General features: G+C 32.8%; 2 protein-coding genes across 2 annotated transcripts; one reads left to right on the top strand and one right to left on the bottom strand.

Annotated features, from left to right (window-relative positions):
- Positions 1–2,722: 2,722 nt before the first annotated feature.
- Positions 2,723–122,683, top strand: LOC132728510 (E3 ubiquitin-protein ligase MYCBP2-like). The gene is made up of 84 exons (XM_060714151.1): positions 2,723–2,978; positions 7,483–7,543; positions 9,279–9,506; positions 9,822–9,975; positions 10,674–10,870; positions 11,859–11,997; positions 12,784–12,899; positions 13,924–13,989; positions 14,564–14,654; positions 15,158–15,228; positions 15,909–16,053; positions 17,330–17,406; positions 17,883–18,093; positions 18,747–18,914; positions 19,407–19,562; positions 20,156–20,227; positions 20,554–20,668; positions 21,353–21,519; positions 23,071–23,184; positions 25,629–25,709; positions 40,468–40,590; positions 41,410–41,491; positions 41,965–42,079; positions 44,800–44,893; positions 45,528–45,659; positions 46,465–46,543; positions 47,552–47,569; positions 55,007–55,081; positions 55,701–55,870; positions 56,457–56,582; positions 56,914–57,041; positions 57,745–57,836; positions 58,604–58,738; positions 59,212–59,392; positions 59,807–59,999; positions 60,336–60,616; positions 61,050–61,283; positions 62,146–62,337; positions 62,776–62,979; positions 63,251–63,388; positions 63,757–63,938; positions 64,305–64,545; positions 65,927–66,112; positions 66,787–67,024; positions 67,703–67,821; positions 68,541–68,684; positions 69,128–69,300; positions 72,996–73,140; positions 74,739–74,927; positions 75,275–75,446; positions 75,707–75,792; positions 79,681–79,797; positions 81,049–81,274; positions 81,623–81,750; positions 81,956–82,265; positions 84,570–84,710; positions 85,566–85,739; positions 88,963–89,109; positions 92,437–92,544; positions 92,825–92,965; positions 93,352–93,505; positions 93,915–94,070; positions 94,274–95,816; positions 96,420–96,603; positions 97,178–97,395; positions 98,686–98,871; positions 100,738–100,878; positions 101,528–101,671; positions 102,304–102,394; positions 103,318–103,451; positions 104,219–104,512; positions 105,184–105,327; positions 107,098–107,201; positions 107,726–107,876; positions 113,126–113,412; positions 113,775–113,982; positions 114,291–114,527; positions 115,389–115,521; positions 116,017–116,132; positions 116,593–116,784; positions 117,257–117,364; positions 119,183–119,392; positions 120,069–120,176; positions 120,887–122,683. The coding sequence occupies exons 1-84, from the start codon at positions 2,857–2,859 to the stop codon at positions 121,166–121,168; spliced, it is 14,235 nt and encodes a 4,744-aa protein (XP_060570134.1). The 5' UTR covers positions 2,723–2,856; the 3' UTR covers positions 121,169–122,683.
- LOC132728505 (uncharacterized) lies at positions 49,770–53,446 on the bottom strand. The gene is made up of 2 exons (XM_060714146.1): positions 53,246–53,446; positions 49,770–50,314 (listed from the first exon to the last, which is right to left on the bottom strand). The coding sequence occupies exons 1-2, from the start codon at positions 53,325–53,327 to the stop codon at positions 49,992–49,994; spliced, it is 405 nt and encodes a 134-aa protein (XP_060570129.1). The 5' UTR covers positions 53,328–53,446; the 3' UTR covers positions 49,770–49,991.
- Positions 122,684–123,806: the final 1,123 nt, after the last annotated feature.

Raw genomic sequence — 123,806 nt, 5'->3', positions numbered from 1 at the left:
ATCGTTTTAGCAAGGAGTTTGTACACAAAATGGTGTAGACTTTACAAAAAAGAAGAAAGAAAAATACTCAAATGAATTAAACTTTCACATGTCTAACGTACCTCTTGGATTTGTTCAAATAAACGCGTCTAAAGAGTTGTTCACTGGTAGTGTAATGTTGGACCTATAAAAAGCTTTTGATATCGTCAGTGTGGGAATAAGCTGTAATAGGTGTCTAAATATATTTCTTGGCCCCATTATACATGTCAGGATAGCCCCATTATACATGTCAGGAAGGTATCAAAAAGTTTCAGTTCATATTACATGTAGGGTCTCCCAAGACTGTATTCTGGCCTTTTTAATGACATGGTGGCTAGCCATGATCCTGATTGCAAATTTGCAAGATAATTTTATTTGCAGATAATTTCCCACAAAAATCTACACAAGATCCCAAATTTATAGCTTAAAGCTTAGCAAAGTCTATGGAACTTTGTTGGACAATAAATTATCCCTACACATGGTGTAAGACTGGATGCATTCTCTTTGATCCTAAATCAAAAAATTAAAAATCTACAACATATCTCAATTTCATGTAAAGATCATATATGATAAGGTCGTCGTCTGACGTAAAGAATCCTGGTTTGAATATCGAAGTTTTACGGCATTCCATCAAAGGTGAATGGAAGAATATTTTCTGAACCGTTACACTAGTTGCTGATCGGAGACATAAAAAGACAGTATTGGGCATATGTCCATGAGACTTGCCACTTTGATTGCTTTCATCTTCTTGGAATTAACGAATGTGCCACTTTGATTTTTTTTCATCTTTTTGGAATTAACGGCTTATAATAGGTCACATAACCGCAAACTCAAAGGAGCTCAAAATATGTATCAATGCATTGCATTACGACCATTTTTCGATTCATAAAAAAAAGTTCTTAATCTATAAACCGACAAATTTGAGATCTCTGAAGATGTTCTTTCTCATCTTAAAATATTTAAATACAATACAATATCTATATTTCACTCCAGACATGCACAATAAATACATGACAACATGATGTAAATAATACAATAGATATAAATCGAGGCACCAATCAGTACTAAATCCACATGGAAAGATTGAAATTCTATAAAAGAAATAATACATAATTGTTCATATAGCATTATATATCTTAAACTTGCTAAGTATGTACGTTATTTCAATCAAAATTAAGAAGAAGAAAAAAGAAGAAGAAGAAGAGAAAAAAATACATGATATTTCTCACCAATAAGAAGTTTAGCATTTAACAGTCTTAAACACGTTTTTAACAAGGCTTCTTCATTGTTTTAAACAGAACTTATAGTAAATTAAGGTCCTATATAATTTAACCTACGTGCCCAAGTTTTACTCATTGCATCAATAAATGTCTTGATAATCGCAGATCCTACAAGTTTCTGCAAAAGTATGTCATTTACTTGCATTTTATGTTAATAATGTAAAAATTATAGAATTTTTAGTGTGTTCTTATTAATATTATTGAGTGAGACTAGTGCCACACTATATAAATATCGTATTCGGATATATACCGGACAAGGCGTTTCAATGATTAAATGCTGAAATCTCACCTAACAGATTAATCTCTCCATACCGATTTTTACACGATAATGAATGAAAAAAATGTAAGAATCGATATCGGGTTTAAAAAAAAGATATTCGTCTATTTTGTGATCATGATTTCTGCAAGCGTACGTGTAGAGGTACTGCTCCAACACTAGCTGTATATTGAGATCAATCTAATATGAATAGAATTAGTAATTGGACACTCATATAATATGCTTCTTAATTGATGAATTCATATATTAATTACTACTTTTGTTGCATTTTTGTATGTTTCATACATAATGCATGTGATACCTGTAACAATTAATATGTTAATTAAGTATATTCATGTTTCCCATATAATCAGGGTTTCTCGTATTATATCAGGTACGTATATTAACCTGATTATATGTATCGGGACATGCTTTAATTAAACAGATGACATTGGCACTTTGGAATTTGAAAACATGTCTTCTTTGTAGATATTCTTATATGATATATACCAAGTCAAAGTGATAAATTTGAAAAGCATGTAAAAATAATGTTTTATGAGAATATCGATTAATTCAGAAAATTGTGTTAAAACTGCAACTTTAATCGTAATCATACAATAGTTTAATTATTTTGCATAATAAAACACAAACATTTTTTATGATAGTGTATCTAAAATAATTAAAGCATTACAGCACGGACCTATTACATGACACGATTACAGTAATGATTTGATAAAGTCATTACAAACTCATATCGACCAACCTTCAGCAATAAATAAAATTACCAGATAATACGAGAAAGTACCTATAGTTCATCTAGAGGGTTGAGGGTCACTATTTACAAAAAAAAGATGTACTTTTTTCAGATACTATATTATGATGTTTTCCTTGTTCATAATGTCTAAAAGGGATATTTTTCTGTATTTAGGTAAAAAAATCACCACAGTACCTATAGGGGCCTATCTATATATCTACATTGTATATAGCACTGTATCTAGAAATGTTATGTTAAGTTCATCTATGCCAGTTTAGGCCAATAAGAGATAACAGGATAAATAAAATTTTCCTGAGTAAATAGACGAAAAATTAGCTAGTATGTCTATTTAAAGCGCGAAAAGAACTCCTTTTCGCATATTTAACTAATTTACAAACTCCCACAATTCTAGAGTCAAAATGTCACCTGCAAAGCGAAAGTTGGGATGTCTTTGAAAATTCCCGATTTTGACTTATTTGCGTTAAAAATGGAACTAGTTAATAATTAATTTAGTCTTTCATATATGATAAACATTGACATTTCATAGAATGGCTGCTGCATCTGTTCTTCCTTCAACGAGAAGTGAACTTGACCTGTTTCTGAAAGGCGACAAACTTGGGCAGAAATTTCATGAATTATTCCAGCTTCCGGAAGAAAATAACGTCCAGAAGTACGATTTATATTGTTATTTCTAATTTTCTCATCGCTGAAATTCATACATGTTGGTGACTCCTGTCACTGTTTAATGACCAAGTTCATTTTTTTTGTGTTTCTAGTAAAATTATTCTAGAGTAAATTCTACTGTAGCCAAATGATTTTCTGAGTAGAATCATTTGGGATCTGTATGAAAACTCTACCAGTACAAGTGGCTTGTAATATGAAATTAGGCAAAGCCTGTGAACGGGAAATCAGTATTTTTATTTGACATTTTCTGTTTCAAAAGTGCCATTCGGTACTGCTTTCCTTTGTTCTGGTTTCCTGTCTTATTATGGTTCCCATCCAAGAAGGCTGCCCATAATTCCCCGGCTTTTGTCGTTATCTTGTAGGCCGAAAAGTTGCGATTTGTCAATTATCGTATTACTCGCCGTTTATCGATGTGTTATGGTGCCCAACAAGAAATGGCACTGAAAATTTAGCTGATAGGTATAGAATTCTATATTTTTTCTTTTTGATTTCTTTTTAAATTATACACATGTAGCTTATAGCCGGGCAAGCCAAAGCCAGGGGCTGCAAAGCGGCTTCGGACTTTGACTTCCCCATATTAATTCACTGAGCATGTCTGTTTCAAAAATTAATATGAATAAGGCAATGCCTCAAAATGAGCTCTGAAAGAATTTGTAGTTCCAAAGCCATATCTATTAAACCTATTGGCAGCAGCACACATTTAATTGCACCTTTTCTTTTTATTTATGATTACATTTTAATTCATGCTTTCAGGGTTCTCACTAGGACTTTAAAACATGGAGTCCATGGACTCCCAACCCTGAAAAAGTTGGAGTCCAAAAGCTCATTGCAATTAATATGTTTACAGATTAGTCATTAAATGCTCACAATAGCATTGCTGATATTTTGAATTTTCAAGAGTCTTCCAAAGTGTATAGTTATTCAAAAGAAACTCTGAACTACATAGTATAATTATTGTTTTGTTGTTAGTATTTATTATGAAATTATTTCATTATAATCAACACATAGAAATCGTTGTTTTTTTTTGTTTTGTTTTTTTTCACTTTTATACCAAATCAAATTTTATTCTGGTTAAATAAGTCCACTCTAAAGACAAAAAGTTTATATTTGTAAAAAAACGTAAATGTATATAGGCAGCGTTTAGCGGAATGAATAGGAAAATCGTGTACAGCTTCACACAGTGTGTAAGAGATTCATCCGATCGACAATTATTTTAGCAAATATCTTCAAAAGGGGGCAAATTGAAGATCGATGTTTAAAGATTTAATGGTGATTAAATAATAAAGGAACAATTCATTCGCATGTAACTGTTTGGCTTGGAAACCAAGAATTTTCGCGAAATTTAATGGTTTCTGGCGAACGTGAAATAGCCGATGTTCAGGATCAATTTTCGGATAGAATCTAAATATCAAAGAAAAGCGTATCATTATGTGTATTTTGGTTTGTTGTCCTGGCATTTCGGCACAATATCTTAAATTCTTAATACTCTTATAGAAAGTTTTTGCAAGAATGAAACTAAAGCAAAATTGTGCCTAGAAAATGCCGAAAATATTCAAAATTACACTCAAACAGTCTTTAAACGTGCGGCGTAAATAGTCGATAATTTGATCCTTTTGTCGGTAAAATTTGCTAATTTCCAATCAACTGTTGATTAAAGATATAAAATTATCACCTCGTATTATATCTGGTAATTACATGTACTGTACAGCGCGTGTATCACTATTGCGTGATAATGATCGGAAGCGTTATCGCTGATTGGCTAATCGCTTCACGGGTCGATGTGCATAGGACCACCTATCTATAGACTGACACGCTCTGGCGCATTTGTGTATTTGTGGCTGTAAACAATCGGTTTATGCGTCCCCAGGCAAAATTAAGCGTATGTGGAATCCTTGCTCTGAAATATTTGCGTCCAGCTGTAATAAACATGCGTACCGGGATGCCGAAATAAGCGTCCCCGAGAACCCTGTACTTTAGAACTGTACAGTACAGTACACTTTCAGTCGCACAATTCACTCAACACTACCAAACTATTTTTTTACTTTCAAAATATGGCTGTTTTATATATCTAAATGAAAATAGTATATTATTTTCCTAATCCACAGGAAAAGATACCCAATTGAAAGTAAACAAATAAAAATATTGAATGAAAAATCTAAAATCTTTGCAAATTAGGGCTTCTTCACTGTAATAGTGCTCAAATGTTTGAAGATGCCATTATAGACAGTAATTGTTTGCATCCATTTAAGCACTGCAAAATTTCAGTCATGCATTTTTTCCCAATTTTTAACAAAACACCGCTGAAATTCCCAATGCCATCGGTATATGTCATGTTCCTAAAATCCTGGAAAAAATCTCTGCTAAATTGAATCTACGGTACCCGTCAGATAAAATAAGTTCACTTAAAGTCCAATTTCGAGATTAATAATTCCATTTCAGGATTAATAAATTAATTTTGGGAAAAGGTTATAGCGAAACGGTAATGTACCGGAAGTTGAAATTGCTGCAGTGTCTATTTCTATTTTTCTTTAATTAATGGATAAGATGGGCAGACCTGGGGATGATTACATTGATAAGTAATTGATTTAATTACAATTACTTTCAGATTTTATTGTAATTGATTACAATTGATTACTCAGACTTGCCTCTGTAATCAATTAAATTACAATTACTTTGAGAAAGTAATTGATTGATAATTGATTACATTCCATGTATAACTATAAACAAAAGTTTCTTAATGCTATTTAATATATACATTATATACACAAAAAAAAGGATTTCCAGCTCATCAACAGTCATCATTTTAACACACTTTTAGTTACTGTCACATCACTTTATCATATTTTAGCATTGCACTTTAGCATCATAAGTTCATGAAACCGTCTATCAGTCAGACTGCATCTATCAGGACGGAAAATTTTGCCTGTAACACTAAACAAACGCTCTACAGGGGCCAATGATGCAGGGATGGTCCTCAGTCTTCTTGGTGTAGGTTTCATAATGAACTCTCTGCAACAGAAATTTTTAAAAGTGTCAATTGTACAGTATACTGTATACAGGTGTTAAAACAGGTGTGAAAACAATAAATTTTTATATGGGAATTCAAAGAGACAATATACTTTACAAAGAAATTATCAGTTTTTTTACAAACACTTCAATGGTACAACAGTATCCATTATAATATAGGCACATTGTCTATCACCTTACAAAATAACTGTTGCATATAATTAAAATATGGTAATATGCATCTGACATAAACTCTAGAATATACAAAGTAAAGAAGTTATCTACATTGTTTGAAACTTTTTAAAACATGGTTTAACCAAAATATGTGAAACAAAATTTAACATACCTTTATGTGGGTAATGGAATTTGAATGTGACTTAGTGTTTCCATTTATCTCCTTAGGGCACAATTTGCACTGTGCTGTCACATTTCCAGATGTTTCTTTAGGAAATTCAAAGACGTCATAAATCCAATGATTTGACATTTTGGTTAGAATACCAGCCAAACAATGATGTCTATCTTTCAGTTAGAATTTGGTTAACTGTATGGATTAAAACTTATTTCTTCATTGTGAGTGATGTATTAAAATGTCTCACTTGATATTTTACTACCTTAGTTAAACTGTAACATGTGAAATAAATCATTTGAATTTCAATAGTTTCATGTAAAATCTGAAAGTAATCAATATCAATCAAATTTAAGCTGTAATTGATTAATTACAATTAATGTAATCAATTTTGAGCAAGGTAATCAATTACATGATGATTACAATGTAATCATGTAATCAATTAAAAAATCAATGATTACGATTAATGATTACCCCAGGTCTGAAGATGGGTATATAGAAGGCAATTATTTTTTGACTGCAATTTATGATGTATGCTAAATACTTGAAACAATCAACAGTGTTGCATCTAGGCCGCGCGATTGCGCGATTCACGCATAATTTTGCAGATCGCGCATTTCAATGAAGTCAATGCGCACCAAGTCTCGCATCAAACAATCTTTTCAACTTAATTTAGTTAATCTTCATCGTATTTTGAACGCTTCAGCCATGTTTGTATTTGATTTAATGGTAATTAGCAAGGAATTCCAATTGTCAATTTGAATGGGAACCACAATGAGATAGGAAACCAGTAAACTGTTTACCGGGATGCTTTGGTAAACAACAGTGCAGGTAACCTACTGGTACTGATTCCTGGCATGCTCTAAATATAATTTGACAGGGAACCAAAGTCACCTCTGATGAAGAGCACGCAAACTTATTACCCATAATTTTGCTGTACTTCCGGCGAAAGTTTTCAAAACCATCACTTCTACAGATACTTGCGTTACTGTAATGCTCGCTTTACTAGCAGGCCCTTTGGGTTTGCTTTAAAAGGTGTTTTACTGACATTAATTTAATATGCCTTAGTGGTTTGGACTAAGGCTCAGCTTTTGATTTAAACTTCATCTAAAATGAACTTTTGTTTGTGACGTTTCAGAAAGAAGCCAGATAAAAAGCCAAAGAAAGCTAAACACAAAGTGAAAGATAAAAAATCAAAGGTAAGTAACATGGTTGATATTTGATATATATTAAAAATTCTTACTTAAAGTTTTTAATTAATTACTTGTTGTAACTTAATTTGAAATACTGTTGTCAGTCAATATATGTTGTGAAAAAAGCCCCCCAAAACAACAAGAAAAAACAAACTTACTGTTTAGGAAAATCTGTTACACTATATTTCCATCCAGTATTAGAAGGGATGTCACGGGTAGAAAAACATGATATCACATTTTGTGTGTATTTTGTTGTTCTCAAAATGATTACAATACATATCCGGATATGGAGTAACTATTTCGGTTAGGGTTGTACCATTCTGGATCAGATCGGGAAAAATATACGTTATATTGAGTACAACTAAAATACAAAAAAATGTTATATCTTGTTATAAATAACAATGGTATTATAATAATTTAGATTCAATATAACTTTTTGGCCTCTTTGCCAAATACATTGTAACTTCTGAATTCCGGAACATCTAAAATTCGGAAACTTCTGAAATCAGAACATTTTTCAGGGTTCCGAAATTTCTCCTTCTGTTTTTTATGTAATCAAAACCTCTGAATTGCGGAACTTCTAAATTCTGAATACCGAACGATTTTCTGGTAAAATTTGGGTTATATCAATTAAAATTTACTTCCAAAATCCGGAAATTAAAATAAGGTGTGAAGAAATATTACACTTGTAATTGAAAAACCTCCAAAATGTCAGTATCTTCCAATTAACAGTAACCATTTATCTTGACACCTATTATAATTGCAACCTGTCAAGCATATCAAACACTTGTTTTTAAGTGTGAAAATTAAGAAATTGAGAAAAATAATGTAAATAAAAATATACAGGTAAATAGCAGGTACTACATGTATATGAAATATACTAAAGGATAAATTGTGATAATTAATATTATGCTATTGTATCAGCAGATTCAGTTAAAGGTGATAATGAAATTTAAAATAGTAAATTAAAAGTCCTACAATTTTGCTATTTTATTAATTTTATTAATTTAATCAGCTTCATATTTTTTCATCATGTCTTACTAAAAAATAATTGATGTATAATGATTTTACTGGTTCAGATAATTACGAATTTCTAAATTCCGGAAACTTGCAAATTCCGAATTTTTTGGCTAGTCCCATAGGTGTTCGGTTTTCAGAAGTTACACTGTACTTATCTTGGTAACAGGTTATTGAATTTTCTAATCGGATTTTAGCTAAAAAATGATTGTACTAGCTTAAAAGTGAAACCCGTTCAAATTCCTAATTATTAGGTTCAAATACACACTTTGATTCTTTTAGAGAAACTACATTAATGATAGTACTTAACCTTTAGAATTAATAAACTAAAAGTTTTCAGTGTACAGCCATGTCAGGGAACACATCTTCACAGACTGAACAGGTTCTATAACATAGCTGACCAACTTAAAGATTTTCTCCTTGTTATTGACAGTTAATTGATAATTGACAGTTATTAAAATAGAATCAAAATTCAAACAAATAGGCTGTAAATCTGCAGGATCTGAGACATTCATGATCATGATGTTTAAACTTTATATTACCTGCAACTTTATTACTGTAGTTTTATTTTATCGATTGGAAATAATTGTGCAGTATCATAAATTGATTGTAATGTTCATCAACATTTAACAAGTGTATTGTTTGATGCTTTTATATTACCTTTAATGCTGGGCCAAACAAACTGTCCAAAAAATTCTTTATGAATTTTCTAATATATAAACAGCGTGATGCAAGCCCCGAGGAAGTACCTGAGAGTACAGTGACTAATCTAGAGATTCCTGGAAATCCTTCAACATTCAACGTGTACGCTCTCGTTAGACAGACACTTCTAGAAAAATGTATGAAAGAAGCAACAAAGGTCTACCAGAAAAGTACAGGCAATTTTTCTGACTCTGAAACTGATGAAGAGATTGAGGATAAAAGCAGAGATGTGGCCGTCAAAATACCCAAGGTTGGTATAAAATGTTGTTACCAAACTGTGTTAGCGTAGCAAGATTTATGTCTTGAAAAGTAAAGTTTCATTGTGGATGCTAGGTTGATGTCGGAATATTATGCAGAACAAAATTTTTGTTTAAAAGGGTTGTTATTATTTAAAGCCCCAATTTATATTTGAATTTCTTTTTATATCGAAAGTTTATTGTCACTGGACATCAAATGTAAAGTATGAAGTTATTATTAACTAATAAGCCCCTTCTATAGTCTATGTATTTACGTACTATGCATAGTTTGATATGGATATTATAATGCATTATAAATATATTTTCAGATTGTTGGGCTTGGGTTGTGTGGTGTATTTGAGTTGGTTAGAGAGACTCGGGCCAACTACCCAGAGTTATGTGTGAAGGCAATGAAAGCACTTTTAGACATGTTACAAGGACAGCTTCCAGAAAGTATGAAACATGAACCAACGGATGTTGTCGGTATGTGAACTTTAACATCTTTCATACAGTAGCACTTACTTAATGAAATGATGAAACATTTATATAAGAATGAACTTGTCAGATTTTTATGCTCCACCCACAAAATGTAAGAATTGTGGTTGTAAAATTTGCTACTTTTGACGTACGTCCAGAAATCTTGTAAACGCAACTCCCTTAACCGGATGAATTTTGTTAAACTCCAGGATGAAAACCTTAATGGTAGATGATAGTAAATAAAGGAATTTGCTGCGACAAATTAACAGAATTATGGCCTTTGTTGATTTTTTCCACATAACTAGTAGAAATTTTGTGAACACAACTACCTTAAACTGATGGCAGATTTTGCTTAAACTTCAGGATGAACAGCCTAATGTAATGTAGTAAACGAAGGAATTTTTGCTGCGACCAAATTTAACAGATTATGGCCCTTGTTGATTTTTCATATATACCATTATATTTGTCATGGGCATCCTTTCCTCTGGACACATTCTAGTTTTGTCATTTGTATAGATACATAAGTGCCACATTTTCCGGTTTATCATATTTATGTAAGAATTGTGGTTGTAAGAAAAAATTTGCTTTAATTTAACATTTTGACATGACGATGAAGTAAATTTGTGGTTAAGAGACCACAATTCTGCCTTTTGTTTAACAGTATTATAAATCATATCAATACAATGTATTAATTCAATTTACAGATGGATTATTTCAACTTCTGATGGATATAGCCACCAATTCTGGCCCTGATTTTGTACATCAGGGACTGTCACTGACATCTCTGGCATGTTCAGCTTTGATCAGTTTGGTGATAGCTCTAGGAGATACAGGCAAACTCTTAACTGCTGTAGCTGCTCTACTAATGAGCACCGGCCCTCTAGCATCAGAACATATAAAGGTGAGATGATTTACTCAACATAGGACATGTTTTTAACTTTACAGGAGTATATGTTTGTATCAGTATTATCTCTAAAAATGGACGAAATAAATCAGTTTAACAGTGAGTGACTTAGAAGAGATTTTATAATACTGCACGTTTGTAACGTCGCTTTTCATTGGATAATCGTGACGTTTATATAAGTTTTATATACACAGCTGTCGATTCATGAAGAAATCTTACTTTTTTCTCTAAAAAATGATGTTTGCTGTATTTTAAATTCGTTATAAAGATTGTTGACAGGTTATATGGCTGAATATAAAGGGCTGTTTGCAATATAATGGTTGGGGTTATATTTACAAACAGCTGTTTATATAGGGCCATATAACCTGTCAACAATCTTTATAACTAATAATATATGTGTAAATGTAACCTTATGTAACCTTCAAAAAAAGTCAAGGGAGTCCAGTATTGCTTTACATGTAAATGGTCAGGCAGAATTTTGGATTCTTACATTTTATTCTATGTAACAAAATCTTGATCTCAAATTCCTCTAGATAATTGGAACATTTTTTTACAAATTGGGGAATAATCCCAGCAATACTGAATTTGCATAAATTTGCAGATTGTTTCTATAGTATTTGAATGTTATTTTAAAAGCTACACATGTGTCATATCATATTAATACATTTGCATGAATTTTTGAAGGAAAGACATCATATTCAAATATTTGTCAGAAATTGTGGCCATTGGTATATAGACTTGAATCATATGTCCCTTCCATTGAAAAAGAAACAAAAACAAGACACACATAATAACACTGTCACCATTTTGGAATATTTAACACAGTTTTCTGTAATTCTGTTAGATATGTCATTATGATTTAATACCATTACAATTTTCTATAAAGAATACATGTTTACACATGGTTTGTGACTATAAGATATTGGCCTGAATCCATTTCAAAACAAGCTAAAGTTTGACCACAAGTATTGTTTGTATATTACAGGTACCAGGTATATTGACATCTCTACAGAAGAGTGTACAAGCAGTGTTACAGGGGAAGACTCATCTACCAGACTGGTTTACACATGGTGTAAAAGAACAATCTAGACTGTTCTCCTTTACTCTACAAGATATACCACATAGTAAGCTAAATGGTCATATTACATTCGAGCTTCAAAGGCACAGAATGCCACAGAAATTGATATCTAAGAAATGTCAAACATGAATTTAATAATGGATATAGAGTATGTTAGATGTTTAACAGCTGAAGAAGGTAGCGCTGAATATTAAGTAATGTGTTGTAAAGGTAGCAAAATGTAAACAAAGTAGTATTTTGACTTCCATACAAAATACTAATTCACTATAATTATACCAATTGCCAACAAAGCAAAAGATGCGAAGATAGTCCATCTTCATGTTTATGGCAAGTGACTGTAACATGATAGCAATAATTTTAGATTTTTGTGGGGAAAAATGATAGTATTTCTGAGGCATAATTGGCCTTTAAAGTAATTTGGTATGATCTATGCTACATAATACAAATTTTGTAGAAGACTGATGGGACTTTGAATGTATTTTTATGGTTAAGACATATACCTGAGAACCATTTCATAATAACTCAACAATTTTTATCCATTTTATTGTGTTTGTGCAAATTCTGTAGGTCCTTACGTGATAAAAATGTGTCTTTAATTTTATCACATAATCAACTTTGTCCTATTATAATTTTTCAGGTGATGTTTTTTTCATAAAAAGCTTGGCTATTAAGTTAATTTTTCAGATATCTATATGTATACTAAAAGCCATAAATCAAGTAGTGTTGAGTTTAATTGTCTCTTTCATATAATTTTAATTTTAAAAAATTTAGGAGCATGTTTCATTTAATTGTTACACAACACATATTTCTATATAAATGTAATGTATTTCAGCATCATCTGTAGATTCACAAGGTATATCTGCTATAACGTCAGATGGACGTTACCTGTATATACACAATAAATATGGACTATTCAAAATAGGCTCAGGCTATGGTGGATCATTAAAGGTATATAAAACTACATTTGAGCCGCGTCACGACAAAACCAACATAATGTGTTTGCGACCAGCATGGATCCAGACCAGCCTGCGCTTCCGCGCAGTCTGATCAGGATCCATGCTGTTCGCTTACCAACTCTATTACAAGTAGAGAAACTGATAGCGAACAGCATTGATCCTGATCAGACTGCGCGGATGTGTAGGCTGGTCTGGATCCATGCTGGTCGTAAACGCATTATGTTGGTTTTGTTGTGACACCGCTCATTTATATAAATATAGAATACCAGTAAATGTCCTATGTAATCTTGATAAAGCTAAAGACCCTATGCACAATTAAAGTTGCATGCCTCCATGTGAGTCAGAGTATTTCAAGAAAATCAGACTTGAGATAAATGCACAAAGATTTTAAGAAAAGTATAAAAAGATTCAAGATTCATGTATAAATTTACATGTTATGTGGGATTAATGACTGAGTTTGCATTCTTTATCGCTATATTTCTTCTACATAACTGACATAGTGAATATTTGACCTCTTTTTGGTAATTCACATGGATTATAAGTGCCGTTTTGCAACATGTAAGTTACTTTCTTTGTTAACTTAACAATATTTTACTTTTAAATATTTTTAAAAAAAATTTCATGAAAATTTGCATGAATCTGGAGGCATGCCACTTTAAGGTGCAGTGTTTCAGTTTATATATAATTTCAAAAACTCAAAGTAAAGGAAAATGTTTAATAAGTTTAAGAAATGTAATTTATCCATTGTCAAATTAGCATTGGACATGTTTTATGCCAAATAAATTGAATTAACTGTTTTTATAAGGTAATTTATGTATATATTTATATAATAACAGGCTTTTATCACAATATTTGTTCACCTAACAAAACGTTCACTAATTAGAAGTTGATAAAACTTTTTAAAATTATAGCAAACAGCATCTGGAGTTGTGGTGCTAAAAACAAAATCATATGTTGAGTTCAAAGTTTAACCAAAGATCTATTCAGTTTCTCATATTTACACTTGTTATTTACAGGGTCATATTGTATGCTACAGAGAAATGTTACCAGCTAAGTCAAGTGTATGGCTGGCATATGCAGGGGTAAGTGAGCTAGAAATCACATCATGACTGTAGTAACTCAATATGCTTAGATAATAAGCTATGATAGTATTAAAATTTGCTAAATTTCTTCATATAACTAGATTTTAATATTTTTTTCAGTACATGAAATCTAATATTTAGTGTCAGCTGTTTTTAGTTTTGTGTTATGAATGTTCAGACTGATTTACACTGTTAGAATATTGTGACATTACTAACAAAAATGATACAAATAGAATAAACAATGAACACAGGATATGTTTTAAAAGTTTATTTAATGATGTTAACCGACGTTAATGATGTTAACCGACGTTTTGACTCTCACAAGTCTTCATCAGGGTTTTGAAATATTGTGAAAGTAGTTCCATATGATAATATCTCAATAGATGAACAGAAGATACAACTGTTTACCACTTAATAGACATTATGTCTGTAATGAAATTAAGTGTTACCCATTAGTTAAAGATATATCAAGATAGATATTAAACAATAAAGATATTTATGTCACAAAAAAATCTTCTAAAAGTTGATGCAGCTAAGATATAATAATTGAAGATTGATGTGGTATATATTTCAGACATTGCTGTTATGTAGAATAGATAATTCATCTCAGCTGTGTACTATCAACACTGACACACTGGAAGTGGAGAATCTATGTGATATGGATGGTAAGATATTTACACATTTCATCTCATTTATTTTTGGTTGAAATTCAAGTCACTAGAATGCTGTTAATGTAAGATGGTAAATACAAGTATAACTACATTCACAATATTTTTTTCCACACAATATTGCTTTAAGTTTGTAACAACCGAAGTTAGCCACCAAAAACATCTTCCTGTTTTGGCACCATATGACCTTGTGTTGTTACCTGGTAAAACCAAACAATACAAGACAAAAATATATTTTGTATAATCTGTAAATCAGCCAGATTAATTAAATATCCCTTGCAGAATTTAAATGCATTAGTTAGGGGAAATAAATAACTGTTGAATTCATGAACAAATTTTGGGACTTGGGCATTAGAATTTCATAATCTCATCATGTTTTTTTACTGAAATAACCTAGAAAGGTTATTTAAAAGTGTAATCTTACATATTTTCTTTTCTTATCTGTCACATCAATGAAATTTAATGCATGCACTGATGTTGAAATTTGCAATTAATTTTAGGACATGGTGTTGCTCCATGTGCCATGTTTTGTGATGGAGAGCATATAGGACAAATTACAGCAGCAAAAGATGTAAGTACTTGATGAATTTACACAAATATATTTGATTTATGACAAGCAATAATGCACTTTCAAAAAAATATTTATGAAAAAAGTGACAGGAACTTTGGATTATTTATGTTAAAAAGCTATCTAGCAAGATTTAAGCCTTATGAAAGGAGGGCGATTCTGCTCAGGGGGTCACTGGTGCCTGTGATTAAGCATAAACGGGAAAGAAAATCTTCCACCACCAGTAAAGCTGAATAGTTGCCATATGACTTTTACAGTCTTGGTGCGACTTTAAACAGAACAAAAAGAAATAAATGAATACAATGTTCATGAATGTGATAATGATAACCGTTTTACTATACCCGAAGCATAAAGAGAATTTTTGTACTTCTTCAAGTTAGAACCTTCTTTCGTGTTCTTGTCCCTCTACTGACATGGTAACCACATGCCATTCTGTTTATGCTTGGTGTTCCATGTTGTGATAAAGTCTAGTTTATTTTGATGCACAGACATGTGTACGTCCCCACAAGGGGTTTGACATTATTGGAAGATGTATAGTTTGAGGAGAATGTAATTAATTTTAGTATGGTAAAAGTTATAATGCTTATTTTTTTTACAGAACTAATTATATTGTAATAAAATTGGCTGTTTTCTGTACAAAATTTATTTGCTTGTAAGTTGGGACTTTGTTTTTTATATTTCAGGACAGTTTTGTAGTACGTATGTTTGACCCACATCAATCTCCTATGACAGTAGTCAATGAATTACCTCTTAAACTGACGAGAAAATGTGTGGATGCGTTCGGTGTTGATATTTCTGATCAAAACAATAGTGATAGAAGAACAATATGTAAGTGTTTTGACAGTTTTAGATATTTATCACATACCCATGCCGTTTTTCCGACTCCTTATAAAAATGGTAAATATTGCATGACTGTGCATATATTTTGAAGTGATGTCATTTACCTTATACAAACATAATGTAAAGACATGCTAAATGTTAGCTTTACACTATAGGCTCGCCAGAGGTTCGCATAATATAACTTTATTCAACTCGTTCAATAAATTCAGTATTAAACTTAAACTCATTCAATATCTTAAGTTTGAACTGGAACAAAGTTCTTTTGGTATGATTTTTGTATTTTCTGATTGCAGATCAGGAAATACAAAGCTAACATTCAATCTCTTCACAACAAACCTAACAACAAGTAGTTCTTAAAACTAGCGATGTAAAAGAAAGAAATATTTTTATTTTGTTACAAGTATCCAACAAATTACAAGGCAATCAAAGTTTAAAAGTAGCGTTGGCTTATAGAATTGTCAACAAATGAACAATCACAAATTACGTGGATGAATATCATTTTAATCAATGAAATTCCTTTTTTTTAAGCGATGTCAATTACCGAATACTTCAGAGCGTATTACACAAATAAATCTGACTGTCGAGTAGTGGTATATACTATATACATGCGAGAAGATTTTCGCTAAATTATTTACATCAGTGTTAAACAACAGGTTTATCGTGAACAAAATGCTTCAAAATTGATAAGGATTACAAACCCTAAAATGGAAATTCTAAATTTAAAATTATTTGATTTTATTATAACTTCCCTGTGGTGCAGGGGTAACGCGCTTGTCTAGGGTGTGAGAGGTCTAGGGTTTTTTTTAAGTGTCTTTTTTAAGGAAGTAGCCACGATATGCAAGGATAAAGTGTGGCTGTGATATAAATGTATGTATGTATGAAACTCAAACTGTTATAGCAAAAAATCTAATCGCAGATGAATTTTAATGAAATTAAATGAAACAAAATGATTAATAGTATATGAAAATAATCTTGTACAGGAAAATACATACAGATATACAGTACGATTTAGATTGCAAAGATCAGAAAATACCACAGAGCTTGCAGGCCTTTGATTTAAACTTTTGTTGTAAAAGCATTATCTCTGCTTATATGAAGATTACGAAAAAATAGCTTGTATCTATTGCTTTTGTCCTTTGAATTAAAACTTAAACTAACTGTATTTTTTTTAATGTTCAGAATTTTGTTGAAATTCCCTTTATTTGCTTTTCTGTTTGAAATATTATCGAAAAATGTAAAAAAAAAACAAGCAATTGAATTTCAGGTACCGGGTTTGATGAAGATATAGCATCAATTACTTCTGGGAAAGAGTTTAGTCTAGTCAGAACAACTGGAGGAAAGGTATTGTCCATGTTGTTTTCATAGTTTTCTATTTACATTAAAAATTCTGTATCTATAGCCAAGTGTTCATAATTTTAAGCTAAAACTTTCAACAGTTGCTTTAATCATATGAAAATAATCATTTTAGAAACTATTCAACATGACAGAGAACAGAGACTAGGAATAGCTTTATTTGTGCACTGCTGAAAATAATAAAAATGTCTGAATAATAAAAAAAAATTATGATCTGTCGATTTTTATTAATCGGTCTATTGCATTGAATTTGAATTCATTTGTTGCGTAATAAAATTGAATATTTGTACCAAAAGTTATGAATATAAATCTCTTAACAAAAAGCGAATCTCCACTAAATATGTTTGAAATAGATAAAAATAGAATATATATGAATTTTAGCTTTTTTGTGTGGATACTGAATAGTTGCCTGCACTTAGTTTACAAAGCCTGTTTTATGCATTGTACATTTTATTAATGTTAAGGTGCTGTACATGGGGAAAGCTGCTGCTCTTGGAATAAAACAGGGTGGACCTACTTCAGGAAAGTGGGCAGAACTGCCGATAACAAAGTCTCCCAAAATAGCTCAGTTAGCAACAGGACATGATGGTCAACATGCCTTACTTGTGACAGAAGATGGCAGTGTGTTTTTTGTAGGCACACCAAGACGAGGAGAAGATGGTGATACATCAACATGTAAGTATTTATACAGTCCATTCTTCATCTTTCCAGGATTTTTGGGTACTATCGAACCTGGTAGAGTTTGACACAAGTGCAGGGATGGTCTTAATTAAGTTGTCTTAAAATATCGAAAATACATACAATGTTAAATAAGTGTTATGTCATATGCTTTTATTCGGACAAGACATGACACAATACAGAACCTTGGTGTGTTGAGGTTGAAGGAATTTGTGAAAAATTTTGACACATCAGGACTTTTGACTCATGAATCAGTCTCATTTTAATGACAAAATTTCGAGCATTCAACATTAGAAAATCGACTAATCAAAGTTTGCCTCAGAAGCTTTATTGTATTTCACTTTTCATTAACTTAAAGGTTTTGGAAATTTGAACAGAAAGATCATTTCCAAAATACAAAACTTCCTCTCTGGCTTTAGGGCAATTTGAATGCCATGTTTTATCACTGTACTTTGTAGGTTTTGTTTGGATGAGGGGTTGAAATCACATTGATCCTGGTCAGATCATGTGACCACATTCCAAACATGTACTGATTAAGAAAGACTTAAGATGCCTTTCTGTATGTATCTTTAATTTTGTCTTAGCTTGCTTTTATTAATAAGTCTTGTATATATTATGAAAGTTATATGTATGTGTGATTTTCTATTCAGCAAAGGGAAGAAGACAGCCCAAAGCTGTCAAACCAAAGAAAATGATCCGACTAGAGGCAAAGAATGTAGTATATGCTGCCTGTAATAATGGTAGTAGTGCTGTGATCACCAAGGAAGGCGGAGTTTACATGTTTGGTAAAGATACTGCACATTGTCATCAATCCAGTGGTAAGTGAGTTATTAATCAGAGGAATGTATTTTGTTTTATTTTAATGAAAAGTAGGTCCTGTCATAGGAAAAAGTAATTCTCCTTGTACATGAAATTTAGTCAGTTTGATTTTAGAGAAAGGCTTACCTTGTCTTTAGAAACATTATTCAGACATTCCTGAATGCTTTTTTATCAATAAGATATAGTTGCAGTTGAAAATATAACACATATGATATCATCAATAGAAAAAAAGAGTTGAGGCATCAGCCACGGTCTATCCCTGCATAATTGTAAGAGACAATTAAATGTGTTCAATTTACTGGAGTCTCTCCAGCAGGTGAGGTGGTTTTGACCTCTGATGTTGCTTAAAGTTTGTAACACCCAAGGTTAGCCCAAATTATCTTTCCTGTTTCGGCTCCATATGACCTAAATTTTGTTGGTGCTCTATAAAACAATTGATGAGCTATAAATCAAATAAACAAACTATATATATCTTTATATATACATGATAGGTCATGTGACAGATTTGAAGGACCAGATTGTTACCCAGATAGCATTGGGAAAGGCTCATGCTGTAGTACTTACAAACAAGGGACGTATTTATACATTCGGTATCAACAATAAGGGACAATGCGGTAGAGATTTCAATCCTGGAGCAAGCAAAGATGGTAAACTACATGTATTTAAGATATAATTGCATGTTGTCACTTTTGTGCAGTTATGGGTTAACTCCTGTTGAATAATATAATGAGTTAATCCATTACTGAACAAAGGTGACAATGTAAATAAATGTATTTTCTGTTTGGTATATAGACTTTTTCTATTTATCACTTTTACCTATAGTGCAGTTTGTATAGTATAAATAACATTAATGATGATAACTTTAGATAGAGATAGATAGATTTATTTAGATGCCCTATTTTTGAATAGTATTGCCAACATTTGTGAGCAGCATGCCATGCCTCCAGATGAGTGTCTTGTGATTAAAATTCAAATCCCTTGCCCGTGATTTCTGATAGTTTGAATCCCAAAGAGACTATAATTAATTGTAAGAAAGCTATCAGTTGGCTTATCATTATAGAAGGCTGGTGGTTCAACTCAGATGCCTTTATGTGACTGAAATTTTTTTAGGAAAGACACCTTAGGACTTCAGCCACCAAATATAGTGTAAAAGTGATCTTATGACATTTACAGGGTTATAGTGTGACTTAAATCTCTAAGCTGCACTTGTATATACCATTAACTTTAGTTAATATTTCAGTTGGTAGTCAGAATGTGAACATGACAGAGGAAGAGGAAGAAGTAGATATGGAATCTATCTTGTGCCCACCAGGTAATATGGTTAACTTAAAAAGTCCAGTCATGAGTAAAAATGAATTATTAATATCCAGTGTAGGCACACATAAATAGATTAAAGCAGTTTCTTTGGCTATGAACTTTAAATTTTTTTATCAAATAGGATTTTAGTTGTTTTTTTCTTAAGTTTCATGTCTGAAAGAAATTCTTATTTCTTGCTTTACATTGTTTTTTTTACTGAGTGTAATGTTGTGGCATATATTTAATTTGAATGCTAGTCATATAATCATCCACTGACCTACTTGTTTGAATGTACATGTCTGACCTATTGTTTACACTAACTTATTGACTTGAATTTTGTAGGGAAGCATAAGTGGAAGTTAGATCAGTGTATGGTATGCTTTGTATGTGGTGAATGTACTGGGTATGGTCTCGGCTGCATAAATTCTGGCAGGCGAAAAGACAGAAACCCTGGCATGTAAGTGTGGTTCTAGTGTCACTGAAGCTTTAATAAAGGCAGTTTATAAATGCTGATGTTTTAAGACCTGGAATTGTTTAAGTTTGAATTTAAAGTTAAACATTTTAATCATTGAGTACATGTTCTCTTAAAAGCCTATTGATGTTTGACAGTTGTAAAATTCTTACAAAATCAAAACCTTTTTAAGTGTTTTTTTGCTATGGGTGCGGTGAACATCTATTGGATGGTAAATAAAAAAGTGTTCAACATTTCAACTTCAGAGAAAAAAATGTCAATTGATCCAGGTGTCAGTTTAATATTTTTTACTCTTTTGATACAAGATTTTATTGTGGGAAAATATAATATAGTATGTACCAGGGCTTAGTGGCCAAATTGGTTAATGTTGCAACCTTTGAAACATTTTCCACTCGCTATTATAAGTTCCACCCTGTTTAAGATAATCAGTTATGGAAGACGGATATAGTTTTGAAAAATGGGGCCAACTTTCTTAAATAAGCTAGAGGGATGCCTATTAATCATTATTGTATTAGTATTCTAAAACTATTGAAAATATAGGCACTTATAAAAAAAGAAGTTCAATTCCTTGTGTGGATCTCATGTTTTTGGAAATGCAGAATATAAATTACGTTATCTTTTTGCATGTTTATATAAGGCACTTATATATATTTACGTGTTGTATTTAAGGCCGTGTGGTTGTGGTGCTGGTGAAGCAGGTTGTACAGAATGTGGAGCATGCAGATCTTGTGCCGGAGAACAGTTAGACGGTGAGGATCTTGACGTGGATTTACTCAAGGGCAAGGACGGCCCATTTGACCTTGCCAAGGACATAGTCCACCTCAACCTTATCATGGGTGAACGTCTATGTGTTGTTGATCCTAGTAAACATCTAGCTTGCTTGGATACCAGCAGTTGCTATAATTGCTTACCTGTGCTTCTTAAGTTCATGATTATTTTTTTCTATTCTTGGTTTTTGATTTATCATAATGATCAGGTCTTTGTTTCTATTTCTTGTCTGTGTAATATTTCTAGTTCTGTAACCTTTCACACAGTTTACAGTCACCTACATCATGTTTAATTATTAAGTTTTAATCGCTTAAAAAAATTCTGAAATTTAACTTTTATTATTCATACACATTTTCCTATATTTACTCTAGCAAAACCAATTTCCTAACAGAAAATATATAACCCTAGCTCACAGAGTAATCAATATACTCCTGCATTATCCAAATTTTTCACAGCAAGAAAAAATATTTGTCAAAAGTAAGAACATGTAGCTTTAAAGTTACAGACATTTATATGATCAATTTCTGTAAAGGCCTGTAAATGGAGATAAAGTGTATGTTTTTTCTTGAAAGAATGAGTAATAAACACATTTAAGTGAATTTTTACATTGTTTAATTTCATCACATACATTTACATCTTATATGTTCAAGAAAGTGTGGGAATCTTGAAAATGAGTGTCTGTTGCTAATTGGTTGTCATTTTTGTCTAAACACATATTTCCTCCTGCTGTTTGGTTTAAGTATTGGCAATGTTGTTGAATTAGTTTATGTGAGGAAACTTACATAGTGTTTGTTTACTATATGTAGCTGGTCTCAATTTTGTACCAGCTTGTGTCTGAAATAATGCATAAAGTGGCGTCAGTGGTCTTATAATATAAGTGAAGCTACTAAACCCCAGTATGACCTTAACTCAAACTCGACATAAGAAATGTTGTGGATATTGGCAACTTTAAGAGAGCTTTGGTGGATATCTTTGAATATAGAGTAATGGTTATTTCATCTGCTGTATAGATACATTGTTACTAACACATGGAGATAGTCAAACCTTTAAACTGGTTCCTTTCATATATTGTTATTTTCTTGAGATAACATTTTGTATGGTTCAGTATTATATAGACAGTATAAAGCATGGAGTTAAAAGATGGTACTTGTATGTGCTTTGGTATAAGTAGCATTTATATATAATATATAGATGTAAGCCATATATTATATTAACACTTTAGTTGTGTAACTACTGGTAGTGTAAACACACACACACATGTTCGTTATACATATAATTTTTTATTAAATTTTATTTTTTTATTTATGTATGCATGACGTGATTGTATGTGACTTCTAATAATCATATTCTATAAGTTTTAAGATTTTTCTGAGATTTTAAAGCACAATTAATGTAATTCAATGTATTAATTTATTTTAAGAGTAACACAAAAATGTTGAATTTTATTTCTTCAAGTAGTGGTCATGTGCTGTCCCAGTGCTTTTCTTTATAAATAACTACTGAAGATTTAGCTTGTTGACCGTGCATTATTCACAAAAAATTACAGTTAAAGATGATTGGCTGAAACTATTTTGGTGACTATACTTTAAATGGTTGGTAAAGATGTTTTTGTTTTGCAGGTGGAGGGAGAGAAATGAAAAAGGCGGGACCTTTTGCCGAGCTTCTTGCCAAGATGGAACGCTCTAGAGCTATGATACAGAAAAACTGCGGGAAAATAGGCGGCAAAATGAGAAGTAAGTTATTGTGATATTGGAGTTAAAGAATAGTTATGGTAAAAACGTAACCATGTTGCTTTGTGGTGTCTCTTAGTTTTTTTGTCATTGTATGCCCTTGCTAATGGCTATAAAACTTGTCTGTAAAACTCCAAAAAGGAAATTTACAATGTTTTTTATTAAAGAAAATTATTTCATGCAGTAACATTAAACAGGTTAGTTGTTAAAGTAGTAGGTAATGCTAGTAATAATGCTAGTAATGTGTTCTAATTTTGCCTTAATTTTGTTGATAGTTCAGATTTTGTTTTAAATCTGATGATAATTCAAATTTTGTCTGATGACAGTAATAAAAAGAAACATTTAGAGTAGTCACTGACTTTGTAAATAAAAAAATAATTATACCAGTAGATATAATGGCAATGATTTTGTCAAGTAAAAATGTTGAATTGAATACTGATTATAAACTAATTTATGTCATATGACATCTTTTACCAAATATATGTATATATAACATCTAAGATGATGAACCCTTTTGAAAGAATCAGAAATGTGATTTATATAAATATAATAAGTGGACAATTTATAATAAATTTAAGCTTTGTCTATTTCTATTACTAAAATGTAATAGATCATTTATAGTTAAGAATATAGTTAAGCATCTAAATAAATAGATTGTTTTTTGATAATCAACTAAAAAAGTGAGAATGAAGAATTTGAAAAAAAAAGTTTAGTGCATTTCTTTGCTCCCTTCATTACTTATTTTATGTTAAACAATCAGATACTTTGATTGATCTGTAAAATAAGATATACAGCACTCATTGCATGGCCTTGTTGTGAACACGTGATAAGTCATTACATAACATCACAACCAATTAGATGTTACATTCACTGTTATATTGATTTCCCAATATAAGCAATATTGGTCGGCCAATGTGGTGAACATGATTGTGACAAGTCATTACATAACATCACAATTGAAACAAGAAGCCCAGCATCAGTTCACATCTACCTTAAACATAAATAGATATCTAGCATTACCAATTAGATTTTACTTTTCTGTGATATTGATTTCCCAATATAAGAAATATTAGTCTACAATTGAAATAGCTTAATCTGTAAAATCTCTTTATTTTATTTTTATGCCCCCACAATGTGGGAGCATATAGCGTTGCACTTGTTCGTCCGTCCGTCAGTCAGTCCGTCCGTCCGTCCGTCCGTCAGTCAGTCCGGCTGTCAGTCCGTCCGTCCGTACGTCCCGAAATCTTGTGAACGCAACTCCTCTTAAACCGGATGGCAGATTTTGCTTAAACTTACAGGGATGAACAACCTTAAGGTGTAGATGGTAGTAAAGGAAGGAATTTTCGCTGCGACTAAATTTTACAGAATTATGGCCCTTTGTTGATTTTTTCATTATATACTATGTAGAAATTTTGTGAATGCAACTGCTCTTAAACCGGATGGCAGATTTTGCTTAAACTTCCAGGGATGAACAACCTTAATGTGTAGATGGTAGTTAAGGAAGGAATTTTTGCTGCAACCAAATTTAACAGAATTATGGCCCTTTGTTGATTTTTAGTTTTCAACTTGTGGCACATGTAGTCCAAAAAATATTTGACCTAGAGTCATAAGATTGGCATGTGGGGGCATCCGTGTCCTATGGACACATTTCTAGTTTATGCTTTGAAATCATGAAAGCAAATTTAGCTTTCTCATTTATTAAAAGTAAAAGAAAAACTATTTATCTGTAAGTGCTTTAAAGCTAGGAACTGATTGGCCGATAGCAAGGTTATGAGAAGATGACCTCTAATTGGTGATGCTCAGATCCTTATGTATTAGCCAATCAAAATATCATAATTGTCTGTGATAGAATAAGAATTACTGAAAGATAAAATATACATGTATTTCATGTTGAGTGAATACATGTTATTGAGAAGTGAACTTCCTTAAAGGCGCATTATGCCCCAGAAATTCTTTTCTTTTTACTTCTCAAAAGCTTTATTTTCCGATGTCCTGTTATTGTTTCAAAAAATTTACTCATTGGCAAATTTCCTGAACCATCTTTTACTTCTGTTGCTGTTTTTCCAATTAATTTAGTTTGTTTAAGTGATTGAGTATTTTGTATGGAAGTCAAAATACTACTTTGTTTACATTTTGCACTTTTTATATAGAAATAACTTTACATTTAATGTTTCTCTCATCAGGTGATATGCTAAAACCATTATCTAGATATAATTAAGCTCATGTTTGCCCTTTTAAAGAGGAAATTATTTATTTTCTTCGGAGGCATAATGCGCCTTTAACTTAAGCTATATTATTCTGGTTATGTTGAAGGTATTACATTGAAGTATCTTTTTTATAAAAATACAGATTATACATGGTTAAAAATGTTAAGAAAGCTATAAGTTAGGTGATGTGTTTAAGCTAGGTGACATGTTTAGTACTGTGTCAGTGTGTGTTGCTTTCAGGAATGCCAGTAGTACAGAATTTGCCTCCACATATAATGGGAATGATGCATGTATTTAACGAGAAACCTTCAAACAATAAAGGTAGATAATACACACTGGTTCACTGCATTAGGTTATAAATGAGCCGCGTCACGACAAAACCATCATAGCGCGTTTGTGACCAGCATGGATCCAGACCAGCTTGGGCATCCGCGCAGTTTGATCAGGATCCATGCTGTTTGCTTACCAACCCTATTACAAGTAGAGAAACTGATAGCGAACAGCATGGATCCTGATCAGACTGTGCGGATGAGCAGGCTGGTCTGGATCCATGCTGGTCGCAAGCCCATTATGTTGGTTTTGTCATGGCACGGCTCATATATGGATTATTTTCCACCTCCTCTCTCTCTATCTTTCATACTCTTCTGCTGACCACATACTTGGAGACTTTACCTCATATTGTTAGTGTGTTGATTACTCATACTTTGAAAGTGAGATTTTAATTATGTGAGGGTCTACCTTTTTGGTTTTATTATCATTTTTGGTTTATGAGTGAGAAGGTCTGAGTTCGTAAATATGCATCCATTATTTATGTGTAAAAGTGTCTGAGCTTTACATATTTGGTTATGTATGATAGGGTCTTAGCTTGTAGTTTAATATCCATTGTTTATGAGTGACAGTGTCTGAGCCTGTAGTTTACTCATTTATTGGTTATGAGTGTCTGGGTATGTAATTTACTTATCCTTTGGTTATGAGTGACAGTGTCTGAGACATTAATTTACTCATTCATTGGTTATGAGTATCTGAGTATGTAATTTACTCATCATTGGTTATAAGTGACAGTGTCTGAGCCTGTAATTTACTCATTCATTGGCTATGAGTGTCTGGGTATGTAATTTACTCATCATTGGTTATGGGTGATGTCTCAGTCTGTGATTTACTTATTCTTAGGTTGAGAAAGTTTGTCTGAATCTGAAATTTACTTATTCATTGGGTCTTTATGTTAGGACTATTCATGTATTACATGCATGTAAGTTATTTACTTAAAATGATGACTTCTCATCATTTGGTTAGGATTTTTAAGAGTTCACTCGTGCTTTGGTTATGAATGTTAGTGATCCCATAGTAGCAAGTGTGAAGGGGTTTTATATAAGAATAAAAGAGGCTTTACCAATACCGTATAAGTGGTTTTTTCTGCGGGCTCCAAATTCTGCGGTTTTTCCAAATTTTGGCATGTTTTTATTTCTACGGACTTTATTTCTGCGGCAGAGTCTTTGGACAAAACGTGATTTAAATTCTGCGGCTCATCTTATCAAAGTCTAAGTCACATTACTCTACCTATTTTATTTGCATTTACAAATTCGTATTAAAATTTTGTTTATCGTGGTAACTACAAAACTATATAGTAATTACAATCAATTATATTGTTTGCTTGCAAACAAATATAATGTGCAACAGTAGACAGCATGCATCTTTTGATCATCGTGAGATGACGTGTTAGAAATATACCCCGGGAGTATCTTTAATTTAATAAAATTGATAGAAGTTTATCGTAAATCAGACAACAGTTAATGTATACGACGATTTTTTAGCAGTATAAGGGTTAAAATGGTTTTAATGATTTAGTGGTTAACAAACCATTTTAACGTACAGGCAAACACTATGATGTTTAAATATCTTTATTCATAAATTGGCATAATTAACAGTAGGTACATCCTTACAAGCATATATTACATACTTAGCCGAAATCAATTTTATATAACTTGATGACCCGCTTACCTTTATAATCCGTTAGTCGTTATTACTTTAGAGGAAACAGGTCAAATTGTAGGACACATATCGTTAAAAAAAACATGGAGAAATATTCTGCGGTTTTTATTTCTGCGGTGTTGAAACTGACCGCAGAAAACGCAGAAATAAAGTCACCGCAGAAAAAACCACTTATACGGTATGTTAACAGTTATTGAGATATGGGCATGTCATTACTGTAAGGCAGTAAAGTGATAAATTACACATCCTTTGATTATGTGTGTGAGAGACTTAAGTTATCATGGTTACATCATTTGGAAATAGATGTAAAATACATACAGTAAACTTCACTTACAGCAAATACGGTTATAGCGAACTTCCAGTTAAAAGGAACAATTTATTTTGGCCCGAATTTTGCCCTTCTTTATTTAATATAAAAATGTACGGTTATAGCTAACAAGGTTATAAGGAATCATCATTTATAAGGAACTAATTTCTTAGTCCCAATTTAGTTGAAAGTACAGAAAGTTTTACTTTTATAACGAACTCCCAAATATCGGCTATCCGAACATAGACTTTCGTTTTCATTGGCACAGATTAAAACTCAGCCGAATGTACTGTTTATTGTTGTATGTACTTCAAGACATCTATTAAAATGAATTTCTATAGCAGTATGTTATAGTTTTCAATTCAGGATACTTTTTGCATGAGTTCTTGTCACCAAGATAAAACAGTTATTCCCTTGTATTCTATTATTTCTTTTCTTTAATAGTTTTGCTCCAGTAAAATAATCATGATCATTTATAATTGCTTTTCAACATAATCAAGCATGCTTGCTAATCTATTGAAATCTACAAAGTATGCTTGATTAAAATGAAAAGAAATCTATATATTTCATAAGTAAAAGTCTCCCTTAAGATATAATTATAGAAGATATTCGACATAAAAGGAAGGAAAAATAAAAAATATTGTGTATTCTTAATCATGGAAAGGAAACGAAAAGCATCAAGTTTAGAAACAAAATATGATATTTTATGAGAAATTGAGAAAGGGAGTAAAACTAAAACCGAAATAGCAAAAGTATTTTCAAATTATCGGGTATTGTGTCTAAAAAGGAAATTAATGACTATTTTTTCTTAATCAAATGCTCTTAAAAATGGCAGATGATTGTAAAAAATCAGTTCGTTATATGTAAATCTATTCGCTTTAAAAACTCCTGATACAAGGCACTAATTCACTATATGCCTACAAGGAACTCCGGATATAAGGAGCAGATTTTGAATGTCCCAATGAGTTCGTTATAAGCGGAGTTTACTGTATTATAAAAACTTATCCTTTGGTTAAGCATTTGCATTTTGAGTGCAGTATGTGTGGTATAAGAACTCACTGGGAAAATTTTCTTTGTTGTAACTTTTTGCAGATTTGGCTTTTTAAGTAGATTTTAACTCAGATTTTAATTTTGTAATAATCTCATTAACCAGAAAATTAAAATGCTTTCTGAAAAGCTTACCAAATAACTGATATTGATCAAGCATTTTGTATATATACTATTTAATAGACACCCTTATATGATAATAACTTTTAACAGGTCAGTAGTATTTAACTAATACCTCATCCTAGCTTTGTTGAGTGAGAAAAACAGTCTGATCTTTAATACTTGATACTTAAATACACCAAGTAATTTATTATATACAGTGAAAGTTGAGAAAACCGGACGGCTTTCGGACTGAGGGTTTTGTCCGGTTTTCTCAGCGGTCCGGTATTCTCAATGTCCCCTTCAGCTGTTCAGGATCTTATATCATAACCGAGCAATGACTTACAAAGGATGCTAGTGTATATTTGCATTTTCATGATCATGTGTACATATATAGCTAAATAGAGAAATGATAAAAATACAAGAAATTATGTTTTAATTGTTTTTGTCTCATTATTGCATATAAATACAATATTATTTTGGATTTAATGAACAGCAGTTACCTCATAACGATCAAGTCCGAGTACATCTGCATATGTTTACATTTGGGTAATGGATAATGATTTAACGAACATAGTTTACTTTGTTTGTTTATAATAATGCCCCATTGTAAATATTGCCGATAACATATTGGTCAGATTTTTAAAGTAGGTCTCGGCAAAGTTTCACTGTCTTTAATTAATTTAACTTTGCCACTTGTAGACAGCTCTCGTCGAATTCTTTTCGGCCATGGAATGGAACTAAGCGCCGATAAATGACGCCTCCATTGCGTAAAAGGCAACACAGTAGAAAAATACTCTATTTTTTATTCATACTGATTTTCACCGATCAATTTCTGGTGCATTTTGGCATTTATATGAAACGGTAGCATCTATATCTTACAATAAATCAAACTGTGAAAAGAGACATTATAAACAAATCAGACAATCATTGCTCCGTTACCGCTCAGTTAGCGCAATTGATAAGTAAAAAAGGGTTTAACCCCATTCGGCCCCGGAATTGTGGGGAAATTTGTCTATAAAATTTAAAATTTTGTAGTCCCCTATCAACTTTTCCCCTTTTTGGGTTTTCAATCCTATTGTCAAATGTTAATACAAAGTTAAAGAAAAAAAAAAATCTTTTGGGACTTTTATTGGGTCCCGTATTTAGTGATTTTCCGATTTTCTCAGCGCCCGGTTTTCTACATACTCTACTTTAGTTGATGAGCTTTAGGAGTCATACATAGAATCATGTTTATTTTGACCTCTAGGGATGTGGTAGTTTTAGCTGAAAATAAAAAAAACCCACATGCTTTATAGAGGTAGCTTGAACATTTTTTGTTTGTTTTTGGTAGCTTTGGGCATTGTTTTAATATATATTTTCCCTCAATTTAAATATTTAAACACAAGTCATAAGCCTTCATAATCTATTGAAGATACAATGGATTTCTTTGATTGAAATAAACTCATTAATTTATGGATTTGCAGCTGTTGCATATATAGATTATATAAATATGATAGGAAGTTCAAAGTTCCAGGTGGTTTGACAGTAGATTTATTTGATATAAGATATTTATTTGGATTACACTCATGTATACAATTAGCACCAAACAAGGGGCCCCCGCACGAAAAAACCCAACAAAAGGGGTTTGCGCCGGGCATGGATCCAGCCCAAAGGCCGGGGCCGTTTTCTCACAGTCTCCCGGGAAATCCATGCGGGTTTGTTTTACAAATCTTATAACAATTTAGAAAAACTGATTCGAAACATGGATCCTGATCAGCCCCCCCGCGGATGCGCAGGCTTTCTGGTCCATGTTTGTCGAAAAATGCACTATGTTTTTTGTCATGACGGGGCCTCTTTATATTTTTTAAACCCAATGAGTTTGTTAACAATTTCAGATTTGTTTCTTGAGATAGTTAAAATTGCAACGGGTTTTGACATTTCCTAAATTATGTGAAATTTAAACAATTTTAGCTCAATTTTTTTTGAAAATTTAGGAGGCTTTTTTTTAAATCACCCATAATTTCTTTCACCATTACACTTTTTTTTAATTTTTTGCATGAAAGGGGGGGTATCTCCAAAATTTACTTAGAAAAATGGGTTTTGACATTTTCACAATTTGTTTTCCCTTTTAATTACCCAAATAAAAAGGGCACGGTCCCATAATTTTCTTTTAAATTTTAACCCTTTTTTTCTTTCTTTTTAAGCCACGGGAGAAAGTTTGGGAAATGCTTTTCCTCAAGGACAGTCTTGCTTTTTTTTTAAATTTGAAAACATTTTCTATGTTGGTATATGTTTTTAAAAACTGGGTATTTATTGTTATCGGGTTGTTTTAAAGGGGCCCCCCGGATTTCAGGGAGTTAACACCAAGACTTTTTGGTTTTTGAAGCCTTGAATTTGTTTGTGCCCCTTTTTAAGGGCATGAGTGGAAAAAAGCTTAAATTTTGGGAAGGGCTGGGGATAAAATTTTGAAATAGCCTTGTCTTTAACATGGTCATGCATTTACTCCATACCAAATTTTTTTCCGTTACAATTATCTTTGTGTTACTTTAACCTGCTTTCGAGATCTGTTAATATTTAATATATGAATTGTCAGCGACAGAATTAAATGCTTAAATTAAGGTGTATCTGTAAAGAGTTATACAAGTGCTTGATAATCTGACACTCTTAAAGTGCCACAGGTATGTTGTTTTTTTTGCTTCCATTCCAATGAGAATTTATTACTGTTTGCTAAACTGCTGGTACTTAAACTGAAACAAAACATATAATTTAATTAAAAGTAGGTGAAACTTTGTTATGCTCCCCGAAAAATTTTGGGGGAGCATATAGTCGCCGCCTTGTCCGTCCGTCCGTCTTTCCGTCCGTCCGTCCCCTTTTCTTGTCCGGGACATAACTTTGAAACAACAAGAGGTATCAACATGAAACTTTGTAGGTAGATAGATCTCATTGAGTAGGTGTGCAGTGCATAAGAACCGTAACTCTGCCTTGCCTAATTTTTTAATTATCCCCCTTTGTTTATTTTACACTTTGAAATTTGTCCGGGACATAACTCTAAAAGTATAAGAGGTATCAACATGAAACTTTGTAGGTAGATAGATCTCATTGAGTAGGTGTGCAGTGCACAAGAACTGTAACTCTGCCTTGCCTAATTTTTTAATTATCCCCCTTTGTTTATTTTACACTTTGAACTTTGTCCGGGACATAACTCTAAAACTATAATAGATATCAACATGAAACTTTGTAGGTAGATAGATCTCATTGAGTAGATGTGCAGTGAACAAGAACCGTTACTCTGCCTTACCTAATTTTTTAATTATTCCCCTTTGTATATTTTTACTTTTTGACTTTTGTCCGGGACATAACTTTAAAACTATTAGAGATATCAACATGAAACTTTGTAGGTAGCTAGTTATAATTGGATAGAACTGCAATGCTTAAAGAACCTAAACAAAGCCTGGTCTAATTTTGGAGTTATTGCCATTTGTTCATTTTTACACTTTGAATTTTACCCGGGACATAAGTCTGATATCATCAGGAAACTTTATAGATAGATAGATCTCATTGAATAGAAGTGCAGTGCAAAAAAACATAACTCCGCTTTGCCTAATTTTGGAGTTTTTGCCCTTTGTTCATTTTTTTAATACTTTCCTGTGTCCAGAACCTTCTCGGGGATCATCGCCCGGTTCAACCGGTTCTTGTTGGTATGGTTGGTACAGCATCTTATCCTGTTTGCTGTTTATCTTTGTATGTGTGTGTTAGGTAAATTTACCCTTGGCACTGAAATAAAACATTATACAGGCAAGCATGTGTTTAAATTATGTACAGGAATGGTCCTGTTATATATATATCAGCACACACTGTTTGGACATATGTCAGTTCAACAGCATAATTATCACAGCACATAAATTACTTACTGCGTGGCATGCAGTTTGATGTTACATAATGAACTTTGTTTTACAGCATAGGAATGATGAAGCAAATACAAAACTACTAGTCATACACTTATTTTTAGCTCACCTGTCACAAAGTGACAGGGTGAGCTTTTGTGATCGCTTTTTGTCCGATGTCCGTCCGTCCGTCGTCCGTCCGTAAACTTTTACTTTAAATGACATCTCCTAATAAACCACTAAGCCAATTTCATCCAAACTTCACAGGAATGTTCCTTTGGTGGTCACCTTTAAAAATTGTTCAAAGAATTTAATTCCATGCAGAACTCTGGTTGCCATGGCAACCGAAAGAAAAAAACTTTAAATATCTTCTTATAAAAAACCCAAAGAGCTAGAGCTTAGATACATGTATTTGGCATGAAACATCTTCTAGTGAGTGTCTACCAAGTTTGTTCAAATAAAAGCCCTGGGGTCAAAATTGGCCCCGCCCCAGGGGGTCATTGATTTTCCCTATATGCATATAGTAAAAACTTAAAAAATCTTCTTTTAAAGAACCTAAAAAGCTAGATCTAAGATATTTAGCATGAAACATGTTCTAATTGGATGTCTACCAAGTTTGTTAAAATAAAAGCCCTGGGGTCAAAATTGTGTATAGCAAAAACTTAAAAAATCTTCTTTGAAAAAGCCAAATAGCTAGAGTTTAGATATTAAGCATGAAACATCTTCTAGTGAGTGTCTACAAAGTTTGTTCAAATAAAAAGCCTTGGGTCAAAATTGGCCCCGCCCCTGGGGTCATTGATTTTCCTTATATGCATATAGCAAAACTTAAAAATCTTCTTTGAAAAAAACCAAAATAGCTAGAGTTTAGATATTAAGCATGAAACATCTTCTATGAAGTGTCAACAAAGTTTGTTCAAATAAAAGCCCTTGGGTCAAAACTGGCTGCGCCCCAAGGGTGTCATTGTTTTTAACTATATGTGTATAGTAAAAATTTAAAAAATCTTCTTTTAAAAAACCCAATGAGCTAGAGCATGAAACATCTTCTTATGGGTGTCTACCAAGTTTGTTCAAATCAAAGCCCTTGGGTTAAAGTTGTCCCTGCCGGGGGGGGGGGGGGAGGAGGTCATTATTTTTCATTATATGTGTGTAGTAAAAACTTAACATCATGAAACATCTTCTAATGGGTGTCTTCAAAGTTTGTTCAAATAAAAGCCCTGGGGTTTAAACTGGCCCCGCTCCGGGGGCCTATATACAGGTGAGCGACCTCAGGGCCATCATGGCCCTCTTATATTATATCAGTTTATGGTTTCTATGAAATTTAACAACAATGCAAAATAATTAGCATGCAGAGTTTGATAGTAAAATGTCTTTTTTTCACAGCATAGATATCAATCATTCTCTTTAATTTATAATAGATTTTTATATCTAGATCTTATATACTAACTATATAAAATTTCAGGTTGATTTTTAGCTCGACTATTCGCAGAATAATTGAGCTAATGCAGTCACCCATTTGTCGGCGTCGGCATCGGCGTCCCTGTGGTTAAGTTTTTGCATGTAAGCTGGTATCTCCATAACTACTGAAGGGAATGGATTGAAACTTCACACACTTGTTCCCTGTGATTATCTAAGATGATTGGCACAAGTCCCATAACTCTGATTTGCTTTTTTACATAATTATGCCCCTTTTTCGACTTAGAAATTCTTGGTTAAGTTTTTGCATGTAAGCTGGTATCTCCATAACTACTGAAGGGAATGGATTGAAACTTCACACACTTGTTCTCTGTGATTATATAAGATGATTGGCACAAGTTCCATAACTCTGATTTGCTTTTTTACATAATTATGCCCCTTTTTCGACTTAGAAATTCTTGGTTAAGTTTTTGCATGTAAGCTGGTATCTCCATAACTACTGAAGGGAATGGATCGAAACTTCACACACTTGTTCCCTGTGATTATCTAAGATGATTGGCACAAGTCCCATAACTTTGATTTGCTTTTTTACATAATTATGCCCCTTTTTCAACTTAGAAATTCTTGGTTAAGTTTTTGCGTGTAAGCTGGTATCTCTATAACTACTGAAGGGAATGGATTGAAACTTCACACACTTGTTTTCTGTGATTATCTAAGATGAATGGCACAAGTCCCATAACTCTGATTTGCTTTTTTGCATAATTATGCCCTTTTTTATGCCCCCACAATGTGGGAGCATATAGCGTTGCACTTGTCCGTCCGTCCGTACGTCCCGAAATCTTGTGAACGCAACTCCTCTTAAACTGGATGGCAGATTTTGCTTAAACTTACAGGGATGAACAACCTTCATGTGTAGATGGTAGTAAAGGAAGGAATTTTCGCTGCGACCAAATTTAACAGAATTATGGCCCTTTGTTGATTTTTTCACTATATACTATGTAGAATTTTTGTGAACGCAACTCCTCTTAAACCGGATGGCAGATTTTGCTTAAACTTACAGGGATGAACAACCTTAATGTGAAGATGGTAGTAAAGGAAGGAATTTTTGCTGCGACCAAATTTAACAGAATTATGGCCCTTTGTTGATTTTTTCACTATATACTATGTAGAAATTTTGTGAACGCAACTCCTCTTAAACCGGATGGCAGATTTTACTTAAACTTCCAGGGATGAACAACCTTAATGTGAAGATGGTAGTAAAGGAAGGAATTTTTGCTGCAACCAAATTTAACAGAATTATGGCCCTTTGTTGATTTTTTCACTATATACTATGTAGAAATTTTGTGAACGCAACTCCTCTTAAACCGGATGGCAGATTTTGCTTAAACTTACAGGGATGAACAACCTAAATGTGTAGATGCTAGTAAAGGAAGGAATTTTTGCTGCGACCAAATTTAACAGAATTATGGCCCTTTTTTGATTATCACTATATACTATGTTGAAATTTTGTGAACGCAACTCCTCTCAACCGGATGGCAGATTTTGCTTAAACTTCCAGGGATTAAAAACCTTTATGTGTAGATGGTAGTAAAGGAAGGAATTTTTGCTGCGACCAAATTATACAGAATTGTGGCCCTTTGTTGATTTTTAGTTTTCAACTTGTGGCACATGTAGTCCAAAAAATATTTGACCTAGAGTCATAAGATTGACAGAATAGTGCAGGCGTGTGGGGGCATCCGTGTCCTATGGACACATTTCTAGTTTGACTTAGAAATTCTAGGTAAATTTTTGCTTGTTAGAAGGTATCTCCATAACTACTGAAGGGTTTGTACCTTTTCGGACAATTTTATGTATTCATATAGGTAAGCATTATTATACTCAATGAAACACCCTTGTGACAACTTTTCGAATAGTCGAGCGTTACTGTCCTCCGACAGTTCTTGTTTATTTTGAAATACTTCTTAGATTAATAAAAAAATTCATTGCAGTAATAAAGAAAATTTGAGCAAACGAATTCAAAATGGCTATGGATATACAGCATTTTTTGCTTTTAGTTTCCTAAGTAGCTATAAAGAATTATGCTTAACTATATAAAAGGATTGTATTAGGGAGTGGATCCATGTTTCCATGGTAAAGTGCTGGCCTATTAATCCAGACATTGCAGGTTTGATTCCTTACTCCTCAACTAACAATTATAATAGTCTTTTTGATGAGGCATTAAAAACCAAAAGATCCATGACCATGTATCAATGCTTTACAATGGGCATGTAAAGGACCAATGTCACCTCTTGGACAAGGCAACTTCTGTAAAAACAACATAAAATTTGCTTATGAAGATTTGTGAAGTGCTTGTTTGGTTAAGATTTGATTCAATACTTGTTTTAGGGTATGTAAGCAAAATAGTGGGGCGGGAAATTGAGAAAATAGTGCAAATTGTGATACAAGCATGAAACTTTCAGGAAATCATCTTTAGACCATGTAGATTTCAAAAGTGAAGTGGGCCCAAAAATATCTCTGCTTATTCAAGATGGCCGCCATTTTCAAAATGGCCGCCATATAAATGAGTACATTCTAGCTCATTCATTCCAATTTTTTGTACAGACCTTTAACTCACACCAAAAGCATGCATATAATTTCTCCTTTTCAAAAATTTAAATCTCACAAAATTTCTCTTTCATACTTTTTCCAAATCCAAGATGGCGTCCAATATGGCCGTCGATTTTGTGCAAAACTGTTATATCATTTTTATAGTATAATTTGTTGCACAAATTTTGGTTATTATGATAAAAAAAGTGTTTAAACATATCAGAGATAATCAAATTATATGTTAATCTCAATAAAAGTAAACATTTTAAAAGTTTTTGTCTAAAAATATCTTTAAAAAAGATCAAGAAAAAATTCCATTTTTTTCATATTTTTCAAATTTGATTTTCTAAAGTAATGTACAAAGTTAAAAATTTACTTTATATCTTAAACTGTATTTGACATTCCATTAATATCATGTGTTTATTGTAAAGAATGTAAAAAAAGCATTAAATCTGTAGGTTTTATATTTTGTGAAAATGGGTGGGGTAATTTTATATGATAATTGTGAAAGAAAAAACAACAGCAAATCTACATAGCTAAGTGTGTTCTATTGCTTTGCCTTTTTACTTTTCTATGAATTCTTATGCAAATGTTCCAACTTAAAAAGTACTTTTTATTGGATGAAAGTATTTTTGTCTTCCTTCGGGCCATTTGGTGGGTGAGCAAGAAATGCACATACAAACATGTGTATACATTCAGTTATTAAATTTGGTTGCATAATAATTCTTGTTTCAATACATTTGATATCATATGTTAATTGTTAATCGTAAAGAATAAATCAACTAAACGTGCTTAAAATAACAAACATGTACTTGAATGTAAGGTAAAAAGGTAGTCCATAAACGCATATTTTTGACTCCTACAATTTTATATTTATAATATAAACATGGCTTAAAAGCCAAAAAAATGTATGTGATGTGAAACATATATATCAATGATATGGCCTGGCCTGCATGCAACTTTTTGAAAAGTTAAGATACAAACTAAGTGAACTAGTATTTCCTAAAGTATTTTTTTTCTTTTAATAAGAGGGTAATGATGACCCTGGATCACTCACCTAAGATCATTGTTGGAAAAAAGGTAACAAGATCATTTTGGGAGTGTCAAGTATGTCATAACACACATGATTTGTGTCATAATTGAATCCGGTTGCTTTTAAAGAAACATGCTCAATATCTGCTTTCAATTTTTTGTTTCACACGAGAGAACTTTAATAACCATATCTATATACGAGTCCCATATAAACTTAGTGACCTTTTGTGTTTGGTAAATTTGGACCATGTTGTCCATGATATATCATTATTATCATGATTAATGTATATGCGTTAAGAGAAAACAGATTTATTACAGTAGTCTTTGTAAATTAAGTGATACCATTGCAAAAACCATTTTAGACTGCAGTAGCATCATACAAATTTATGCATGTTATATCAGTGTACATCCCAAATATCTTATTTCAAGTCAATGAAGTTTAACACTAGATGTTTTTAATGTGTTTTCCTATACAAGTCTGTGAACCCAGGTGGCTCTATGAGCATGATTCATTAAAATGTGTTAATATAGACCCAAGGTGGTGCTACATGCCAGCTTAGTACCTGTGCTCTATGCATTTTGATTTTTGAGAAGATTTTTTTTATTGCATGTACACTTAATGATACAAAAGTGTTTTATGTAACTTTAAAGAGGTCTTCTTTACTTGGCAAGGTTATATTTTGACTATCTAAGCTCTAGGCATTACAGTTTGTTTGTTTGTTGATTTTTTTAATAACATCAAGAAACAAAACAACTTCAATGCGATTCCCTACACAAGTCTTTAAAAACTGTGTTCCACGTGAGGGCCTTTAAATCATGTTCCTGCAGTCCAAAATGGCTTTCCCTGTCACTTAGTTTACATTGACTTATATATTAAAATTCTTCTCCGAAACTATGTGCACAGAGAAGAGAAAATATTGTATATCATAACATTGTGATGCTATATATAAAGATTATGAACTATTGGCATAGGGTCAAAATCACTTAGTTTACATGGACTCTTATTGGAATATAGTTATATGAGTCTTCTTGTAGTTCTGAGAGCCTAGTTATTGGACATGATTCTTTAAATCATGACTGGTGAAAAAAAGATACTCCTTATATGATTTTAGCATTCTTCAGTATAAAAGAATTATAGACCTTTTCCAGCAGTGGGTCTTAGGCGCGTGATCTAGGGTCAACAATGCTCTCTTGTTTTATGGGAAAAATAAAGTAGGAATGCATTTAGTTTATATTCCAAAGTATAAGCTATGTTTGTTATGTGGGTCAAGCGGTTTTATTTATACCTATTTTAGCACACCTGCTCATTAGATAATATGATGTATCAGTCGCCTAAATTTTTGTTTCTTTTGAAAATATCATGTCTACATAAGTTATTAGAAATGGACGGTACTTATTCAATTATACTTGGTTACAATGATGTGCAAGTAAATATAACTTTGAATCATTCTGTTACAAGCTTTTAGCAAGACTAAATTGTGCAGGAAATAATTGTATTCATAAATAGACAACATTTCACTAAGGTCCAGGCATGATTTTATCTAACATATGGTTCGTTGATGAATATTCAGTCTTCTTTCTGTACAATTATCAAGTTATATTATGACTATTGAAACAACTTATATCATGCAAACACATTTAATAACTGAATGTATACATATGATTGTATCTGCATTTATTGATATTTTAGTACACCCTCTAGACCTGAAGGAAAACAAAAATACCTTAATACAATAAAATACTTTTACAGTGAATATTTGCATAAGAATTCTTAAAAATCGTTATTTTGTACTACAATTGTCTGATAAATTTACCCCACCCACTTTTAATAAGTATAAAACCTTCACATTTTTGTTTGTTTTTGTTACAATTATACAAGTAAACATAGTGTTGATTGAATATCAAATACACTTTTAGAAACTATGTAACTTTTGGAATTTTGTACATAGACCTAGAAAACCATGTTAGAGAAAAATGAAAAAAATGGCACTTTTTCTTTGATTTTTTAAAGATTTTTTTTGTACAAAAAACTATAAACATGACTAACAATATGGTTAACCTAAAATTTATTTTTTTTCTAATATATTTCACAATTTTATATGGAAATACGCATACCGTGTGCAAAAAAATATACTACAAAAGAGATATATCAGTTTTCATTAAAATTGGCAGCCATATTGGACGCCATCTTGGATTCTGAAGAAATATGCAAGAGAAATTGCTTAAAGATTTAAATTTTTGAAAAGGGTAAACTATATGCATGCTTTTGTGTAAGTTTCAGGTCTGTACAAAAAATTGGAATGAATGATCTATTATGTACATCAAATTTATATGGCGGCCATCTTGAAAATGGCGGCCATCTTGAATGAGCAGAGATATTTTTGGGCCCACTTCACTTTTGAAATCTACATGGTCTAAAGATAATTTCCTGAAAGTTTTATGCTTGTATCACAATTTGCACTATTTTGACAGCAGAGACCTTATTTCCCGCCCCACTAAAATAAGTATGTAGTTGTGTCATGGATTAAGAATGTTTTTTAGCTATATGGTGACCTTTTCACTAAACCATTAATTTGTATATTTTCTAATGATTTATTTTATTCTGATTGGGATAGCTAACATATTATGATAGTATTGAAAATGATATAAAGGAGCTTTACTCCAACTGTAACTTATATTTTTTGTTGATTACAAATGGTGTTAAGATGTTAAAAGGGAGTTAACTCTTGAAATGTTTCAGAAGATTTAGAGGAGCAGGAGGCAGAACACAGTAACAAGATAGTGAGTCTACCACCACAGGAGATAACCATCGGATCTGGAGATATTCCCATCACTCAAATATCATGTGGCATGCACCATACTGGTAAGTTCTATAAGTTTTCTTAAGCTATTTGATGGTATGCCAGAACTTAAATACTATTTATATGCATTGTATTCAAAATTTTCTTGTAAAGATTTTAAGAAGTAGATACAATGTATTACTCTTTGCAATAAGTAGTCTGTCATTGGTCTTGCATAACCATATCCAATTATTTATGCAGAGAAGTTTACAGTTATTTTGATACAAAAGCAAGGTAGAATTGCTATAAAATCTTGGAACAGATGTTTGTTTATTACTTTGTCGTATATGACTGAATACTGTCACAGTGGCACTTAAAATTAAATAAAGCAAAAATATGCAACATATCAGCGTTAGCATGATATTGAAATATCTCTTGTTACAATTGTTAAAGGAACTCAACTTAAGTTAAAAAGCTTAAAACATAAAATTTGAAATTCTTGCATAGATCATGTGATGAACTTAAAGTGGAAAAGTATGCAAAAGATAATCAAAAAATATACTCATGAGTTAAATTGAAAATGAATTTGTTACATTATTTTCAGTCTTGTTTGTTTGTAATGCTTTTCAATTTTTGGTGATTTTGCACAATAAAGATAATTATTCTGGGAAAACTGAGTAAGGGAATGATGTGAACTTTTGCACGCAAGTTATTATCTTCTCCATTCCTACATGAAATTGTAAAAAAATCTCCAAAAAAAAAATAAAAAAATTCTATTTATGTAAAATAAACCTCAGTGGAGTCCTTTTAAGGTTATCTGTTAAGTTTAAGTGATATAAATAACATGTTGAATGAAGAAAATATTATATAATTATACAAAATTGATATTGTTTTGTTTTCAGTTATCTTACTACAGAATGGAGAGGTTTATACATTTGGCAGTAACCACAACGGACAACTAGGTGTTGGTGATACAGTGACAAGGTAAGTTCAACATCTACTTTATTATCATATTCTATCTTTGATAAGCTTAAAACCTTACTTTTATCAACATAGGATAAGTTGTTTTAACATAGGATAAGTTGTTTTAACATAGAATAAGTTGTTTTATCATAGAATAAGTTGTTTTTATCATAGAATGAGTTCTATTTAATATCCAGGAATGGTGCATTTCTAGCTCTACTTATTAAAGATACAGTGCAGCTACTGTCATGACCCACTCAGCAGTATCCGCATTGACTTTTGGTTAACCGATTTGGTTAAGTTTTTTTTATGATCATTAACTTCAGTATTAACCATGCAATTTTGCTGAAACTTAATATGTAGATGAACCTATTTCTACATGTCTCGCCCAAAGGTCAAGATCACTGCTACCTGTAATAGGTCAATGTCTGGTTATCATAGACATGTTAGATTGTTTTAAGATAGATATATAAAGTTTTATAATGATATTCCAGGGGCAGTCCTACACGGGTAGCTTTACCAAGTATAGCATGTCAAGTTGCAGCTGGTAGTCATCATACAGTTATTCTGCTGGCTAATGGACAAGTTCTTACTTGTGGAAACTATCAGGTATGTTCTTTCATTCATCCTGTTTGATATACAGTCGGCATCGTACTTGCGTCCACCTTTATTTAGCGACTTTTTAGCTCGACTTTTCTATGAAAAGGGGAGCTATCCTACTCGCCCCGGCGTCGGCGTTAGCGTTGGCGTCACACCTTGGTTAAGTTTTTCGTACCACCCCACTTTATTTCAGAAGTATTACAAGTATGGCTTTGAAACTTACCATACTTGTTCACCATCATAACCTCCATCTACAGACAAGAGTACATAACTCTGTCAAGGTTTTTGACAGAATTATGGCCCTTTTTTGACTTAGAAAGTGTATTGAGCTTGGTTAAGTTTTTGTACCACCTCACTTTATTTCAAAACCATTGGAGGTATTGCTTTGAAACTGACCATACTTGTTTACCATCACGACCTTCATCAACAGACAAGAGGACATAACTCTGTCAAGGTTTTTGACAGAATTATGCCCCTTTTTGACTTAGAAAATACATTGAATATGGGTAAAATCCACTTATTGCCTTAACCCTTTGAGATATTGCTTTGAAACTTTTAATGCTATTTCACATCATTACCCCCATCTGTACGCAAGAGAAGGTAACTCTGTCAAGGATTTGTTTTAAAAATTAAGGCCTTTTATCGACTTAGAATCTTGGTTAAGTTTTTAGTACCAGTCCACTTTTTGACTGAACTGTTTGAGATATTAATTTGAAAGTTGGAATACTTGTTTACAATCATGATTCCCAAACATGTCCAGGAGAAGGTAATTCTGTCAAAGATTTTATTTGAATTATGGCCCTTAACTGTCAATGTTTTGTATTATAGGCAAGCACTAAAAAACTTAAAAAATCTAAAAAAATTCATTCCTATCCACTTGTTCACTTTACCATAAATTATGTCATATAAACATTGCTGTAATATTCAAGGGTATCAAACAACTAGTTCACTTTAAAAATACAGAGATTCTTATATTGCCTTTTACTGCAAAAACTTTTTTTATTGGCAAGCAATAAAAAAGTCGAGCGCGCTGTCTTACGGACAGCTCTTGTTTATTAAGCGGCCGCATAAAATCCCTCGTGATGATTTTTACTATATAAGTTAATTCCATTAAACGACGATTTTATATCGCGGCCAGCGGCCACTAAATATCGGCCCAAATGTACAAAATTCAGTGTTAAAGTATCTATTAAACGGCCGTGACAAACAATCGTCCCTACGGACATTCTCACCTGTGTAATTAGCGAGTAGGTTTGAACAAACAAATATTTTTCATGGTCATTGGTCTTAAAGAATCTATTAAACGGCCGTCAATTAGACCGTCACAAATAATTGTCGTTTAAAAACAAATTGAATAACAATTGCAATCGTTTCAAGATCGAAAAGAAAGAAACAGTTTTCCGATAGTAATATTTATTGTGACATATTTTGTCAGAGCAATAACGTATCACAACACCGCATTGGCACAGTTTTGTCATGTGCTCAGAGTGACCTCCCTTCCAGAAAATCAAAACGAAAATGACGTCGGAACGAGCGAAAAAAAAAAGACAAACAGCTAATAATGCCGGATAAATTGAATGAGGAAATCGTGCATGGAATTGAGTCTGAGTAAATAGCAAATGCCATCGTTTGTAGTCGAAATAAAATCGTGAAAGTAGTGGACTAAACATTACAGAACCGAGCCTGATGGTGTAGGTGCTCATCTGATGCTTTATAAAATACATGTAGTACCCCATTAAATATGACCCTTCGACAAAAAAATAAAATAAAATAGAATAAAAATAATGAAAATCTAAGATCTCTAAAACTTTAATGTTTTGAAATCGGGGTAGTGTGAAAACTAATTGCTGAAAAAACGAAAAGTTTAAAACTCATTGCATGAAAAATTATCTAGAGGTCTGGCTGATGATTTGAAAGTATGTTCAGCAGGAGATGTGTATGAACATATTAATAATATATGACAATATGCGTTGTTTCAAGGTCAAAATGACCTGTTAGTAGTATAAAAAGCGTAGATCACATTTGTACACAAATTTCTACTAAAAAAAACAAACACATATAGATGACTTTTTTTTAAGGAAAGGCATAAATGTAATAATGAAACTGTAATACATATATAAAATTGTACAGTTTTTGTTTTTATAAAAATGTTAGTATATTTATGACTTGTAATATAAAAAAGTCTCGAATTTTCCAGAATTCTGTTGAAAGACCACTTTATTAAGAGACCACTTTTTGGCAGTCCCTTGAGTGGTCTCTTAATACAATGCCGACTGTATTTAAAGTAACATAATGCCCACCCAAGAGTATATTGTGAGTGAACAAGTGAAAGTAAAAAAAAGTTTACATTTTGTAATACCTTTCAGTTTTATATTTATTTCGCATGAACAATAAATAGCATTTGTGGCACAGGGAAATTTATGAATATCCATCAAATTTATTTATAAGGTTCAATATATAAAAAGAGTGTCAAAAAATGAGCATAATGTCACTTTAAGAAATAATATCAATGTCACTTGTGTTTATGGGCTATTCAACCCCAGTTTTGAGTTTTGACGAGTAGGAATTGGCCATTATATAGCTGATAAACACCATCAAACCAATATTATTTGATTCTAAAAAGGCAAAAAAGGGAGATCACTAATGCTATTTTTCAAGGGAGATTATTTTTTATGCCAATTTTCGAATTTGACTGTTCTAGTCTCGAAAGTAAATGATATATTTTACAGAAAGGTGCACTTGGTAGAGCAGATATTGAGGAAGGTGCAAAGTCAAAGATCAGTTCTGTCTGGTATACGGTGCCTGCTCCAGTACCTGGTGTGGGTATGTATACATCTTTATCAAGGTGTTTTAAATGGTATTTTACATCATAAAACATATGGTTATCCATTGAAACAGATTCTTTTACTATTGTCATTGGATTTAGAAATTAATATATTTTCATTTTGTAGAAAGAGTTTGTGTTGCCAACCTTTGATCTGTCAGCTGTTTTTACATTTCGACTTACTGATAAGAAATTGTGTTACAAATTATTCCTTTCTACACAGCAGAAGTCTCAGTAAGTCAGAATTAAGGTATATGGATATAGAAGGAATTTCGATGGGACTTTAAAAATTCTTCGATTTTCCCAGAATAGACTTACTCTCGAATTAAGAATATTTTGGGTTTTTCCCAGCTTATCTGGTAGTACAAACAAACATTAACAGTTACAGATTCAAAAATAAATTAAACAGTTTAACTAGTCTATTGTGACCAGTAGTGAGTGCACCATGAAGCTTTAACAGTTAAAGTTTGTTTATACCGGGGGATTAGCTTGAAAAACTCACTTTTGCCGAGTTCCAGATAACATCTATTTCCAGTAGTTTGAGTTATTGATAGTGGATTGTACATGCACTACACATAAATTGTAATAATATATCCTTGGATCAGGTGTATATTTGTAATAATTTGACTACAGGAGCAAGATTTGGTCGTAGAGCAACATGGATAGGAGCGAGTGGAGATCAGACATATATGAGAATAGATGAATCATTGATCAATGCACATATACTCTCATCCTCTAAAGTGTTCGCAAATCAAACTACAATTGGTAATACTTTTTCCTCCCAGTCCTGACCATTTATTTTCTAGGTGTTTAATTCACGTTTTTCTATGCTGTACCATTCTTGAATTCAAGTTACACAGAACATTAAAAAAAATATTACAGTATTTGATGCAATGTAACAGCAGTCTTTTCTTTCTGTTAGCCTGTCAATCATTTTGTCCAAAATTATTTTCACTTTATTTATGACTTATATTGTTTAATGTAGAATCAAGAAACTTTATGTGTGTCCCTTGTGCCTTTACAAATTGAGGCATCAGAATTGTAGCCACCTTTTAACCCTGCATGATCATAAGAGGTGACTAAATATGTTAAAATTATTGGAGTTGATGCATCTCTTAACTCCAGCAGGTGAGGTGGTTTTGACCCAAGGTGTTGAAGTTTGTAACACCCAAGGTTAGCCAAAATTAACTTTCCTGTCTAGGTGCCAAAAGACTTAAACTGTGTTGGTGCTCCGTAAAACCAAACAAACCAAGTTACCAATGACCTAGTATCGGTGTTATCAAGTCTGAAACCAAATTTATTACATTGATTTGAATGGTTATTTTGTCTCTCACCACTGATTCAAAATTCATGGTCAATTAGTAGACAGTCACTTGCAGAGAAATTGACAATTATTGGTTAGATTGAGGGAAAGTCTGTTAGGCAGACTGAATGCTGATGTATGACCAAAAATGTGTTGGAATTGCCATAAAAACCAGACACAACAAACTATACCAATGATCTAAGAACTTTGTCATATTGTATATGTCTGATTTATAAAGACCTGATAACTCTATGTTATATTATTAAGGTCTGATACCAATGGGAGAGGACAATGCAGGTATCATGAAATGTTTGATGATCAACAAAGTGGATGGAAACTGTCGCAGGTAATATTACGTGTTGTCATGTTTCTATTTATAGTATATTTGTAATTATGTAGTTAAGCGTTTGTGGTTACATGTGTGGGTTTAAACTATAAACATTTCACTTAGTTTGAAGTGGTGTTGTACATGATTCTGTTCACAGTTCAATCTTATTGTTTTTTTTATCTTATCATTATGAAAGAGTGTGATTTATTTATGAAGTGCAGTTTTAAGTTGAATTTTAAGTTAAGTATTTTCAACAAGGATCAAAATCTAGATCAAAAGTTCAAATTTAAGGAAAATCTTAAGTAATAGTCTGTATGCTATATTATTTGGCTCAATTTTGATGCTTGACTTGTTGATGTTTGAAATGATGTAGGGGAAAGTTCATTAATTTTATAAAATTGTTAATATGTCAAGTTGTAAAAAAAAACATGTTCAAGATAATGCTTTAACTTCATCCCAGTATTGATGTTTTGTCATTTAGCAAGAAATAATGGGTAACTGTATCAAATAATCATTTGTTAAAAATTTCTCTGACTGAAAATCTTTGTAAAACAATCCAGAGACTTTGTGGCAGACTTGTTTCCAGTACTCGCCTTGTTTTAATTTTTTGGTTCCATGTTTTAAGGCCCGTTTATTTTCCAGAGAAGAATACATACATAATAACTATTACATTTACGTAGATAATAAATAATATATATGTTTTTGTAGTTATGAAGTATGGAAAATTAGAAGATTTAAAACATTAAATGATGTAAGGAAGCTCACTTATATAAAATATACAAGAAAAACAGTAAATAAAATTTTTAATTTTGTGCCAGTTACCGGTAATGGTACTTATGTAGTTCAATACCAATAGAAATACAGGTTTGTTTATTGTTTAAAGATCATTAAGATTGCTTCGAACATTTTGGCCATAGGACATTAGATATAAACTGCATGTGTTTTTTTTTCCTTCAAAACTTTACTCTTAAGTTTACTGAATGTTAAATGGCAGCAATACAGTATTTATTTTGCTTCAAATTTCAGTTCATTTGCCATTACTAGGTACCGTATACATACATTCTGTTATTTTCTGGCACATTTATGCCCCTTTATTATATAATTAACAAGTTATGCACTGCTAGAGGCATTATAGTCTTTCCTTGTTATTCATTTAATCATTTAAATACACTGCTTATTAACTTATTTCTGCAAAATGTGGTCTCTGGTTGTTCTTGTATAAGAGGACAGATATAAACATACAGTACATACATATATTTCAGTTTAAGGTCTGCAATCTATAAGCTTTTATCAATATTTTCATTTTGGCAATTCAGGAAAGATTAATGTCTCATTTTGTGGTCATTCTCGAGATAGAAACTTCCACTTGTCAGCATGTAATTACAAGTAGAATTTAAGAGAACTCTATGCAGGACAAGTAGAAAAATGATGCCTACACATTGGATTTAAAAGTTGTTCTGCAGGATGAGGACTCTGAAAATATTTTACGATGCCTCATTCTGTATGTTTCGCAGTTTGATTTTATAATTGATGTTAATTTGGCATATAGAACACACTTTGCAGACATTAAGTTAACATCAGTAAAATTTTGTTCTGGTTACTTGAATGTTGTTCTAAACCAGGTTTGGATTACCTTATTGTTGATTCATTTTTGAAAGCTTTTTATTTGTACGAAATTGTTACTTTTACCAATTTAGATTTGTTGCAAAGTTTAACTGACTGGAATGTAACTTAAAAGATCTTTAATCAAAGTCATAATTGTACCAAGAATGACTATTTTGAATGTAACTTGAGTTATTTAGAACTATATTTTAGGTACTCATTAACTTATGTGAGGGTGTGTCCATGGCCAAGTGGTTTCAAACTGTTTACCCCTCAACACTGTGGGTTCGAATTGGATTCTTACATGTGAGGAAACTATCCTAAGTGGTTCTACTTGGGTACCCGTTTGTGCCTGATATAATGCACGGAAGAGCACTTGAGGTCTTTCTCCGACAGTAAAGCTGCAAAGTCGCCATATGACATTAATACTGTCTTTGTGAAATGTACAACCCAACCAAATAAACTTATGTGAGGAGAACTGATGACCTAGTTGTTAAGGCGTCTATCTCTCAGCCGATTGCTAATGGTTTAATGAGTCTGATTGGGTAATGGACAGGGAGTGCCAGGGTGCAGACTTGAGTGTAGTTCAAATATGCTACAAGCTTGCTACATTATCAAACTCAAATATTTGAATTTTAAAATGGTCTCAATTTATCAGATTTTATCAAAAATTGTGCCCAAACTTCTTTCTGTTGGTTCTAGGTGTATGACATATCTGACTAGATTTATGGTTGTTTGTAAGCTTTTTATATCCTACTCACCATTACAGTTAAGCCCAGTGTTCCTGTTAATAATACTTTATGTTAGATGCTTTATGTATTTTATTTGATTTTCATGAGTTTACAATGCCATTAGCAAAGTAGGGAAGATTGTTCAGGATCATAATTATACATAACTATAACATATCTAAGTCTATAAGTACATGTTTATGTAGCAGTTAAAGTAAAATTATGAAAGTTTAAGTAATATACATAAATGAACCAAACTTAAAATTTCCTTTTCATAAAACAATAAACTGTACATTTTTAGTCCTTGATATTTCAAAGAAAAAATTACAGGTATATTTAGAGGTCTGACAACAATTTTAAAAATGATTAAAACACCAGTTCATTTGTCCTGAAACTATAGAAAAGGCATTAAAAGACTTTGCTATGGTGATGACTTAATTATGCCATCATTATAGAGGTAGACTGTTTTGCACTTTCATTCAGTCTTGATAAGTTATACATCTATTTGTATTCTTGCAGTATATTTAATGTTTAATTCTGACATATGAAATCTTCCTTTGAAATAAATATATAGAACAGTGCCCTAATTACCAAAGCATTTGGAGTTTATTACAGACATATTGATGTTTATAATAATGGTCAAATTCAAATATTGAACTAGTACCAGGATATGTAGGTCAAAGGTATAATGTACATAAGGTAGTATGTTGCAAGAAACTGTACTGAAATAGTAACTATGCTGTATTTCTCTTTACAATATGTTTAACAAAGTTCCATAGTTGACAACAATAACATGGGTTTTGGTGTTAAAGACCAGGGTAATGTATGAAAGCAAATATAAAACATACAGATTTAGATTAAAATTTATTTGGCAATAAATAATGAACATCAGTATTTACATTAAAAAGGTGTTCATGTTTTTATAAATGATGATATGATAGCCTTTATCACATGTTACACATTTTACACATGTTACACATACATATGTATTTCACAACTACATGAGAACACCTGTATTGATAGTTGATAAAATAACTCATAACTTTTAATATAATTATAAGACCCTTAATAGTATCATAAAATCACAGTCACTGAGCACTTTACAAGGTTATTTCAACCAATTATCGTGGAAAACATCAGTCCTCTCTATGAAATTCACAGTCTAACACAGCCCAAGACTGGGCTGCTATATCTTCCTTACTGAGTCGTCCCATATCTGGAAATCTATAAAACTCATCCATGCTTGCTAGAATGTTCATACCATGCTGCCACTGGTAATATCTTGCCACTTTCTGCACAATGTTCTGTACGGCAAACCATTTATGTAGGCGATAGATTTTCAACATTTTCTTAATGCCCTGAGCAACTGATTTCCTAAGCATTAGATGCATGACTTGAAGGTAAGAGCCATTGATAGCACAGTAAAATGCTTGTCTACTTGCTGTATTCATGTAACCATCTGTCAAATACAAAACAAATATATATATATATATCATAGCCAACTCCTGCATAAAAAGCTCATTACTCATTCTAAAATGCTTGAAATGTATGTTAAAATGATTACAGTTAAGCAAATTTTTATTTAACATTAAGATTAAATGATATTTATCAAAGCCTTATTAATAGTATTTAAGTTTGCCATTTTAATATATTCTGGAATTTTTTTATTTAAATGGTTGATGATATTTGTAATATAAGATATAATCAAGCATTTGAAAAACAGAACTGTACAATATATTTATGCATTGCTTAAATGGCTTTCTCCCTGGTTTACTGGTCAAGGGTGCCTTTGTTTTCTTTTTGCCTTTGATTCAAGTACTGTAATATAGCTTGGGAAGAGAGCCATTACCACCAAAATTCAAGCTAATGTCTGAATATAAAGAATACAACTATTGAAGGAAGAAAAGCTATTAAAATGGAAAAAAAAGTATTTCCATTGAATTTTGTTGAAAACTTTTAACAAATTGTCAAACTCAGGTAATTGAAATATGAAAGTACAAAATGTATACCAGACATTGAACTTGATTGATAACGGACCCAAATTTTATCAAAATTATTTCATTTTATAAAATACTTCCAATAAGTTTTACTCAGGTTTTGTACCTTATTTGTGTTAATTAAAGAAACATAGCCTTCTAATGTTAATTCTTTGCCATTCCCATGAACTGACTAGAAGCATTTTACATGTTAGATTATACAAAGAACAAGAATAAACTTACAATGTTAATGATTAAATTTACAGTTAACCCATTGCTTCATGAGCATTTTGTGAAAAATGGCTGTTTTCATTGAAAAGTCTCCCGTTACAAGTTCAAATTGCTATAATACTATTAAAACTGCTTCAACACTAATCAAACTTGGCACAAATGTTGACTGGACCATTGCCCTTGCAACAACCAGCTCAGGCTTAAATTTTCTGTTACCATGGCAACGAGGGGACATCTCAAAATTGCCAAAAATCACTATTTGCGTTGATTTTTTCCATCAAAATTGATTTCAAAGTGCTGCAAAGATTTCTCAATGGATTGAGATAGAGTCAAAATGCTTTTCAGCGTTGGTTACAACGTTACCTTTATGATCACTCTGGGGTCATTTACAGCCTCTCACAAGTCCAAAATTTTCTTGGCGATGAGGGGGACTCCCGCCCCCCTTCAACCCCCCAAAAGCAGAAGGGGGCACATCCCCTTCTGGCACCCCCTGAGTATCTTTTGGTTGGGGGGCCGCGCCGAAAAAGAGGTCACTTTTTTTTAACAACATTTTCTCAAACAAAAACAAGTGTTTGGGGCCTAAATAAAGGCATTTTTTCATCATTTGAGACAACAAAAAAGGGGGGGGGTGAAAAAGGCGTTAAAAGGCGTGTTATTAGACCATGGGTAATGCATTACCTCCACTTTGAAGAGTATTCAAATAGGCTAAAAATCTCTTGCAAACTACATTGAAATGAGGGGCGTGGGTTCAAACCCCAGAAGGGGCATCTTTTTTTCTTTCTTTTTTAACATTATTTATGAATCTCTCTGATCCCTTATGGAAGAAAAATTGAAAGAAATAAGGGTTTGATTTAAATTATTTTAATTTTTGTAGGTTATTTATTTGCTAAATATATGCCAAAATTATAGCAAATATGATACCAGATATTTTCAAAGTTTAATAAAATAAAAAACTGACACGGTAAAAGTATTTATATTTCGCGCATGATCAAGCCAATCAAGACCCTTTAAAGAAATTTAGGCAAACTTTTGAAAACAGCCCTCAATCAATGGTAAAATTTTAGGACTATTTTGAATAAGGCATTTAAAATTGGAAAATGTAAAAATTAGTGCTTAATAAGTGGGTGGGGTAGGGTGTAACATTTTTTATACATATTTAGAACATTTTGTTTTAGAAAACAAAACATTTTGCTTGTGTTATTCTGTTACCTGAATGTTATTATTTGTTTCTTAACAATGGGCAATAGAAAAACATTTTTTTATATAATGATTATATAAGATTATTTAGAGTTTCCTCATTTCTGAAAAATTGGCCCTTCTAATGGCAAAGTCTTAGTTAAGAAAAATATATCCATAACTCAGAAACCACACGGTAAAGTTTTATTTAATTTTGCATACAGGTGACCTTGAAAGACATATAAACTTTGTCATATGTTGTCAATTTTACAGTTCCTTATGGTTCCCATTACCCATGGTCTACCTTAAGAAAATCAAGTAGATCACTTATCGATCATAACACATGGTTCAATAATCATCTAAGATGGAATGAAACAATTTATTATATGCTTTTCGTTGGTTTATAGAAATATATCAGTGAAATAAAAAATTGATAATTCACTGTTTGAAACAGTGAAATTATCAATTTGATAATCTTTAAGTCTTTCAGTTAAATACCAGCGGCCACAATACTGGAAACCAACTTAATGATGTGATGTTGTAAATGACGTCATGTTTTATTATTATTTGGTGCGATTTCCTCGTAGTATTAGGTTAAATTGTCTTGTTAAACATTTATTTGCATAAAATAAAAAGAGAATTTGTTAAATTTAATGTAAGATCGAAATATTTTTCACCTCGTGAACACCAAAAGTTCACATTTCACTTGTGGCTGTGCCACACGTGAAATATACCTTTTGGTGCTCACTTGATGAAATATATTCCGATCTTACACTAAACAAATATCCTCTATATAATCAATTGGTCATGTGTTACAGCTGAGAAACCTAGTGCCATATTCTTTTTATTGTTTATTTGATCAGATGTTTATCCTTTTAATTATGGAACTGTATCAAGAAGCTTTCTTGGAATTGTCGTAGATCCGAATAATGTTAAGGGTCTATTTCAGTTGAAGCAAAACTTTGTCAATATCATTCTAAGTATAAAATAAATAAATTAATGTATACCTAAGAGAATGATCTGCTTAACAGCTCTGTCATGTAACTTCAATAAATCCTGAATCTGTTTCACATACTGTACAATCTCCATGGTAACACAAAGTAATTTTCAACTATCAAAGTATTCACTTTTAATTAAAAATCCATTAATATTCACTGTTTATTAGCTATCCAAGTATTCACTGTAATTAAAAATCCATGTATACAATATTCACTGTTGTATAAGGTATATCAGAATATATGCTTTGGTAATATATTTTAATTATTAAGTCCCTGTTATTATGAGCAGGATACGAGAATACAGAAGGGTATAATGATTGTTGTTTGCTTAAATAGTAAACTTTAATTGCATTGTTACAAACAATTATTATTATTTCAATTAAGGAAACAATATGATTTATTAGGTGTTAAAAGTTTGCCTAGTATAAGAAAGGGAAGTGTGTGATTGGTATAAAGCATATGATAATTGGTGACCAACAAGTACCTTTGATGTGTTGATAACTAATTAATAACAGGTGTCCTGTTAATTGTTAATTTACATAAAGTGTGCATGAAAGGTGATAATCTCTTCACTTTATACCCTTTTTAGGATGTTCTTTGATCATTTTTTACTTACAAAGGAACTTTTAATTACACAATATTACATAAATGCATTAAATATGTGTTAAAAATAAAAACCAAAATGCTTAGAAATTATCTTGTGCAAGTTAAAAATCTAATAATTTTATCCGCATTCTCTTATTCTTTAAAAAAATACTTCATTTTGTGTCTTTAAATCAAAAAGTCAAACAACTTTATTATGATAATATCTACATGGTAATTCCAGTATGAAAATATTGAACCCTATTTTATTTATATACATGTAGAACCCTTCAGAGATTCAGATTTTATTTTTGTTTGAATATACACGTATACAAACATTTACATCATTTAAATACAGTTTTCAGAGTTTTTTTAACTAATATGTTTGTGTATTATAGTAAAGTTAAGTGTTCATTAGTAAGCATTTATAAAAGTAAATTGATCAATGGCGGCACTTTTCCATCTGACAGGTGTTTATATTGGTAATAAATGGCTGATTTTAGTCATACTGTTAAACAATGAAGTTTGTAGGCAAAATTTCTTTTTATTCTGTGTTTTAGTAAAATGCAACAACATTTTACTCACTTCTAGAAAAAAGCTTTGAGAATTCTTTAAAAAACTTCGTGTCGGGATCAATCGTTATTTTTTAAATGTTTTAGATTAGTAACAATAATAAATATATAAATGGGCTGTAATATGAAGTAATTTTAACCAAACCTGAAAAAAATGAACACTATTTATCGTGGAATAAATGATGTAATGTTTTCATAATGGCCGACACATATTCTATATCTGGCACATCGATTGTGATTTCGATAGAATATATTTTTTGTTTCCTTGTATTATAGCTGAAAAAAAAAAATCCTAAAAGTTGTGGCTGATAACAATTTTTTGTACAGTTACAGATCGATGTTTGATTTACTTCAGGTTAAATACTGTGAACTAAGAGGAGCACAGTATAGTATAAAATAGTTTGAATGTTTCTTTCTTTCTTGTCATATGTATTTAGACATTAATTATGATCGTTGAACTTAGTTATTTATCCAGTGTGTCATCAATGCACAATATATATTTTGATGTTTTCAGGCGCAACATCTAAAAAAACCAAACATGAAAGAAAAGTCTTATGTCTGTCTGGATGTTTAATGTTATCAGTATATGTTATTTCAGTGTATTTTATATTTTCAGTTTTGGAAGTGGGGAGCAAGTTGACCTGTCATGTAAAGCAGTTTGCCTAGATCCAGTATATAATGTCCTCTGGAGGTTTGTACTGATATTTTAACTCTTCATCTTATAGTATAGTAATTGCCCTATGAAGACAATATAGCATATTCTTTATCATACATACAGATCCTGGCTGTACAACAAAGCATACCAGGGCCCTGTTAAATTGGTATTGAAATTAAATGTTGAAACCCGTTAAGACTAGGTCATTCCTGAATTGCATTCTTAGAATGATGTCATTATGCTACTATAAGAAAAAAGTGCTAATTAAAATATTAGTTTTCCTAATTTCCTTTTGAATTATAATTAGAATTGAACATGCAAAATAAAAAAATCTAACACTAGCTGTTGTAACAGACTAGAATAACTAGCTATCGGGTAGCTGTTTAGCGGCCTCGTTACTGCCATAAACAGTTAGCCTCGAGCTAGATACTCCGGTCTGTACCAGCAGCCTGTGTAAGATTGTTATAGGGTATAGTATTCATGTACATTTCTAATATTAAAGTCTTATATTTCTTATCTACTTCTTTTTATATCAATACATGCCCTTTGAAGATAGATATTTTATAGTCATACTATTTATTCGAATCTGCACTTTCGTTGTTAGAAGCTAATGTTCAGTAAATGTTATAGATAAACATTTTGTATATGTGTGTAGTTTCAGTCAGGAGAACAATGAGATACAGTGTTATAATGTTATAGCAGCCGAGGCTCGTAGCTTGAAGACTGAGGATACTACTGTATGTGAACTGTTTAAACCAGAGTTATCTGTCCCTATTAAAGGTGGCGCTGAGGCCACCAGATCTCACTGTGCTCTGCATGTTCTAGGTAGGTGGTATGAGCCGTTTTTATAGAAAATAAGTGTATGCTATGGTGGTAACGCATTAAACCGTCTACCTTCAATGCCATTTGGGTTCCTTGGTTAAGAGTGTTGACTCCACTTGCATCTCACCCCTGTGGGTTTGAATCCTGGCAGGGACTTTGGATTCTCTCATGTGAGGAAGCTATCCCGCTATTGGTGGTTCTACTCAGGTGCTTGTTTGTGCCTAAAATAATGCACAGAGGGGCACCTGAGGTCTTCCTCCACCAGTAAAGCTCGAAAGTTTCCATATGACCGATAATGTGTTGGTGCAACATAAATCTCTACCATATGGATGAGCGGTGTTACCAGTGGTGACTATAGAAACAAAGAAAGTATTTGAACTACTGTTGTAATCATATGAATGATCATTTAATGCCTGTTATTCTTAAAGATAAATTGTTTTGATAATATTCAACTTAGGGAACAGATAAGTTAAAAGAAATTTAACATTACTGATTTGACAGATTATTTGATATTCATACTTTGAAGGCTCTTAATGAAAAAGCTTTGTTCTGAAATAAAATAACAATTTTGTTTTGAAAATCTCAACAGGTTGTTTAGATACACTGACAATAGCAAAGCAGTGCAATCTTTCTGTGTTGGAGGAAGCAAAGGAGAAAGCTGCATCAACCAAGATATACAATAAAGATGATTTCTCTGTGGTCAACAGGTTTGAGAGTGAGTATATAATATATCATTATATAGTTTATTATTATTTATTAGTTTGCCATCCATCCGACTTTCTGTCCGAGATTATACACTGCAGAGATAATGATTAACTCATCCTACAGTTTACATGTACCGTTTATGATACCCAGGCCAGCCCTAGTGATGATGCACACATTGCAATGTGATTAGACTTCCATGTTGTTTGTTGCTGAATTAGAATAGTTTGGCAATGAGACCTCCTATGAGTGTATGTGTGTTTGTGTGTGTGAGTTTACCAGTTCATGTATACAGGGGTTGTATAGAATCTGCTCTTATAGTTAATATGTTGAATTATATATAGATCATGGTGGAGGATGGGGCTATTCTGGTCACAGTATTGAAGCAATCCGGTTCATGTGTGATACAGACATCCTACTGGGCGGATTTGGACTGTTTGGTGGCAGGGGAGAGTACTATGGTAGAATCAAGGTAAATTTTCAATGTTTGTTATTCTTTTTCAACATTATGAGATTAATAGTTATGACATTGACAATGCATATATATTGCTGGAAGTTTCCTCTTGTTAGATATTCCTCTGTGCCATACTTCAGACATATATATGTAGAACCAATTAACTTTTGTAAGCTAGGTAGATTTTAACTTCTTGTTGCTCTCAAAAATTCATGATTGATTATGACACAATATTCTATTGTTAAACCTTGATTTAGTTGGAAAAAACCCACTACATATTTGTGTAAATCCTGACACATTTTAGTCACTTGATTTTAATAGATAAGTAAAATGTATATAAGTGTTTAAGCATTATATCAATTTATCACATAAACCATGGAGCAAGAGTGTAATAAAGCCATTTAATAAAAAATGATATTACACAAATGTAATAACACTTTGATGTGACATTATTGTGTTAATTTTAAACAAACCTTAAAAATGTGCTAATGTTGGTGTTACATTACAGGCGCGTCATTGAAAACAGTTTACCGTTCCTATTTTAGATATTTAGAATATTATATTTATACAATGTAGGTTCAATACTAAATTTATTGAACTTGGTGAATAAAATAATATGCTCGCAAGAAGCTCGCACAATATGATTAAATTCAACTTGCTCATTAAATATTTTATTAAACCTTCACTCATTTAATATCTTCTATGTGTGTATTTGTTTCAGTTATTTGAGCTTGGTCCAGATGGTGGGGAGAATGAGGCTGATGGTGAGGTGATTGCTGAATCAGAGGAAGTTGCTTTTGAATGTGGAGCCAGGTATGATACCATGTCTTCATTATAACAATTTCTGTCTTGTATCTTTGTAGCGTCAGTTCAATTTTTATCATGATGTATTCAATGTGACAGGGGTATTATAAAAGCTGGATAACAACGTATAAAGTGTACCTGATATTTCTTTTTTTGAATGACAAAATTTTTTTAAATACATGTATAAGAAAGTTAACAGATTGTGTAAAAGTGCATGACCACTAAAGTTTAAAAAGGCTAAGGTATATGTACATTTATATGTATATGAAAGTTTGTTAATTTACAGGTTTCTTATAAGTCAAAGCATAAGTGTCATCATGTTTGTATTTCCTTTATATACAATGCACAAAAATACAATTGTGGGGGGAGGAGGGGTGGGGGGGGGGTTGCATGTTACCTAAACACTTACTATGTGTAATAGTGTAAGCCCTTCGGCAAAATTTAAGATTTGTTTTAAAACAAATATTTCATGACCAACAGAATGTCATATATAACATATTTTCCTTCCAAATTCCAACAAGGGTAGTAAATGTTGCGTAATCTTTCAAGTGTATTAACAGTCAAACTTGTTCTAAAATACACCTCAGGAAAACGACCACATAAAAAAAAAAAAATGTTTCTAAAGGCTAGAGTTTTATTTTCTCATTTGAGCAAATGAAGTGCATGAAAAGAGTGTTTTAAGGAGGCAAGTTTACATTGATTATATTCTATTATTTCTAGGGTTTGATTACTAGTCTATTTCTTATATATAATACTGTACAACTAATTTGTTCTAGGGAGAAGTATCCAATGCTGTTTGATGAGCCAGTTCTTCTTCAAGCTCACAGCTGGTATGTTGCTCTAGCCAAGATTTCTGGACCTAGCAGTGATTGTGGTTCTAATGGTCAGTCTGTGGTCACTGCAGAAGACCAGTAAGTACATTTAATTATTGGTATTTAAATAAAGCTTTGATACAGTAATTTTAATTTGTATATTTCTCTAGTCATTACAATCTTTTACGAATTGTGTAAAAAATTTAAATCAGAAACTATTGAGTAAGCAAGAATAAAGCATAATTATTGTTTATGATACTTTCTTTTGTTATAATTTATTTAAAAAAAGCCTTGCAAGTGTCTGTGAGAAAGCTATCCAGCTAGCTTATGAAAAAATTTGTGGTTCTACTCAGGTGCCCATTTGTGTCTGATATAATGATCTTCCTCCACCAGTTAAGCTGGAAAGTCGCCATATGACCTGTACTGTAAAACCGAATAGAAAAGATGAATAAATAAATGAAAAAAAAGAAAAGATAATTTATGCCCTTTTTCTCTCAAGATTAAATTTTGTTTTTCTAATAAGCTAATGAGTACAGACAACTGAAATTAATATATTGTTATATTGTTTGCAGAGTTGTGTTTAAGTTTAAAGGTTCCAAGAAATCCAACAACGGTACAGATGTGAATGCTGGTCAGATACCACAGTTGTTGTATAGACTACCATCTCGAGATAACACAACAGTACCAAGAAAATCCGACACCACAGAGTCAGCTCTTATACTGAGTCAAGATTTCTCGTGTACTGTGTCACCTGTAAGACTCACTTCTATATTAGTCACTTTAATAAACATATTTTCTCTGTTGGTAATGGATTTTTAAAAGGGAAAATTTTATTTAAGATTATGAAGCATCTGTGGCCGTGTTGTTAAGGTCGTTGTCTTCAAACCCCTTGCCCCTTACCGCTATGGGTTCGAATCTTGCCAGGGTCTTTGAATTCTTTCATGTGAGGAAGCTATCCAGCTAGCTTATGGAACATCGGTGGTTCTACCCAAGATCCCTGGGTTGAAAGGCAGACACCTTAATCACTAAGCTACCACTCCCCTTAATAAATTAAAAACTGTTATTAATGATATTCAAACTAATTATTGGTTACATAATATTATTTGTGTTACCTGTTTTGACAGATCTTTTATATCATATGTCTCAATTATTCATTTTCCTTTGAAGGAGAATTTTGAAGCCCTATTGAAGTTGCTGGAGTGGAGTTGGAACACATTTCACTCTATAGCCCAGGACTTGGACACATCACGTGGCAGCAGTCATCTAGGGGCTATCACAGACCTACAGAAGCTGGTGTACATTAGCAGGGCATGTCTTAGATTGTTGAAAACCTATATAAATGAAGTCTATCCTGATGGAGGTAAGATTTATTCTGTGTACATAGATTTGAACCTCCCAAGTGTAACCAGCAAGGCTTTTACTGCATTTATATAGCACCATAAGAATTTGTCTATCAAATTCAAATGTCTTCATATAATTTTATTAACCAGTTCTATTCTAGCAGAATTGCTTATACCACCAGCACAAATTCATGCTGCTAAGATGTTGGCTATTAATATCAAAAATGAAATATAATTTGGTTATAGATCGACAAATAAATATTGAAAATGCATCGATATTGTTTTACATTGATGAGCTCTGGTAAATATCTTTACATATAACTGAAATGTTCTTACATTAGAGTTTTATATTACAGTATTGATAAAGAAGATGACAGCAGAAACAGAGAGACTTGCACACTGTGTTGGTAGTTCCCAGGACCTGCTGCGGCGTATACTAGCTGACGAGATCAAACCAAACCTGTTGAAGTTCCAGGTGTTTGTAGACGAGCCACCAGGGGCGCAGATCTCCTCACCGTTTGTTAATGATATACTGAACGAGTGTCACCTGACTTTCCGGTCATGTTTTCATGCTTTCTATCCTACAGGCATGCTCAAATGGTTGTGCTTGTGTGATCTTCTACAACACCTGGAACCTGTAAGTTATCCTTGATAAAATACCACCTGAGTTCTAACTGATTAATTTTTGAGGGCATATATCTTCTTTACTATGTAATATAACTATTGTAACACAGATTTATAACAAGTTTAGAAAAACAAGTAAGTGTTTGGTATTGGTACAATAAAGCAAAGCGTAAGTTGATATTGGAGAGTAGTAATTACAGTCAGACCTGTATTAGCACTCACCATATATCAGACCAAAAGGAAAGCAGCGGATGATAATAATTAATGATTAAAACATTGAAGTGTATTATATATGTGTAGTTATATTGTGGTTATAAAGGGTATGTGGTTGGAGGAGTGTGGTACAAATTATCTGAAGATTGTTTAGCTTAAGGAATTAGCAATAATGTTTATATTTTAACATTTTATTGATTTTGATGATATTTTTTATAATTTATTATATACAGAGTATGGTGAATGCAGGAGGATATGGCCGTTTACTGGCTGCCATCATGGAGGCCATGTGTCACCCAACAATCAAACTAACAAACATAATGCCAATCAACTGTGAGCCTCAGACTGAGGAAATCTTACGTAAACAGTCAACTGTTGTGATGGATGATAATACAAATAGTGTAGCTAGAATGGGAGATATTCACAGATTCCCTCTCCTTGTTGATCATATGACCAACAGAATTGAGGTTAGTATGTGCTGATAAGTGTTTACTTGTTCTTCAAATGCTGCTTGTTTATTGTATTATATTTTGTAATTTTATTAAGAAGATCATTATGGTAGTTCTGGAGGAGTGGGGATATGTTTTTACAATGATAGTTTAGCTGCAGGCAAAATATTTAATGCTAGAAGTCTGCTACCATTGATTTTTGGAAATTTATATGGAGATGAAATCACAGATAAGACAAAGTGCAGAAAATCCTTTCAGTTAATGTTAGTTTGAGAGTATTTTGGCCTTGTGGTTAACATGTCTGCTTGTCAATTCATGGGTAATGGGTTCAAGTCTTCTAGGGGTACTAACAAAGGTTATACAAGTTATATTTAGACCAGGAAACAGATTGAAGGGTGATTTTAATATACAGTAACAATCTTTCATGTAATACACTTACAAAAGTTCATCAACATTGTTATGAATAGAGCTAAGATAATTGAAGGCACACTGTGCACCAGAAAATGCTTAATTTGTATTTCTCAAAAAAAAAATATATATTTTTGATTTCCAGTTATAGTTTTTCAAAAAGTTTCTCATTGGCCAATTAACTGAACCACATTTTGCTTCAGTTGCTTTTTGGCAATTTGTTTAAGTTATTACTTTTTTTGTATGGAAGTCAAAATATTACATTTTTTATAGTTTGCTACTTTTATGGCAAACTATTTTACTTTTAGCCCTACTGTCTTCAAAAAATAAGCATCTCTCATGCTCTAAAACAATTACTTAAATGTTGTAAAACTCACTTTTGTTGTATTTAAAGAAGAAAAAACGTACTTGTTTTTTAAGCATAATGTGTCTTGTTAAAGAATTACTATATTTTGATTATGATATATTTCAGACTTCTGGAATTGGGAATAGTCATATAGCTTTCAAGGAAGTTTTAGATCGTCTATTAATGATTGTGTCATACCCAGTACGACAAACACTGATCAGAGACGAGTCACCGTACCCTAGTGTACTTGTTGCCAACACTTGCTCACTTCTATCTACCATAGTCAGTGAACTAGCTACAACTGCAACCGGATTAGAGGTAAGCACAAGCTTTGAACTGTAGATATTTTAGGTTAAGAATGCAGCTTTTATTTGACAAATAGTGTGTTTCATAGTTGTAATTTTATGAATAAGGCTTACTGCAAAGGTAAACTGGAGGTCATATTCTAGATGAATTATATAACAACTTAAATAACAATGATAAAATGGTTTTTAATTGCTTGTTGTCAGAAAATTGATTTGTTTCCTTTAATCAATCCTTCATTTTCTTTCATTATTATGTCCCATTGTTGTTAGACATAATTTTTGTACATCTGTTGCTTTCTTCTAAAAGTAAAAGTAGTTTTGTTTACTCATTGGGGACCCAACACATATCAAGCTCCAAAAACTGGAATTCTAGTATCAAATCAGTTAAAGTTTCATGGATTTACATATTAGATATTTTGATGTTTTCCATTGGAACCTTGTGTGATTTCAGACTGATGTAACATCAACAACAAGACCTATGCTGGTAACTCCTAATAGGTTTACACGTACCAGTCAGACAGCGTATTGGAATACAGGGAATGGTTCCCCGGATGCTATAGAGTTTATGGTTGACAAGCCGGGCATCGTAATAGCAGGAATATGCTTGTATGGAGGGGAGGGAGCCTACAACTATGAACTGGAACTCCTTGATGAGGTTTATATAGTTTATATAAATGATTAATTTGTTACTGGAATAGTTTTTTCCTATTTCTTATCTAGAACTGTTAATTATTATTTTTAAGTAATTGAAAGTTTCTTTTTCATATTTAGTTTCTATATATAGAAGTTGATTAAAGTAGAGTTTGGTCACACTGCATTGATATGAAAGCTAAGTCTGCAACTATTGCTAATAGTGCTTAGAGTTACTGCATTATTTAGCATTACTGCATTGGAATATGATATTTATTTTGTTTGTTGACTTATAGCAAAGCAGTGCACAGAATGCTGAACCGTCCCACACACAAAGATGGCACAGTATTGAGATTGCTAAAGGAACATACGGTCCTGAAGATTGTGTGAATGAATTAGCAGAAATCAAGTTTGATAAACCTATTCCTATTAAAGTAAGAACCTTATAAGGCAAATACATTGTATAAACAAGTGCTCATTTTGTGATGAGTGTTTGTCAGGGTATATGGAAGAATGTCTATTTTTATTTCAAGGAGCGATTATTTCTAATCTATATTATTTCTATGTGAATTCATAACTTGCTTACTACAGGATGATCTGGCCATTGATATAGTCAAATGGCTTTACATGTGTTATTAGTTTGCTTTTGAAAGGAAACAGAAATTTCCACTTTTAGGTAAACTTATTTCACTGTAAAGATATTTTAGACAGGTATATACTTTTACAGATTCTTAAATGTTAGTTATACATGTCCTTAAGCTTTTCTTTGACTCGCAATAATGAGATGTTTATGTGATTTTAGGAAGGAGTCAAGTTTGCAATCCGTCTTCGTAACCGTGGTTTCCAGAGAACATTTAATGGTGATGGAGGTATAAGCAAGGTCAAATGTCCTGATGGCACCACCTTCACATTTACAGCTTGTTCCCTCAGTAGTAATGGAACCAATCATATGAGAGGACAAATTCCTCAAATATTATATTACAGGTATTAATATTTATATTCAAACATTCCTCCTGATTTTGCCTGCAGCCTTCGTGGTAAAATCCCTGGCATTAAAACCTCCAAACTTATGTAAGATTGCCGATAAACACTGCTGAGACCGATACTTTTTCTTAAACAAAGCTGTTATAGTATCAGTTTGTATACTGGCTGTTCTTAAAGTCCTACAGTAAGATATGTGTTCTGAACGAATAAAGTCGTAAGTTAGCCCCAGTGGCATTTTAGATGAAAACATAGAAAGAATGATGTATTTATTATACTAAGCATGTTCAGATGGCCTCTTTTATACTTGACTATATTTTTAGTTAGTTCAAGCTTGTAAAATAATGTTTTCTGATTCGTACAATACAGTGCTCCACAAGAAGGTGAGCAACACCAGCAGAATACAAAGAACTTGGCTGAACTTCAGGCTAGGAAGAATGGTATAGATATAGTGAGTGCAATATGTAGAGTGGCCACTGACTTACTACAGCGAGCACAGAGTATACCATCAGAGGTTGTCAAGGATACTCTTGGTTCTTCACAGTTGTTCAAGTCCCTCCTTCCACTCTGTCTAGCTTACATTGGACCAGTAGCATCACAAGATCCAAGGGTATGTTGATAATAAATAGCCTCGAATTATAATGATTAATTTAAGGCTTTTATTTTACTGTTTTAACAGCTTTGAAAACAGTAAAATAAAAGCCTCAAATTAGTTTTTTTATAATACCAGGCTATGTTATACTAGTATTTAATTAAAGGAAACCATTACCAAAAGTAAATAATGGAGTTGTTGCCTTGTTATTTACGAGTCTTTGTCAACCTAAAAATCTTTGAGTCAAACTGTACGACTGGTAGTCTTATGTTCCTATATTTTAATTATGTCTCCCCCACCTCGGGGGGAGACATATTGTTTTTGCCCTGTCCGTCCGTCAGTCCGTCCGTCAGTCCGTCCGTCCGTCCATTCTTCGTTTCCGGACGATAACTAGAGTTCCTTTTGACCTACAGCCCTCAAACTTCATAGGATGATTGGTCTTATAGAGCTGATGATCCCTATTGTTTTTGGGGTCAGTAGGTCAAAGGTCAAGGTCACAGTGACCGTTGGTCAATTTCTCGTTTCCGGATGATAACTAGAGTTCCTTTTGACCTACAGCCCTCAAACTTCATAGGATGATTGGTCTTATAGAGCTGATGATCCCTATTGTTTTTGGGGTCAGTAGGTCAAAGGTCAAGGTCACACTGACCGTTGGTCAATTTCTCGTTTCCGGATGATAACTAGAGTTCCTTTAGACCTACAGACCTCAAACTTCATAGGATGATTGGTCTTATTGAGCAGATGATCCCTATTGTTTTTGGGGTCAGTAGTTCAAAGGTCAAGGTCACAGTGACCATTGGTCAATTTCTCGTTTCCGGATGATAACTAGAGTTCCTTTTGACCTACAGCCCTCAAACTTCATAGGATGATTGGTCTTATAGAGCAGATGATCCCTATTGTTTTTGGGGTCAGTAGGTCAAAGGTCAAGGTCACAGTGACCGTTGGTCAATTTCTCCATTTCCATTCCTGTTTCCATTCACAGTTATTCTCAGCAGTGGGGGAGACATGCGCTTTTTTACAAAAGCATCCTCTAGTTATATCAGTACTGGACTGACTTGGCGATTGTTCATAATACATGTACATATATACTATTTTGGTCAATTTATAGTTAGTTAAATAATACAATTGAAACTTCATTGAAAATTAACAGTTTTTAACAGGAATTTCCATTTCTATGATATTTTCTATAATGTCTTGAAACAACTTTAAAATTTAGAAAATAAAAAAATTAAGCAAAAGTAATTTTAAAATATTTTCTTCAGCCTTAGTGAGAAACTTTTTAGGTTATTATGTTCCAAGTGTCAGTTTTTTTTATAGTGTTATTTAATAAAATATTACAAAACAATATTTTTTAAAGCATATTTCATTATATTAAAAGAAACAATATATTTTTTTGCAGGGAGCTGTGCAGGTGTTGGGGTTAATACAGGAGATTTTACCTGCCCTGACAACGTTGATAACCCAGGTATTTCCTGCACCACCTAAATCCGAGACAGGGGAGGTAACTAACGGTACAACATCACAACATTATACTATACTAGAGAGTGATCACCCCTACAAACCTGCTACTGTAGCTAATTATAAGGTAGGTGTTTCTTTTACATTTAAATACAAAGATTTTAGCTCAAGTTTTTTTGTTTTTTTTAAGAAAAAAATAAAGGTATTGTTACAGTCATGTCGATCAGTTTGCCGTCCGCAAACTTTAAACTTGATCATAACTTCTTAAGTTCTTGTTGTATTGTCTACATACTTGGTCACAACAACCCTTGGGACTAGACCTTTAAATAGACCAGACTTAAGTTCAATTCACTGTGATACTTTTTAAAACTGCTGTTTTGTAAAGGTTTTGAATTGATCACCTGCTCAGAGAGAGCACTAAATTTGTAGTCCAGTGGTCACTGGTTTGATCCTGCGGTGCCGAAATATTTCTCTATGACATAATTTGATCTCAGACAAATATTTGAGTCTAACAATAATTTGTCTTCCATTGCTGATTCAGAAATTATTTGAGATTATTAGTTGGTCAATTGTAGAGAATGGGTTATTATTGGTTAGATATCCAGGAAAGTTGACTAGGAGGAATGGCCCCCAAAATTTGACCAAAAATATGTTAAAATTGTATTAAAAAACACATGAATAAGCAACTAAACATGGTTTAGAACACCTCATTTACATTCTCTTGATTTCTATTTCATACATGATATATGTAAATTAATGAACTACTTTATTCGATGTGCTATATCTCAATTTAACCACCAGGTAACCTTCCCGGATACAGTCAAATGGATGGTAGTTGAATTTGATTCCCAGTGTGGAACTGCCCAGGCAGAGGACACATTACAACTGTTTGTACCAGGTTATCAGAAGTTTGAGCCCTCTGCCTCACCAGCACCTATCATTGGTGAGGAGCAGGAAACAGCCAAGGTGGCATATTGGCCTATTTTAAAGAAATTCCATGGAACATCAACTTGGCCAAAGATGTCTGTTGTTATACCAGGTAGGTGGTATTTTGTATGCTGATATGCTTTAGAGATGTAAATTTGCTATTTGAATTTAAGGACCTAGAGTATGAATATATATGAGCTGTGTCACGACAAAACCAACATAATAGCTTTGCGACCAGCATGGATCCAGACCAGCCTGCGCATCCGCGCAGTCTGATCAAGATCCATGCTGTTCGCTATCAGTTTCTCTACTTGTTATAGTTTGTAAGCGAACAGCATGGATCCTGATCAGACTGCGTGGATGCACAGGCTTGTCTGGATCCATGCTGGTCGCAAACGCATTATGTTGGATTTTGTCGTGACACAGCTCATATGTAAATGCCATGCCATAGTGCTTTTTAAATGGTGATAAAATTTTGCAATGATTTTTTAAGATTCATAGATCTTTACCCTAATTACTTCATATCTCTGCAGTTTGATATCCATACACAGTTGCACTTCTATATATTTATTTAACTAACATCCATTAATGCACACAGTCCTTCTCAATCAAACTCCTGGAGGGTGATTTTTGGTGATTGCTTTCAAAATTTATCATCAGTCATGAAGAGATAATGATGGCTTTTCAAAATTTATTGTCAGTCTTATATAATTGTACTGAATTTCAATTATCTATGTTCAATTTCCTTGTTTATATAGAAATATTTTCAAAAGAAATTGTATGATTACAGGTAATGAGGTGATATTTTCACTAGAGACAGCTTCTGATTATGTGAAAGATGAAAAGTCATGTTTCTATGGTTTCAAGTGCTTCATTGTTGGGTATGAATGGAAGAATGGAGCAGAAGAGGTAGTTGATTCATTGATAACACTTTTTGTCTTATGTCAATAGTTGATGTTATGTTGTGTGTGGCAACTGTGCCATAGACCCACCACCTCCCTGCTCAGTGCTGTTGTTTTTATATGTACCTAATAGTTAAGTGTGGTTTGGCATTTTAAGATTGTCATACTGTAATTTATCTCAGTGAAGATGACTTCCATTGCACTGTATTCAGTGTTAGCCTCATAAAATTCAAATTAAGTCTGCAATTTTCAGTTATTCCTATCCTGTTTTGTTCATTAGGGATTAGCCATTTCAGAATAAGATAATTCTGTTATTGTTGACCTTCTATCTGCATGGTCCCTTGGGACATAACAGCAGACATAGCTTATTTGCTTTTGGCAAATTAGTTTAAGATGACATTGTCTTAAACTATTTATTTCTTCTTGCCTGGCTCTAAGATACTCGTGAAGATACGTTTGCAAATAATTGTTGACAGGGGTTAGTACTTTGACTGAATATAGGCATTGATGAATTATTTAACTTCTCTTGGGTATCACTTAAATATTGCTCGGAACTTTAAACAATTCCGGAGGTATTTGATATATATACATTTATTTGAAAACAACATTTAATGTTAATGAAAGTTTATAACTTTATTTTCTCTTGAAACTCGGCAATTAACTCATGTCCTACCAAGACAGATATTTTTGGATTGTTTTAATTTAAAATATAAAATATATATTTAGACAATATGTCACCTGGAGAAGGAACTGAGTTACCTTGGTGGAATGTGTAGTTCATCTTTGATCAAGAAGGATATTATGTTACCTCCTGTCTCAGTTGAAGAATTAGAGGAAGATATGGATTATGTTGAAGAAGCAGCACAAATGGTTTGTTAAATCTCATTATTATTTACACAAGCGCATGTCTGAATAGAATCTGGTTCCCTTTTTAAAAGACATTAAATAAAATATCCCAGTATTGCAGGAAACTTATATCTAGAGCAGAGTTATGTTTATAAATAGTTTCTTATTCTTTATTTCCTGGGGTTCACTAATATATTTTCTTATAATACTGCACGTTTGTACGTTTGTAATGTCATTGGATAATCATGACTTTTTTGTACAATGCTGCTGTCAATTTATGAAGAAATCTCATTTTTTTCTCACTGAAAAAGATGCTGTATTATAAATATGTTATAAATATTTTTGGCAAGTTACAGCCTTGCCTAGTGGCGAGGGTTATAATTTTAAACAATCGTTTTTATAGGGCCATATAACCTGTCAAAAATCTTCATAACTAATGTTATAAACTGATTATATCACTGTTACAGGTATTTGGTGAACATTCACAATTGCTGGGTAAAGGATTTGCTCTGTCGAGACCTCCAACTATTGTACAAGCATTAGAGGGTAATCTACCATTCTGCTGGCAGAGTAACGAGAGGTCATTCCTCAAAGATTACGTCTCTTGTACAAACGGTACTAGTGGATGCAGATTAGCTAGGTATGATCATTGATTTGTTTTCAGCGTGTTTTCATAGTAAATGTATAAAATGTATGACATTTTATATTTTATTGATAGACTTCTTTGGACAGGTTATGTGTAGTCACATGAATAAAGTAGATAAAAAAAACTTGAGGATATGCTTAATATAAGTACCAGTCAATAATTTTGAACAGGAGTTACTTATATCAATTTCAGATGGCTGTAGCTAAATTCTTAGTTTGAAAAAAAAAGAAGATTTCTGACACGCATTTTTAGCTCGACTATTCGCAGAATAATCGAGCTAATGCAGTCACCCATTTGTCGGCGTCGGCGTCGGCGTCCCTGTGGTTAAGTTTTTGTATGTAAGCTGGTATCTCCATAACTACTGAAGGGAATGGATTGAAACTTCACACACTTGTTCTCTGTGATTATCTAAGATGATTGGCCCAAGTCCCATAACTCTGATTTGCTTTTTTACATAATTATGCCCCTTTTTCGACTTAGAAATTCTTGGTTAAGTTTTTGTATGTAAGCTGGTATCTCCATAACTACTGAAGGGAATGGATTGAAACTTCACACACTTGTTCTCTGTGATTATCTAAGATGATTGGCACAAGTCCCATAACTCTGACTTGCTTTTTCACATAATTATTCCCCTTTTTCAACTTAGAAATTCTTGGTTAAGTTTTTGCGTGTAAGCTGGTATCTCCATAACTACTGAAGGGAATGGATTGAAACTTCACACACCTGTTTTCTTTGATTATCTAAGATGATTGGCCCAAGTCCCATAACTCTGATTTGCTTTTTTACATAATTATGCCCCTTTTTTGACTTAGAAATTCTTGGTTAAGTTTTTGGATGTAAGCTGGTATCTCCATAACTACTGAAGGGAATGGATTGAAACTTCACACACTTGTTCTCTGTGATTATCTAAGATGATTTGCACAAGTCCCATAACTCTGATTGCTTTTTTGCATAATTATACCCCTTTTTTGACTTAGAAATTCTTGGTTAAGTTTTTGCGTGTAAGCTGGTATCTCCATAACTACTGAAGGGAATGGATTGAAACTTTACACTCTTGTTGTCTGTGATTATCTAACATGATTGGCACATGTCTCATAACTCTGATTTACTTTTTTGCATAATTATGCCCCTTTTTTGATTTATAAATTCTTGGTTAAGTTTTTGCGTGTAAGCTTGTATCTCCATAACTAATGAAGGGAATGGATTGAAACTTCACACACTTATTGTCTGTGATTATCTAAGATGATTGGCACAAGTCCCATAACTCTGATTTGCTTTTTTACATTATTATGCCCCTTTTTCGGCTTAGAAATTCTTGGTTAAGTTTTTGCGTGTAAGCTGGTATCTCCATAACTACTGAAGGGAATTGATTGAAACTTCACACACTTGTTCTCTGTGATTATCTAAGATGATTGGCACAAGTCCCATAACTCTGATTTGCTTTTTAGCTCGACTTTTCTATGAAAAGGGGAGCTATCCTACTCGCCCCGGCGTCGGCGTCGGCGTTAGCGTTAGCGTTGGCGTCACACCTTGGTTAAGTTTTTCGTACCACCCCACTTTATTTCAGAAGTATTACAAGTATGGCTTTGAAACTTACCATACTTGTTCACCATCATAACCTCCATCTACAGACAAGAGTACATACCTCTGTCAAGGTTTTTGACAGAATTATGGCCCTTTTTTGACTTAGAAAGTGTATTGAGCTTGGTTAAGTTTTTTGTACCACCTCACTTTATTTCAAAACCATTGGAGGTATTGCTTTGAAACTGACCATACTTGTTTACCATCACGACCTTCATCAACAGACAAGAGGACATAACTCTGTCAAGGTTTTTGACAGAATTATGCCCCTTTTTGACTTAGAAAATACATTGAATATGGGTAAAATCCACTTATTGCCTTAACCCTTTGAGATATTGCTTTGAAACTTTTAATGCTATTTCACATCATTACCCCCATCTGTACGCAAGAGAAGGTAACTCTGTCAAGGATTTGTTTTAAAAATTAAGGCCTTTTATCGACTTAGAATCTTGGTTAAGTTTTTAGTACCAGTCCACTTTTTGACTGAACTGTTTGAGATATTAATTTGAAAGTTGGAATACTTGTTTACCATCATGGTCCCAAAACATGGGCAGGAGAAGGTAATTCTGTTAAGGATTTTATTTGAATTATGCAGACTTCCCGAAAGTTGAAAAAAACTGTCAGACATTTGGTCTGACAAACCATGAAAATATGTCGGACCGAAACGAAATCTGTCGGACCAAATAAAATTGATCAAAATCAAAGAATAACTTGTGTTTGTATTTCTAAGACACATTTTGTTTTTAATTTTTTCGCCGTAAAAATCGGCACATTCATTACAGCGCATTTTCATCTCCTCCCTATCATACACCAACGATTCACTGTCTTGCTTCTATTTTTCATTAAATTTTGTCTCAGATCTATTCTTTTTATCCTTTTACTGCTGTTCTGCCTGTTCCTCTGACGTAGATTTTTAATTTTTCCAAGGTTTGTCACCTTTAGCGACGCCATTTTGTATACATGCGGCTTGGATAAAAGCCGGACAGTCGGACCGATCCGGAGTAAAAACTCGTCGGACCTGATCAAAATTTATCGGACATGTCCGTCGGACCGACGTATTTCGGGAAGTCTGATTATGGCCCTTTTTGACTTAGAAACTCAGTTAAGATTTTCATTCTTGTCCACTTGTTGACTTAACCATTTGAGATATTACTTTGGAAGTTGGAGTTCTTATGTGCCATCATGAGACCTATCTGTAAGCAAGAGAAGATAACTCTGTGAAAATGTTTCTTGATTTGTACTTAGAAATTCCTAGTTAAAGTCTTGTGTGCCCTTAACTGTCAAAGTTTTGTTTTATAGGCAAGCACTAAAAAAGTCGAGCGCGCTGTCCTTCTGACAGCTCTTGTTTACATAATAATGCCCCTTTTTCGACTTAGAAATTCTTGGTTAAGTTTTTGCGTGTAAGCTTGTATCTCCATAACTAATGAAGGGAATGGATTGAAACTTCACACACTTATTGTCTGTGATTATCTAAGATGATTGGCACAAGTCCCTTAACTCTGATTTGCTTTTTTACATTATTATGCCCCTTTTTCGACTTAGAAATTCTTGGTTAAGTTTTTGCGTGTAAGCTGGTATCTCCATAACTACTGAAGGGAATTGATTGAAACTTCACACTCTTGTTGTCTGTGATTATCTAAGATGATTGGCACAAGTCCCATAACTTGGATTTACTTTTTCGCATAATTTTGCCCCTTTTTCGATTCATAAATTCTTGGCTAAGTTTTTGTGTGTAAGCTTGTATCTCCATTACTACTGAAGGGAATGTATTGAAACTTGAAGGGTTTGTACCTTTTCGGACAATTTTATATATTCATATAGGTAAGCATTATTATACTCAATGAAACACCCTTGTGACAAATTTTCGAATAGTCGAGCGTTACTGTCCTCCGACAGTTCTTGTTGTTTGTAACAGTAAGGTGCTGATGCATCAAAAAATTACCCTGCCCTCTATGGGATTAACACAAGTGCCCCTCAAGTAAACAAAACAAATAAAGACAGCACAGCAAAAATAATTTAGTCTGTGACACAGTCAGAGGTTGAAAGGAAAATTTGATCTTATATGTAACCTGCTTCATTGATAATAAATATGGTATCTTGAATTTTAGATGGTTGCAACCAGATTCATATGTGGACCCAAAGCAGTGTTCTATACAGTATAATGAGGAGGATTTAAAATGTAGCTGGCCCAATATCATCACAGTCTTAACAAAAGATCAATACAACCAACAAGTATATGCTCCAAATCTCAAGGTTAGTATTTATAATTCATTCTGCTTTTTGTTGATTGTAATTTTTATGTGCAAGTATTAATACTTTATAAAAGAGTGACATCAAGGTAACAAGTCTTGAAAAGATAAACTGGTAGTCTTCATCCAAAAAATTTCATGATTTCAAAATGATACAATCAAGACTGCCTACGCAAACCCCCTGTATTAAACAACTCCCTTGTTTCAGTCTACCCAACACCAGACCGCTTTAACTGTTATGAATTGCATACTTCAGACTTACTTGTCTTTTCTTGAAAGAGCTTCTGCTCACAAAAGCTACATATTATCATGGTTTATTCAAATATGATTTACCTTAAGGTAGTACACCCCTAATGGGCACTATAAGGAATTGTAAATTTGACAACATAGGACAGTTATATGCCTTAAATGCCACCTGTATGCAAAATTTAAACAAAATTTACCGTGTGGTTTATGAGTTATAGACATTTTTATGAACTAAAACTTTGCCATTAGAAGGGACTTTTTCAGAAATGAGGAAACTCTAAATAATCTATAATATCATCATTATGAAAAATGTTTTCCTTTTGCTCATTGTTAAGAAATAAATAATGACATTTAGGTAACAAATTAAACAAGCAAAATGATTGTTTTTAAACGAAATGTTTTTAATATGTATAAAAATGTAACCCTACCCCACCTACTTTTAACACCAATTTGACCATTTCCCTATGTAAAAAGCCTTATTTAAAATATCTCTAAAATTTTCCAAAATGAGGGGCTATTTTCAAAGTTTGCCTAAATTTTCTTTAATGTATATTGGTTGGTCTTGCAAAATATAAAATACTTTTACCGTTTAGTTTTTATTTTATTAAACTTTGAAAATATCTGGTATCATATTTGCTATTAAATTTGGCATTATTTAGTAAATAAATACCTACAATAATTATATAATTAAAATAAAACACTTTTTTCTTCCATCGGGGGTCTGAGAGATTAACAAAAAATGTTAAAAAGAAAAAAAAGAAAGAAAAAAAAATTGCCCCTTCTGGGGTTTGAACCCACGCCCCCTCAGTTTCAATACACTTTACAGTGATTTTAGCCTATTTGAATACTCTTCAAAGTGGAGACAGTGCATTAGGGGTGTACTACCTTAAAGCTGCATGCCTCAAGAGGAGCCAAAACATTTCAAGAAAATCAACTTTGAGAAAAATGTACAATGATTTTTAGAAAAGTAAAAATATTTACAATTCAAAAAATGATTTACATGCTATATGCAATGAATGACTGGCTTTACAGTATTTATCCCCATTATTTCTACTGCATGACTTCTGCAGTAAGGGCTCTTATTGTATATTTTGACCTTTATTTGGTTATTTTACATGGATTGGAAGTGCCTTTTGCTTTGTGTAAATAAATGTCTTTTTCACTTTACAATATTTTTCTTTTTTATACATTGGAAAAAAAAATTCATGAAAATTAGCATGAATATGGAGGCAAGCTGCTTTAACGTAACTATATCTTATTTATTACTCAAGTATTATTTTGAAGCATAAGTAAACAACATGCTATTGGTAGATAGGAAAATATAATTGCTTTTACAGATGTATTTATATTTGCCAGGTTGAGGTTAGAGCTGTACCCATTGACCTAGATCCTTCAGGAGATGAGTATAAACGTATGCGACGACTTAGCCGGCCAGACGAGGGAACAACAACATTTGGAGGTCATCCACCACCTTGTCTAGATACACCGTATGAAGTTACTGTCAAAGACAAGAAGGATGCCTTCCATGCTATATGTATGATGAAAGTAAGTTACTGATCATTCATAGTTAACTTACCTTTGTACAGTACTATAGATGTAAGTGGTTAAGTAAGCGATGCAGAAATATAGGAGAATTTTGACGAAAATCTATAAAATTTCCTGTAGTGTAATTATGAAACAACCTGTTTTCAGTTTTAAGGCTTCTATGAGATTGGAGATTTCTTTATATTTTCTGTGTTTTTTTTAGCTCATTGTGCATTTTTAGTATTAATATACTCATGTTAATCTTCAAAGGAGGTTTAGAATAAAGATTGATGATAAATGTTAGGGGAGAGACTAATTAAATAAAGTATTACACTAGACTTTTTTTTTTGTAACTTTAAATATTCTAGGCATATGAGAACTATTCATTTGAAGAGCTGCGTTGGGCGGCCCCAGCTGTTCCCCGGCCCAGTGAGAACATGTTGGTGAGGTCAGCTGAAGATGGTACCTATCATGCTAACTGGACACCTAGCAGTATAGGATTCTATAACATATTTGTCACTATTGATGGATTTGAAACAGGTCTGTTCATTATTTGTACTTCTGTTTGTTTGAAATAAACCAAACATGTTTATTGTATTGATACAGCGTGAATTTTTATTTATGTTTTATGAATATTTGTACATTTTAATTTTTTCATGCAGAATTGTACATGCATTTTCTTTATAGTATTTAATGATAGTTTTCTTTTTAGAATATTAGAAAATATCAAAAAAATTGTACATGACCCTTTTTTTCTTGCAATATTGTGTTATTTTTTTTTTCCATTTCTATGTCAACAGGTGAGACGTACAAGGTTGAGGTGAAGGAACCACCACAAGGTGTTACCCCACCCACTCAGTCATTGAAGAGACAACAGAGAAAACAGGTATGTAAAAGTTGACGTTTTTTGTGCATGATCTTGAAATCTCTATAATTAGATGTTAAAGTATTAAATTTTTTCGAAACAGCTTATATTAAGTTTTTTTATATATATGATTAGTACATGTGCTGGGAGTGACAAATATACATTTTATTTGTAATTTAAATACATTTTGAGCTCCACAACCCTAGTGTCTGTGACTAGGCACAAGTGATCACCATTGATATGCAGTGCAAAATAATTGGGTTGCCACCCCCAAGGTCAAGCTCACACTTAAGTATCAAGTGTAATAAAGCCTACATTTCGTGTCTGCTCCATAACTTTAAAACTGCTGGAAATTTTTTTAAATAACGTGGCACAAGTGATCACCATTATGAAACAATTTACAGAGTGCAATAATTGGGTTGATACCCCAAAGGTCAAGCTCACAACTAAATATCAAGGGTTATAAAGCCTAAATTTGTGTCTGCTCCATAACTTTAAAACTGCTGGAATTTTTTTTAAATAACTTGGCACAAGTGATCACCATTATGAGACAATTTGCAGAGTGCAATAATTGGGTTGCTACTTGTCTGTAATACAAGTGTTGTACTTTTCATATCTTTAATCATTTTACTATATGTTAAGGAAATTGGTAGAACAAATGAAGTTGGGATCTTTTTTGTATATAGTAGGTTAACACCAGGAATTTTGTAGGTTATACAATGTCATGCATAAAGAAAAGAAATATTGAATATAATATTCCTTATTATTATCATTATTGTCTGCTGTAAAATCCATGTTTGATCTCCAAACATTATATGTATTATATTTGTTTTAAGCATTGCTTTATGCTTTATGTAAAATAAACTGTTTGTATTTGTATGTATTATCCTGAATGATAATTTTTGAAACATTTTTATTGATAACTAGAAGTAGGAAAATAATCATTGTCTCTTCTAAAATGCCATATCAGCCTAAAAAGCTTTCATTATAAATAAATGTTATGTATTGTTCAGTGGGTTTAATGCTATAAAAATCTGTAATATTTCATTTGGTAAAAAATCTCATTATTAATGTAACACCATGGACGATGGTTATAAACATGAAGCTGCACATGTTATAACCCTATGCTTGATTTAAGACACTGTTGGTATAAATAAAACAAGAGTGAACTGAAAGAATAAACTTAAATAAACTTCTATAATTGTAACAAAACAGGAATATGTTTTATGATTTTAGATAATAGAAATATAATAAACAAAGTGATAAATTAATTTATAAAGAAGAGTTACTGATATAAATCATGTTTGGTGATGCATACAAACCTAGCATATTTTTTTTGTATTTTTACTCAATGACACTTAAAGTTTAAATACATGCATAAACAATTTGAATTATTGAAACTTATCACCATTGTTCATTAAATCCAGGTGATATTGATATTTACATAAGTACTTTAAATAGATTGTTAAAATATTGACGTCTGCTGGTTAAACCTTGTGTACAATGTAAGCTAATCATGTGTACTTGAATAGAACGTATAACACAAGATATCGGTTGAAGGTTTATATTGGTAAAATTATCTACCTACATTGTGCTGGCTAAGTAGACTGGATACTTCGATTAATTTGAATCATTGAGTAACTTTGGGTTAGCCCCATGTGCTCCATCTACGCAATTCAGCACATTTTTTTCTTGAAATTAAAGTTATATTTAAAACAGATAAAGCAACATTCTCAAAGCTTGTTAGAAACAAACACTTTTTTATTTGAAGTGAATAAAAAACATATTTTGTTTCATCTTTCGCTTTAAATACAATGGAATAAAATGTTACAGAACAAAATATTATACTGCTATTTTAGTAGTTTTTACTATTCATACATGCACAATTCACTCCTCAAACATATTACTTTCATAAGGATATTTTGGAATTATTCTTTGTCTAAAATACAATAAAAAAATTGTTAACTATAAACAGCAGATATATAGATTTATACACTTTAAAATTAACCCTATATTCAAATCTACGTTGGACCGTATATACGGTTTTGTATATATAGATGTCAAGTATTGATATCCACTATAATGTTGATAGTATTGTACCGATACTTAGCTTTAACTTGTATGTTTGAATGGAAGGGTTTAAAAATATCGTCTACTGTATAAATCAGTGTACTATGTCATCAGATAATGTGTATTTGTGTACTATCGTAATACACAAGAAATAAGTAGAAGGTTTATATTTGAAAAATTGATAGTATAAAGTGTGCTGGCTAGGTAGGCTGGATACTTCGTTATATCAACCAAACTTGTGATTAATTTGTGGTTAAACTCCATGTTCTCCACCTACGCCATTCAGCACTTTTAATTTTTTTTTTTTTTTTTTTTTTTTTTTTTTTTTTAATTGAAAACATTCTTAATTCTTTAAATTACACTCTTAAACATAGGTGTGAGAGAATAATGAAAAGAAAAAGAATAAGATAACTTAGTTAATATTTAAGTTTCTTTAACAATTAATTAATTAAAAAAATAACTTAGTTACTTTAACAATTAATTAATTTAAAAAAAAAGATTATTGTTAATTAATATCTAAGTTTCTTTAACAATTAATTAATTAACAATAATAAGATAACTTAGTTAATGTCTAAGTTACTTTAACAATTAATTAATTAAAAAAAAATAAGAAAACTTAGTTAATATCTAAGTTACTTTAACAATTAATTAATTCAAAAAAATAAGAAAACTTAGTTAATATCTAAGTTACTTTAACAATTAATAAATTTAAAAAAAAATAACTTAGTTTATATCTAAGTTACATTAACAATTAATTAATTCAAAATAATAAGATAACTTAGTTTATATCTAAGTTACTTTAACATTTAATTAATTAAAGATAATAAGAAAACTTAGTTAATATCTAAGTTACTTTAACAATTAATTAATAAAAAAAATAAGATAACTTAGTTAATATCTAAGTTACTTTAACAATTATTTAATTAAAAAAAAAATAAGATAACTTAGTTTATATCTAAGTTACTTTAGCAATTAATTAAGAATTGGTTTTTATTACAAAGTAAAGAAGGAGTGTAAGGCTTTAAACTATTAAAAATGGTAGAAAATGACCTTTTCACAAAGAAAGTATTGCAAATGGGACATGCCCTTATCAATAAACTTATACAACAAGACTTTAAAACTATTGTAACATATTTAAGAAAGGCCTGCATACTCTAGGCTTCTATATGTATTATCAAAAAATAAGGGACCAAGATCTAAAGGCATTTTAACAATTTATGAATTAGTAGAGATGAACTAAGCTGTAATACTAAAGTAAAGGTGACAAGAACTTAATATTTATTATTACATTGAAAGTAAATTGGTGAGGGACAACCTCTTTGCAGTTATGTTAGTGAGAAAACAAAAAGGATTATAACAATTAATTAAAAGTAAACATGTGGATTCACTCTAGCTACAATTGCAAAGTAAAGGAGGGACAAAACCTTATGCGGCAGCATGCTTAACGGGTGGAACTAGTAATCTAATAGTCGTTAGCCACATGGGTTCAAACCCCTTCCAGGGCAAGTTGCTGTTTCCTTGAGCAAGAAACTTTACACTCATTGCACAGTACTGGTTTTTGGTTCCAGAAATGGATCAAAAAGTGTGTCTATAAGCTCATAGCTTCATACGCAATCGAACTAAAATAATTCTGTATAAACAAAAACCTTGTGTCATGTATATTTAACTAACAATATAAATAAGGTGAAATGACTGTGAGTTTTTTGTTAGATAAATAAAAAAAAAAACACTCTTCACAATAAAACAATTTGACCTGTCTTTTTTTTTCTCTCAAAATTTAGGACTTTTACTACAGTATAGTATATTCTGTATAATGTATGATATAATTGTTGTTTATAGATGAGAAAGTTTGTGGGTAAGAACAGTGCTGGACTGAGAGTGAGAACTAATCCATCATTACAGAGTGAACAGATTGGTATAGTTAAACCAGAGGGAGTTATCTCATTTATGGATGAAGTAAGTATGTTAGATAATGAGCAGATTGGTATAGTTAAACCAGAGGGAGTTATCTCATTTATGGATGAAGTGAGTATGCTAGATGATAATCATCAGTGAAATATATGATATGATTTATATCACAATCTTTAAATGTTGAATATTGCCTATGCTGAGAAGCATTTAGGGTACCTTGTACAACATTAAGGTTTAAACTCAAAGATATGATCAAACCAAGATAAAGTACATTTATTTGGATACTTTCATGTGAGGAAGCCATACAGGTGGTTCTGTGGCATAGTAGTAAGGGATGCTGACACTGTAACATGTGCTTCTCACTACATTATGGGTTTGAATCCAACCAGGAATATGGAATTCTTTCATTTGAGGAAGCTTCAGGAGGTAGATGGTTTTACCCTGATGCCAGCTTATGCCTAATATAATGCACATAGAAACCGTTTGGGTCTGCTCCCCAGTCAGTGAAGTAGAAATATCTTTATATGACCCGAACAGTTTTAGTGTGACTTAAATCAAAGCCAAATAAAAACCTGGTTTTAAAGATGTACCATAGTAGGTAACAGTGCTTGAAATAATTTACCCAGGGAAACCAAAATTAGCATATAAAAGCTGAAAAGTTGTTTTGAGAATTTATATGTATATCATGTCTGTATGTAAATAAACATCCATCGGTAATTGGAATAAAATTATTTCAGATTTCATTTTTTTGGATATTTGGTTTGAAATTAAATTTGCCTCGATACGTAGTGAACTTTTAATTATGCTTTAAAGCCCTTTAGTAACTGAAAAAGAAACAGACTTTATATAAACAAGCAGTTTACTTTACGTTATTTAGTAAATTAATGTCTTTCATGATATTATATATGATGTAGATGTTCCTTTTTACAATAGTTCACACACATGTATTGTATAATCATACACTAGAGATATTAACATTTGGAGTAAGGTGAATGAACCTTTCTGGTTTTTCGTAGATGAACATTTAGCCACACCTTTTTCATTCATTGCTAGGTCAACTGCTTACAAACAGTATCACAAACATAACCATGTGTTCTTTTGTGCAAACCAGGTCAACCAGTGACTTTGTATTATCTCAGTGTAGCAATTGGATAACAAGTTAGCCAATTTACATAAAACTGTAAACACTTGAAAGGTCTATCATGGTGGAATTCAAGAGAAGAAGTTGTATTTTTATATATTATGTAAAATGAATGAAAACTACATAAAACAATGATAAACAAATTATTTATGAAGGTACACAATGATGATGGAGTATGGCTGAGACTATGTGCTGACAGTATTAAAGAATGGTGTAACAATGGCTTTTCTGATGCCTGGGTGTTACAGTATAATCAACACCTAGGAAAAACACTACTTGCACCCCTTGAAGAACCCAAGTCAATTATTGATGAAATACTCACAGAAACTGTGAAAAAGTTCCAAATATATGGTCAGAAACCAACAACACAACCTGTTCAAGGTCAGTACTGAAATTTTATTTATTTATTTATATTTTTTTATCTTTCTTGAAAATTATGTTTATAATATTTTGGCTTATCTCATTACTTTGTGCATCTGTGGATGTATGCTTAAGATAGCTTGCATAAAATTACTTTCCCCTTATTGCTGTTGGTTTAAATCTTGCAAGAGAATTTTCATATTTTCAAAGGAAGAGGCTATCCGGCTAGAATTAATGGATTTTCAGTGGGAGTACCCCATCGCATGCTGATTCCTTAAAGGAAGCACAGAGTGGCACACACCATTAAAAATTGGGTTACTTTTGTAGATAGTTTTGGTAATGACTTACTGATATTTATAATGTTTACAGGAGGGCCTGGTGTATATGAAGTTATCAAATGTGGATCATTTGGACATAATATTAGAAACCGTCCTAACCTGAAAGCTACACCTGTAGGGCGTGTTACCATGGGTAACCAAGTCAGCGTTATTGAAGAGGTAAGTTTTTAATTTTAGGACACTTGTTAAAAAGATTTACTATTATTGTTCAGGGTAGTTTTTTCCAGTTTAACTGTCATAAGAAATTCTATCGGTTATACTAACAAACACAATTATGTTTATAAATGTAATGAATAGATTTTGTTCAAATTTGCTTTATAATCCAATTCAATGAAATGTGATTTAATGACTATTATTACAATAGGTTGTGAATGTAGAGGGTACCTGGGTAAAGTTAGACCCTGACAGCATAGAACAGTATTGTCAGAACAAAGATGGCGAGGCTTGGGCCCTTGCTAAATCCAAAGACAACACAGCATATCTTCTGCATGAATCACAACTGGGCCTCACTCAGCAGTCATCAGCCAAAGACCCGTTCGCATTCAACACATTACCACCCCAGGTGCAGCAAGGCGGGTTTGACTTTGGTCAGAGCCCAGGACAGAGGTATCCAATGTTTGGTCAGGATCAGGGCACAGTGTTTGGAAACAGGAGGACAAGTCCATTTGCCTTTGGTAAGATAGTAGCTTTTTATTGTTTCACGATATGTTTATTGACCATTATCACTTAAATGTACTGTTATAATGCAAAGCTTTACATATATGTACCATCATTTCTATAATTTATACACCTTGAGGACTTGGAGCTGGACTGTAATATTCATATTTATGTTACACATGAGTTATAGAATTAATTACTGTGCGAGTCACAAAATATACCTTGTCTTTTAACCAACATTTCAGCCTGCATATTGAATTAGTATCTGTTTATATTATTCTGTTATATCATTTAGATTTAAAGCTTTGTATAATTTATTATGCTCCCCGAAAAATTTCGGGGGAGCATATAGTCGGCGCCTTGTCCGTCTGTCCGTCCGTCCGTCTGTCCGTCTGTTGTCTTGTCCGGAGCATAACTTGAAAACCCTTGGAGATAATTTGTTGAAACTTCATACAGTGGTAGAGGGCATCGAGGGGGAGTGCAGTGTCAACGAACCATAACTCTATTTTGCCCGGTTTTTTAATTATCTCCCCTTATAGAAAAATCTTGTCCGGGGCATAACTCAAAAACTATAAGAGATATCAACATGAAACTTTGTAGGTGAATAGATCTCAATGGGTAGATGTGCAGTGCATAAGAACAATAACTCTTTTTATCCTAGTTTTGGAGTTATTGCCCTTTGTTTATTTTAATACTTTGAACTTTGTCCGGAACATAACTTGAAAACCCTTGGAGATAATTTGTTGAAACTTCATACAGTGGTAGAGGGCATCGAGGGGAAGTGCAGTGTCAAAGAACCATAACTCTATTTTGCCCAGTTTTTGAATTATCTCCCCTTATAGAAAAATCTTGTCCGGGGCATAACTCTAAAACTATAAGAGATATCAACATGAAACTTTGTAGGTGAATAGATCTCAATGCGTAGATGTGCAGTGCATAAGAACAATAACTCTTTTTATCCTAGTTTTGGAGTTATTGCCCTTTGTTTATTTTAATACTTTGAACTTTGTCCGGAACATAACATGAAAACCCTTGGAGATAATTTGTTGAAACTTCATACAGTGGTAGAGGGCATCGAGGGGGAGTGCAGTGTCAAAGAACCATAACTCTATTTTACCCAGTTTTTGAATTATCTCCCTTTATAGAAAAATCTTGTCCGGGGCATAACTCTAAAACTATAAGAGATATCAACATGAAACTTTGTAGGTGAATAGATCTCAATGCGTAGATGTGCAGTGCATAAGAACAATAACTCTTTTTATCCTAATTTTGGAGTTATTGCCCTTTGTTTATTTTTATACTTTGAACTTTGTCCGGAACATAACTTGAAAACCCTTGGAGATAATTTGTTGAAACTTCATACAGTGGTAGAGGGCATCGAGGGGGAGTGCAGTGTCAAAGAACCATAACTCTATTTTGCCCGGTTTTTGAATTATCTCCCCTTGTAGAAAAATCTTGTCCGGGGCATAACTCTAAAACTATAAGAGATATCAACATGAAACTTTGTAGGTGAATAGATCTCAATGCGTAGATGTGCAGTGCAAAAGAACCATAACTCTGTTAAGCCTTATTTTTGAATAATCTCCCCTTTTAGAAAAATCTTGTCCAGGACATAGCTGTAAAACTATAAGAGATATCAACATGAAACTTTGTAGGTAGATAAATCTCAATGGGTAGATGTGCAGTGCACAAGAATTATAACTCTACCTTGCCTAATTCTGGAGTTATTGCCCTTTGTTTATTTTTACTTTTTGAATTGTCCGGGACATAACTCGGAAATCATAAGAGATATCATCAAGAAACTTTGTAAGTTGATAGATCACATTGATTAGAAGTGCAGTGCAAAAAACTGTAACAGCCTTGCCTAATTTTGGAATTATTGCACTTAAAACTTTTTCCACAGACATAACTCTGAAACTACAAGAGGTGTACTTTCCTGTGTCCAAAACCTATTCGGGGAGCATCACCCGGCTCAAACCGGGCTCTTGTTATAATAAGTTAGTAAGAAAAGTAAGTAAATATTGTGTATATCATATAGTTTACATACATTTTAGCACTAACACATGTGGAGATACATGTAGATTAAGAGTGCATATTTCAAGGTTAAATAGTTTTCACCTTACGGAACGTCCGTGGTTCTACTCAGGTGCCCGTTCGTGCCTGAAATAATGCATGGAAGGGCACCTGAGGTCTTCCTCCACCAGTAAAGCTGGAACGTCGCGATATGACCTATACTGTGTCAATGTGACGTAAAACCCCAAAACAAACAAAACAAAAGCATCTGTTTTACAGTTGTTATAATGTATGTTATACAATTTCAGGATCACAGTCTAATCTGTCAGTGTTTGGTAACTCACCATTACAACCACAGGCCAGTCTACCACATGGGTTTGGACTTATTCCTAACTTTGACCGATACCAAAGAAGTGAGATGGGACGTACATATTCTTTGCCAGCGTCTGGTGAGACAGTTTATAAATGCCATAATATAATTTTAGAAGTTGCATTGATATTTGTTTACCATTTTGTAGGTACAATGACATTCTTTTTGTACATTAACTTAAATTTGATTTTGACTTTTTTCAAAGTGTATCTTAAAATGTAATGGTGAAGTATATTAATAAGCTTTTATTTTTTAACATAACAAGAAGGTCTTACTTGTTTCAACTTGAAGTACTTGTATATTGTATAAACCTTTGTTTGAAAATATAACCATTGTATAAACCTTTGTTTGAAAATATAACCCGAGCCACTAGGCAAGGATTATAATTGCAAACCACCGTTTATATACGGCCATATAACCTGCCAGAAATATTCATAACAAATTTATAATACAGCAAGCATCATTTTTTAGAGAATAAGAGTGAGTTTTCTTCTTATGAGCTGCGCCATGACAAAACCAACATAATGGGTTTGCGACATCCGTGCAGTCTGATCAGGATCTATGCTGTTCGCTATAAGTTTCTGTACTTGTAATAGGGTTGGAAAGCGAACAGCATGGATCCTGATCAGACTGCACAGATGTGCAGGCTGGTCTGGATCCATGCTGGTCGCAAACCCACTATGTTGGTTTTGTCGTGATGCGGCTCATATATAGACAGCAGCCTTGTATGTAATGTATATAAACATCACAATTATCTAATGAAAAGTGATGTTACAAACATGCTGTTTTATGAATTTGATTTAACAAGAAGTTCTCATTTCTTATAACACAAAGTTTTGTTTCAACAAAAAGTTCTTAATAATGTTACAGTTTAAGATATATAAATTGTATTGATAAATAAAGTTATTTGTTATAAAAAAATTTGTTATTTCAGCTACACATCACCCCCTATTTTTTAATTTGGATCTGGTTCATTCTTTCCACAAACGCTCTCCTGTTTCCCTCGACCAGGTCACCGGCCCCGGGCCCCCCAAAAATTCTCTCCAAAAGAGCGCAGTGGATCCCCCACCTTCCAAGGTGTTCCGTGAAAGTTCTGTCAAGGCTTTAGGTAAGTATTCTTTATTCTTACGCATTTAAAAAGCTTTTTTTACCACACTGAAAAATTTTTATGGTTTTTTTTAATGGTTATTTTAATATCTTACACCTGAGTTTTTATTTATTTGATTTTTTTCCTTTAATTTTATAAGAGAAAATGGTTTATTTAATAAGTTAGTTGTAACTTTTAAAATTTTAATTTTTTAATTCCTTTTACTTAAACAATTTATTTACTTTGTTGTAATATCAACTGAATAAAACCTTTTCTTTTGGGAAAAAGTTCTATTGGATACTTAATATGCATTGAAAATCAGTAAGTAAATCACAATCAGAATTTTAGAAAGCATTTATAATTTTTTTTTAAATAATTTTGAGCTTCTGTGATAAAATAACATAATACTGGAACGATTAAAGGGGAAAGTTTAAGCTCACATACAGGTTTTATTATGTTAAAGACTTATGGAAGAATGTACAATTTATCAGCACATAGTCTAGGGTTAGCAACAAAGTACAAACAAATAGATTCAGCATTTATGTTAAAATTAAAACTGTAATAGTGTTGTGAAGATAATGGTAAAAATCAAAAAAATCTGAAGACTGTATACTGTGAATTCACTATTTTGTGGGCATGAAATTTCCATGGCTTCCTAAATTTGTGGACTGCGTATTTTTCCAAAAGGTAAAATGTAAATAGTGTGATACAAAGTAATCTTACAGCAGACGAAATAAAATTTTGTAGAATCTTAAATTCGAGGATTGACCACGAAAATTAATGCCTCACGAATAATAATGATTTGGCAGTAGATGGTACAAGTAAGGATCTTGAAGCACATGCTCTTGTTCTTTTGGAACTTAAATCCAACACAGAACCTTTGTTCAGCCAGCTTACAAAATTTTATGGTTCTACTTGGAGGCCTGTCTTTTTGAAGCAGAGATGGGCCTGTTGTTTGTATAGATCCCTGACCTGTCCAAATCTGGTTATCAGATTAGCTGACACAAAAAGAATTTCACCACAACATATTTGTTAACAAAGAGCTCATGTCAGTGTTTGTGGTTAAATCTTTTGTCATTCAAATGAAAGGTTAGAGTGGGGATCTATCAATCCCTCTGCCATTGTTGGGTGTTGCTATACTGAAATAGAAATTAAACAAAGTTATTGCTGTGTTGCCATAAACCTTTGAGTTATCAGGTGTTGTCAGTTTTATTTACAAAGAATTGTAGTTATTTTATTATATTGTATTATTACCCCTCACTATTTTTGTAATGTTAATTTCCCTTAGGCCAATGGGAGTTATCCTTACTGTTAATTCAAGTGTACCATGTGATTATAAATTTTGTACTGTTACATAGGTAACAGTACTTTTTCACAATAAAATTCTGAAAAATAAAAACTATAGAAATATTGTCCAAATGAAGTATTTGTTTGGGATTATAAAATAAATAACACATAGGTTTGCGAGTAGCAGGAAAATTTCATCTTGAGGAAAATACTGTTACACAAGGCTTTAGCAGTAATTTTACGAGGGATGATATTTTTGTAGTTACTCACAAACCTATGTGTTATTTATATATGTCATCAAAATGATCATTTTAGAATAATTTCATCAGTTCATTACAGGCTTTATGCTTTTGAACTCTCAGTATTCTCAACGTTTAAACTTATCTTTGTAACATTTGTAATTTTGTTTACTACATTTCCTGAAAGAAATAAAGATATGTATAAAGATAGTAAAGTTTAAGTCATGAATGTTAGTGATGGAAAACGGATGAATTTTGTCCCAATCGATTATCGGTTCAGTCGGATGGGACATAATCGATAACTTTCGAATAAAGTCGCGTTAAAATAAAATAGGGAAGTAACATTTCTTACCAAGGCACTTGATTATATTTAGTAACATGAACTTCACTTAGCACTTTTCAACACAGTTTTAACCTTATATAGTCATAAGTTTACGAAATAGATTTTATTTTTCAATGGATGTCAAATAATACCATTCACATCACATTTATATTACTATTGTTCATATCACGTATTGATCCTGTTCAACTCCAAATTGTCTCTGAGTGATTTTTTGCGATCTACGAGGTGTTCCTAAAAGAAAATTACCGTCAAAATTAATTCCCTTCGATACTTTTAACATTTTCGACGACGTCGCGGAACAAATTTTTGTGAATCGATTATTGTCGTTTTACATAACAGTAACTGATCATCGGCGACTTGCGACAATCGGAACATCACTAATGAATGTAACATAAGTAAGACATTTCATTGTTACAACAGTGTTGAAACTTGTTTTTACTGGAAATAAGTTGTGTCTAATAATTCTGCATTAGACCCAAGAATATGTGTTCTCTTGGTAACCAGTTTTGTGCTGTACAAATATATTTTTGTTATACATAGGTAGCCTGAGTCTGAGCTGGCAAATATTCTATTGTTGATATTTTGTTGAAAATATTTAGTAAATGATTTATAAGTCATATAATGAAAGAATAGTAAGTAACATTGAGAATACTGGAAATATGTACCTGTATATATATACCTTATGTATGACTGATAATGGATAGCATGTTAAGAATTTCACGAGTGTTTTATTATTATGTAAAGTATGCGGCTGTAGGGATTTGTCTCTTATGAGATATAGTCAGTATCATTGTGGTGAGTCAGACACACACAAGTTACAAACATTCCTGGGTTTCCATGGACATTTATCCTCCTGTATTCTCTGTAAAAAAATGATGTTTATTTACAGACTGATCAAGACTGTAAGCCATTTTCATTTTTATGCGTATTTGACTCACTTCATATAAAAATGTAATTTTTCTACATTTATTAAATGAATATTTTGATTTAATGTGAATGTGTTGCCATGGAAACCCAGTATTATATACAGTGTACATGTAAAAGCATGAAAGCACTCTATTATTGTTAAGCTTTGATAAGTTCATTTTGTATTAAGTTCATCTGACCATTCTAGACAGTTTAATGTTTCATTTTAAGTTTGTGATTATAGTTCTATTAAATAAGACTTAGTTCATATAAAAAACATAGAAAATGATAAAAAAAATACAGTGTTGATTGAAAAAAATTTAAGATCTGTGTTATATTTCTAGGGAATATTGTACAAATTACATGCCTTTTTTTGTTCACAAACAAATTGAAACATTAAACTGAGAAAGTGTTCTCTTCAAGTGTTCTTTTTTTCATTTTGCCAAGACTTGTGTTTATTTTGCAATAGGCCAGTCACAAATTGACCAACTAGAGTGGTCGAACCTGGATTGGCTCTTCAATAAAGAGCCAAGTGGTCTTGCAGTAAATATTGCGGGAAAGGAATACCGTGCTCTAACACGTGCCATCAGTCCTAAAAAGCTTGCCCAGCTTATAGGTACAATTTGTGTCCGCTGTCGTAAACATGTCAGTTTTAGAACTGTAGATTTTTGCTATACAATAGAGGTAGATATTTTATTGTGCATATGTCTTTTTGGTTATTTTTGTTCCTTTTTACTTTTGTTGTATTTTTATTTTTTATTTGTGTACATTTGTTTTGAGATATATATATGTGTGTGTTATTAAGGTTCATTAGGACAGACGGTTGAGGATTCAATACCCAGGTGTTGATTGATTGTACTTGGAAACATTGCATCAGAAAATACTGACTGGAGAAACTTCTTATTCTGCTGAGGCTTCTATCAAGAAATTTTATAATTCCTTTTATTTAAAGTGTATAAAGCTATTAATCCTGCTACTGTCTATATTATCAGCTGGATAAAGCCTTGCTGGATAAACTTATCTATCTCCAGTCATTACGTCACATGGTTAGCCTAAGATGACATCACATGGTTAGCAGCAAAACAAAACTTCATATAGACAATATTTTATCGGGGAAAAAGTGTAATGAAGCCATTAAGATGATCTAAAAACATGATTGAATTAGATAAAAAGCAGGATAAATTGAATACATGGTTGTTCTTGTTGGGATGGAAAAGGTTTATTTGTGAATCCTGCCTCACTGAAGCTCGCCAAGATATACTTTCTTGCTCACCAGATAAACGTTCTCCATTCTGACGTCAACCATGTTTTCTCTATATACTTGTAGTTGAAAAAGAAAAAAAGGTGATTAAATAACTTTCTTTTATTACTGTTGGACTTTTTTTCACAATGTTCCCTAAGTTCCTTTCAATATTCTTCTCTAATTGGTAAACATAATAGACCTATCCCATTTAAGTGGGCCACAACAGCTGCATAAAGAAAGTTCCAAGACTGACTTAATTTATGTGCCAGTAGATTGATAATTATCATAGCTTATAACTTATTCTTGTGAAATACATCAGGTCATCTTGCTTTAGGTGTTGTATTTGCTGTATTATAAGAATCATATATAATTTTGTTGTTGTTCAGTATATCTAGAAAGTGCATCTTTAGAGTTATCTCGATGTTGTTAATTCATTCTTGGAGTGAATATACAGAACCAGTTAAAGTATGTCCCTTATTATATGCCCGAAAGAATTTCTGGCATATTATGTTATACCCCCTGGAATCTGTCCGTCTGTCCGTCTGTACGTTAGCAATTTGGTTTCCGGAGCATAACTTAAGTTCCCACAATATTCAAACTTCATAGGATGATTGTCCACATGGGGTAGAAGACCCCTATTGATTTTGGGGTCACAAGTTCAAAGGTCAAGGTCACTATTACCTTAAAACTGAAAACAGTTTCCGGAGCATAACTTAAGTTCCATTTGGCCCACAATATTCAAACTTCATAGGATGATTGTCCATATTTAGTAGAAGACACCTATTGATTTTGGGGTCACAAGGTCAAAGGTCAAGGTCATTATTACTTTAAAACTAAAAACAGTTTCTATACCCTAACTTAAGTTCCATTTGGCCCACAGTATTCAAACTTCATAGGAGGATTGCTATTTGAAGGAGGTAATACTTTATTTAATTCCCATGTCTTACAAATGCTTCATCCTTACTAAAAAAACAAAACACTTTCGGGCATATAATGCTCCCCCTAGCGGTGCTCTTGTTTACATATGGAGAAACCAGGTCGTCTTGATTATAATTGCAGATGTTTTAGCTTCAAGTATGTGTGAGTTTTGTGAGCATTTTTATTTAGTTTCATTAATTTCTTAGTTTCTTGAATGCAATGCATTTTACATAAAAATGTTTAATGTTTTTTATATATTTATTTACAGACCTAGATGTTGTTTCATTGGCAACTTCTGTTCTGCTACTTTAATGTGATGTTTTGTTTGGCTGTGATTTAATGTTGTAATATACTTTGGCATGATTTATTATTTCATAAACAATTTTTGTTTCATAAACAAATTTGTTATGAATCTTAAGATAAGTTAATCTTTATTTATAGTCAGTTAAAATAAGCTGTAAAAGCTATTTTCTGACAACAGACTTAATTCTTTAACATACAAACAAACTGCATAAAATAAATTAGATTAAGAGGCTCAATTGTTCCTGAAAGACAGAATTATGTTGTATAACAAACAAACAGTGAAATATAAATGCATTCACCATGCATTTGAAATTGAATAACAACTTGAAAGGCTGTTGTTAATTGCATTTTCTGTGCATTGATTTATTTGTTCTTAATAGATATGATCACTCTGGAAAAAATTAAAAAGGGGTTTTACCCCATGAGCGCATTGTGAAAAATGGCCGTTTTCATTGAAAAGCCTCCTGTTACAAATTCAAACTGCTATGAAACTATGAAAAATGCTTCAATACTGATGGAACTTGGCACAAATGTTGACTGGACCATAGCCTCTGTAACGGCATGCTCAATCGTAAATTTCCTGTTACCATGGCAATGGGGGGATGTCTCAAAATTTTGAAAAATCACTATTTTGCATTATTTTTTTCCATCAAAACTGATTTAAAAGTGCTGCAACTTCTCAATGAATTGAGATAGAGTAAAGGGTTTTTCAGCGTCGGTTACTAGTTACCCTAAGATTGACCTGAGGCCATTTTTAGCCTGTCACATGTCCAAAATTTTCTTGGCGATGAGGGGGACTGCCGCCCCCCCCCCCTCCCTTCAAATCCCCAGACAGAAGGGGGCACGTCCCCCTTCTGGCAACCCCCTGATGTACCATTTTGATGGGGGCGGCACCGAAAAAGTGGTCACTTTTTTAACAACATTTCTCAAAGGAAAAACAGTGTTTGGGGCCTAACTAGGGCATTTTTTACTGTTTGAGGTCTCAAAAAAGGTGGAGGTAGTACATCGTCAAAACACGTCTATATGATGGAAAAGGTTAACCCCTTGAAACGTTGGAGGTTGAAACTTGGTGGATTATATAGTTATTAATAGATATGATAGCTGACTACATTCATAATTTACTTTATTTATCCTTCTACTTAGTATTAAATGGCATTTTACAGATATATTTCTTTATTGTTCCATTTGATTAAGATGTTTATTCAAGTGTTGATCCAGTTTTTACAGTAATGTTGATACAGTAATGCTTACAAGATGTCAATATTCTAATTAAGATATTTCAAGATAATTTGATCTGAAACTAAAAATAGACACTGATGAAGATGGTTTCCACAGATGTTGTACAGTAGTTGAGATTGGCTAAGATTAGTGGCTACACAGGAATTAGAATTCTACTATATAATATGAAAAAAGTTTCAAAAGTTTAAAATTACAATATAGCTACCAGTATTAAGTTTTTGCTAATACATATATTTACAGGTGAAAGTCAGGCAAATGGTAATGGACCTACCCCTGTCCCATCACCTCCAGGTTCACCCAAGAAACTTTCGCGCAGTTCCAGTCCACAAACCTCTTTAGACAAGCAAGGTAAAAGATTTAACAATTAAAAATGGAGTATGAAATGATAAAAAGAGCGCAAACCAACAAAGTTTATCAAAACATATTTCACTTTAATAAGCTTCATCAGTTGATATGATAGATAATTGTGACGTTTATATACTTTTATATACATCACTGCTGCCTAACAGCTCGGGTAACGCTATATATACAAACAATCGTTAATTATAGTGCCATAAAACCCGTGAAAAATCTTTATAACTAATAATATATCGTAGTTATATTGATTTACTAACTGTTTGTATTCAAGGTTCACCACGGTCAGGGTCACCAGTTGCTAGAAGTGGAAGTCCAAAACAATCTTATTCTCCAGCAAGAGTGAGCTCTGTAGCTTCAGAAACTTCACAAGCCTTTGTCACACCACCAAGTAGCCCTTTGACAACAAGGAAAGGTAATAATGGTACAAAACATCAAGTAAATACTTAATTAACATGCCTATGTAAGTCACCATAGTGATGTCAAAGCCTTAGTCAGAAAGGATATCTAGCCAGTTCAATTTTGTGCTTGTCAATGGAATTTTCCTTTTGTCTTAGAATAGTTTGATATTTGTGGTCTTTTATACAAAAACAGATAGATACAGATATAGATATGTCCCTGTTTAAAGAAAATTGAATTGCAGTTTATCAGTTTTAAAAATATGTTGTAAAGTTTATATTACTTTTGTGTAAACTTTACAGTGTTAGACAAATTGTTTTTCTGGAGAAGGTGTTTATGTTTTAGAGTTAGGGATCATCTTGAATGAATAGTTTTCATCTTAGAATTATTGTTGACTTACAGGACAATTAAGGAAGGAAGCATCTATCGACAGACCTTCAGTGTCACCACCAGGGTCACCACTGGTCCGCCACAGTGCAAGTGAAGGAACTGAACAGAGGGATGATCTAAGTCAGGGTACCCTCAGTCCTCGATTCTCATCTCCTAGCAGAATCAGGTATAATTATAATCTATATTAACTAAATTTGCTATGGTAGTAAAATAATTGTCAATTCTGCTGACCTGTCTCTAGAATGACATTTATAATGCAGTAATTATCTCTTATGGCTAAAAGATATTGGAAGTAAAATTTATATGCAGTATTTATATAGAAACACAATGGAAACTGTATGAAATAATTAATTTGTAAAGCTACGTATATCTTGCATGATAGATGTCTTGGCTAAATTATGCATTGCCAAGAATGAGTTTTTGATACAAACATGTTTTTCATTGACTTAAAAAGATTTGTTGTGTAATGATAAGACAATACAGTAAAAAAAACTTTAAGAAGACAAAGTTGGAGTGTGTTAACTGCACTATTTGAATGAATGATATCATAACCAGTGAAATTTTATTTTGTTAAGTCCACAAGGAAGCCCTAGAAGATCAGGCAGTCCACATGTTAGCTCAAGCCCTTCACGAGCCCAGGCAGGGTCACCATCCCTTACAGGTCAAGGAGGTGAAGGTGTTAAAGTTGCCTTTAATATAGGAGCAACGAATAAAGAGGAAACAGCGGGAAGGTAAGTTTTATAAGTTGGGTGTACCAAGAACAGGTTTTTTGTTGCTTTTTTGTATCATTAATCCAATATGTGCAGATTAATGAGTTATTTAGATTAACATATAGCCTTTGTTATGATTGAGCCAGTTAGGTAAAGATTATTAATAAAATAATGAATGCATATTTTTTTTTAAATTTCTATTACTGGTTTATTTTATATTTCAGACTGTCACCAAAAAATATTAGGAAAGATAGAGGTCGTCAACTGAGATCCAAGCGAGAAAGGGCATCTTCACCTTCCCAGCGTGACCTTGGACCAGTGTCAAGGGCCCGGGCATTTTCTGCCTCCATGGTGATGGACAGACCAAAGCATTATGTGAAGGAAGCTATGTCTCCATCAGTAGCAGAGACTTTACGTGCAGTGTTTGCTGCCTTTTTATGGCATGAGGGCATTGTTCATGATGCCATGGCATGTGCCTCGTTCTTGAAATTTAATCAAAATTTAACAAAAGAGATGTCATTATTGAACAAGTCAAAAAAGCCAGAGAAACAAAAGGAAAGGGTGCGTCATGCAACTGACTCAAGTAAAGATCAGACAAAAAAGAAGGAAAATATAAATGAACCACGAGTCCGGTTTAAGATTGATGCTAAGGTGAAACCTGAAGAAAAACCTGAAACACATTATTCAGACTCTGAGAAAAAGAAAGATTCGGGTAAATATAAATCTGATACAAAAACTGTTGAACATTTTCTTCTGCCAGAAAAATCAATGACTGTTGAGAAAGAAACCCAATTACCAACAACTTTACAACATTTAGTTTATTTCTGGGATGAATTGTCGTCTGCTACATTGCGGGTCATAGTTCAAGAACTTGTTTACCCTAGTCCTGCTATTGCAATAAAAAGCAAGAAACCTGAAAAGAAAGATGAAAAGAAGGATAAAGACAAGAAAAGTAAGAAGAAGAAAGAAGTAAAGCAGATGGGAAGGGCTGGAATATTTGCTGAGGCAATAGCTATGGGTGTCTATGGAGGTGGGGTAGAGAGAGAATCTAATTGTGAACTGTGCAATGGAATGTTCCCTCACCCAGTCACTTATCATATGAGACAGGCTCATCCTGGGTGTGGCAGGCATGCAGGTGGGAAGGGCTACAACAGTGGAGGGAATTTCTGTGACGGTTGGGCAGGGAATTGTGGGGAGGGTGGAGTGGGCGGAAGCAGCTGGTATCTTATCTGTGACAAATGTCGGGAAAAATATTTAAAGGAGAAACGGCATGCCCAGAAAGAAAAAGATAAAAATAAGAAAGGCAAGAAGAAGAACACCATGTCAAGACAACAGAATATCATGCTACCTCTAGAACCCCACATTATCTTGAAGAATAATGCTATGTTTTTACTGGATCTCGCAAGTGCTTCAGGATTTCAGTTACCAACACAGAGTCAGAAGAAAGTGTCGCCAAATCATGATTTACTGCTGCCTAGTGTTATAGAAGAATATAGAGTGGATCTAAATCCATTCCCTCAAGTTCCTTTTCAATATCTTATAAGACAGAGTGCACAAAGTTCAGATTCGGCCTTCGCTGATGAATTTTACATAGATGCAGACGAAAGAGTTCGATCTGGATCAATGAGTATGAGGCGACCAGTCCATTCACTCTCCTATCGACCTAGACTTCCTACAGAACCTAGACACAGTCCATTAGCAAGATCAGGCTCACTGGGCAAGGACCAGAGACCAATGTCTACTTGTATTCCACCTACAAGTCCATTAGTAAGACATTCACTTTTATTTAGTAAAAATTTAACAATTTAAGTTTGAATATGATAAGTTTTGTAAGAAGAAACTGTATTTAGAAAAAAACAAACTGTAAAAGCCTTTGAAGATTTGAATAACCTATTCTTCGGAAATAAAAAAAAAGACTAGTTTTCCTAAATGATCTTTTAATGACAGCACTATGATAACTATTATTTCATGAAAACAAAGGAGTTATAATAGAAAAAGATGTCTGTAGTTTTCATGCCATTTCCATTTTTGGCCGGGTTGCACAGGTGCACAAGCTCAGGTTATAGTATGGTGAATGTCAGGCGGTAAACAATTTTCAGAACAGTTTTCTCAGCAACTACCTATCAGACCCTCTTGATTTTTGGTATCCAACATAAACTCGTGGTCTCATACTGTGGGATTCGATTTCAGGTCTGTCAATCATCCATTTCCTGTTTGCCGACTTAGTTAAATTTTCAACATTGATGGTTTTCTCAGCAACTAATTATCACAGCCTCTTGATATTTGGTATACAAATGCAACTCGGCCTTTTCTGTCTTTGAACCATTTTTTTGTAACCAAATGTTGTAGTTGATATTTTTTGTGATACAGGAAGGAAGATTAGATATCCTGCACAGTGATGGTAACAGTCCAGAGTCCGAACCCGAGGGTGCGAAGAAAAGTGCTTTCCAGCGCAGTATATCAGAGATTGTTTCAGATGATGATAGTACAAATGATAAAAATCTTGGCCGTCTTTTCTCACCACGGAGGAGAAATAATAGTGGTGGTGTTGGTGGTGGGTATATATTACATCATGCAGTCAACTGACAAAAATTGCTTCATTTGCAGGTTTATTCAAAAACAAAGTACAATGTATAACATATTTCAAGTCTTTAAACTGTTAATCACATAAAAATATGGTAAAAAAATTGTATTTTTTTATGCTTAATAGATTTTTCTTATTATATTAAATGGTTTAAGCTGTGCAGAATTAAATATTTTTTTTTGTAATTTATTTAAGAAAAATAATATTGTTTCCAGAATCTTATGGTTGATTCTTTGGGTTTTAAGTGTTTAGCAATGATTTTGTGAACACAATTCTCGCTGCTAAGAAATAAACAAAGATATGTTTTTTATATCATCACCTTAGTGCTGTAATGGGTTAAGTCCTAGATTTAATAGAAGTTAACCAATAATTGCACCATGGTGATCATATGGGTATTTTGGAATAATTCTTTTTCAAAATTCAAAACAATCATTTTGTAGTTAACTACATACAGCAGATATAAAACTTTATACACTTTTTAAGATTTATTTACATTCTTTTTTATGTATTTGTCTCATATACATATTCATGTTATAAAAAATAGATGGAGGCACGTTATTGAAGCACCCGTCAGCGGCTATGACCAAATTGATTGGTTCAGTAGACAAGAGCGGTAATATCATGTTACCAATGAGCAGTCAGGAGAGAGCTCTCAGTCGACCAGTGATGGCCTTTATTGTACAAAGACATGACCTTGATGGTTTACAGTTAGCTATGAGGCAAGCTCTGAGAAAAGCAACATGTAGAGTGTTTGCTTTACAGGTATAAATATTTGAGTTTTCATTAAAAGCATTGTTGACCCCCTTGTAGCTGAGGGGTTGCTTTTAAGGGTTGAGGTATCAGAATTGCAGACACTGTTTATGCCTGCATGATCTTAAGAGGTGACTTAATGGGTTAGAATTACAGGAATCTATGCCCCTCTTAGCTCGAGTTTAAACACCCTAGTATAGCCAAAATCATCTTTCTTGTTTCAACACTGGATAACCTAAATTGAGTTAGTGCACTGTAAAACCAAGGAAACACAAAATAAATATTAAATAAACATTGTTGATGCTTGAGAATTTCAAAGAACAGATACTAGTATTGTTGCCACCAGTTTTGAAATAAAAATATTTTACTATAGGAGGTATAATTGATAGGTTTTATGTTTTTATCAATTGTACAAAATCCAAAATGAAGTTGAAATTGTTCCAGGCTATAAATGCATTTAAACTGATTGCTACACATTATGGATGCTATAAAATTAGGGAAACATTACTACTTCACACCAAGTCCCATAATTGTTAACCATTGATTTGTTTCAGCATAGCATAAAAATATTTTATAAAAATAATTTTGGTACCAAAAAAAGTTGATCATTGTCACTCAAATTAGTTATGTAAAAAACATGACTGATGTAGGTGACCTTGTTGTTGCAGTCTGTCGCCCAGTCTATCTGTATAGATGATCTATTATGATTTTTGTGTCTGATATTTCAGGCTATGAACTGGTTGTTACGTATGGTCACCCAGTCTGTTTGTATACATGATCTGCTATGGTTTTTTGTGTGTCTGATATTTCAGGCTATGAACTGGTTGTTACGTATGGTCACCCAGTCTGTTTGTATACGTGATCTGCTATGGTTTTTTGTGTCTGATATTTCAGGCTATGAACTGGTTGTTACGTATGGTCACCCAGTCTGTTTGTATACATGATCTGCTATGGTTTTTTGTGTCTGATATTTCAGGCTATGAACTGGTTGTTACGTATGGTCACCCAGTCTGTTTGTATACATGATCTGCTATGGTTTTTTGAATCTGATATTACAGGCTATGAACTGGTTGTTACGTATGGTCACCCAGTCTGTTTGTATACATGATCTGCTATGGTTTTTTGTGTCTGATATTTCAGGCTATGAACTGGTTGTTACGTATGGTCACCCAGTCTGTTTGTATACATGATCTGCTATGATTTTTGTGTCTGATATTTCAGGCTATGAACTGGTTGTTACGTATGGTCACCCAGTCTGTTTGTATACATGATCTGCTATGGTTTTTGTGTCTGATATTACAGGCTATGAACTGGTTGTTACGTATGGTCACCCAGTCTGTTTGTATACATGATCTACTATGGTTTTTTGTGTCGGCATTGAGTCCTGGAGAAGACGAGTCTGAGGAGGTTCTGGAGGAAGTCAAAGATGGACAGAAGAATGAACCTGCAGTTAAAGAAGTAAAGAAAGAACCAAAGAAAGATCAGGAGGTGAGCTTACATTTTTACAACTTTATTTAACAATGTTCTTTTTTTTTTTTTTTTCATACTTTAGAATGATAATGCAGTTTTTTAACCTTTTGTTGAACATTTATAAATGTTCATATTGATATAAGGAGTTTTGACGGTTGTGAAGATTGAATAATAAGAACAGATCAGATATGGTACAGTCGACATTGTATTAAGAGACCACTCAAGGGACTGCCAAAAAGTGGCCTCTTAATAAAGTGGTCTCTCAATAGAATTCTGGAAAATTCGAGACTTTTATTACAAGTCATAGATATAATAACATCTTTTTTATAAAAACAAAAACTATACAATATTATGTATGTATTACCGTTTTATAATTACATTTATGTCTTTTTTAAAAAAAAAGTCATCAATATTGTTTGTTTTTGATTTTTAGTAGAAATTTGTGTACAAATGTGTTTTACGCTCATAATACTGTAAACAGGTCATTTTGACCATGATACAAAGCATATTGTCTTATATTTTTAATATGTTCATACACATCTCCTGCTGAACATACTTTAGAATCATCAGCCAGAGCTCCAGATAATTATTTATGCAATGAGTTTTAATAAACTTCTTGATTTTTTCAACAATTAGTTTTCACACTACCCCAATTTCAAATTCAATAAGATTTTTAGAGATCTAGGATTTTTTTGCCTTTTTTTGTCGAAGGGTCATATTTAATGGGATACTACATGTATTTTGTAAAGCATCAGATGAGCACCTACACCATCAGCAATGAAAGGCTCGGCTCTGTAATGTTTAGTCTACTAGGTTTCACGATTTTATTTCGACTACAATCGATGACATTTGCTATTTACTCAGACTCAATTCCATGCACGATTTCTTCATACAATTTATCCGGTCTTATTAGTCTGTCTGTCTTTTTTTCGCTCGATCCGACATCATTTTCGATAAGGGAGGTCACTCTCAGCACATGACAAAACTATGCAAACACGGTGTTGTGATACGTTATTGCTCTGACAAAATATGTCACAATAAATATTACGATCGGAAAATCCGATTTTGAAACGATTGCAATTGTTATTCATTTCGTTTTTAAACGACAATTATTTGTGACCAATGACCATGAAAATTATTTATTTGTTTGCTTGTACACATCTAACCTACTCGCTAATTACACAGGTGAGAATGCCCGCAGGGACGATTGTTTGTCACGGCCGTTTAATAGATACTTTAACACTTAATTTTGTACATTTTGGCCGACATTCAGTGGCCGCTGGCCGCGATATAAAATAGTCGTTTAATGGAATTAAATTAAATAGTAAAAATCATCGGGAGGGATTTTATGCGGCCGCTTAATAAAAAAGTCGCTTAATAAAGGTGGCCGCAAGTACGATGCCGACTGTATTTTGCTTTTTAGTATGAACTATTAAAAGTATTCACTGTAATATTACATTTACTTCCTTCATACTAGTAATTACTGCAGAATTTGCTCTATTAACCATTTAATAAAGAAAACTTGGAATTGGTTTTATGAAAATATATAGAAAGTGTTTGTGTAACAATACAGACAAAACCTTGACAGTTCTCTCAATAAAGGTTTAACTCTGCATTTGATATCAGCCTGACATTCACTAATAAAAGTCTGAATTGTGTAAACAATAATTCAAATAACTTAACATAGTAAATTGTGTATCAAAATAATACAGGCAAATGATGAATTGAACTGATGCACATTTTCAATATATATTAAGGCTTACAGTTTTGGTTTTTATTTTTATTTTTTTTTGTGGGGGGGGAGGGGACACACAAGTTTGAAATCAAACCTACACGTATGTTAATTCAAGTTTTGTGAAAGTATAGTTTAATGTTGTTATATAGGAGGTTCCAGTTTGTGATCACCCGATGGCAGATATTACTATTGCTGGTAAATCTGTTGATCCATTACCTGAGACTTTCCATGCCTTCCTACAGTCTATAGCTGATGTTACCATGTCATTACCTATTGGCAGTATTATACAGGTATGTTATACATTAGCGAATTTTGGAATTCATTAATTTTATAATCTGTTACAATAGAAGTTAATAAACTATCTAGCTAGTTTACGGAATATCCGTGGTTCTACTCAGGTGCCCATTTGTGCCTGAAATAATGCACAGAATGGCACACAAGGTTTTCTTCCACCAGTAAAGCTGGAAAGTCCCTATATGACCTATACTGTTTTGGTGCGATGTAAAACCCAACCAATAAAATATAAAAGAAATTGTTTCATAGCTTAATATTAATCATTTGTTTTTTTTTCCACAGTTTTGTTTTTATCCTGCTAAGAATGTAGCTGGCATAAAAATCATTGAATTGTTTAAGAGTACAGTCTTTTATTACCAGAATTTTTTTCAGTTTTTAAGCATTAATAATTAAATGCAACAAAATGTCAGAAACCTTTTATGCCTTGTGCTTATGGCACATTTCAGTCTTCCTATACTAAAAAATAAAAAAATAAATGTACTTATATTGCATTGACAGATAATTAATATGTCATATGCTACAATACTTGTTAGTAACTGATGTGTTTGTTTATTTGAATGACACCTTTTGATATTGTTGTACAATGTTCATTTACAGCAAATGGCATGTTGTTTTGTAATCATACAATATTAATTTATATTTCAGCAAATGGCATTACGTTGTTTCTGTATGAAGTTCCAGCAGTCAGATCACCAGTTTCTGCACGAGAGTCACGTGTTTAGTAACATCAGTCAGATACTGAGTAAATCTGATGAATTAGCAGAGGAAAGTAATGGTGAACTTCAACAGGTATGTTTGTTTTAATAAAATAAGCCTGTTTCCTGACCATCCATTAATTTTACCAAAGATCCAGAAGTCTTGAATGTATGAGAAATGTTTATTTACCTACTGGTATTGTATTTTCATTTTACGAACTCTTGTGTTACTGCATAATTGGTGAAATATTATTGGGTTTTAGTTTTTGCTTCAAGTGGATTTTGGTCAGTAATTAGATACATGATTTATGTTACACAGAGATAAAAATTCTTGCATATCAGAAAGGAATATTTACTGTCTACACCGGTGCTAGAAAAACACCCCCAAGCCTTTTACAGTATGAATGAATTGTGTTCTTAGAATTACGTTATTTTGCCATTATGAATGAAGTTGTAAATTCATGAATTATGGTACTATAAGAAAAAAGTGCTTTATGAAAATATCAGTTTTTAGTAATTTTTTCCAAAATAATTAATTAATTAATATGCCAGAAAAATGAAACAAACACCAGCTATCGTAACAGACCAAAATATCTTGCTCTCATGTAACGTTGAATGGAAACTTGGCAGAGCCTTGTTACCAGTAAACAGTTACCCTCAAGCTAGATATTCCAATCTGTACTGGTAGGCAATCCTTACAACATTAAACCATATTTTCTGTTTCAGTCTCCGTACAAAATAATATCTCTAAAAGATCTTACACCAACAGCTGAGATAAAAGCTTCCAGTAGACAGGCAATGATTGCTAGTCTCACAGGTGAGTGTATTAAATGTAAAATTTGCATTTGTAAATATTGTGCATGGCAAATGTGGAATAAATGATTTATTTGTTTTAATTTTTGGAGAAAAAAAGCTACTGGAGAAGCAGTACCTACAAAAATATTCTTTGTGATAAAACCACAAAATTTCATGTCCACAGTATATATTTATACCACTTTACAGATATTATGATGTTAAATTCTTGAAAAAGCTACAATTATGCTTTTACTGGGCTACTGGGGTCTGCGTCTTGAATAGAATTAAGGTTACCAAAGTATCTTTACAGTGTTGAAGTGACTTAAAATTCTGTATGACTAAAAACCTAACAAATTAGTTCTTTGCATTTTTAATACCACCTACATGTATAATTATTACCTAATATTTTCAAATACATATATGACATATTTCATTTGTTAGCCTAATTGTTAAGATAAGTCAAAATTGTAAATAGAGAATATTAAATGAGTGTAGGGTTGATTACTAAATTTATTGAATGAGTTTAATAAAATCATATTTTATGTGAGTCTCTGGCCAGCATAATATTATTTATTTAACGAGTTCAATAAATTTAGTATTGAATATAATGTTCTATTTATCACATATTTAATCTAAAAATGGCTTACAGTTAAAAAGAGTCATTATTCATATAGTGTAACTTTAACACTGTGTTTGTATAAAACGCAAATGGCATCAAGTCAAAGGTTTTAATAACACTAATGTTATATTGCTTTTGATATATTGTTTTATTACACTCCTGTGCTGTAGTTTATGTGATAACTGTAGATATGGAAGCTTACACAATAGTCATGTAAAGTTATATTGTCATGTAAGTAATGTATTCAAATAGATCATTGTAGCTATGTTCTCCCAAAAAGTTGATTGCTTTAAAAAATTGGACAAATTAACCTATGTCTATTGTAGATAATTCAACTGAAACATTCTGGGAGAGTGGAGATGAAGACAGGAATAAACTGAAGACTATCACAATAACATGCCAGGGTCAGGCCAATCCTAGAATTATATATGTACACATAGATAACACCAGAGATCTTGCAGTAAGTAGCAATATAACTTTACCTGTATTTTTTTACATGAGATTCTGGTGTCTTATATTTTAAAGCTGCATGCCTCCAGATAAGCCGAAAAGTTTTTTTCAAGAAAATCAACATTTAGAAAACTGTACTGAGATTTTAAGAAAAGTAAAGATATTTACATTTCAAGTAATAATTTACATGTTACATGCAATGGATGGCTGATTTTGCAGAATTTATCACCATATTTTTACTGTGACTAATGAAGTAAGGGCGGTTTGTTTTTTTTTTTTGGGGGGGGGGGTGTATATTTTTGTATATTTTGACATTTACTTGGTAATGTGGATTGAAATTGACAAATGTAATGATGTAAATTACATTCTTTGGTTGCATGGAAGTATTTTACTTTTTAATACATTTTCAAAATTTTCATGAAAAATAACCATGATTCTGGAGGCCTGCTAATATAAGTGTATTACAATATGTTGTAATCTTACATGTATATTTTTGTGTGATTCTATTTAAAAAATGCATGTGGCATACACCTTGTTTCTTCTCTAGGCCTAGGTGTGTTTAAAAAATATACTAATAATATGGTATTTTTGAGGATTCATGCCATTTTCAATTTATGTTTTATTTGTTCTTTATGTTTTTTTAATTTTGTGTTGGATTATTGAACATTTTTTCTTTAAGTAAATCAGTGTCTTTTAAATATAAGAAGGACCCTGTGTAGAAATTTCAGGATTTTTTTTTTCTCAAAATTTTAAGGCATTGCAAAATTTTAATTTCAGAATAAGGTATCCAACATCACATTCAGTGCTGGTCCGGCTGTAGAAGAGATGAAGAAGGTATTTCAGACTGAAGTTGACACACGACATATAGGCTGGATCAACTGTCCTATCCCCGAGGAGGATTGTAAGTGTATCCAGTTATCAATGCGTGGTCCTGATCATAGTTTGAGAGTACGACAGGTAAAGGTGCTAGGTGACAGGATAGACTTGCCGGTGAAGAAGAGTGCCGCACAGATACAGCAGATGAACTGTGAGTCAGAGACATTGAAGGTGTTTAGACTCCTCACATCCCAGGTAAGTGGCAAGTTCATGCATGTTTAAATCATGTTTGAAAATATATTTTAAGATATCTTGGATGATAAAAAAAAAGGTTAATCTTCTCAAGTTGTTTGAGTGGACTGAGAAAGAAAGAAAACCCTTTCATTGGGTCTTTTAGACTGAATGGTAAAGGTTGCTGACTTAAAATTACTCACCCCTTTCCAGTGTGGGTTTGAATCCCTCTAGGATTTTCGGATTTTATGTTAGGAAGTGGATTCTTTATGTGAGGTTGTTATCCAGCCTATTTACAGGTCAGCGTGTCTTATCAGATGGGAACTTATGCCTAAAATTGTGGCATTGGTTTTACAGAATTTATTTTAGTTTGATTGTGAAAGGAAGCTTAAGGGTTATAGACACACTTTCGAATCAGTTCCTAGAACCAACCAATACTGAGAAATAAGAGTAAAGTTTCTTGCTCAAGGAAATAACCACTTGCCCCTTACAGGGTTTGAACCAATTTGAACCCACACAAGGGGCTTGTGATCATTAGATTACTAATCGGATGCATTAACCTCTCAGCCATGCCACCACTTGTGGAATTGTGGTGTATCCTCTATACACAAAACTTAAAAGTCACAATATGACTTTAACTGTGTCATTGTGACCATAACCTTACCAATAGTTAATGATGAGACATATAACTTCAGGTATTTGGCAGATTAATAGACAAGTTAGATAGTAAGAAGACACCAGATTCTTGGGATCAACCGGATAGTGAACCAGACCTGAAAGAACATATGGTTGGAATTCTCTTCAGTCGCAGTGGTAAACTCTCGCATCTTCAGAAACAGGTTTGTAAATTAAAGGCAGTTATGCCTTAGAAATGCTATCATTCTTAAGTTGTTAAATATCTAGCATGCGCGTTATCCATTATTAAAACTATTTGTTATAAAAACATTATTAAACACATGTTTGACATTTCTAAAGAATTAAGATAACATGGATTTCTAAGGCATTTTTTTTTTTTTTTTTTTTTAGTGAAAATGAGTTTTTGATAATGGATTTCTAAGGCATAATGTGCCTTGAATTTGGTGTTATTTTGTTTTTATATGCATTCCCATATATTTTCAAAAAGTGATTGATAATTTACTTGCACTGCCAGTAGACAATATTTTTAGCTTTTACTGAAAAAAGTTTTCTGCTATTTATAAACTGGTGTCACTTTATCATTTATAGGTCCATGTTCAAATGTAAAAATCTTAGTTCCTAACTCAAATCTTTGGAAACAAACTATTTCACACTTAATACGAAACTCAATGATGAAACATATTTCTAGTTGTTAGCTCACCTGTCACAAAGTGACCGGATGAGCTTTTGTTATCGCTTTTCGTCCGGCGTCCGTCTGTAAACTTTTACTTTAAATGACATCTACTCATAAACCACTAAGCCAATTTTATTCAAACTTCACAGGAATGTTCCTTTGGTGGTCACCTTTAAAAATTGTTCAAAGAATTTAATTCCATGCAGAACTCTGGTTGCCATGGCAACCAAAAGAAAAAAACTTAAAATATCTTCTTTTAAAAAAACCCAAAGAGCTAGAGCTTAGATATTTGGCATGAAACATCTTCTAGTGAGTGTCTACCAAGTTTGTTCAAATAAAAGCCCTGGGGTCAAAATTGGCCCCGCCCCAGGGGGTCATTGATTTTCCCTATATGCATATAGTAAAAAATTAAAAAATCTTCTTTTAAAGAACCCAAAGAGCTAGAGCTAAGATATTTAGCATGAAACATCTTCTAATGAGTGTCTACCAAGTTTGTTCAAATAAAAGCCCTGGGGTCAAAATTGGCCCCGCCCCAGGGGGTCATTGATTTTCCCTATATGCATATAGTAAAAACTTTAAAAAAATTTCTTTTAAAGAACTCAAAGAGCTAGAGCTAAGATATTTAGCATGAAACATGTTCTAATTTTAAAAAACCCAAAGAGCTAGAGCTTAGATGTTTAGCATGAAACATCTTCTTATGGGTGTCTACCAAGTTTGTTCAAACAAAAGCCCTTGGGTTAAAATTGGCCCTGCCTGGGGGGGGGTTGAAGGAAGGAAAGTGGGGGGCGAGATCATTGTTTTTCATTATATGTGTGTAGTAAAAACTTAACATCATGAAACATCTTCTAATTGGTGTCTTCTAAGTTTGTTCAAATAAAAGCCCTGGGGTTTAAACTGGCCCCGCTCCTGGGGGCCTTTATACCGGTGAGCGACCTCAGGACCATCATGGCCCTCTTGTTTTTCTGAACATAGGGCTTTAATGCTTGGAATGTGAAGTGGCATATATATTGATGGAATCAGATTCAAATTCAAAGTTATTTAAAAACATTGATTTCTTCGAGAAAATGAAACAAAAATAATATGGCCAATTTTATTCTATAGCAGTTATTCAGTACAATGAAGACTATTATGTAATTCAAGACTTTGGGTACACTCTGACATGTTTTTATTTAAAAGTGTGAGAAAATACTGCAGTGTATGGAATTTGCAAACATTTTAAGCTGCCTGATTTTATCTTTATATAACAGAAAATGTTGGATGCTTTTATGTATGGCTATAATGTAAGATGTTTTTATTACAGGTGTGTTCACATATTGTACAAGGTATTAAGAAGGAGACTATGAGAGTCAGGGATGAATGGGAGTCTTCTTTACTCAACAAATCAGAGTCTCAACAAGACCTCAAGTATGTTGTTGGTTATTGTTCTCCCCAAGTACTAATTTAAACTTATTCTTTGGTATGATTTTAAGCCCGGCTATTTGAAGAATAGTTGTGCTATCCTTCCCACCACTAAATGAATTCATTTGAAACTTCACAGATGACATCTGGATCTTAAATGTAGATCAATTTCTATGTCTTGTAACTCATATCATAAAATCTTGCTAAATTTATAGTCTCTTTGCAAATTTTGAATATTCTTGTTTAACTAAATCAAGCACAGAGTGGCTGTCTGAATTACTACTTTTCATCTATGCTTTATGTATATTATGTAACTAATTTAGTTGATTTAAATTAAAAGTCCCAAGCTGTGATAATGCAATAAAACTTTTCACAGAAAATTTAAAAGAAAACATTTAAATTTCACTAAATTTCACTTTCATTGGCCATTAAAGGTTTATTTTAGTATGATATTTTCTACAGATCAAGTGATATGTTTTGTTTTGAGCTGGTATCTATTAGTATGAATAATAAATTGATATTTTCTACAGATCAAGTGATATGTTTTGTTTTGAGTTGGTATCAATGGTAACAGCATTAACTGGTTCAGGTGTAGGAAGAGCATATCTTGCCCAGCAATATGGTTTACTCCAGGATCTGTTTAGCCTTTTGCACACAGCTTCTCCAAGAGTACAAAGACAGGTACCAAATTAGAATAGATATTCTGTTTATTGACATACTTGTATAACATTCACGTCTTGCTGTATTGTTTTGTTAGCTCACCTTGCACAAAGTGCAGGTGAGCTTTTAGGATGGCCAACCAAATGGCGTCCGGTGTCCGGCGTCCGTCCACATTTTATTCAGACGACATCTTCTACAATACCACTTGGCCAATATTAATGAAACTTGGCAGGAATACTCATTGTATGAAGCTCTATCAAGATTGTTCAAAGAATGCCATTCCATGCTAAACTCTGGTTGCTATGGCAACTAAAAAAAACTTAAAAGTTCTTATACTTCAAAATGGAAAGGGCTAGAGCTTAGATATTTCTCACAAGGCATTAGCTTGTTAGTTCCTACAAAGTATATTCAAATTATGGTCTAAAGTTGAAAATTGGTCTCTATTTTGGGAGTTAAAGGGTTTTTTATTGCAAGACTTTCTTTGTAGGGATAAATTGAGACAGTGTATCTTGTATTTTTTGTCTCAACAGACATTGTTATGGAGATTTTTCTTTTAAAGCATAAGAAGGATGAAAAGTTTGTTGAATGTGAATGTTAATTCAAAACATAGTCAATCAGAATAGCCCCAATTTCAGAGATACAGTGTAGTTGATTTCCCCATTTAATAATGGACTCTTCCTTTAATTTCGTAACATCATCAGAAAGGAGACTGTGTCATTTCCGAAATAAAATGCAATGTATTTTGGTTCTTGACATTGACTTGCACATTTTATTTGCAAGATATTGCACAAAGAAACGAAAGTGAACAAAAAATGTTGTATTTTTTTATTAAGATAAAAGTTTAATTTACAGTGCGGATATTACTTAAATTCTTCCTTCCGGTTTGCGGGAAAAATCATATATTTCAACATTATGTACACCGGTCTTACTGAATCTGCTGAACGATTTATGACATAATATTTCATTCTGATTATAAACATACAATTCAAATCATTAAATAATGGATATCAATCAGTCCTGAGTCTTAGAAAACATCTGTATCAATCTGACCTATAAACTAAACTAAACTGGAATTAGGACAAAATGGCGGCCTTGAACAAGGAAATTGAGAAATTTTGTAACATAAACTCGTATTTTCAAAACAAAGAAGTGAAGATGAATACAATTATCGGTGTGCTTCGTTGAAACAGGTATTTTGTTAACTATTTGTGAAGTATTAAGGGATGACATTTAGTATTTATGTAACTATCACCTCCCGTAATATGATTTCTAAAATTATACATGTTTTCGGCGATCTCTGAGGTCATTTTTCTGAATGACGTAAATCCGATGAGAAATCGGGAAGGGTGTGTGTGCATGCCTCATTAATTAGCGTGTGCACATTGCTTGATAATGCTTGATATATATTTTAAAATAAATTTGTCCATCTTAGACCCGTTTGTATACGAATCAAAACAATTATTATCAAGAATTACAATACGGAGATTGCCGATGAAAAATTGAGCTAGAATATACAAGATCAGATTTGATTGGTCGTCGTTATTTTTACCAGCCAATGAAATCGTTTGTTGCATAGTCATTTGATGTCAAAATACATGTACAAATACAATGACAACAACAGTGAAGTGTTTACCGCCTGTTTTTAATACTAACGATCTGAAAAAGGGTGCAAAAAAACAAATGGAGGTGGGAGTGGTTAGCGGAAAAGGACTCTAAAGGTGAAAAATGGGATGCTTGGTTAAAGAAACCAAATGCAATGGGCTTTTGTGAAGTCTGTTCCTAAACGATCAACTAGACAAATCGAACAGAAAAAAGGTGCTTCTTAATCAGGATGAGCTGAAGATGAGGACCACTAAAAGAATCTTAGACCAAGTAAGATCATTTCTCTGTGTAGTTTAGCCACTATCTAGAGTAAGCAACGAAAAGAGGTTTAGTTGTGCATTGTGTAGTTAATAAATAATGCACATTACCCCACCCTCTTTTTCTTCTGTCTTCCCCGGCCTTGTGCAGGGGAACCTATGCCCAAATTTTTAATAGGTCTGGAGATTTTTTCCAGCTTAATATTATTTTAAGGATTAGAACACGATTTTCTTTATCTTTGTTTTTTTTAGTTTGATTATCTCCTTGTTTCCAAACTTTTTAGTTTGATTATCTCCTTGTTTCCAAACTAAATTGACAATTTATGAGTGTGATATTTTATTTGATATGTTTTCATACATCTTTTATTTGAAAATTTATCTTTTATTTGAAAATTGTCTTTTTCAGGTACTGCCAGACTCATCAAAAGCTGTGGACAAAAAGATTGAAAGTATGCAAGACCGCATTGCCAAACAGAGAGCAATCACAACTGCCTTTCTTAGTGAACATTGACTGCCATTTTCCATAGCAGGCGATCTCTAACATCTTGCCAAACGTTTAGCTGAAGACAAGCCTGCTCTTGAAAAAACTACTCTTTCTCCAACCAGTGCAATGTACATAACAAACACATGGTGTAGCCAAATCTGTTAAGGATGGAGTGAAGTCAAAAGTGAAAGATAAGTTAATATCTTTGAATATGGATGAGGCAACTAACAAAAAACAATAACAAAGTACTGAAATATAATCTTTCAGTACTTTGATGATGAAACTAGTCAAAGTAGTAATGGATCATTTAGGATTGAGAATTCAAAATGTTTCCACATCTGAAGAAATTGTCAAGTCAGTTGAAAGTGTGCTGCATTAAACAAGTGGAAAACAAATGGAAAAGGATTAAATTTAAGATATGAAATTGAAAATAGTAAAAAGAATGAACATAATTTGTTATGTGGAATGTGTATATATTGCTTAAATAGTATTGCTCAGTGAATTTGTGTAAATTTAACATATCAGATTAATTACATCTGAAGATAAATAAAGCACTTGAGTATGTATCTGAGCCTTTTTTTGAACTTTTAAATTCACTAAATTGCAAAAGCTTTCGAGGGCCTCCAGCCCCCTGAACCCCTAGCCAGGGCATTGCCCTGGACCCACAGGGGGCCCTAGCGGCCCCCTGGCCCCCAACTTTTTTTTTCAGTATTTTCAGTTTCTGTAACTTTTACCCCTGCATGTACACATGTGTTTATCACCTCAATAAATGTAAGTGAAAATGGAACAATAATTATGGTAATTATCCATGGTGCTAGAAATACTTAATTATCTTTATCATGTTAACTAATCAAGAAGCTTATAATTGCCTAACCTTACAATAGTTATCAATTTAAACTTGAAAATCTACTCTAAATGACTTCCCAAACAGTAATATCTGAAAACATGAAAATGATTCGTGTAGAAAAATAACACAAGAAAAAAACTGATTTGACTCATGAAAATTTTTGGCCAAACAGTCTGCCACGTGAAATTCTGACCTTCCTGAGATCCCTGCTGTTTTTTTTAATAACATTTTACATGATTTAATTTTATGATTAAACCTGTGTATAGAGCCACTCATGTGAACAGGAAGAAGTTTTTTAGAAAGGGATGTCCTAATATGATAAAACCATAGATGCTTGGGGTTAGATCCTGTCCCCAACATGATTTACCCCTGAGTAAACACTTTTATCAAAAATTATTTTAATATTTAAACACTAATGGGATATCTGGTACAACTATAATACTGGTTTTCAAAAAAAAATTACATAATCATATGCAAAAAAAATACTGTTTACCATCATGTATTGAGACTTGATTTCCGGGCAGGCAGGCGAATTGGTTGGGCCATTTTTTGGGGTAACATTTTTCTCAGCAACTACTCTAGAGAACCTCATAATATTTAGTATACAGCATTAACACATTGTCCCATACCATGGGATTTGATTTCATGTCTGTCACTCATCCACTTCATGTTAACTGACTTAGTTAAATTCATAATAATGGTCAATGGTAGGAATTTTTTCCTAACAATTTTCTCAGCAACTACTTATCACAGCCTCTTGATATTTGGTATACGAGCATCAACATGTAGTCACATACAATGGGATATGATTTTCAGGTATGTGGCTCATCCACTTCCCGTTTTGATGACTTAGTTAAAATTTTCGGCATTAATTGTAAATGGAAGGAATTTTCCGTAACAGTTTTCTCAGCAACTACATAACACAGCCTCTTGATATTTGGTAATGTTACTGCATTAATATGTGGTCCCAAGTTCAGGTCTATCGCTTATCCACTTCCTGTTTACTGACTTAGTTAAATGTTCGACATTAATGGTCAATGGTAGTACATTTTTTTGTAACATCAACAGCCTCATGAGTCATGTTATTTGGTATAGCAAATGCAACCCGGGGCCATTTTTGTCTTTTTACGACCATGTTTTATTTTAAGTAATTATCCCAAAAATTTGTTACTTCGCCTTGTTTTAAATTATTGATGTCATTGTTAAAAAATTTTTCAATGAAAGTAAACACACCTCAAGCAGTGTATTTTTTTTAGCAAAACCTATACTTTAAAAAAAAAGAAAAAAGAGGTAATTTCATTATCACACTTGAAATTGAAAATTTCCTGTTTTCTGTTTTGGCACAAAAATTACTTTTTCATTTGACATTAACTAAATAAACAATTAAAGTTAAATTTTATTAAACATGGGTTGCTTGTTTTTTAAATAAAGGGAAAAATCCAGTTAAGATCCCATTCCTTAAAGGGTTAAACGATATAGGGGCCCATTCATGGCCTCCTTGTATTAAATTTAAATGCTGTGTCAAAGGTTTGGTTCTCTGTGATAAATATATCATACCTTTAAAATTAGAAAATAAGCCACTAAGTTGTGCTACTTAAATTTGCATGAATTGAATAAAGCCTTGTGTTTTGAAATACATGTATATTTAGTGTTTCATATGCTCAAAATTTAACTGTAAATCATGCTGACATAGATTCTTCAGGGAATATTAAAATAAGCTCTGGTATTTGTAATTGTATGGTCCTATAAAACAACTTATTTAGTAATATGAATTGTTAAAAATATGGAATTGAAATGACCTTAATTGTAGGTCATTATTGTATAAATTGTTAAGAGTTGTGGAAATATTGGCGAATCTGGCGAATAAACAAATATGGCTAAAATTTCCTCAATCGTAAATATCAACCAACCTGTTTTTCTACCTTTGCACAATTTGATAGAATTTCCTCATGTGAAATGACTGGAACTTGAAATTAGCTAACATTTTGACTCATGGAAATATCCACTTATACTTATATTGAGATTTGACTGTATATAAATACAACATTTAAGAGGTATTATTTGTTTTTGTTATCTACAGGTTGTGTCTGTATTACGCCGTGTTTTACCTGATGTGAAGCCCCAGACATTAGCTAACATTCTGTCAGTACCGGCACTACCACCAGTGGAGTACAGTATAGTCAGTATGGCCAGTAAAGAAGAGGGAGACCGTGGGTTTGATCCTCAGAAGCCATGTATCCTAGATGTGTTCCTTGCCTGTATTGCAAAGGCACTCACAGTGCAGATGAAGGTCAAGGCTGCAGGGCCACACAAGGGAATCAGTTCATTAATGTTGGCAGATGCAATAACAGAACAGTCTATGATCACGTAATTTAATTATCTTGCATAATTGCATGCTTCCCTTATTGAATTACTCTCTGATAAGTCAAACATTAACACTGAATTTAGAAAATGCTATGAAGTGTCACTAAGTCTGTATAATAGATATTTTTGAGTAAAGTTATCAACCAAATGCTTAAAGATAATATCATAGTAGCTTATTTTCTTGATTTATCAATATTTGCTGAAATAATTTTGAATTTATACAATAAAAATACAATACAATACAATAAAAGCAAAATTACCTGTACACTATTAGTACCTTTATTCAAAAAGCATTTGACTTGATGAGTTTTGATATACTAGTAACTACATGTAAATAGTAAATTGACTTTTCTATCTTTAAACAGTGCAACAGGACCTCGCTGGTGGTTGAGAGGAAGAATGTCCAGTAGTCTTGCTAACAATGTGATATCCTTGGTTCAAGATATGGCAAGTGGTAATTTATCAGAGAATTGGAAAGATGTTACCAAGGCAGCCATTGCTGAAGCTATTCTAGCATTAACTAAACTGGAAGAGACACTTAGAGTACCACAGTCTTGTATCAAAACTCCTACTGTAAGTTTATCTTTCATATATACATATACTGTACTGTTTTGTCATACATTGTATCTTATGCCTGTTTCTATAAGCCATTATAAGGATGAATTAATCAAATTATTATCATGAATCATCATGTTCCAACTCTGATAAAAATACGTACACAGTTTGTGGATATCAATGAAGAATTGTAATTTATGAAAACAATTTCCAAGTTGGGTTCCGTGTATGAAGTTTATTTACTTGTTAAGGTTGGTTTCAAAGTATGAATTTTATTTACTTATTCAGGTTGGGTTTCAATGTATGAATTTTATTTGCTTGTTCAGGTATGGCTTGCACTGGCCTCACTGTGTGTGCTGAATCAAGATCATGTTGAACGTCTAACCTCCGGTGAATGGGTAAGCAGTCCAAATGGTACCCATGGGCAGCCACGGCCAACATGTGATAACCATGACGATGCCGAGACACCTGCTATCATCTTGTGTTCGGATTGTGGTAATCTGTGTGCTGATTGTGACAGGTTCCTACATCTTCACCGAAGTAAACGTGCACATCAAAGACAGGTCAGAAGTGCATCTATTGTACTATAGCATGATATTCGAGTTAATATTACTGCCTCTTACTTTTGTTTTTAACTTTAGTAAAGATATTTGTTATGGGTAAATATTTGCTGGGAAGACGCCAATGCATTAATGTTCTTTTTTTAAAATTGTTTTGCTCTTTGCTGCTCTTTGTGTAAGTTCCAAAAGCAACATTGATTTATCCATGAAATGCTAAGGTATCCAGGGAACTTTAAACTCAATAGGTTTTTAAGATTGCAATGAGAGGCATCTGTGGATTTTACCCATTATTTGTCAACTAGCAGTTTAACCAGAGAGGAATTTAGGTTTAAAGAACAAAAGAGAGAACAAAAGAGTCACCACGTAAATACCAAACTTTTATCACGTCCGTTGGACTGTCCATCCATCCACAAAACTGGATCCCATGATAACACTTAAAGTACTGAAAGTATTTTCATGAAACTTGAAATATGGGTAGATGGCAGTCTGGTGATTATGCACATCTTTTTCTTTTCTTCCTATGTTGAAAAATTTGGTTCCTATGGCAATGCACATCTTTTTCTTTTCTTCCTATGTTGAAAAATTTGGTTGCTATGACAACAAATAGACAAAAATATAGCAAAAATGACAATATTTGTGATAACTCAAAAAGTACTGAAAATATATATAACAAACTTGAAATATGGATAGATAGCAGTATTATCATTTAAGCTCGATTATGGGGAGTATTTTGAGAGCTGTCCTACTCACCCAGCATCAGCAACCACATCCAGATTTCTGATGAAAGTTTTTATGTTTTTTATGCAGATACTTCAATCTTTTTTTTGTACTAGACTTAAAACTAGAAATGTATTATCATTGTAGGTGTTTAAGGAGGAAGAAGAAGCTATTAAAGTAGATTTACATGAAGGATGTGGTAGAACCAAACTCTTCTGGATAATGGCTTTAGCTGACTCAAAAACACTTAAAGCAATGGTTGAGTTCAGAGAAGGGAAAGGTAACTTAAATTACATTTGAGCCGCCTCACAACAAAACCAACATAGTGCATTTGCGACCAGCATGGATCCAGACCAGCCTGCACATCCGCGCAGTTTGATCAGGATCCATGCTGTTCGCTTACAAACCCTATTATAAGTAGAGAAACTGATAGCGAACAGCATGGCTCCTGATCAGACTGGGCGCATGCGCAGGCTGGTCTGGATCCATGCTGGTCGCAAACGCACTATGTTGGTTTTGTCGTGACACGGCTCATTTATTCATGATTCTTATTCTGTACAATCAATATTGTAAAAAAACAACAAAATGTTTACAAACTTATTATTATGTTTACTGGTCAGTTCTGAAACATTTGAAATTGTAATCAGTATAAGGTATTTTACCTGCAGCAGCATTTATTAATGCTTGTTGGTAGTCATATTTCTATCAAAATGTAGACAAACAGATTCCATTGATTGGTTATCACAAATAATTAATATCATGTATGTTAATACAGGTAAGTCGTCCACAGCACTTGGCAAAGCTGGCCCAGGAACATGTAGATTCTGCGGTACCACAAGCAACACTGGTGTACTGGCCATTGGTAATGTCTGCTCAGACCCAGACTGTCAGGTATGGTTTGTTTTATAGATTGTTTTACTTTTATAACTTTTACATTTGTTCATTGCATCTGCTAATTCTTTACACTACATGAGTATATGGCTTGGTTTTTATTCTATGTTTTGAGTTATCTAACTAAAGAACTCTGTGTTACATCGTATAGTTTGAATGAATCTTCCTTGCATGTTAAATTCAATATATATGAAGTTGCAAGAATGAAGTCTTTACATTGATATATTCTGTTAAGTATAACATGAATAAGGGGAGCGATGATGGCCTAGTGGCTTTCAACCCAGAATCATGGGTTTGAGCCCTAATCAGGCAACGACCATTATTCTTCAAAGGACGACAGTACTGGTTGGTTCCAGAGAGCGGATTCATAAGTTGCAAGAACTTGTTTCGCATTCGAGCTTAGATAAATATATTTAAACTAATTTTTACAAATGAATCATCTTTTGATGTATGTATGCAGGCCTATGCAGAAGATGCCTGTAATAAGACATTATCTTGTGGACACATGTGTGGTGGTATTAAGAGTGAGGAACCATGCTTACCTTGCCTACATCGTTGTCGTGCAGACGACCAGGAAATATTGAAACAAGACTCTGATGACATGTGTATGATCTGCTTCACTGAAGCGCTGTCGGCTGCTCCTGCTGTACTGGTACATATATATATTTTTTCTCTCATACAATTCAAGATTGTGTACAAAAAACCTTTTGAAGTAAATGATCTACATCAAAACTGGTCTGTTCTTGTTAGTCTCAAACTGGTTTCACCAAACATAATAGGAGGTCACTGTTCAATGTCCATAACTCTTTTATGGAGTTGACAGAATTATGGCCCTTTTTTCAACTTTAAAAATTCTACATTATCCAGGCTCTTGTTTTCAAGCACTAAGAATAGTAGACAGCTTTTGTTTCATCTCTGATAGTGAATGTTGATATGAAAGTTAATAATACCACTCTTATGTCTCTCTGTACCCGTAACAATGCACAAGCACATCTGTTTTTATCATGCAATAGTTATACATTTGTTGCTACTCTTGTACATAAATTTCTATATCATAAGTTAGTGTGGTGACTAAATTTTATAAGCTTGTACTAATATCTGCATTATGTATTATTGTATTTCAGTTAAAGTGTGGTCATGTCTTCCATCACCATTGTACCAAGATGGTGTTAGATAAGAGATGGGTCGGTCCTAGAATTACATTTGGTTTCTCACATTGTCCTATTTGTAAGGTAAGAATATTCCGTCATTTTTAGCATAGATATTTTTACTTGCTGATGCTCACCATTTATGTAAATCACCTAAATTGTATACATTATGTATAAATCATTGCTGAGGAAGTCATCTATCTGGCTTATAGAAACCTACGCACCTGCCCATGACTCAATGTAAACCTAAAAGTTGCCATTTGACCTAAACCATGCCACAGGGACTAGAAGATATACCGGTATGTGAAAAAAATAAAACAGTTCTGTTTCTATATTTGTGTAACCCTTTCTATGAAAAGTTTATGTACATGTTGTATTAGACTAATTCTCCTCCTAGGGGCAAGAAAGTTTACCCATTTGATCAGTGCAGACCAAGATTGTGTTCTGCTGTGTTTGCTTTTCATTTAATACATATTTTGAAGCTTTTCCTAAAAATGATGAATAGTTTTGCCCAGATTGAAAGATGGACTTATCCATTTAAATTTTTATGCCCCCCTTTGAAGAAGAAGTGGTATATTGTTTTGTTGATGTTGGTCTGTCTGTCGACCACATGGTTTCTGCTGATAATCTTGAAAAATGTTTTTCACAAAGTCTTCATATTTCACATAGTGATTGGTCATAACAAGTAAATGACTGGCATTGATTTTGGGGTCACTAGGTCAAAGGTCATGGTCACAGGGGCTTTAACTGTCAAAATGGTTCTGCTCATTATCTTGATTACAATTCATCTGAAAGTCTTCATATTTCACATATTGATTGGTCATAACTAGTAGATGACCCTATTGATTTTGGGGTCACTTGGTCAAAGGTCACAGGGGCCTTAAATGTCAGAATGGTTTCTGCTAATTATCTTGAAAACCATTTAGCACAAAGTCTTCATATTTTTAATACCGATAACTAGTAAGTGACCCCTATTGATTTTGTGGTCACTAGGTCAAAGGTCAATGTCACAGGGTTCTTGAATTTTAGTATGGTTTCCGCTTATCATCTTTGAAAGCTATTTATCACAAAGTCTTCATATTTCTTATATTGATTGGTCATAACTATTAGATGACCCCTATTGATTTTGGGGTCACTAGGTCAAAGGTCACAGGGGCCTTAAATGTCAGAATGGTTTCCACTCATTATCTTGAAAAGTCTTCATTATTTTTCTTTTTTCCATAATTGAACACTTCCATGTTCCCATTTATGGCAAGTTCTATAACAAAATATTACCAATAATGTGAGTCAAGGGCTAGAAAGGGGGGCATATGTATTGTTAGACATTTCTTGTTTAGTTTGGTGTTAAGGGTATTTCATTATCATAATACTTAACAGTAGACAGGCTCTACAAATGTTATGATAGGCCTGCCTTTTTACTTGTAGTGTAAGGAAGTTATTATCACAGCATTCAAATGGTTTTAAGAGTAAAAATGTTGCCTATGACATATATTTTTTTAACATATCTACGTCAAATGTACGTGATACTATTTTACAAAATTTAAGGTCTTTATCTGTAATATGACACTATTTTACAACATTTACTAGGTCTTTATTTGTAATATGACACTATTTTACAATGTTTACTAGGTTTTTATCCGTAAAATGACACTATTTTACAACATTTACTAGGTCTTTATCTGTAATATGACACTATTTTACAACATTTACTAGGTTTTTATCCGTAATATGACACTAATTTACAACATTTATAAGGTCTTTGTCTGTAATATGACACTATTTTACAACATTTATAAGGTCTTTATCACTATTTTACAACATTTATAAGGTCTTTATCTGTAATATGACAATATTTTACAACATTTATTAGGTCTTTATCTGTAATATGACACTATTTTACAGAGCAATATTGATCACCCGGTGTTAAGAGATTTGTTACGACCTATACAACAGCTGTATGAAGATGTACATAGGAAGGCTTTAATGAGGCTGGAGTATGAAGGGTTACACAAAGCTGATGCTATCATCACACCAGGAGCTAGGTTTTACAAAGATCCTGCTGGTTTTGCAATGGACAGATATGCCTACTATGTTTGTTATAAGTGCAAAAAGGTTAGGTTTTATTTGTCAATTGTTTGCATTGTTCAATATGTAAGAAAATTTAGTCATTATAGATGTTGAATGTAATAGGAGTTACGGTAGTCTTACTGTAATGCTTTCATGCCAAAGAAATTCTTACATAGGCCAATATCGGTGCAAATCCGTTTTTTTCCAGAACGCTATTTTGTCAAAATCTTGGGCATTCAATTATTTACAATCAGTTATCCTTTATCGCTTTGTACTAAATACTAGTTAAAATCTGTTAAAATTATTGAATACCAATATTGTGAAACATATTGTCCCAAAATGATCAATTTCTTATGATATTGGCTAATGTTGAGACTTTATGGCAGGAAAGGATTACAGTAAGACTACCTTAACTTTTAACTGTACCAAAATGACACTTTTCAGAATTCATTCAGTGTTACTGTGGTAAAGTAGAGTTTTACAAACTTCTTGCATCAAGTCCAAAGGAGCCTCTTATTTGGCTATATAGACTGATGTTAAGAAAAGCAACATGTATTTATAGTTTTAATGTTTATAATATTATATCTATGTCATTCTTGTTTTGCTAGACATTGAAGTTTTTTTTTAATGTTTGCTAAAAATTTGTTTGATTGTTCTTATACTGATAGGTTATTATGTTGATATGGCGGTTGTTTTCAAGATAAAACATTAATTTTTGTAGGCATATTATGGAGGTGAGGCTCGCTGTGATGAGCAGATAGGGGGTGGAGATCAGTTTGATCCTACTGAACTGGTGTGTGGGGCATGCTCGGATGTTACCATGGCTCAGGTAAGATCTTATTTCACACTTTTCATAAAGAATGGCTCTAAATTTAAAGGTATACTATGCTCAAATTTGATATTAGAAAATATTGATAATTGCTGCACAGTGTCTTTGTAAATATGAAATGAATATGTTTTGACTCCACACAAAGTAGATTTGTTGTGTTTAAAACTCTACACACTATATGTTGTCTCATATCTATATATGAATATATAGTGTCATTTAAAAAACAGGCAGTTTTTTTTTTAAGAATAGACAAACTTTACTTGACCTGTAAATGGAATGCTGCTTCCCTTACATAGTTTATTCATTCTTTTATTCAAATAAGACATATTCAGCAAGAATTTCGTATATTTCAATAAAATTCTGTGATTAAAGTATTTTTCTGAAGGATGATCATAGAATATCATTAACTGTCTAGTATTAGATACCAATCGTTAATGGCTTTACAATATATAGAGTAATAGCCGACCAATCAAAAACATTGTTACATAAAATATATCATATGTAAATTACAGATTCAGACAGCAAGATTTCTATCAAATATACAAGGATAAGCAGAAAAGCTTTTTACTGCACTTTGTTTTGAACATTTACCGACTTATGTATTACTTTTTGATTCATATAAGTAAAGGAAAGGTCATATATTTTTCAGTAATTTAATTATGAGCATTTTTTATTTGTATACACACAAAAAAATTTATTTAAAATTTCAGATGTGCCCGAAGCATGGTACAGATTTTCTTGAATACAAATGTCGCTACTGTTGCTCTGTGGCAGTATTTTTCTGTTTCGGGACAACCCACTTCTGTAACCTTTGTCACGATAACTTTCAACAAGTGACGAGTATTCCCAAATCCGAGCTACCGAAGTGTCCATGTGGCCCTCGCGGCAAACAGCTTGAAGGTGATGAATGCCCTCTACATGTTAAACATCCTCCAACTGGTGAAGAATTTGCCCTCGGATGTGGAGTGTGCCGTAATGCTCATACGTTTTAGAAGAAGATACATTTTTGTTTTGGCATAAGTTAATGTTGTTACAGAAACATTTCAATATTTTACAAATTGTGAAATTATGTGACATTTTCACTAAGCAGTACTTTTAAAGGACACTATATCTTTTCATGAATGTTACAGCAAATAAGTACATGTATATCAGTTTAAGTTTTTTGTAGAAATGAAGAACAAACAGGTTAAAGCACTATGTGTAATTTATGTATTTTGCGCTATAAATTTATAGAGCTTAAGTTCAAGCCAAGTCTTTAGTTTTTATTTGTTAAGTTCACTCATTAATTGATGTTAATTTAGATAACTTTTTAATCAAACTAGATATTGATGATTTTAAAAAAAAATGAAAGAATTTTTATATTTAAGAAGGCATATAGTTTTTGCAGAATTGGTCTGTCCTTCTTTTTTTCTCCCTTTTGTCCATCCACACTTCGTGACTGATCCATAACTTTGTGATTGAAATTATGGATGGATTTTAAAATGATTTTGCATAAATGTGAAGCACATTGAGACAATGTGTTGCATGCAAGACCAAGGTCTGTTTCTTAAAGGTAAAGGTCACACATTGACCTCAGAGGAAAATTTTCATAAAAGTGCATTTATGTTTGTGTCCGGTCAACAATAATTAGGTCTGTAGTTCAAAGGTCAAGGTCACATTGAAAGTCATGACAGGGATTTTTATTAAAATTCACTGATGAAGGTGTCCGGTCAACAATTACATGTCTATCATTCCTAGATGGAATTTAAAGTAACTTGGTTGAAGTGTGTTTGACAAGATTAAGACTTGTTGCACACAAGAATTTAAGTCTCAAGCTCAAATCTCAAAGTCACACTTTCATTTTGAAAGTCCTGATATGATTTTTATTCATAAAAGTGCACTTATGGCCGCACCCAGTTAACAATTATCTCATTCCTGATGGATATAGTACATAAAGTACATGGTAATGACGATCTATATCTCAAAGGTCAAGGTCACTCTGGGTATTCTTGTAACTTCCCTTTATAGTAGCCATGCATTTGTTTATAGTCAAAAGTCATGGCCCTTTAAGTTTGCTCTGCATGGGGAAGGAGTGGGGGCTGGCATTTGACAGGTCTTGTTAGACATTTATTAAAAATTGTGACAGCTAAAACAATTTATATTGTCATCATATGCTAATGCTGTCTAAATAAGGAAATTTGCAGAAATTTATTTTGCAAAAAGTTTTTTTGTAATGATAATTGTGCTTATAAATTCATGTCTAAAGTTAACAGTTATGTTTAGATGTTTGTTTTAGATATAAAGATTATGCTGTGCATGTTGTTTTATGTGCTATTTTCAATAATTACCCGAGCTGTATAAAGTTTCATTTATGCGCTTTCCCATGAAATACTATTAATGCCCTAAAGTTATGACTGTAAGATCAAGGTTCTTTCAATACCACCACAGCTAAACTACAATTGTGTTTATGGGATTATGTTTGTTTTTTTCTGTGATATTTTCAAATAAATCTTTATAACATCAAACAATGTTTTTTTCTTTATGATAATATTGTAGCTGTTAGTTCAGTTATAGAATTTTTAAAATTCAGATTGTATAGGAAGCTTAAAGCTTATAGATACACTTTCAAATCTATTCCTTGAACCAACCAGTATTGAGCAATGAGTGTTAATTTTTGGCCGGGTTGCACTGGTGCAAATCCGGGTTATAGTAAGGTGAATGTCGGGCGGCGGGCGGGGAAAATATTTTCGTAACAGTTTTCTCAGCAACTACTTATCACAGCCTCTTGATATTTTGCATACAGCATTGACACATGGTCCCATACCGTGGGATTTGATTTCAGGTCTGTCGCTCATACACTTCTTGTTTATCCACTTAGTTAAATTAGTTAAATTTTTCGACATTAATGGTAACTGGTAGGAAATTTTCGTAACAGTTTTCTCAGCAACTACTGATCACAGCCTCTTGATATTTGGCATACAGTATTGACACATGGTCCCATACCGTGGGATTAGATTTCAGGTCTGTCGCTCATCCACTTCCTGTTTATTCACTTAGTTAAATTAGTTAAATTTTTTCGACATTAATGGTCAATGGTAGGAAATTTTCGTAACAGTTTTCTCAGCAACTACTTATCACAGCCTCTTGATATTTGGCATACAGTATTGACACATGGTCCCATACCGTGGGATCAGATTTCAGGTCTGTCGCTCATCCATTTCCTGTTTATTCACTTAGTTAAATTAGTTAAATTTTTCGACATTAATGGTCAATGGTAGGGAATTTTCGTAACAGTTTTCTCAGCAACTACTTATCACAGCCTCTTGATATTTGTCATACAGCAGTAACACATGGTCCCATACCGTGTGATTCGATTTTAGGTGTGTAGCTCATCCACTTCCTGTTTACCCACTCAATTAAATTTTCGACATTAATGGGTCAATGGTAATTTTTTTTCGTAACATCACAGCCTCATGATATTTGGTGTACAAATGCAACCCGGCCTTTTCTGTCTTTGACCCATTTTCTTAACGGCTTGCCCCTGATGGGGTTTGAACCCACACAGCTAAAGATCCTTGAAAACTAGCCCAAAGCATTAACCACTCGGGCATGTCTGCTTACTCAAACTTTTTTGTTTGACACATATGAAAA

The sequence above is a fragment of the Ruditapes philippinarum genome, unplaced genomic scaffold (assembly GCF_026571515.1).
Source record: "Ruditapes philippinarum isolate M1 unplaced genomic scaffold, ASM2657151v2 ctg527_1_1_1_1, whole genome shotgun sequence".
Taxonomy (NCBI): Eukaryota; Metazoa; Mollusca; class Bivalvia; order Venerida; family Veneridae; genus Ruditapes; species Ruditapes philippinarum.
Note: the sequence above shows the minus strand (reverse complement) of the source record. Positions and strands in the feature narration are given on the sequence as shown.

Excerpts from the sequence above, each read along its gene's own strand:
- LOC132728510 (XM_060714151.1), top strand. The coding sequence starts at position 2,857 with ATGGCTGCTGCATCTGTTCTTCCTTCAACGAGAAGTGAACTTGACCTG. Across the intron at positions 16,054-17,329 it reads TAGTGATAGAAGAACAATAT|GTACCGGGTTTGATGAAGAT; the intron begins GTAAGTGTTTTG and ends ATTGAATTTCAG. Across the intron at positions 96,604-97,177 it reads TAATAGTGGTGGTGTTGGTG|ATGGAGGCACGTTATTGAAG; the intron begins GTGGGTATATAT and ends TATAAAAAATAG.
- LOC132728505 (XM_060714146.1), bottom strand. The coding sequence starts at position 53,327 with ATGGAGATTGTACAGTATGTGAAACAGATTCAGGATTTATTGAAGTTA. Across the intron at positions 50,315-53,245 it reads TAAGCAGATCATTCTCTTAG|ATGGTTACATGAATACAGCA; the intron begins GTATACATTAAT and ends TGTATTTGACAG.